This window comes from Macrotis lagotis, chromosome 7 (assembly GCF_037893015.1).
Source record: "Macrotis lagotis isolate mMagLag1 chromosome 7, bilby.v1.9.chrom.fasta, whole genome shotgun sequence".
NCBI classification, from domain to species: domain Eukaryota; kingdom Metazoa; phylum Chordata; class Mammalia; order Peramelemorphia; family Peramelidae; genus Macrotis; species Macrotis lagotis.
The window spans coordinates 216878788-217022966 of NC_133664.1; the positions used below are offsets into that span (position 1 = coordinate 216878788).

At 34.8% G+C, this 144179-nt stretch overlaps 1 protein-coding gene and 1 pseudogene across 1 annotated transcript; one reads left to right on the forward strand and one right to left on the reverse strand.

The window, feature by feature from the left end:
* Window positions 1–825: 825 nt before the first annotated feature.
* On the reverse strand, window positions 826–68801 carry DBX2 (developing brain homeobox 2). The gene is made up of 4 exons (XM_074195196.1): window positions 68281–68801; window positions 33510–33605; window positions 10523–10710; window positions 826–1177 (listed from the first exon to the last, which is right to left on the reverse strand). Exons 1-4 carry the CDS (start codon window positions 68672–68674, stop codon window positions 1013–1015), a joined length of 843 nt encoding a protein of 280 aa, XP_074051297.1. The 5' UTR covers window positions 68675–68801; the 3' UTR covers window positions 826–1012.
* A 42578-nt stretch (window positions 68802–111379) lies between these two features.
* Window positions 111380–111817, forward strand: LOC141494277 (small ribosomal subunit protein eS17-like; annotated as a pseudogene).
* The last annotated feature ends 32362 nt before the right edge of the window (window positions 111818–144179 follow it).

The window sequence follows — 144179 nt, forward strand, 5'->3', positions numbered from 1 at the left end:
ATACGTGTTGACTGAAAATCCCTCTGGACTTAAATTCCTAATCTGTAAAATGAAGGGATTGACTGGAAGACCTCTAAAATTTGTTCCAGTTCTTAAACCATGATTCTACTATCTTATGTATGTGTATATCTATATGTCTTTACATAAATATATATATATATATATATAAATATAAATACATATAGATAGATATAGAGCTAAAAAGGTAAACATCTGTATGAATATATGCAAGGATTTACATATATAATCTAAACTAAGTCCTGTTCCAATATCTCATTACAATGTAGAAGTAACTAAGTTTTTGAAGAGAATAAGTGTTAGCAAGTGCTACAAAATTGGAAAGGCTTTGAGTATGGACCTGGTGATTGAATGTGTGTCTTTTGTCCATGAATCAGACTAGTTAATTTATGAGAGGTTCATTACAAGGTCACCTACAGCAACTATAAAAGAAAATCTAATAAGATACAGATGGACTGTGATCTCCATTGGTAAAAGATGTCTCCACATTGATTGAATTACATGTTTGAAATATGTAAGTACACATACACGTGCATATGTGCACATGTGAAGCAGTGAAATAAAGCAAAGTCAGATCTGGCTTTTATTTTTGCATTCATATTAAGCTTGCAGTTTTTATATCACTACAAATAAGAACAGTAACAAAATGAGAGAAAACTGAAAAAATGGAAAATACTTCTTAAAGCACCTGTTCTTACATTTTTCAATGGTGTTAAGAGTTTAAACACTGCTGAGATACAATCTAATTGGTTTTAGTATTCTAATGTTATTAGCTTAAAAAGATCATCCATTTCAAGTTTCTGCTTTTATAATCAATGTAAAGGTTCTAGTGAATTTTCATATACCCACAGTAATTCCCTCGGCTCTTGTGTCTGCTTCAGAATATACAATTAATGATAGCAATTTGCTTGTAGAAGTAGCTGCAATGAATTTTCATGGTTCAATCTTTCTGAAGGCTCTGGTGAATTTTCACCCATCTTGAATTTGAGTGTTGTTAAGACACTTTCCATATTCTAGAACAAAGGGATGTAAAGCCTAGTGTAGATCTTGAAATTTGATTTTCTTGAAATCCTTCTTCCTTGATATAATGGTTGGAAAGTACTTCTTTTTCTTTGGAGTTTCGCCATTTTGTTCTTCTGTTTTGAAACCAAATTTTCACCTATTTGTAAAAATAATTGAACAAGTTGGTCTCATCATTTCACGTAATTATTTTATATCCTCTACCTGTGCCAAAGATTATCTAAAAAGAATAACTGACTGGAATTTTTTAATAAACTTTGTGACTTTTTACATGTATTTTTCATAAAATGTTAGATAGTATTTTATTAAATCAGTACCTAGAAATGAAATATAAATCCACAATGGGAGATAGAGAGAAACAGAGAGAGAGAGAGAAAGTAGACACATACATCCATAGATCCATAGACAGAGATAGAGGTTTAGCTATAGATTACTGCCTAAAAGAAAGTCAGACCCATTTAGAGACCATTCTATTTTAGAACATAAAGAGCATTTGGTGGATATAATAATCCAATTTAAATTCATTGAGATCAATTTACTTTCTTTTGTTTTTTTTTAGGGTTTTTTTAATTTTGCAAGGCAAATGGGGTTAAGTGGCTTGCCCAAGGCCACACAGCTAGGTAATTATTAAATGTCTGAGACCCGATTTGAACCCAGGTACTCCTGACTACAGAGCAGGTGCTTTATCCACTGCGCCACCTAGGCGCCCTGATAAATTTACTTTCAATGAAACCTGTATTAACATAACAAGTAATCATTTTGTGTGTTTCTTAATCTGCTATAGTATACAAAACATTGTTCTAACCTTTTAAGGAAGCTATTGCAATTTTTGAAAGTGCCTGACATTCTCCTGGAAATAAATAGTAAAATTAGGGCTCAGTCAATAATAGGTGTTTATAATATTAAAGTAAAATAAGAAAATTAACTCATAAAAGTTCCCTGATAGAAAGTTGCCCTTTAGAAGCAAATTTTTTCTTTATATTTAAAAGATTTCTTTTCCTTACCATGCATGTCTTTGAATGTCAGTTAACATTCCTACTTAGGAAAATCAATTGATTTCCTATTCTGTGGGAGATGATGAATTTTATTTTCTGAATAATAACTTACTCATTTTAAAATGTCTAAGATTTACAAAGTTCTTAATTTATATTATCTTATGTGTTCCTCACAACAATATTCTTTGGAAGATACTACCTGAATTTTACAAATAATGAACTGAGGTTCAGAGTAAAGTGGCTTGTCAATAAAACCACAGCTTTTTTAAATATAAGAGGCAAAACTCAAATCTAGTTTTCTCTGTTCTTCAAATCTAAAATTTTTCCTTCTCATATCACAATTCTCTTTTTATTCTAATATTCTAAATTCCACATATTTTAAATTAAGATCTTTGGACAGCATGAATCTAGGAAAACTTCAGTTCGAGGCCCACATCTAACTGACTGTAAATCACTTAATCTCTCAGTGTTAAAGGGAAATAAGATTATAAATTACATGGAAAACACAGAAGGCAATTCCCCAATTACCTATATTCAAAGAATATAGAAAGATGACAAGATCTACTTCTTGCTTTCACAGAGTTAGCAGATTAGTAAAAAAGAAAAGATAAGCAAATAAGTAACTATTATCCAGGGTAGAAGATAAAAATACAATAAAGGATGGGGTGGGATGGGGGGGGGAGGTGGAAGTATTCCAGTGAAGCTTAAGGGAGTTATTTTTTTAGAATGACCATAGGAATCTTGAAAGAAGTCAAAGATTCAGGAAGAATAGGATAGGTGAAGTTGAGGGGAAAGGGAATTTTCACCCATCTCGAATTCGAGTGTTAAGACACTCAAAACAAAAAAACAAGTATAATCACAGAAACAGAAAAGTCCATGAAATGTTCAAGAAATTTCAAGCAACCCTGACTGTATGCATGGGTATATGCTCATGGTACATAGATGAGATTAAAGTAGGAATTGTGATTGAAAAGTCACAGATATAACTAGAGGGTAACTAAGACCCAATCAGAAAAGAGATTTGAATCTTTCAGAAAAAGAAGTTTGACCTTTATTTGGCAGATTTTTGGATAGCATTATTTTTATTTTGTCATGGGTATGTTATGATGAAACTTATTTTAGGAAGTTTAATCTGGTAGTTATGTGTAGAATAGACTGCATGTATGGGAATGACTAAAAGTAATGAGACTAGTTAAATAAATATTGCAATAGATCATACAAGAGATATTGAAGGCCTGAATTATGGATAAGTGAGAATGAAGAGAAAGGGAAAGGGAAGGATCTAAGAAATAATGCTAGGATAACAAGAAATAGGATTTAGCAATGAAGTAAGAGGTGGGGAATTAATAGAAACAATAAAGTCAGAAAGAGAAGTATATGCTTTATGCATAATAATAATAACAACTTATTTTTATATAACACTGATTTTGCAGAGAGCTATACATAAGCTATATCTCAAGTGTAAGATAATAAATTTAGTAGTAGACTTGTTGAATTTGAGGTGCCACTTGGACATTCAGGTAGAAATATTTATCAATTGAAATATGTAAAAACATGATTGGGAAAAAGAACTACATGTACAAAATATGTTTAGCAGTCCTTTTTATAGTGGTAAAGAATTGAAAATTGAGAGGTCATCCAGCAATTGAGGAATGGCTAAAAAAGTGTGGTGATGGAATATTATTCTTTTGTAAAAAATCATGAAATTGTCCAGGAAAACTGCCCTGACAGTTTGAAAGAATCCACCAATCATCTCCTGAAAGAGATCCTAAAATGAAAACTGCCAGGAATATTATAGCCAAATTTCAGAACTTCCAAGTCAAGGAGAAAATATTTCAAGCAGCCAGGGGGGAAAAAATTCAAATGTGAAGGAGCTACAGTAAGTACAACACAAAATTTAGTAGCTTCTACATTAAGTGATCATAGGACTTGAAAATGATGTTTTGGAAAGTAAAAGATCTTGGATTACAACCAAGAATTAACTATCCAGCAAAACTGAACATATTCTTTCAGGGAAAAAATGGAAATTCAGTGGAATAGGGAACTTTCAAACTTTCCTGATGAAATGACCAGAGCTGAACAGAAAGTTTGATCTTCAAGTATAGACCCAGGTGAAGCACAGAGAGGGTGAATGGCAAAGGAAAATCATGAGGGACTTAATGATGTTGAACTGCTTGTATTCTTGCATGGGAAGATGATACTGATAACTCAAATAAACCTCATTTATTAGGGCAGTTAGAAGGAGCAAATATAGACAAAGCACAAAAGGGAGTTGAATTTGAAGGTATAATATATTTAAAAGATGGAGTTAATGGGAGAGAATGGAATGTACTGGGAGAAAGGGAAAGGAGAGGTAGAATGGGGTAAGGTAGTTCACATAAAAGAGGCAAAAAAAAGTTTTTGCTGGGGAGTGAAAGAGGAGAAGTGAGGGAGCCTTACTCTCATTGACTTAGAGAGGTAATAACATACACTAAGAGAGGGAATAACCTATACACAATCTGTCTTACCCTAGAGGAAAATAGGAGAGGAAAGGGATAGGAGAAAGGGGATGGGGGGGGTGGGGAGGTTGTAGGTGATAGAAGGGAGGGGAAAATTGTAGGAGAGGTAGTCAGATGCAACACACTGTTGAGGAGGGACAGGGTGAAAGGAGAGAGAGAGAGAGAGAGAATAGAATAGAATAAAGAGGGGGTAGAGGGGAAGAGGATGGAGGGAAATACAGCTACCAATAGCAATAGAAACTGTTGGAAAAAATATTGAAACAAGTTTCTCTGAGAAAGACTTCATTTCTCAAACATAGAAAACTGAGTCACATTTATAAAAAAATAAGAACCATTCATCTATTGATATAGGACAGGAGAAAATGACAAATGTTGGATGGGATGTCAGGAAATTGAGACATTGATACATTGTTGGAAGAGTTGTGAAATTATTCAACAATTCTGTACAGCAATTTGGAACTATACCCAAAAGGGTTCTAAAGCTATGCCTTCCTTTTGGCCTAGTAGTGCCACTGCTAGGTCTCTATTCCAGAAGAGATGAAATATGAGAAGAAAAGAATCTATATGTATATGGATATTTATAGCAGCTCTCTTCTGGTGGTGGGGAGCTTTGAAAGGTTGTGGGGATCCTGGAGGCAAAGGTGCTAATCTTTTCATTGGAAGAAAAATCCTAGCACCTATGTTCTCTCTTTCATCTAATCACCATTTACAAACAGTATCCTGTTGACATCAAGTCAAGCTACTGCTGTTCTCAGTAAAAAAAAATTTACACAAGCAGATGTAATAGGAAATGTACCTTATACAAAGTAATAGCAATGTTGTAGGATGATCAACTGTGAATGCCCTACCTTTTTCTCAGCAAAGCTATGACCCAAGAAAACTCTGTAAAACTTATAATAAAGAATGCTATACATCCCAAAGTCAGTTGATGGTGTCTCAATACAGACTGAAGCATACTTTTTTTCACTTTATTTTTCTTGAGGTTTCTCTTTTCTTGTGTGTATGTGGGGGGGGTGGATTATGCTTACTTTTACATGACTATTACAGTAATATTTTTACATCTTTAACCTATACCAAATAATCTACTTTCTTACGTATGGGGAAAGGATTGGTAGGAAAGGGGAGAATTTGGAACTCAAGGTTTTGAAAATAAATGTTGAAACTTGTTTTTGCATGTAGCAGGGGGGATATTTAAAAATAAAAATAATTTTAAAAGAGTTAAAAAAAGAATGAGGGGAAAGGAAGTAGATACTGTAAATAAGTGGGGATGACAGAGGGAGTAATCTATCTGCTAGAGAACACAAAGTGGAATGTTATCAAAAGATAACAATATAAAAGATAGACCAAATTACCTTAGTAAGAAAGCCATCTCATTGTATTAGAGGTGAAGGAGAAAATAATGGTAGTAGGTATTTGAGTTGAGGAGGGGACTCAATTTTTTCAGTGAAATATGAAGGCAAAGTTCTTACCCAAGTAGAAGGAGGATCAGAGAACCTTGAGAGGTTTGATGAAGAATAAAAAGATTTTTTAAAGTCAATATGAGAGTAGAGTAGAGAGTTTGTTATGGAAATGTATAGGATCCCTTTACTATATTAAGGGCCCAATTGAGATTATATAACATAAATTTGAAGTGGATCTAGTCAGCAGAGTTTCTTGTTTTTAACCAGGTTCACTTAAGTAGGAGTGTACATAAGTAGGAAAGAAAATGGTGGGAGCAAACTAGGAATGAATCCTGACAAGCCAAAGATGATAGATGATAGATGATGATAGATGAAGAAGATAGCTTAAATTTATTTTTTCACTATTTCATAAAAGGATCAAAATGAGTAAGGGAGGAAAAAGTAGTTAGTACTGGAGTATTGACTTAGGAAAGAACTAATATGCAAAGGGATTGGAGATATCACAAGGAAGGAAAACAATTTGGCATTATGAGGGAAAGGTTTTGAGGAATATGTGTAATGATCACAGGTTGTGATCAGAAAAGAGTATTCCTTTAAGTAATTATCAGAGTTCATAAAAATATAAGCATTTATGGGTGATAGAAAGATCAAGATAATGACTATGAGGGGGCAGCTGAGTGGCAAAGTGGAAAAGCACCATCCCTGGAATCAGAAGGACCTGAGTTCAAATTTGACCTCATATACTCAGACACAGCTTACCTAGCTGTGTGATCTTAGGAAAGTAACTTTACCCGATTACCATGCAAAAGACAAAGAAACAAAAAAAAGAGTATGACTACTATAACTGTTAGGTTGGAGGAACTGTATGTCACAGGAAATAAGCAAATTGAGTAATTGGGAGGTAAAGGTGTTTGAGGGAGTATAAATACATATGGGTTGTTTAACTCTATATTTATAATTATACTAAATATAGATTGATATTGAACATGTTGTAAGAGAAGAATCAGACCTAAATAAATGAAAGAAAACAGAGGGGGGGAAGAGATAATACATAAGATAACTTTTAAAAATTGAAGCTAATAAGCTTTGGTTTTCATTCAAATTCCACAGTACCTTCTCTGAATATTTTCCATCACAATCTTTTAAAATTGTCAATGACATTGAATGGCATTGAAATGAAACAAATCCATCATAATTGATCATGATCACATGTTGTCATTAATGTATATAATGTTCTTCTGGTTCTGCCCATTTGACTCAGCATCAGGTACCAAACAATTTTGATGACTGATGCTTTAAAATATAATTTGAGATCTCTGTATGGCTAGGCTACCTTCTTTTTCATTTTTTCCAATAATTCCCTTCATATTCTTGACCTTTTGTTTCTCCATATGAATTTAGTTACTATTTTTTCTAGTTCACTGAAGAAATTTTTTGGAAGTTTGATTGGTATGGCAATAAATAATTTCATTTAGGTAGAGTTGTCATTTTTATTATATTAGCTCCACCTACCCATGAGCAATTGACATTTGTCCAGTTATTTAGATCTGATTTTATTTGTGTAAAAAGTGTTTTATGGTTGTTTTCATAAAGTTTCTGTTAGTATTATATAAAAATGCTGAGGATTTGTGTGGATTTATTTTATCTCCTGTGACTTTGCTGAAATTGCTAATCATTTTCCAATAGTTCTTTAGATGATTTTCTATGGTTCTCTAAGTATACCATCATATCATTTGCAAAGAATGAGAATTTTGTTTCTTCATTACCAATTCTGGTTCCTTCAATACCTTTTCCTTCTCTTATTTATCAAGATGTATATTGAATTCCTTAATAGGAGAGTAGTAGAAAAACTGACACAGGCACATATTTCATTGAGGAGAGATCGAAATTGTCCTTGAGGATAAGCAATAGCTAATATAACTTAGATTGGTAACAACAGATTTGATTGAGTGCTAAGCATGGATTGCGGGGAACTTCAAAAGAGCAGGTTCTGAGCAATGATGGAAGAGGCAGAGTCTAGTAGAGACAATGTAAGTATGATTCCAGTATTCCCAAGATAACCACTGAAGGGTAGCAGAGAAGTAGAGTGAGAAGAGGAAGGGAAAGAAAGCTTGAATAAAAAAACCAACCAGTGCTAGAAAGGGTGCTCATGAAAGCTGTGTGATCAAAAAAGAGCCAGATCTCTGTGAGAAAGAGAAGATGAAAGGAGTGGGAATGAAAAAGATATAAGATGATAAGTTTTTTTTTACCTGAAGAACATATATACCAGAAAGTACAGAGAAAAAGGTATTACTTCAAAACTGAAACCAATAGTAATCACCCCATCTCTAAAATCACAGTTATTATTAGACAATACACACAGTAATCATATCATACTCTTGAATCATGTGCAGTTTTCCTATTCATAACATGGATGTTTTCAAGATCTCTAATTTCTGAAATATTACAGTAGACTCAAAGTATCCATATTTAAGTTTATGATGACTATAAATGTAATAATATATTTCTATAATATAAATATAATATGTACATATCTAACAATTTTATATTATGTAAAGATAATAATATGCTTATATAAATGTAAACTCTGTTTGCCTCAGTTTCCTCATGTATAAAATGATCTGGAGAAGGAAATAGTCATTTTGCCCCAAAAATCCAAAATGGAGTCACTGAGTCAGATAGAACTAAAACAACTGAACAATCAACTCATATCATTGTCTTGTGTTTTTATTAAACTCATATTATGTTTAGGGTTCTATATACCAGAGTTCAAATCCCTTCTCTGATACTTATTATTTGTGTGGTCATGGGCAAGTCACTTAAATAATTAGACTCAGTTTCTTTATCTATTTATTGAAGATGATAATAATACCTATAGTACCTGAGTTGTTCTGAGGAAAATAAAACAATTTGCAGATCTCAAAATCTCATAAAAATGTCCACTAATATGCTTCTCTACAATATCTGGAACAATGTCTTCTTATAAATATAAAATATTTATTTAAATGAATATTTATTCATTTTTAATATCTTGTTTTAATACCTCAAGAGATATATTTAAAAAATTATTGCCCCATCTGTGAATTTGAAAACTAGTTTAAGTGAGCACAGATATTCAAAGGTAGAATTGGGCCTTGAAGATGAGATTTCCTAATCCTAGTATTTTGCACCCAAGGATAATAAAATCATAGACAAATCCAGAAATAATTTTTAAAATTCCAATTCCCTCATTTTATAAATGATGGAACTGAAGCCAAAGAGGTAAAATTGATTTGTTCAAGGTCACACAGGTAGTAAGTGACAGTGGTGAGTCTGAATCTGTAACTTCTGGTTTCAAAGCTTGTTCTATTTCTAATGCACCATGGCAATAATCTCAAAAACAAAAATAAAGCCCAGGTACACTCAATACTGTCATTCAAGTACTATCTAGGTTTACTTTGCTCACCTTCCAAGACCAGAGATTAGACTCATTAATGGTGGCATGTACTTTCCATTCTAAATCATTTTTTAAAAATAACTACAATTTCTACCCATAAAAAGCACATCTTCTTATATCATAGAAGGTAGAAGGTAATCTGAGAAGCGAAGACACTGGAAGTTGGGAAAAACAGGATGGGCAGTGGGAAATGAGTTTTAAAATAATATATAGAAACCCAGAAGCAGAAGCAGGGAGACAGAGTATTCTAGACAGGAGAGAGAACCAGTTCAAAGATATGGAAAAGCGTGTTCCTGGGATCTGCAAGTAGGCCAGAATAGTTAGATAGTAGAGTGCATAGAGGGAAGAAAAGTGTGAGAAGACCAAAAAGTATAAAGAAGTCAGAATAAAAAAAAGCCTCATCACCAAGCAGAGGATTTTGTATTTTGTGGGGGTATTCTTTTTTTTTAGATTTTGTTTCAAGGCAATGGGATTAAGTGGCTTGCCCAAGGTCTGAGGCCAGATTTGAACTCAGGTACTCCTGACTCTAGGGATGGTGCTCTATCCACTGCGCCACCTAGCCACCCGGACTTTGTATTTTGTCCTGGAATTAAAGAGAGCCACTGGAGTTTATTGAGTAAGAGGATGATATGGTCAGACCTGTCCGTGATTTTTGAAAATCTCTTTACCAGCTGAATGGAGAATGGATTAGAGAAGATACCTGAAGCAAAGAGACAAAATAAAATTCATTTGAAATTAACTGGGTATGAGGTGTTAAGAACCTTTAAAAAGATGGTAGCTATATGAGTGGAGAAAAAGAGATGTGTCTAAAATACAATATGAAAGCAAAAAGAACAAGCCTTGGCAACAGACTAACTAAATGGCATAACTGAAAGTGAGGAGTTGAAGATGACAGTAGAAGTGACTCTGGATGACTGAGAGGGTAGTGGTACTCTCAACAGTATTAGAGAAGTACAGTAGAGGCTAAGATTTGGGGGAAAAGATAACTTCTTTGATACATATGTAGAGTTCGGAAAGCCTAGATTACATTCATTTTGAGTTGTCTTGAGATTCTATTAGCAATTATAAGATTCTAATTTAGCAGAGGGACAGGGACTAGTCAAACAAGGAAAACACAAGTCCAAGAGAAAAGAGAAAATGTAGACACCTTAATACCTGTGACTCCTTTAGTCCCAAACTGATGGAAAGCTTCTTTCTGTCTATTTTATTGATATACTTCTGTTTCTGAAACATCTTCTCCAGAGATTTTCTCTGATCATCAGAAAACACAGCTCTCCTTAAAATTCCTCTTTGTACTTTGAAATTGGAGTCCTGTGTCAGCAGAGGCAATATGGTTTCCTCTCCTAGGAGAAACACAAGGTACACAAGCTGAATTTAATGAAATCTAGAAATAAATATTTATTTTATTTCAAGCAGTATAGGAATATATATCATACACCTTAAAGATCAACTAATTCAACTCTCTCAATTTATGTATAAGAAAGCTGTACAAAATCACATAAATGGTATTAGTGGCAGAACCAGTATTTGACATCAGACTTTTTTATTGTATTTTTTAAACTCCAAATCCGGTACACTTTCTATCATATTAGACTACAAGTTTAAAGACTTACTCAGAATCTATATACCATAGGAATCTGAAATGAGACTGAAGCAAGACTTGAAAGTTGGTGAGTTCACTGAGAGATTTGCAATTGAAAAGATGAATAGAAGGCCAATACTATTGTGATACACTTTCAGTTAGGATTTAGGAAAAAGTGAAAGAAAAGATATAGTTTTGCAGAAGTCCAGAAAGGAGAGAATTTAAGTTATCAAGAATGTCAAATGCCAATGATATAGACTGAAGAAAGGTCAATAGATTTAGTGGGTAAAAATACCAATAAGAGGATAGTTTCTGTAGAATGGTAATAGAAGAAAACTGAGTATCCATAAAAGTAGAGGTGAAAAGACCATATGAAAGAAACTACAGGTGCTAAAGAGGAAAGGTCTACAACCAGTTTGACCTTGATCTGACTGTAAAACGAGAGGATTATTAAACTAGGCTTGAAGATTTCTAAATTAGCTTCTTGCTTTAAATCTATGATTCTCTATCTTCTATGCTTTTATCTAGTATCAGAGGAAAATTATTCTCAAGCAATATAGTCTGGATTCCATTTCTTCCCACATCTTTCTCACCTCCACAATCCAGATTAAGAATACCCGAGGAAACTCTTTCTGTAAAACAGGTTATGAAGGGGTAAAACAAAAAAAGGAAGAATAGCTTTTTTTAAAGGAAAGGTTAAAAGAGCCTGGATAAGATGGTGGAGTAAAATGAAGCAGTATAGCTCAACTCTCTCTCACAACTTCCTCAACAGAGATTAATGATGGGGGCAGCTAGGAGGCGTAGTGGATAAAGCACCGGCCTTGGAGACAGGAGGACCTAGGTTCAAATCTGCTCTCAGACACTTAATAATTACCTAGCTGTGTGGCCTTGGGCAAACCACTTAACCCCATTTGCCTTGCAAAAAAAAAGGAAAAAACATAGATTAATGAAGATAACATAGCATTTAACATAACATGTACGTAGTGCTTACCAAATGTCAGGCACTGTGCTAAGCTCTCTACAATTATCATCTCATTTGATCCTCAGAACTTAAGAGAGTTATCCCACTTTACAGATAAGGAAACTGAAGGCAATAGAGGTTTAGGGACTTGCCCTGGGTCACAAAGCTAGCAGTATCTGAGGTTGGATTTGAATTCAGACTTTCCTGACTCCAGGACCAAGGCTCTAGCTGAGAAGAGGATCCAACTAGGAAGATATATAAAGAACCTCATAGCACTGGGGCCTATAAGTATGAACATAGATTAGATCTGAGACTGTATACCTGGCAGGGAAGAATAGAATAAGTCAGTGAGTTGTGTCATTCTGACCTGGAAGCTGGGCAACAATACCAGTGTACCCTGAGTCTGGGCTTGTTCTTGTGCAGAAGGAGATCCAGGACAGTCAGGACCCAAAATTTTATAGCTGACAGGAAGTGGGGTCAAGAAGAAGCCCTTCTAGTAAGCTGACAGGGGCTATGCTCAGCAGCTTCAACAAAAGCAATCTTACAGTTGTGTTGGTAAGGTCCAAACTGATTGGGAGAATGCAAAACTTAGGTCAAGAAGGTCATATTTCACCCAAGCAGACAACTAAAGATGTGATTAAAAAGTATGCAGTTCACAGGCATGAGTCACTTATTAGACCTTTAATAGTTGCTTCACTCAATACTTGAGAAACCAGCAATAAGACCCTAATGTGTATATATATATATATATATATATATATATATCAGAACCCTAAAGAGGTGCTGATATACCCTCAAAATTATACACAGAGCCTAGAATGAATGGGAAAACAAAACAAAACAAAACAAAAGGCATCCACAATGGAGAACTATTAATGAGACTGGGATGCCCAAAACTAAAATCAAGAAGAGAGTAACTGCAATATTTACAAATAAATCTCAAACAAAAACACATCTTAAATACAAATTCAGCTAGAATAAGGGAAATAAGAGTTTTGGGGTTTTTAAGAATTAAAATATATTTTTAAAAATGAAACAAGAGCACAGGGAGAAAAATCAGAAAAGAAATGAGAGCTATGGAAGAAAGAATAGGAAAAGTAAATAAGCACAGGAGGTACAAAACCTTGTTGAAACAGCCAGTTCCACAAAAATTAGAATGGACTAGTAGAAGTCAATAATTCCATAAAACAAGAAATAACTTAAAAACAAAATCAAAAGAATGAAAAAAATAGAAGAAAATATGACAACCCATAGCAAAATCAACTGACCTGGAAAACATATGGATATGAAGTAATTTAAGAACTAGTGAAAAGTCATAAAAGCCTTGGCTAAAAAAAAAGAGTCCAGACATCATATTTCAAGAAATATTTTTTATTAAAGATTTTGAGTTTTACAATTTTTTCCCAATCTTACTTCCCTCCCCCCACCCCACCCCCACAGAAAGCAATCTGTCAGTCTTTACTTTGTTTCCATGTTGTACCTTGATCCAAATTGAGTGTGATGAGAGAGAAATCATATCATTAAGGAAGAAACAAAAAGTATATGAGATAACAAGATCAGACAAATATTTCAAGAAATCTTAAGAGGACTTTGCCCAGATCTTTTAGAACCAAAGGGTAAAGTAAAAGAGGGAGAATCTTCTTGTTGACTGTTGTCTTTTGTTCTCAAAAAGAATCAAAATGACGTCAATATGAAGGGATCAAGATACAATATATCTGACTGTGACTAACCAGACCAATATGAGCATAGAAGACTCTACCACAGGACAGGAAGAAATAATCTATATGAGCATTTAGAGTTAAGATGTCTCTAAATTTGCATAGCTCACGTTTCTTTTGAAATTTGGCCCTGCTCTTCTATAGCCTGCTAGGGTCCTGTGCCAATATCTCCCATGCCTTACAGTCAATTCTAAAGTTTTTCAAAGATACCTTAAGAGACTGTCCATGTATCACTTCTACTGAGTCCTTGCTCTGAGTGAGTTCTCCATAAAAGTACATTTGAACAATTGTTGAGCAAATATAATTCAAACTACAAATTGAATAAACGTAATTCAAACAATAGTCCATCAGAATTGTGGTCTCTGTAGTACAATTTTAAAGTTTGGCAGTTCAGCTTAAGAAGACTGCAGTGTCTGCTAGCTTATCACACTAGGAGAACTTCAGAATCTTCTTAAGACAGTTTAAATGAAAGCAATTCAGTTTCCTGGCATGACATTGGTGGACTATCCAGGTTTCATAGGCAGACAGCAATGAGGTCAGCATAACAACTCTGGGCAAACTAATGCCTCTTCTTTCCCACACTTGCCTTTAGAGTCACTCAGCTTCATCATCTATGTGGACGTCCTTAGAAAAGGTAATGCTAAGGTAATTGAATTTATCCACAGCATTCAAAATTTCTTTATTTACTATAACTGATAGTGATGATATGGTAAGGACTGGTGGCTTTCTTGTTGATAATTATTAGGTCAAAATTAGCACAAGCAACAGAGAGTCGATCAATATTTTGTTGCATTTCAGCTTCAGACGTTGCATTGAGTGCACAATCATCTGTGAACAAAAAGATCATGCCCCACCTCTCCCTCTGTATTAGACTTGGTTTGTAGCCTTTTCAAGTTAAATAATTTATCTTAGGTGTGTTAACTGATCTTGATGTTGTTTTTGTCCTCCTTGAAGGTGTCTAACAACATTGCTGAAAACATCATGCTAAAACTTTAACATGGGAGCAAAAACAAAGCCCTACTTCTTCCATTGGTGATTGAGAAAATATGAAAACATCATCTGTTTTCCAGAATCTTTATAAACCGGCATACAACACTGACGGACTTCTCTGGTCATAATTTTCCAAAATCCCTCACAATATCAAAGACCTTGGTTAGATCAGCAAATGTTGAATATAGACCTCTTTTCTACTCCTGGCATTTCTCTAAGAGTTGTCAAACAGCAAATACCTTATTGACCAATCCTTAGTTCTTTCCTTTTTTTTAATATTTTATTTATTCTTCCAAAAAACATGCACTGGAAGTTTTCCTATATAGGAAGATAAACTAGCAGACACCGGGGATCCTTTCTTAAGCTGAACTGCATCCTTATATTCCTGGCAGATAGTATCTTTTTGCCATATAAACTGGAGCACCAGCCTTGAAGTCAGTAGAACCAGAGTTCAAAACCAGCTTCAGACACTAAATTGCTGTGTGACCTCATGCAAGTCACTTAATCCTGCTTCCCTAGCATTCAGAACTATCTCCAGTTATCCTGACTTACATCTGGTAACTGAACCCAGATAGCTCTGGAGGAGAAAGTGACGTACATGTCATGGCATCACCTCCTTGATGTCATGGTCTTCTTAAAAAGCGAATGAAAAAACACCATCAATCTAGAAAGTTCCTATCAATTTTTGTATGAGTAGTGGATTCTTGTCTTGTAAATCTCAACAGGAGTAGAATCAGCACCAGCCTCTTTGTCACAGGAAAGGAACCTTTATGGAATTCAAGATTTCTTTTTCAGTTAGAAGATTTGCTAGAGAAGGATTGACTTCAAGCTCAAGTATATAGTCAATGACTTCATTAGTAATTGGTGATGGTTTGCTGAGAACATTATGAAAGTGTTCAACTCATTTCTCTAGGGTCACTAATCAATATAACTCACCAGTTGTAGTTGAGATGCACAAACAGCCTTCAGGGCATCATAGAAGTGCTTTGGATTATTACTATCAGCATAAAACTGAAGTTCTCTGCCTTCTTACTGAGTTAAGAACCCTATATTTTTTTAAGCTTCATTTGTACTTTTTCATTTGAAGGAGTTAAATGCTACCTTTTTAGAGATGAATGAACTATCACTGTGAAGTTCTATTATCTTATTTAGCAGCTTCTGAAACTCCCCATCATTTTCATTAAACCAGTAATGCTGTTTGTGAGTGTTCTGTGACGTCAACTGTGATGTCATATACAAAATCTCCAAATGCTTCCTCCTTCTTTTCTGCTCTGCTTTTGCTAACCATCTGTTAACTCATCTTTTCCTTCAAAAGGCAATGAAATATTCAAGCTCAGAAAAGTACTCTAATTTGTTTTAAGTTTTCTGGTAATTGTCTTGCTTTGGGCCATCATTTTTGTCAAATGTGAATGTTTAGCTTAGAGAAAATAAGTCTATGATTGGTCCAACACTCTGTGCCACACATTGCCTTTATTATTCTCATATCCCATCTCTTCTCCTTACAATAACATAGACTATTAAATGTCAATGCTTCCTGCATGGGTCCACCCACAAAATTTTATGTGCTTAAGTAAACAGAATTTAAGTAGTAAGTAGCTGTTACTATTGCCTTTTCTGACTGCATTTTTCCCACAGATTTCCTGCCATGACTGATAGTCTCTGCTACTCTGGAATTAAAGTCACCCAGAATTATAAACTTGTTCTCTTCTGGCATGATAAGAGTCTATAGATCTTCATAAAAATTTCCCTTTGACATCATTAGAGTTTGTTATGATGAGAACATGTGCACTAATGATTGTTGACCATCAAGTACTAATAGCAGTATCATTCACTCTTTTTGGGAGGCATAAAAGTTTCCTGACCAGATTAGTTTTGATTGCAAAATCCATGGCAGTTTCACAGAATTCCTAATCACTGTAGCCACTCTGGAAAAACATGTATACACTTCAGACTTCAGTAAACTGAACTTTGTTTGGCATCTTGTTTCACTAAGGGTTGCTATTTGGATGCAATACCTGCTTAGTTTTCTCACAGCAAGAGCCATTCATCTTTCATGTCTACTGGATTTTGTGTTGTCCATAAGTATGTGTCCATTCCATTTACTGATGGTGAGTAGAATTACCTTTATAAAAGTTTTTGTAATTTTTTTGAGTTTCAACTACAGGTTTGGATCCCTACTAACCATGGTAAGCAGAACTGGATTGGGAAAAGCTCATAATATTTAGGGCATTTTTCTAGCACTTTCCTCATGCCAGGAGATGAGCAGTACAGTCCTTCAAATAGGCTTCTCAGATACCTAATGGGCTGCTGAATCCTACTGCTGTTTCAGTTCGGGCTGCCTGTGTGTAGGCAGGGTTGTGACTACTGCTCCCAGTGTATCTTCACCTACTATTTTGCAACTTGTTTATTGCCACATGACTTCAAGGTAAATAAATAGGCTAAATGATATAGATGATGTCTTTTAATCGGCACATAAATTGGATTTAAGTGAAGGAGAGTTGCACAAAGTCATTGTCCTTACTCTTTCTTTCAGAGTCATTGAAGTCCAGTGGCAAGATAAAATCAAGATGATTTGATGATTGCTCAGGATGAAGTAGATGACCTTGGCATCTTCAATGTCTAATCAAGTTATATGTGCTTCACAGTATTTGCTTCAGCCATTTTCAAGGCCACTGGTACAAATTATTCAAATCTTCCCATTCTACTGAGGCAAAGTCTTTATATGCTTTAGGTAAACCTAACTCATCAATAGGTTTGAAATTGCTTGGTTACCCTCAATGTGATTTATCCTGTCTACTTTACCATGATGTGGTAGCTGTAGTTTATGCTACAGCGTCTTGGAACGACAGGTGCTAGTTGGGTGAATCAGGTGAACACCCAGGTGGCAAGTAGCCCTGAAAAGGGCTCAACAGATCTCACATCAGAGGTACTAGTCTTCCTTGAACACCCTACACCCTTGGGAGAATCCTTTAGTTACCCTGTCAAAGAAATCTCAAAATGAAAACACTCAGAGCTTGCTTTTAGGCCAAAAAAAAAAATTTTAAAAACCAGATAGAAAGAATTAAAGCACTGAGGAATATAGTTAGGATCACACATGATTTGGAAGCTGCTACAAGGAGCAGAGAGCTTGGATATTGCAGAAGGCAAAATAAATAGGTTTACATCTTGCCCAGAGAAACAATTTAATTCTACAGGGGAAAAAATGAATCTTTGATGAATTTAGGATTTCCAAGCTTTGATAATGAAAAATCAGAGTTGTGTGGTAACTAAAGTTCAAATAGAGGAGTTAAGAAAAACATAAAGAGGTAAATACAAATAAACTGATAAAAGACTAAACAAGAATAATCTGTGTAGATTCAAATGAGAGGAGGTGATACATGATGAACATTATCATCAGGTAATACTGTCTAATGAATCTGAAGGCTTGGGGGGAGGGTTTATTATATCTAAATGTTCTTAAAATAAGACTAGAAAGGGAGTAGTGGAATATATGAGGAGGGGACAAAGGGAAAGAAGATTAGGAAAAGTTATCATACAAGAGGAAAGGGGAGGAGGGGGGGAAGCATTAGTGTAAATGACCAATTCCAGAATACTATTATGAAGCATGGCACCAACTTTCAAACAAAGGGAAAAATCTTTAAGAGCATTACCAATATAGAAATTTGTTTTGCTTGATATTTAAACCAGGGACATAAGGTCAGGGGAGGCAGAGGAGCTAGAGTTGTGGCTCACCTTAGATTATGCAATCTCTCACAAATTGGGTTGATACAATAAACACATACCTGTGCTACATCTAGCAGGTTCATACACCACAAATCCTGATTCTGATACTGTTCATGCCTCCCCAGTCATGGACTCCACTGTACATCACTGAATTGTATACTCACACATATACAGAAATATATATATGTATCCATCATGTATATAGATACACACATAGAGTTCATGTGTATGTTTATGTGCATATTTGTGTATGTATATCATGTCATAATTCTGTAACAGATAAATACATATTTGTGCATAATAGATATATGTACATATGTACATACATTTTATGAGTATATATATATATTATTTATATACATATACATTAAATTCTTGCTTTTCCAATGGAAGAAGAAGAGGATTGTAGGTTAGAGAGAGAATTTCTAAGCAACAAAAATGACAAAAGAAAATTAGAAGATATCAACTCCCACAAAGTAATCTTAGTCTGTAATCACTACCAGAACTAACTGATTTTGTTTTAACAGTTCAGAAAGAGAGAGAATAGGGAGAGAGGGAGGGAGGGAGAGAGGGAGAGAGGGGGAGAGAGAGAGAGAGAGAGAGAGAGAGAGAGAGATGGGGAGAGAGAGTGAGAGAGAGGATTCTACTTCCTACAGGGATAACAGGATATTAATACATTGACACCATTTCATCTGTCATTAAATCGCACTATATCAACTGAACTGCAGATAAATCAATTATTCTCTTCCTTATAATCACCCACCCCCACCAGTTAAGTATTTACTGTTTCTAGAAAATCAACTTTTTTTGCAAAGCTCACAAATAATCCAGAAATCAACATAGTTGATGTTTTTTATTATTATCACCATCATCATCATCATCATCATTATCATTACTATTATTGATGTCTAGAACTGGGGATTACTTTTATCCTGAAAACAGGAATTTAACAAATGGACTGCATTTTGACAAATGAATAGCAATTTAATAAATAGATAGCATTTAACAAAATTTTCATAGGTTATTGCCTGAGATGATGCAGTGACTTGGATTCAGGAAGACCTGTATTCAAATCTTGATTCAGAGACTTGCAATCTATATGAACCAGGTCAAAGCATTTAACCTCTCGTTGCCTCAGTATTCTCATTTGTAAAGTGGGACTATCAATAGCACCTACCTTTTCAGACTGCTGTGGGGGTTAAATTCAAGTAATATTTGTAAAGTACTTTGTAAAGTTTAAAGTGCCATGTGAATGCTATTATTATTATTATCATCATCATCATCAGATTTTAAGAAAGGAATAAAAAGTATCAAATGTTCCCCCTAAGAAAAGATTGATCTCTACAGAATCTTTAAAACATGTGGGGCTCTGTGGGGGATTTCAGTCTTGGATCTACTAGAAGTTGTCCACTTACTTTCATACCTTCAAGTGAAAAGCAAATTTCCTTGATGGGTGCTTATGTAACAATACAAATCTGTTGGAGTAGATGGTAGTGGTGGAAGGATGAGACTAGGACCCTCATCCTCTTTTCCAACTTTTTCTGAAATCTGCTATGAACACACACACACACAGCCTGAGTTCAGTTCTGGGAGTGGTAGTGATGGTGATAAAAATTCTTCTAAAAACCTGTCACCCAAAGGACCACTGAAATTTTTCCAAGGAAGCCTACAACACATTGAACATTACAACTGGAAATTCAAGCAGAAATTTTTGTATTGGTGCTGCAACACATAGAAAACTGGAATTTTGAGACTTCCGGCCAAGATGGCAGAGAGAAGACAGGCACAGTTCTAACGTCTCCTGATCTCTTCCCCATCTATCACATGAAACAAACCTCTTAAAAGAAATCCAAACCACAAAACCCAGAAAGAAAAGCCAGGAGAAAGAACATCTATCTCAGGATTTGTCTCCGGTAGCAGCTTTGGCTGAATTCAGGCGGGTGAGTCTGGGCTCAGAGGGAGGATCAGCTCCGGATAAGCCAGATCAACAGCTGAATTGGAACCGGGAGTCTGAGGGTCCGAGAGCCAGACCTGCTGGATCAGCAGTGGTGCTGGACAACAGGGGCTTGGGTCGGCGGGGGAGCAGAGGCGCTGGTGTTGGTGCTCTCCGCCTGGAGCTCAGGACCAGGTTGGGGGGAGAGTTCTGGTGCAGGAGAGCTGTGAACACCATCCTGGGGTCCTCTGGTCCCATTACAACTCAGACCTCCTCCCAAACAAATGCAAACTACTTCTGCCTCAGGCCCAGGTGTGTGAGCAGAAGAACCAGCCCAGCTGAGGAATGACCTCAGGCCAGGGTAAAGCCCATCATTGACTGAAGGCAAAAGAATTCAATAGCTCCAACTCCTCCCTTCAAGCAAAGGGAGAAGGCCTCAGTCAAGGACACAGACACTCCAGAGAAAGCAACCAGCACCTCCTACCAGCCAGCCAGAGGAACTGAACGCAGTGAGTAAAGCCTTTAGCGATCCCAAGCCCCGGTGAACCAGCACCCCCCCCCAACTCAAGCTTTTAGCAAAATGAAGAAGGGTCAGCGGAAAGGTGGATACATAGAAAAATTGCTGGAAGGGAAAGACCCTAACTCAGAGAGACGTGGAACCTCTGAGGAGAATACAATCTGGTCTCCAGCACAGAAAGACTTCATTGAAGAAATAAGGAAGGAGCTTAAAAAGCTGGGAGAGACAATTAATACCTTGCAATAAGAAAACAAAACCTTTGAAAGTTCAATTGGACAAATACAAAAGGAGAATAAATCTCTCAGATCATCAATTGGATCAATACAAAATCAAAATAATTCTCTCAGATGCTCAAATGAGCAAATGCAAAAAGAAATTAATTCTCTCAAAACCTCAATTGGTCAAATGGAAAGATCTTTCAAAAGTAGAATTGACCGATTGGAAAAGGAGTTGCAAAAGGTTAATGAAGAAAACTCCTCCCCCAAAAAAAAGAATGGAGTCTACAGAAACTAATGACTCCATGAGACAGCAAGAGTCAGTCAAACAAAATCAAAAAATAGAAAAAATAGAAGAAAATGTAAAATACCTCATCAACAAAACCACCGACGTCGAGAATAGATTGAGGAGGGGCAACCTGAAAATTATAGGACTTCCTGAAAACACTGAAGAGAAAAAAAAGCCTGGACTTAATATTACAGGATCTAGTGATGGAAAACCGGCCTGATATCATGGAAGCGGAGGGCAAAGTAGTTACTGAAAGAGTACATCAATCCCCACCAGAAAAAGATCCTAAAATGAAAACACCAAGGAATGTTGTGGGCAAACTCCAGAACTATCAGATAAAAGAGAAGATCCTGCAAGCAGCCAGAAAAAAAAATTTAAATATTAAGGAGCCACAGTAAGGATCACACAGGACCTGGCTGCATCAACTTTAAGGGATCGAAGGGCCTGGAATGAGATATTTCAAAGAGCAATGAAACTTGGAATGCAGCCAAGAATCTACTTTCCTGCAAAGCTGAGTCTTCTCTTCCAGGGAAAAAGATGGACATTTAACGAAATGGAAGAATTCCAAAAATTTCTGATGAAATGACCAGAGCTAAACAGAAAATTTGGGCATCAAACAGGAGGTTCAAGAGATGCTTGAAAAGGTTTAAAAAAAGGGGGGGTGTGGTAAAAGGAAAAAAAATGCAATCCAGTAAGTTGAAACTGGCTATATCCCAGCATGGGGGGGGGGGGGGGTAAAGATTCTCATAAATCTTGAGAATTGTGACTCTAACAGAGAGAATACACTTAGCCAGAAATGATGGACATTCATGACCTATCCATGAGACTGCTATCTAATGGGATGTAACTGGCTTTAAGCCCACTTGGGAGAAAGACTCTAATAACTCTCAGGAATTTTGACTCTATTCGATAGAATATACTGAAGTAGAAGGGACAGACACTCAGAATTTTCTATGACTTAGATAGAAAGATCTGAAAAACACTACCTCCTTAAAAAGGGGGGACAGGATAGAGACGGGAGGAGGGAGGGGATTGAATGGGGTAAATTTCATTACACTAAGAGGTACCAAAAAACCTATGGTAATAGAGGGGAAGAAGGGAGCAGAGGAGACACACCTGAATCTTCTTCTCATCAGACCTGGCTTAAAGTCAACCTACACATACTCAGTTAACTTATAAAACATCTAACCTTTCAAGTATTAAAAGGGGAAAAGGGGAGGGGGGATGGAGAAAGGGAAGGGGAGTGGGGGGAAAAGGGGAAATAACAAAAGGGAAGGGAAAAGGGGAAAGAAAGGGGAGGGTGTGATATAGGAGGGCAAACACACTGAAGGGGGCAGTATTCAGAAACAAAATACTGGGAAATGTGGATAAAGGGGGGAAGGGGGAAAATACAAACACAGGGAAGATAGCACAGAGGGCAATAAAGAATTAGTAATCATAACCTTGAATGTGAATGGGATGAACTCTCCCTTAAAATGTAAGCAAATAGCAGAGTGAATTAAAAAGCAGAATCCTACAATATGCTGCTTACAAGAAACTCATTTGCAGCAGAGAGATACATATAGGGTAAAGGTAAAAGGTTGGAGCAAAATATATATTGCTTCAGCTGAAGTAAAAAAAGCAGGGGTAGCAATCTTTATCTCAGACAAAGCAGCAGCAAAAATAGATAGCATTAAGAGAGATAAGGAAGGAAACTTTATCCTCCTAAAAAGTACCATAGACAATAAAGTCATTTCAGTATTGAATATATATGCACCCAGTGGGACAGCACCCAAATTCTTAGAGGAGAAGCTGAAAGCACTACAGACAGCAAAACTCTACTAGAGGGAGACCTCAACCTCCCGCTATCATTTCTAGATAAATCGAATCATAAAATAAACAAGAAAGACATTAAGGAGGTAAATAGATTGTTAGAAAAATTAGATATGGTAGACTTATGGAGGAAACTGAATGGAGATAGAAAGGAACATAAATTTTTCTCTGCAGTACATGGAACTTATACAAAAATTGACCATGTACTAGGACATAAAAACCTAATGATCAACTGCAGAGAGGCAGAAATAGTGAATATATCTTTCTCAGATCACAATGCAATAAAAGTCATATGCAATAATGGGCCAAGGAGATATAGACCCAGAACAAATTGGAAACTGAATAACCTCATTTTAAAAAATGAGTGGACCAAAAAACAAATTATAGAAAGAATTAACCATTTTATCCTAGATAATGATAACAATGAAACCACAAACCAAAACCTATGGGGTTCATTCAAAGCGACTCTCAGGGGATATATTATAGCTCTAAATTGTTACATGAATAAATTGGAGAAAGAGGAAATCAATGAACTAAACATGCAACTAAAAAAATTAGAGAAAGAACAAATCAAAAATCTCCAATTAAATACCAAATTAGAAATTCTAAAAATTAAAGGAGAAATGAATAAAATCGAAAGCAAAAAAAAATTGAATTAATAAATAAATCCAAAAGTCTGTATTATGAAAAAACTAATAAAATTGATGAACCTCTGGTCAATTTGATTTTAAAAAAGAAAGAAGAAAAACAAATTGCTAGTATCGTAAATGAAAAAGGTGAACTCACCACCAATGAGGAGAAAATTAAAGTCATAATTCGAAATTATTTTGCCCAACTCTATGCCAATAAATTTGATAATCTAAGTGAAATGGATGAATATTTACAAAAATGTAAGTTGCCCAGGTTAAATGAAAAAGAGATTAAATACCTAAACAACCCTATCTCAGAAAAAGAAATTCAACAAGCCATTACTGAACTCCCTAAAAAAAAATCTCCAGGGCCTGACGGATTCACAAGTGAATTCTACCAAACATTTAAGGAACAATTGGTTCCAATCCTATATTAACTCTTTGGAAAAATAGGGAAAGATGGAACTCTGCCTAACTCTTTCTATGAAACCAATATGGTACTGCTACCTAAACCAGGAAGAGTTAAAACAGAGAAAGAAAATTATAGACCTATTTCCCTGATGAATATAGATACAAAAATCCTAAATAAAATCTTAGCAAAATGATTACAACTAGTCATCACTAGGATAATACATTATGATCAAGTAGAATTTATCCCAGGAATGCAGGGTTGGTTCTATATTAGGAAAACTGTTAGTATACTCAATTATATCAACAACAAACCTATCAGAAATCATATGATCATATCAATAGATGCTGAAAAAGCTTTTGACAAAATACAGCATCCATTCCTATTAAAAGCACTAGAGAGCATAGGAATAAATGGACTGTTCCTTAAAATAATTAGCAGTATCTATTTGAAACCATCAACAAGCATTATATTCAATGGGGAGAGGCTAGAGGCATTCCCAATAAGATCAGGGGTGAAACAAGAGTGCCCATTATCACCACTACTATTCAATATTGTATTAGAAATGTTAGCATCAGCAATTAGAGAAGAAAAAGAAATTGAAGGAATTAGAATTGGGAAGGAAGAGTCAAAACTCTCACTCTTTGCAGACGACATGATGCTCTACCTAGAGAATCCCAAGAAATCATCCAAAAAACTACTGGAAACAATTAGCAAGTTTAGCAAAGTTGCAGGTTATAAAATAAACCCTCATAAATCCTCAACTTTTCTATATATGTCTAGCAAGAAACAGCAGGAAGAGCTAGAAAGAGAAATCCCATTCAAAGTAACCTCAGACAATATAAAATATTTGGGAGCCTATTTGCCAAGACAGACTCAGAATCTTTTTGAAAACAATTATAAAACACTTCTCACACAAATTAAATCAGATTTAAATAACTGGGCAAATATCAACTACTCATGGATAGGTAGAGCTAATATAATAAAAATGACAATTCTACCAAAACTAAACTATCTGTTTAGTGCCCTACCAATCAAAATTCCAAAAAATTACTTTAATGAGTTAGAAAAAATTGTAAGTAAATTCATATGGAGAAATAAAAAGTCAAAAATTGCCAGGAGCTTAATGAAAAAAAGTGCAAAAGAAGGTGGCTTAGCCCTACCCAATCTAAGATTATATTATAAAGCATCAGTCATCAAAACTGTTTGGTATTGGCTAAGAAATAGAGTGGTGGACCAGTGGAATAGACTAGGTGTAAAAGCAGGAGATGATTATAGTAATCTGCTGTTTGATAAACCCAAAGAGTACAGCCATTGGGATAAATACTCCCTCTTTGATAAAAATTGCTGGGATAATTGGAAGTTAGTATGGAAGAAACTTAGATTAGAACAACACCTTACACCCTTTACCAAGATAAGATCCAAATGGTTATAGGACATAGACATAAAAAACAATACTATAAGCAAATTAGAAGATCAAGGAATAGTCTACCTGTCAGATCTATGGAAAGGGAAGCAGTTTATAACTAAGGAAGAGTTGGAGAACATCACTAAAAACCAATTCAATGATTTCGATTACATTAAATTAAAATTTGTACAGATAAAACCAATGTAGCCAAGATCAAAAGAAATGTAGTAAATTGGGAAACAATCTTTACAAGTAATGATTCTGACAAAGGACTCATTTCTAAAATATACAGAGAACTGAGTCATATTTTTAAAACAAAAAGCCATTCCCCAATTGACAAATGGTCAAAGGATATGCAAAGGCAATTTACAGATGAGGAAATCGAAGCAATCCATAGCTATATGAAAAAATGCTCTAAATCATTAATTATTAGAGAAATGCAAATTAAAGCTTCTCTGAGGTACCACCTCACACCTCTCAGATTGGCCAATATGACCAGGAAGGATAATGATCATTATTGGAAGGGTTGTGGGAAATCTGGGACACTATTACACTGTTAGTGGAGCTGTGAACTCATCCAACCCTTCTGGAGAGCTATTTGGAACTATGCCCAAAGGGCAACAAAAATGTGCATAGCCTTTGACCTAACAATACTACTACTGGGTCTATACCCTGAAGAGATGATGAAAAAGGGTAAAAACATTACTTTTACAAAAATATTTATAGCAGCCCTGTTTGTGGTGGCAAAGAATTGGAAATCCAGTAAATGTCCTTCAGTTGGGGAATGGCTTAGCAAACTCTGGTATATGTATGTCATGGAACACTATTGTTCTATTAGAAACCAGGAGGGATGGGATTTCAGGAAAGCCTGGAAGGATTTGCATGAACTGATGCTGAGTGAGATGAGCAAAACCAGAAAAACACTGTATACCCTAACAGCAACATGGGAGTGATGTTCAACCTTGAAGGACTTGCTCATTCCATCAGTGCAACAATCGGGAATAATTTGGGGCTGTCTGCAAAGGAGAGTGCCATCTGTATCCAACTAAGGAGCTGTGGAGTTTGAACAAATTGCAAGGATTATTCCCTTTAATTTAGAAAAAAATAAATATCTTATTATCTGATCTTGTTACCTCTTAGACTTCTCTTCTTTAAGGATATGATTTCTCATTACACCCAATTTGGATCAAGGTACAACATGGAAACCAAATAAAGACTGACAGAGTGCTTTCCATGGGGGCGTGGGGCGAGGGAAGCAAGTTTGGGGGGAAAACTGTAAAACTCAAATAATATCTTTAATAAAAATTTTTTAAAATACTGGAATTTCCTCAGTGATTCCCTACAACACATGAGGCAAGACAAATGGAGGTTTGAACTCATCCTTCTCTAGGAATAATAGACTAATTTAAAAAAATCAATTAAGAACTTTTGATTTGTTGTTCATGGCTTGTCTATCAACAGGGACACTTTAACAAATGGAACTGCAGCCTGTAAGGATCACAGACAAGCTATCTAGATTTAGGTCTCATTAAGGTAAGTGGTTATGTTGAAAAGAGCCAGGGGAGAAGGGGAAGGAGACTGATCATGGATGGACTCCCATAGTATATTCCAGGTGAATTGGTAGGTACCTTTATTCTTTACCATATTCATATCGCTCATGTTAGCAGCCATGCCCATCAAAGTATGAGTATATTAGTCAATAGGCATTTCAAAAGTACCTCCTGTACCAGGCAAATGACTAGGCACTGGAAATTCCAAAAGAGGCAAAAGATAGTTCTTGTTCTCAAGGAGAACAAATGAACAATATGTACAAACAAGTTCTATCCAGGATATATAGGAAATGATGTTCATTTTTTGTTTTCAAAGAGGACCAATAACATCACATAATGGGTGATATCTTGAATTGCACATGAAATAGATTTAAGTGAAGCAAAGTTACATAGTCATCTGGTTCACTCTCTCTTCCAAAGTCATCAAAATCCAATGACATGACAAAAATCAAGAAGCCTGGAGATGACCTGAAATGAAGTGGATGATGTTGGTATCTTTGATGCTTGACCAAGGTGCTCCATAACACCTCTTTCAGGTGCCTTCATAGTTATTGGTATAAGCGGTCTCATTTTCCTATTCTTCTGGGGAAATCTTCATATGCTTGGGGGTAGACATCTCATAACTCACAGAAGGCTCTGAGACTACTTAGTTACTTCCAACCTAGTTTAGCCCAAAAGCTGAGACAACCATGGTGTGGCTACTTAGCATGATGCAGCTCCATGGACTCACAGGTGAGAATGAGAGAGACTGAAAAGTAGTAGTTGGTAGGGAGGAAGAGAAAACTATAAAGAAGAGAGTGTCAAGGAAGAGAGAGTAATTAGTAGAGTCAAAGGCTCAGAGATGTTAAAGAAAATGAAGACTGAGGGGAAAGTGACTGGATGTGGCAAATAAGAGATAATTAGTAACTTTGGAGAGAAAAATTTTAGTGAAATGGTGAAATCAGAAGACTATCATGCTTCTTAAGGGGCTAAGAAGAGATTAAGAGTAAAAAAAATGGAGACAGCTTTTTCAAAGAATTTAGCCACAAAGGGAAAGGAGATAAATGGTTCGGGTGAGGGTTTTTCAAGATGTTTTGATGCAGACAGTAGAGACAGTTTTGACTGACAGATAAGGAGAGAATGATAAGTGATTGAGTTGGAATGACAGAGGGGGAAATCTATTGAGGGACCTCATATGACTGCTTAAGCAAGCAAAAGGCTAAACTTTGAAACAGATTAAGGTCACCTCTTTATGTAAGATATGAGTAAAGGAAGAGGTAGTAACTGAAGGCAGAAAGAGTAAGAGTAAGTTAACAATGAATCACTTTGATTTTTTCTGTAAAATATGAAGGAGGTTCTCAGTTAAGACACTGAGGAGAATCATGGCAGGTTTGAGGAAGAAAGAAAGGGATTAGAAGAGTCACTGTATTAAACAGAATAGTGTAATTACCTAGCTGTGTGGCCTTGGGCAAGCCACTTAACCCCTGTTTGCCTTGCAAAAACCTAAAAAAAAACAGAATAGTGAGTTGATTAGAGTAGGATTCCCTAGCACCAGTAGTGGTCCAATTGAAGTTGTATAACATATGTTTCAATGGATCCAATCAGAATAGTTGCTTTAGTTTCTCTACTTTCATTCAGAACATATGTGTAGGAACAAAAGCAGTGGATGGTGGTAATTTTCTAAGACTACAGCTTAACGAAGTGCAATTGGTGATGTGGATGGGTTGGGGATTCAAGAGGCCAATTTAGAACTGAATTACTTCACTAAGGGGTCAAGAGGGGCAAAAGAGAAGAAAGTGACAAGTGGAGGGGAGATGGCTTGGGAGAATAGTGTTTGGTAATAGAAGATGGAGAGAGAGGTACAAAGCCAATATGGTCAGATAAGAAGATTTCAGAATTTTTTAAACATGAGGTGGTACATTTATGGATAATGGCAAGATCAAAGATTAGGCCATAGTTAGAATGTTTGAGAGATACTCTTTTTCTTTCTCCCTCTCCCCCTTTTCCCCCATACACACATACACACACACACACACACACACACACACACACACACACACAAAAACATAAGCAGATATGTTTTGCACATAAATATAAACATACACACACAGTATAAGGGCTGGAGTTTGGGAAGGAAGAATGTGAGCTAGATATTGAACTCATTGAGAAAGTAAAAGATGTGACCTGGAGGTCTAAAGACAATAGTTATCTGCTTAAAGTTCCATGTAAATCTAAAATTCTATGTGCATTAAGCACAAATATCATGGCACTGTTCTATAACATTTGCCCCAAATCTATAAATGATCCTAGTTTCTGACTTTGAGCATCTAAAGTCATTCAGAAAAAAATTGTCATACTGCTTTTTAGAACTGCAAAACCTGACAAACTGACAAAAAAATAACCCAGGAAAAAATCCACAGTAAACTGATAGGGTTTAAGCCAATGACACTAGATCAGCAATTTCCATGATTACTTTCTGATTTAAGTGAAAAAAAAGTTCAACATACTCATCCTGCTATAAACTTTATAATAAACTGTTTCAAACCATTTAATAAAGCAATCATCTTAAAAACACATACACATATAAACATATATGTATGTGTATGTATTTGTTGTACTTTCTTAGTTAACCAAATTTCATTTATCTGTGACACATAATACACTCAACCTGGGAGATCAATGGCTATTTAACATAACTCTAGTATTATTTATTCACCATCCTGATAAGCCTTATAATGGTAAAATTAAGTTCCCCTATAAGATTAACACACTGCATATATCCTAGGAACTTTAAGTCATAAATGCCAAATCTCTAGTCTTACAAATTATCCTTTTATACTATAGGTAATTTTCCAGAAGCCCAGATACTCCTCAGGCTAACAGCTCTAAAACAGAACACTATGTTGCCTATTTGGCAAAGAGTTGGTACTAAGATGTATATACCAATTACACTATTGGAATCCACAGTCAATGAGCATCATTAAGCACTTATTATGAATTAGACACTGTGTTAGGAACAATGTATACAATTCATAAAAAATTAATAATAAATGTCCTTATTTTGTCACTTCCAGAACAATCTCAATTAAATAATTAACCTCTTAGATTAAAAGTATCAAAGTACTTCGAGGTAAGGAGCTTAAGGGAAAATAAAAAGAGAAAGAATATGAAAACATAATAAATATATTAAATATAAATTTTACTTTCACAAAATATTATTATAAAATTAAATTAAAATTATAAATACAAAATTAAGCTAAAATAAATAAAAATAAAAGATCTTCTCCTAAACAATGGGTGTAGTTTTAATTCAGAAGGAGGCTTTCCTTGCCTAGTTCAAAAAGCAGCTTTATCAACAAAGTTCCAATTCAGAGATAGACTATGAATTCAAAGATAGAGTGAAACAACTAATATTAAGGTTTCCAAAGTTTTTTTTTTTTAATGTAAAAAATAGAAATGGCAGAGGCAGCTAGGAGGCACAGTGGATATATACACTCCCTGGATTCAGGAGGACCTGAGTTCAAATCTGACCTCAGACACTTTAGTTACTACCTGTGTGAATTTGAGCAAGTCACTTGATTCCATTATCTTGCCAAAAAAAAATGAAGTGGCATTATTTAGATTTATTTTATTTACATAATCATTTAATTGTCCATTTCAACCACTGTCTTTTAATTTTTTGGTCTCATTCTTTTTTTTTTTTAGTTTTTGCAAGGCAATGGGGTTAAGTGACTTGCACAAGGCCACACAGCTAGGTAATTATTAAGTGTCTGAGACCAGATTTGAACCCAGGTACTCCTGACTCCAAGGCCAGTGCTTTATATACTATGCCATCTAGCCGCCCCTTTTGATCTCATTCTACATGCTATTCTGAAATAAAATCCTTATTACAAAGAGAAGAATAGGTTAGGAATAATTGTTTCTATATTTTTAAATGTTTGGACTCAATTTTAGAAACTTAACAAGTGAAAGTAATATTGATGTTGATCAAATGAATCATGATAAATTAAAAGAGTATAAATTAGTATTTCCTTAATTACTTATAGAAATGCTAATCTAACCTTTCCTCATTTCAAAGGCTGATGAAAGGGTAGTATTAATAGTGTAAAGGTATGATGGGACATCAAATCATTCAGAAGTGAAGCACTTTGCTAATGAATCTTTGCATTGTAAATCTAATCTGAAGCTTAATACTTCACTTTTCTTCTGTTTCATAATGGAAAGGATTTTAAAATCATATGGAGCATTCTTGTCCCTTTATTGGCAAGAGTAATTTGGACTAGAAAATATATGAGGAATAAAATGTGAGTTTTAATCAAAATGTAATACTCAAGAATAAAGGATATAAAATGTTTAGAAAATAGGAATATAGGACAGAATGTGTTTAGAACAATCCCCAAATGGTACAAATATAGTAATATTTGAGCTCAATGATTCAAACTGTTTCATCTGTACTTGTGAAATACATAACATTTAATTCTTTTCTTTTTTGTTTTTTGCAAGGCAATGAGGTTAAATGACTTACTCAAGGTCACATAGCTAAGTAATTATTAAGTGTCTGAGATCATATTGAATTCAGGTCCTTCTGACTCCAGGGCCAGTGCTCTATCCACTGTGCCACCTAGCTGCCCCATAACATTTAATTCTGTTGGGGGTTTAAAAATATGATTATATATTTATTTCATTTTTCCAAAGCAACTACCATGAAAGAAAAAAGTACGTAGTAAAATTAAATAAAGCTGATTTGGAATTTCCCTTTGACATCTTTCTCCTGTTTAAATCAGAAAGATTTAATTTCACATTTATATTATTATTGATCCAAGAACAAATAGTTGATTTTGAATATTTATTTTTTCCTAAAATCTTTCCAGTATTTTTATGTATTCCAATAAATGTCATCCTGAGATGTATTTATATGGAAGACATCTTTAAAGGGGTAAAGACATTAGTCATGTTTTCTTTTTTAATTGAATTGTAAGCATTCTATTTAATTAGATTATTAATAGGTTATTTCCAAAACAGTAGTGTATCATTCTGATTAATAAACAATCCCCTCAGTCTATTATGGGCCCTAAGTATTCAGCAAGTTCATATGTACACCTAGGATATCCACTAGGTCTCTTTTCAGGTAGACAGGGATTATATGAGAACATGAACTAGAGTAAAGCTATAAAAGTCATTGTTATACACTGTGCATTTCGCAGTCAAGTACTTTATCTGTAATGTGAGATAGGAGAAAAGACTGGCACATAGAGTATTGCTTTACGACTATACAAAAGGGCAGCAGACCCTTACCAACATTTTTCTAAATGAAATGTTTCCTAAATCACAGTGAAAAATTGTGGTGAGGTCACGTGTGAATGAGTAAAGCAAAAGTGATGATTGGTTATGGTTCTCTCTGCCATTATTAATGGACCTGGATCATGAAAAATACTCTGTGGGAAAGTGTCAGCCTCTTAAATAGGTGCTCAGAAACTTTCAGCTCATTAAATTACCAACATTTGCCGCCTCACTTGTCAAGAATAAATCTGTTTAGTAACTGCTGTCCAGTCATATTCATAAACCATATCTTCATAGCTAGCATATGTCTATATTCAACTGTGATATAATAATATACTTTAGAAAAACTGAATTTTGATCTCACTTTTCACTTGAGAAAATACTATATATAAGAGTGTGATGATATATAAAGATAAAGCTAGATATGTTTTCTTGAGATTCCAAAATAGTGGTAATTATAAACAATACCAGTGTTCCTCAATTATAAACATAAAAATTCCCTGATAATGAGCTTTAACATATCTATTCATCACAAGATCAAATTATTTATAGACTTTTGAAATTCACATGGGAAAAATCTTCATTTTGAACTATCAAAATATTTTTTCCTAGAACTGGAAGAAAAATACTCTTCAAAATCATTCATAAAAAAATAAATTACTTTTTTCTTTAGAAAGTATGAGAAGAATTTAATTCTTTATGGGGGGAAAACTTATTCTGAGTAATTACTTTTTGATAAATCATGATTTTCTAAATCATAATATAAGAAGATAAAATATTTCTATCCAGTCTAGAATTTCTCTATACCTTAATTTTCATTTCATTTATGAATATTTATCGCTACAGTTTTCAATAATGGTCAAGTTGATTTGCTAGAAATGCTTAATATTAGATCAAAATCAAGAAGTTTTTCTTGGCTAGTAAGGTTTCAGGACTTTGATGCTATTATAAACCTCATGCAATTGCACAGTGTGTCTGTGACATATTGTGAATCCTTGAAAACCTCCTGAATGGTGTTACTATGATTTTTATTGAGAAAATAGTTCCTTCACATTACATTACCAATTAGTTTTTTAGAAAAATTAAATCCTGCTGCTTTAGTTTATGAAATAACTCAAATATTATTGATGAAGTAAAAAAAACTTACTTGGCAAAGCAGTGGGGGACACAGGGTGCTGACAGGACCCACCACAGCAGGTTGAGTAGAACTGTGGAACTCTCAGGAAAAAACCTTTGGAAGAAGCTGCAGATAAAACATCAATCTCATTCGTTATCGATTTATTTTAGACAAAAGCCAGTTGCTTATAAATTAATAAATAGAGCCTTCTGAACCTATTTTCTCATTTTCAATTAACTATCTTTTAATATTAAAGGCTTGAATAGCCAAATGGTCTGCCAAATAGTTACTATATTATTTTAGCATGGTTTCATGAAGTTTGTAGATTGAATTAAAATACATTATGAAATAATGAATTTATATATTCCTTTGACCATGTAATCATATTCATTAATATAAAATGTCTGGATACCCTGAAAATCAGGAAATAAATGTTTACAAGTTTTTAAAATAAACTATTTATTTATTTATTTATAAGGTTACTGACATAATTATTATGCTGCTCATTATTTTTTATAGCTCAATGAATAAAAAGTACATATCAAACACATTTCTAATTAAATTATCAATATACTCGCATCTATGAATTTACAAGTTATTTTACTTGAGAAAAAATGTTCACACCAATTTAGGATATATAACAATTACCCTTTTAAAACTTTGTTTTATTATTTGTTTATATTTTCAAACATTGCTTCAACTCTTGTTAATGTTACTTTTGGAAGTATTTAAACTAAATTATAATCTCCTTTCCTCATGAGATATTTTACATTTACATACCTCTACCTCCATTCATGTGTAAGGAAATTTAGAGTATGAAATAGCTAGCACTTATCTTAGATACAAAATTCCCTACAGTCCAATATTCTATCAAATGAAATGAGATGTACTATACCCTTAAAAATGAACTTGTCATTTGTAATATGGTTTTATTATTTTTTAAAAAATCATTTTGGGCGGCTAGGTGGCATAGTGGATAAAGTACCAGCCTTGGAGTCTCATAACTTTCAAGTAGCCTAAATCATTTTTAAATTATCTTTCCTGGATCTGTTTTCTATGTCAGTTTTCCAACGAGTTGCTTCACATTTTCTTCAAGTATTTCATTCTTTCGTTTTTGTTTTATTGTTTCTTGATTTCTCATAAGTATCCCCAGGGACCCAGGTGCCCCACATGTGCTATGGCCCATTCCAACCCCAGTGTAACAGACCTTTCCCAAAGATCTTACAAGTTTTTTTTGGCTCTGAAAATTGTTTCATTCAGCAGTTCAGTATTTCCACCAATGTAGAATTTGATTAGAGTCATAATTTTAAGGCATTGGGAGTGATCTAGGGAAGAGTTTCCAGGGATTTCCTGCCTTTACTCTACCATCTTTAAAAGGAGAAAAAGTGAAAAAAATACAAGCTTGCTTTTCTGTAAATCTGCATGATCTGAGCACAGATCATTTTACCTGGAAGGGCTAAGTAGGGAAATTTCATTGATCAATTTGCATAAAACACCACCAACAAAATTGAACCAATTTTGCTTTATGTAATTTCTATTCTATTTTACTTGAAATATTTTATTTTCTCAATAACATATAAAGACAATTTTAACAATCATTTCTTAGAAATTTTGAATTTCAAATACTTTCCTTCCTCTCTCCTTATTCTTCCCCAACACAGTAAGCAATTTGATATAGGTTTAACATGTGTAATCAGGGAAAATGTTTCCATAGTAGTCATGTTGTAAAAGAAAATATATCAAAAAATGAAAAAGATAAAGGCAATGAAAAATAATATGCTTCAATCTGAATTCAGATTCCAAAAGTTCTTTCTCTGTATGTGGATAGCATTTTCCTTTACATGTCCTTTGAAATAGTCTTAGATCTTTGTATTGTTGAAAATAGCTAAGTAATTCACAGTTGGTCACTGCTGTTACTATGTACAATGTTCTCCTGGTTCTGTTCACTTAACTTAGCATCAGTTCTTATAAATCTTTCCAGATTTTTCTGAAATTAGCCTACTCATGATTTCTTACAGCACAATAGAATTTCATTATAATTGCATACTGCAACTTGTTTAGTCATTACTCAATTGATGGGAGTTCCCTCAATTTCCAATTCTGCCACATAAAGAATTGCTATTACTAGTGTTGTACAAATAGCCCTTACCCTATTTTTTTAAAAAATTCTTTGGTATATAGTCCTAGTAGTGTTATTCAGGATCAAAGGTTGTATACAATTTTATAGCCCTTTGGGTATATTTCCAAACTGCTTTCTAGAATGCTTGAATCAGTTCACAGCTCTACCAATAGTACATTAGTGTCTCAATTATCCCACATGCCCTCCAATATTTATGATTTTCCTTTACTGTTAAATTAGCCAAATTGGTGTGAGATAGTGCCTCGGTTATTTTAATTTGACTTTCTTTAATTAATATGTAGAGCTACATGTGATTTTAAAGCAGATTATATTAATTTTCAAGTGTTGGACATATTTTTAAAAATCTGTCAAATGTCCTTTAATGTACTCTCCCCTGCCTTTAAACCACCACTCCTTTCTACACCCCATTCCACTTCCAAAAAAGGAATAAAAGAATTAAGAACACTAAGACTAGATAATTCGAGGTGGCTAGGTGGCATAGTGGATAAAGCACCAGCCTTGGAGTCAGGAGTACCTGGGTTCAAATCCGGTCTCAGACACTTAATAATTACCTAGCTGTGTGGCCTTGGGCAAGCCACTTAACCCCATTTGCCTTGCAAAAACCTAAAAAAAGTCTAGATAATTCAAGTGAGAATAACCTGAATAATAACTTCACTTAATTAAGCAAGAGTAGAAAAATTTTCACAACTAAATTAACTGATATTTTTTTAAACAATGTTAAAAGTGATCCAGTTTGCAAAAGTGAATGGAAATTGTGCTGATGAATGTAAGTTTGGTTCTCCAACTGAGAAAACAATCTGAGACTGGCTTTGGGAAAGAAGAGACTCTACTGAAAACCCCAGTGCAGAAAAAAGGCCATGAGAGGAAAGTCAGCCAAATGGCCTGATTTAGAGAGGGAATTGAAGATATGGATTGAAAAGCAAAGGACAGTTGGAATTCCTCTGTCCACAAAGATGGTTCAGCATGAAGCAAGAAGATTACTGATGAAAAAAAGTGACTGATTTCAAAGAACACAATTGGTGCTTCAGGTTCATGAAACGGAACAGAATAAGCATGTGTCCGTGCACCAGACTTGCCCAGGGAGTGCCTATGGTCAATTACAGACCAAGAGCACAGGGAGGAGCCTCTCCTAAGACAGTGATTCATCATCAAACACAGATGAGGACAAGCTAATGGATGGGAGTTTGAACAGTGATGAGGAGTTGCATGAATTTTATGATGAACAAAACTTGAGTTCAGTAACTTCATGTGATACATTTTTTTTTCAAATTTCCAGTCCCAAAATTGAGGTGCATCTTAAACATGGGAGCATCTTATACATGGGAAAATACGATACTTGGCTGAGGAGACAAAGACAGCTATTATTTGTGACACTGACTGAATGTCACTTAAGTCAAAATTCCCTAAACCTAACCAAACTGTAGCACTGAGCAACCTTTGTAATCTGGGAAAGACCTAGGTCACAAAGGTCTCCCATCATATCCAAGCCAGTACTAGTCATCCTGTCCCTATTACAACAGACCACTGGGCTCAGTTGGTTCTGAAAGAAATAGTGAGACTTGTGCTTTTGTACAACACCCCCTCACTTTAATCCAAATTACATGCATGTCATGACATCCTTTCCCTGATATCATGTCTTCTTTGAGATTGAAGGATAACTATCTTAACTTATACCCTACTTAAACAGGTTTATATGGGAATCATTATAAAATTCCAATTAAGAACTCCATTTTAAGAAGTTTAGTGTTTTTGGTTACATTTAAAATTCCAAACTGTATCCCTCTTTCCCTCCCTATTTCACACTAGAGAAAGCCACCATTTGATACAGATATATATGTACATGTGTATAAAAATGTACATACATATATTTATATATGTACTTCTGTATAGGATATACATATATACATATGTGTGTATATGTGTGTGTTTTAAAAATATGCACATATATCTATGTACATCAAAATGTACACATATATGTAGGGCAGCTAGGTGGTGCATTAGCTAGAACACTAGCCTTGGAGTCAAGAAGATGGCAGTATGAATGCAGCTCAGGCACTTGTCACTTACTAGTTATGTAACCTTGGGCAAGTCACTTATCTCTGCCTCACATCTAAGATCATCTCCAGTCAGTCTGATTTAATCTGGCCACCGGTTCCCTTTGGGTATGGAGGAGAAAATGAGGCTGGTGACTTAGCACAGCACTCCCTCACTCAAATTCATTTCATGTGCTTGTCATGGCACCACCTCCCTGATGGCAAGGTCTCCTTCCATAAAGGACAAAACATCATCATTATCATGTGTATGTAAACCTAGACTATGCATAATTCTAGTTATCAGTTCTTTCTCTGGAGATAGCATCTTTCTTCATAGGCCCTTTGTACCTGATTTAAGTAATCATAATACTCAGAATACCAATCTTTCAGTTATTCTTCAAATGACATTGCTACAACATTCTCTTCATTCTGCTCACTTCACTCTTCATTATATCCTGCAAGTATTTCCATGTTTTTCTAAAATCAACCGGTTCATCATTTCTTATAGCTTATTGATATCAATCTCTTCAATGAAACTGTTGTTTTTATGACTTATCCTTTAATGTTGTCTTTCTTTAAGATTATATTATTTAGTCTCCAATTAATTTTTATCTATTTTCTTGATCTCTTATTAAATAATTTTACTGCAATATTATCTGAAAAGAATGTGCTTAATATTTCTGTTTTTCTGCACTTAACTATAAAATTTTTATTAACTATATTAATAGTTAATTTTTGTAAAGCTGTCATGTACCACTGAAAAAAGGTACATAATTTCTATTTCCATTCAATTCTCTCCAGATATGTATTATACCTAGATTATCTATGATTCTATTCATCTTTTTTTATTTCTTTCTTATTTATTTTTGGTTGTATTTATTTAGTTTTGAGAGGGAAATTTTGAAATTCCACATTATTATAGTCTTTTATCTATTTCTACCTATAATTCATTTAATTTTTCTTTTAAAAATTTGGATGTTATAGTGTTTGATGCATATAGGTTTAGTATTATGTTCCGTATCTATTACTTTTTATCATAAAGTAGTTTCCCTGATTATCTTTTGATCAAATCTATTTTAGTTCTAACTTTATCTGAGATCATGATTATTATTCCCTGCTTTTTTCATCAACTGAAGCATAAAAATTCTACTGCAGCCTTTTTTTTTTAATTTTTTAAAATTTATTTAGGGAAATGGTGTTAAATTACTTGCCCAAGGTCACACAGCTAGACAATTATTGAGTGTCTGAGGTCACATTTGAACTCAGGTCCTCCTGACGCCAGGACTGGTGTTCTATTCACTGTACCACCCAGCTGCCTCCAGCCTTTGATTTTTTTACTCTATATGTATCTCTCATTTTTAAATGTGTTTCTTGTAAACTGTTGGTATACTGGGTTTTTTTCCATTCTGCTTTTTATTTATGGATGAGTTCATTCCATTTACATTCTGTTTTATTCACTTTTTAACCCTATCCCTCTTCAGAACTATCTGATCACTGCCTCCTTAATCTGCACCTCTTCTAACAATTCTTCCCTTATTCAGCTTGCCCTCCTATTCCTTAGTCTCCCCATCTTTCTAAGAGAGTCTATTGTATCCTCTCTCCTTACCCTCCTATTTCTCTATAAGTTAAGAATACTTTATACCCATCTAGGTATGTATGTTATTTCCTTTATAATCCTGTTTAAATTTTAACATTTTCTAATCATGTTCAATTTAGACAATCAGAAATTGTATAATCCTGTGAAAGATCAACCAAAAAATAGAATTGGAGTTATATACCAAAACAGCACAATGAAAAGATTTAAAATTATTAGCCTTATATACATGAAAATCAAAAATGTCCAAAAAAGACATGTCATCATGGTGATCAAATACTCAAATACAATGATAGCACCTCCTTCCCTGGATTATTGGGAAGATAAAATGAAGTGTAAAGTACTTTGGACATCATAAAGTATTATTATTATTATTAATGTTATTATTATGGATATTTATTAGGAATTTTCATTTTTATATTGGTGTTTTGACTGATAGGAAAAACAACTTGTTCTAATTTACTCTCTAAATAGTCAAGCTACATAGTTTTATGTCATTTACTATATTTGAGATCAACAGATTGATGCTATTAAGTACATTCAGTACTTTCTGGTAGCTACTTCCATTAAAGATTAAAATAGTAAAGTTGGATTAAAGGCACTTAAATGTTTTTAATGTTAACTTTTAAAGAAAAATTATTTTTACAGGTCATAAATATACTTAATAATACTTAATAATACTGTACTAAACTTCTAAAGAATGGAAACCAAATGGAAAATCAAATGGGTTTAAACTAATTTTTAGAGCAAATGGAGGCAGTATTCAGAGATCTGACCAAAAGAATCTTCCAAGGAATGAAATCATTTGGACAGGAAAATGTTTGAATGAATATGACGCTGTTAAATAAGTTTTAACTATAACTAGTAAAGTAGGGAACTATTATTATTAAGTAATATAATTATTATGTTAAAGTAATTTAATATATTTATAATATTAAATATAGCATATAATATGATATATAATGTAATTATGTTAATTTCCAAATAGTTAAGCTTTGCAATGTCCTTAAGACCATTAAAAATAAGAAAAGAAAGGGTAGAGGAAAGATGGTAGAGAGAAGCCAGGAACTTCCTGAGCTCATCCCAGTTTCCTTCAGAAACAACATTAAATCAAGCCTCTAAATGGATTCTGAAGAAACAGAACACACAGAAAGACAGAGAGGCACACTTTCTAACTTAAGATAGCTTGGAAATATATCAGGCTAGGTCTATCTCGCTTGGGCATAGGGGGAGTGTTGCCTAGACAGCAGAAGGCTCTCAGAAGAGCAAAGAACTTTACCCAAGATCCCTGGGTCCTGGTTCAACAGACTAATGCCACAAGCAGGAAATAAGATACATACCTATATGGGTATAAAGTGTAAAGAGAGAGGATAAGGTAGGCTTTCTTAGAAAGATGGGGAGACTAAGGAATAGGAAGGCAAGAGGAGAGAATAAAGGAAGAATTCTGAGAAGAGGTGAAGATTAAGGAGGCAGATGTGAGGGCTCCAACACTGGTACAATTGACAAACTGAGAGTCCCAAAACCTCTGCGCAGTCCGCACAACTAGACCAGTTTACTACAGAATACAGTGGAGAAGTGATTAGCACCTGAGGCTCCAATGCAGAAAGTCTATGAGCAGACCCCTGGGTCCCAACACAAGAAGCTTGGAATAGTACTCCCAAGACTGTAGAGTTCAAAATGAGTAGGAACAGAATAAGAAAAAGGCCCTGATCATAGAAAGTTACCATGGGGATAAGAAAGATCACAATACCATCTCAGAAGAGGATAGTAGAAAAAAGTACTACATTTGAAACCGTAGAGGGGAATATGAATTGATCTCAAGCAAAAAGTCCTCTGGGACTCAAAGAGGCTCAAAAAGCCCCCAAAAGAATGTTAAGAATCAAGTAGAAAAAAATAGGAGAAGAAATGAGGTATGCAAGAGAGAGTCAACAGCTTGAAAAGGGAAGAACAAAAATTGACTTAAAAAACACCTCTTTTAAAAATATATAACTGGGGAAATGGAAAAGGAAAAGAACTCTTTAAAAACAGATTGTTCAAATGGGAAAAAAATCCATCAAGAAAACAACTCCTTTAAAAATACAACTGACCAAATGAAAAAGGAGATACAGAAAGTAACTGAAGAAAATAATTCCTTAAAAATTAAAATTGGGCAAGTGGAAGCTAGTGGCTTAATGAGACATCAAGAATCAATCAAGGGTGAAGGCAAAATGGTAGCATGGAGGAATTCCCAGAATCTCTTTCAGAATGCACTAAATACCTCAAATTATGACTCTAACCAAATTGTAGTGTGTCAGAACCCACAAAAAGACAGAGTGAAACAATTTTACCCAAGATAACTTGGAAGATCTGTGTGAAGGTTCTGTTCCACTGGGTTTGAAGGGGCTGCAGCACAGCCAGGACCATTCTGAGCCAGAGCAAACAACTACCAACCTCCTAGGAACAGCCTTCGGGGCACTTGGGTTCTTGAGGTCACCTAGGTTCATGGCAGCAGGAGCAGTATCCAGACCTCCCAGGGATCACCAAAGACATCTTGGAAGGTCAGCAGGAAAACTCTGCCAGAGCGAGCACAGAGTCCAGGGCAGCTCAGGACTCAGCACAGTCCCAGCAGGGAACTGGAAGCAGGCCTGCAGAACCACCCAGCATGGAGCCACCTAGGAGCTACTTCCAGAGTTCTCAGCCCACAGATGGTAAGAGGATTGGGGGAGACTGTCTAGGTCTCTCCACTATCCCTGGGACAGGACTCTTTGCTTGGTCCATATTCAGACAATGGTTGCAAGCTGGGGCCCCTATTGCCATAGTGGAGCAGGGACCCTCTTCCCAGTTCCAGGGAAGAGGGGAGTGCTTGTGGTCATCCACAGACCAGAGTACAGGTCAGGAAAGCAGTCAGTGGTTCTCATAAAACATTGAAGGAATTGAGATCCTCGAAGGATGTTCCAAAAAACACTCAACCTTGGGAAGTACATTAAACCCAGGGCATAAGCTGGGGGAATGAATAAACAGAAAAAAAAGAATCTGACCATAGATAATAACTTTGGTCCCATGGAGGATCAAAACACATACTCAGAAGATGACAAAGTCAAAGCTTTTGTATCAAAATCTCCCAAGAAAAATAGGAATTGGTCTCAGATTATGGAAAAACTCGAAAAAAGATTTTGAAAATCAAGTAAAGAAAATGGAGGAAAAATTGGGAAGAGAAATCAGAGTGATGCAGGAAAATCATGAAAACCAAGTCAACAGCTTGGTGAAGGAGATACAAAAAAATGCCAAAGAAAACAACATGTTAAAAACCAGTTTAGGTCAAATGGAAAAAGCAGTCCAATATGTCAATGAAGAGAAGAATGCTTTAAAAAGCAGAATTGGGCGGGAGCCATTAGCAGCTGTTCCCTGAGTGCTCAGTTCACAGAAGGTAAGGGAATGGAGGGAGACTGTTGAGGTCTGTCCTCTGTTCCTGGGACAGGACTCTTGTGCTTTGTCCATATTCAGACCCTGGTCACAGTCTGGTGCCCCCTTAGAGCAGGGACCTTCCTCACAGCCCTGGGGTACAGGGGTGAGCTTGTGGTCATTCACAGACCAGGAGAGCTGCCAGAGCCTTCCATATGACCTTGAAGGAACTGAGATGCTTGCAAGGGTGTCCCAATAATACTCAAAAGCTCAGGAAGCCCCCCCCCAAACCAGGGCAAAGGCTGGGGAAATAAGTAAACAGAAAAAAAGGAACCTAACCTTAGATAATTATTTTGGTCCTATGGAGGACCAAAACACACACTCTGAAGATGAGAAAATCCAAGTGTCTGCATCTAAAGATTCCAAGAAATATAGAAGTTTGGCTCAAGCTATGAGAGAGCTCAAAAAAGATTTTGAAAATCAAGTAAGGGAGGTAGAAGAAAAATTGGGTAGAGAAATGAGAGAGTTGCAGGGAAAACATGAAAACAAAGTCAGCAGCTAAGGTGATCCAAAGAAATGTTGAAGAAAATAACACCAATTTAGGTCAAATGGATAAAAAAAAGTTCAAAAACTTAATGAGGAGAGGAATGCTTTTAAAAAGCAGAATTGGTCAGATGGAAAGGGAGATAAGAAAGCTCTCTGAGGAAAACAAATCCTTCACATGTAGAATGGAGCTAAAGGAAGCTGATGACTTTGCAAGAAATCAAGACAAAATAATTCAACACCAAAAGAATGAAAAACTAGAAGAAAATGTGAACTATCTCATTGAAAAAACAGCTGATCTGGAAAAACAGATCTAGAAGAGATCATTTAAAAATTATTGGGTTACCTAAAAAGTCATGATCAGGAAAAGAGTCTTGACCTCATTTTTAAAGAATTTCTAATCCTAGAAGCAGAGGGTAAAATAGAAATTGAAAGAATTCACCAATCTCCTCCAGAAAGAGATTAAAAAAACCCAGGAATATTATAGCCAAGTTCCAGAACTCACAAGTCAAAGAGAAAACATTACAAATGGCCAGAAGGACACAGTCCTAATCACACAGAACTTAGCAGCAACTACATTAAGGGCTCATAAGGGCTTAGAATCTAAAGTTCTGGAAGGCAAAAGAGCTTGGAATGCAACTGAGATTCAATTACCCAACAAAACTGAACATCCTCTTCTAAGGGAAAAGATGGACTTTCACTGAAACAGGGGAATTTCAAATGTTCCTACTGAAATGACCAGAGCTGAACAGAAAGGTTGATCTTCAAGTACAGGACTCAAAGCATAGAGTGGGTGGACAAAAAGGGCAAATTATGAGGGATTTGATGATGATGTACTGTGTGTATTCCTACATAGAAAGATGATACTGATAATACTCATATGAACCTTCTCATTTAATAGAGTAGGTAGAAGGAACCATTATAAATGAGTCACAGGAGACAGTCAAATTTGAAGTTGTAATATATTATAAAAATGGAGTCAATGGGTGAAAGGGAAATGTACTGGGAGTGAGAGAAAGGAGCAATAGAATAGGCTAAGATATTTCATGTAAAAGAGTCAAGAAATAGCTTTTGCAATGGTATGGAAGGGGGAAGGTTAGGGGGAATGAGGGAACCTTCATTTTCCTTGGAAAAGACTCAGAGAGGAAACAACATACACACTCAATAGGATACAGAAATCTAGAAGAAAAGGGGGAGAAGGGGTACAAGGGGAGGGGTGGGGGAATGTGGGTGATAGAAGAGAAGATAGATCATGGGAGAGTATAGTCAGAAAAAGCAGAATTGGTCAGATAGAAAAGGACATAAGAAAGCTCTCTAAAGGAAACAATTCCTTCAAATGTAGAATGAAGCTAAGGGAAGCCAATAACTTTGTGAGAAATCAAGAAACAATAAAACAAAACCAAAAGAATGGAAAAACTAGAAGAAAATGTGAAATATTTCATTAGAAAAACAACTGACCTGTAAAATGGATCCAGAAGATATAATTTAAAAATTATTGGGCTACCTGAAAGTCACATCCAGGAAAAAAGACTTGACTTCATTTTTAAAGGTCTCCAGGAAAATTGACCTAATATCATAGAAGCAGAAGATAAAATAGAAATTGAGGGAATCCACTGATCACCTCCTGAAAGAAATTCTCAATCCTCCCCCCCCCAAAAAACTCCCCAAAATATTATAGCCAAATTCCAGAACTCCCAAGTCAAAGAGAAAATATTACAATCAGTCAAAAAGAAACAATTCAAATACAGCGGCATCACAGTCAGGATTACACGGGATGTAGTAGTGTCTACATTAAGGGCTCATAGGGCTTGGAATATGATATTCTGGAAGGTAAAGTACAACTACACAGAAAAAGTAAACATCCTCTTTCAGGGGAAAAGATGGACGTCCAGTGAAATAGGGGGGAAATTCAGACTTTCCTGTTGAAAACCAGAGAAAACCAGAACGGAACAGAAAGTTTGAGCTCCAAATACAGGACTCAGGTGAAGCACAGAGAGGGTAGACAGGAAGGACAAATTATGAGTGATTTAATGATGCTGAACTGATTGTTTTCTTGTTTGAGAAGATGATGAGTCAGAAAGAACATATATAGACAATGCATAGGAGAGAGCTGAATATGAAGATATAAAAATGAAATCAATGGGCAAAAAAGGATGTCCTGGGAGAAAAGGAAGGAAAGGTAGAATGGGTTAAGATATTTCATGTAAAAGAATCAATAAAAAAGCTTTCGCAATGGAGTGGAAGCGGGGGAAGGTGAGGGAGAATGAGCAAGCTTTCATTCTCATCAGAAATGAATCAGAGAGGAAAACAACATGGTATAGAAATCTATCTTACCCTAGAGGAAAAAGGGGGGGGGGGAGGAAGGGGATGAGAAAAACGGGACAGGGGGAGGTACAAGGGTTGAATGGTTTGTCCAGGGTCACACAGCTGGGTGGCTGTTGGGTTTCTGGGATAAGATTTGAGCTTGGGTCCTCCTGGCTCCAGGGTTGGTGCTCTGTCCACTTTGTCACTTGGTTTCCCCATAACACACTTTTGAGGAAGGACAAAGTGAAAGGAAAGAGAATAGAATAAATAAGAGTGGGGAGGAATAGATGGAGGAAAATGCAGTTAGCAATAGCAACTATGGGGAAAAAACATCAAAGTAGCTTCTTGACGGCCTTATGATAAAGAATGTAATCCATTCCAGAGACAGAGCTGATGGTATCCAAACACAGACTGAAGTACAATTGTTTTTCTTTTTCTCTCCCTTTATTTTTCATGAGATTTTTCTATCCTTGTGGGAGCAAGAGAATTATGTTTATTTTTACAGCAATACTGTTGTAGTAATATGTAAATAAAATTTTTAAATAGTAAAGTAAAATTTAAAAATAGAAAAAATAGAAGGAAATGTAAAATGCCTCATTGGAAAAACAACTGTCCTGAAAAATAGAATCAGGAAAGATAAGTTAAGAATTATGGAAATACTAAAAAACATGATCTAAAAAAGAATTTGGACAATATGTTTCAAGAAATGATCAAGGAAAAACTGCCAGAGGATAAAAATAGTCATTGAAACAATTCACCAGTCACCTCCAATAACCAAAACCAAGGAATATCATGGTAAAATTCCAGAATTATCAGGTCAAGGAGAAAATACTATAGGCAGTTAGAAAGAAAAAAATCAGATACCAAGGAGCCATTGGCAGCATCTACATTAAAGGATAAGAGGACCTGGAATATTATATTCCAGAGGGAAAGGAGGATAGATTACAACACAGAATCAACAACCCACCAAATATGAGCATACCCTTTCAAGGGAAAAGATGTATATTCAATGAAATAAGTGACTTGCAAATTTTCCTGTTAGAAAGACTAGAGTTGGCGCAGCTAGGTGGCGCAGTGCATAAAGCATCAGCCCTGGAGTCAGGAGTACCTGGGTTCAAATCCGGTCTCAGACACTTAATAATTACCTAGCTGTGTGGCCTTGGGCAAGCCACTTAACCCCATTTGCCTTGCAAAAACCTAATAAAATAAATAAAATAAAAAGACTAGTGTTGAATAGAAAATTTAAACTTAAAATATGAGAATCAAGAAACACATGAAAAGGTAAATAGGGAAAAAGGAAAAAATGTTATGGAATATAATTAAACTGGTTACATTCCTATACAGGAAGGTAACTCAAAAACTATATTGTATTAGAAGGAGTATATTTAGAAGATGTAGGGATAAGTTGAGTTTGTGATGACAGTAAATAATTAATATATTAAACAAAGGATTGAACTGGGAAAAGAGGGGAAAGAAAGCAGAATAGGGTAAATTACATCACATAAAGGACCTCTTACAGTAAAGGGAAAGAAGGGATGGAGTGAGAATACTTGAACTTTACTTTTATCAGATCTGCCTAAAAGAGAGATAAGAATATATACTCAGTTGGGTTTAGAAATTTATCTGACTGGGGTGGCTAGGTGGCATAGTGTATAAAGCACCTGCCCTGGAGTCAGGAGTACCTGGGTTCAAATCTGGTCTCAGACACTTAATAATTACCTAACTGTGTGGCCTTGGGCAAGCCACTTAACCCCATTTGCCTTGCAAAAACCTTAAAAAAAAAAAAAAGAAATTTATCTGACCCTATAGGGAAATAAGAAGGGAGGACAGGGGAATGAAAAAGGAAGGAGGGGCTGAGAGAAGGGAAGATTGAAAGGGGTGGTAGTCAGAAGCAAAAAGCTGGTGAGGAGATATGGAGGAAAGGAGAGAAAAAAGTACAAGTGGGGAAGATAAGATGGAGGACAGTTAATTATCATTATTGTGAATGTGAATGGGATGAACTCTCCTATAAATAGAAATAAATAGCAGAATGGTTTAAATATCACAATCCTAAAATAAGCTGTTTACAAGAAACACATTTGAAGCAGGGAGTAACACAGTAACACAGAGTAAAGGTAAAAGGGGAGCAGAATAAATTTTGCTTCGATTGAAATAAAAAAGCAGAGGTAGCAATCCTGGTCTCAGACAAAGCAAAGCAAAAATAGATCTAATTAAAAGGGATGAGGAAGGAAACTACATATGTTTAAAAGGTACCATAGACAATGATGTGATATCAATTAGAGGAGAAGTTAAATCAGTTACAGGAAGAAAGAGAGTAAAACTATAATAGTGAGAGATCTCAGCCTCCCTTTCTCAGAATTATATAAATCAATAAATTAAAAGGAAGTTAAGGAGGTAAGAACAGAATTTTAGAAAAGTTAGCTAAGATAGACCTCTGGAGAAAACTAAATGGGAATAAAAAGGAATATGTATTTTTCTCAGCAGTACGTGACAAAAACAAAAATTGAGCAAGTATTAGAACATAAAAAAAATGAAAGGCAGAAATATTAAATGCATCCTTTTCAGACTGTAATATAATAAAAATTATATGTAATAAAGGGCCATGGAAAAACACCCTAAAAACTTATAGGAAACTAAATAACCTAATTTTAAATAATGAGTGAATCAAACAACAAATCATAAAAATAATAATTTCATCCAAAGCAATGACAATAATGAGACAACACAGCAAAATTTGTGAGGTGCAACCAAAGCAGTTATTTGGGAAAATTTTAAACCTCGAAATGTTTATATGAATAAATAGAAAAAGAAGAGATCAATGAATTCTAAAAACATTAGAAAAAAGAACAAATTAAAAATTTCAATTAAATACCAAATAAGAAACTTTAAAAATCAAGGAAAAAGTAATAAAATTGAAACAAAACTATTGAACAAATAAATAAAACTAGTTGATTTTATGATAAAAAATAACCAAATAGATAAACCTTTGATTAATTTGATTTTTAAAAAAAGAAAGATCAAATTACCAGCATCAAAATTAAAAAAGGGTGATTTCACCATCAATGAGAAGGAAATAAAATAATAATTCAGAACTATTTTGCTCAACTGTATGCCAGTAGGTAAGATGGATAAATATATTTTTAATATTTAATATTTATTTATTCTCATTTTGTACAAATAATGTTTTTATACATTGATAAAACATTCTTGTTTAAGAGTAAACAAAATACCCCCCCCAAAAAAACACAGACTCACTTGAACGATAAATTAAAGGGGAGAGAAAAAAATTAAAATTAAAAAAATAATAGTAATAATTGTAGGTATGGCCAGGTGGCACAATGAATGGAGCACCAGCCCTGAAGCCAGGAGCACCTGAGCCCATATCTGGCCCCATACACCCAACAATCACTCAGCCGTGTGACATGCAAGCCACCCCAACCCCACTGCCCTGCAAAAACCAAAAAAATGACCTGAAAATAAAATAAAATAGTAATAATAGTAGGGGTGGCTGGGTGGCAGACAGAGCATTTGCCCTTGAGTCAAGAGCACCCAGGTCAAAATCCGGACTCAGACACCCAACGATCACTCTGCTATGTGGCCCCAGGCAGGCAACCCAGCCCCATTTGCCCTGCACCCCCCCAAAAATAATAATAAAAAAAAATGTGTTTGAGTCTTTGTTCCAACAGCAACAACTCTGTTGCCACTGGATCACATTCTTTATAAGTCCATCACAAAGTTACTTCCATATTTTTCCACCGTTGCCATTGCTTATCGCAACTCCCTCCTTTTGTATTTCTCCACTACCATGAACTATCTTTTCTCTCTCCTTTCACTCCGACTCTGCTGTAGGGTAGCTGAGTGGCACAGCAGACAGATCCCAGGTCCTACCACCCCTTAGGCCCAGCATCCACCTGGCCCTATGGTCCCGGACAGGCCATCCAATCCCAGCCCCTTGCAAGAAGTAAAAAAGAAAATGTGTTATATCTGACCACTCTCCCCCCATGGTCCATCCTCTCCTCTATCACTCACATCCCCCCCCTTCCCCTTTCCCCCCCCTCTCCTTCTAACTCCAAATGCCTATACCCCATTGAGTATATATGCTGTTTCCTCTCCTAGCCACCTCTGATGAGAGCAAAGATTCCCTCATTCCCCCTTGTCTTCCCCCTTTCCATATCATTGCAATAGCTCATTGTAATAAAGAAAAATCTTATTATATGAAATATCTTGGCCTATTCCCCCTCTCCTTTTTTCTTTCTCCCATTATATTTCCCTTTTTTCTATTGACTCCATTTTTATACCATATTTTATGTTCAAATTCAGCTTTCTCCTGTGCTTCAACTATAAAAGCTCCCTCTACCTGCTCTATTAACTGAGAAGGTTCATATGAGTGTTATCAGTGTCATTTTTCTAAACAGGAATACATCATCATTAAGTCCCTCATATTTTCCCCTTCTCCTCCAATCTCTATGCTTCGCCTGAGTCCTGTATTTGAAGATCAAACCTTCTATTCAGCTCTGGCCATTCCAACAGGAACATTTGAAATTCCCCTGGTTCATTGAAGGTCCATCTTTTTCCCTGGAAGAGAACATTCTTTTTGCTGGGTAGTTGATTCTCAGTTGCATTCCAAGCTCTTTTGTCTTCCGGTATATTATATTCCAAGCCCTACGAGCTTTTAATGTAGTTGCTGCTAAGTCCTGTTTGATCCTGACTGCAGCTCCACAATATTTGAATTGTGTCCTTCTGGCTGCTTGTAATATTTTCTCTTTGACTTGGGAGTTCTGGAACTTGGCTATAATATTCCTAGGGGTTGATTTTGGGGGATCTCTTTCTCTGGGGGATCGGTGGATTCTCTCCATTTCTATTTTGCACTCTGCTTCTAGGATATCAGGGCAATTTTCCTGTAGTAATTCTTTGAAAATGATGTCAAGAATCTTTTCCTGATCATGAATTTCAGGTATTCCAATAATTTTTAAATTATCTTTCCTAAATCCGTTTTCCATATCAGTTGTTTTTTCAATGAGATGTTTCACATTTTCTTCTAATTTTTCATTGTTTTGGTTTTGAAGTAATGAGTCCTGATTCCCCATAAATTCATCAGTCTCCCTGAGTTCTGTTCTTTGTCTGAAGGATTTGTTATCCTCAGAGAGCTTTCTTATCTCATTTTCCATCTGACCAATTTTGTTTTTTAAACATTCTCCTCAATAACTTTTTGAACTGTTTTTTTTTTCCATTTGACCTAAGCTGGTTTTTAGCATGCTATCTTCTTCAGCATTTTTTTGGATTTCCTTGACTAGGCTGCTGACTTCATTTTCATGTTTTTCCTGCGTCTCTCTAATTTCTTTTCCTAGTTTTTCTTCTAATTCCCTCATTTCAAAGTTTTTTTTTAGCTCTGTCATAGCCTGAGCCCAATTTCTGTTTTTCTTGGAGTCTTTAGATGCAGGAGTTTGTGCTTCCTCATCTTCAGACTGAGTATATTGATCCTTCTTGGGATCATGGATAATATATTTCTCAATGGTGTTCCTCTTTTTTTTCTCTGCTTGCTCATTTTCCCAGCCTAAGCCTGTTTTGGGGGAGCTTCCTGAGCTTTTGGGACACTCCCACAAGGGTCTCAGTGTGTGAGGCTCTGTCCTCCCTCCTGGTCTGTGAATGACCATATGCGCACCCCTCTGCTACAGGGCTGAGGTGGAGGGGGGCCCCTGCTGTTCTATTTGGGGGGGCCTAGACTGCAATCAGGATCTGAATGTGTTCAGAGCCCCAGAGTCCTGTTCCAGGGGCAGAGAACAGAGCTCGGCAGTCTCTCTCTCTCTCTCTTCACTCCCCAGCCTCAGTTCAATTAGCTCATGCCCTAGGGGCTCCTGCTTACTGGCTCCACCTGCTTATGTTTCCTGGATCTGGAATGCAGTGGCTAAGCTGCTTGCTGTGTGCCCAGAGGGCTGGACTTCACATGTTCACTATGGCAGAGGTCCCCCAGCTGTTCCTCCAATTTGTGCCCGGTGCTCCCTGGGGGCGTAGCTCAGAAAACTCCCCCACTGCTATGAGCCACAGATCTTAGCACCCTGGGGCTGCCTCCAGGAGACTGAAGTTCTTTCACTCTGGCAGGCCACCCCTCCAACCCCTGGGGGAGCAGAGCTTTTCTGCTCTTTTCCAGGTTACCTTGAGTAGGAGAACTGCCTCACTGGGTCCCTCTGTGGATTCTGTCTCTTGAAAATTTAAAGTCCTTAGTTTTAAAGATTTATGAGAGAGTGCCTAAGACAGGATCAGCTCTTGTTGCCATCTTGGCTCTGCCCCCTGGATAAATATTTTTAAAATGTAAGTGCCCAGATTTATAGAAGAAATAAAATACATAAATAATACCATTTCAGAAAAAAAAGAAATTGAACAAGCCAGCAATGAACTCCCTAAAAAAAAAAAAATCTCTAGGACTAGGTTGATTCAGCAGAGAATTCTACCAAACATTTAAAGAATTAATTCCAATCATATACAAACTGTTTGAAAAAAGAGGCAAATTTCTTTTAAGACACCAATATGGAGCTGATTTCTAAACAAGGAAGAACCAAAACAGAGAAGAAAATTATAGATCAATTTCCCTAATGAATATTGATGCAAAAATTTTAAATAATAAGAGTTTGCAGCAAGTTATCACTAGGATAATACCCTATAATCAAGTATGAATTATCCCAGTAATGCAGGGATGGTTCAAAATTAGTAAAATAATCAGCTTAGCTGACCATATCATTAGTAAAACTAACAGATATCATATGATTATCTCAATAGATGCTGAAAAATCTTTTGACAAAATACACTAACTTTTGCCATTAAAACACTAGACAACATAGGAAGTAATGGAATTTTCTTTAAAATGATTAACAATGTCTATCTAAAACCATCAACATGCATTATATGTGATGTGGATAAACTAGAAGCATTCCCAGGGGTAAACAGGGGTGAAACAAGGATGTCTATTACTACCACTATTATTCAATATTGTATTTAAAATGCTAGATTTAGTGAAAAGAAAAGAAAAAAGAAATTGAAGGAATTAGAATAAACAATCATTCTTTGTAGATGATATATTTTACTTAGAGAATTCTAGAAAATCAACTAAAATTTAAAAACTACTTGAAATAATTAACAATTTTAGCAAAGTAGCAGGATATAAAATAAACCCAAATAAATCACCGATATTTCTATATATTACTAGCAAACCGCAGATAGAAAGAGATAGAAAGAACAATTTCATTTAAAGGAACTATGAACAACATAAAATGCTTAGGAGTCTACCTGCTAAGACAAAACCAGAAACTTTATCACCACAATTTTAAAACACTTTTCACAGAAATAGTCAGATCTATACAACTGGGAAAATGTCCAAGTGCTCATGGAGCTCATAAAAATGATGATTCTGCCAAAATTAAATTATTTATTCAGAGTCTTGCCAAACTATCAAAAATTATTTTATATTTTAACAAAATATAACAAAATTATAATAAAATTCCTCTGAAAGAATAAAAGATCAAGAATGTCAAGGGAATTAATAAAAAATATAAAACAAGGTGGTCTAGCTATACAGATCTAAAACTATATTATAAAGCAGCAGTCACCAAGACTGGTACTGCCTAAGAAATAGAGAGGCAGATCGATGAAATAGATGAGGTACAAAAGAAACAATAGTTAATGACTATAGTAACCTTTTGATAAAATGCTAGTTGCTGAAATAAGAATTCACTGTTTAGCAAAAACTGCTAGGAAAACTAGAAAATAATATGGCAAAATAAAATACATAAATAATAAAGGGCAACATCTCACACCCTATACCAAGATAAGGTCAAAATTTGCCATAAGTCAAATAAGAGAATAAGGAAGAGTTTATCTGTAAGATCTATGGAGAGGAGAGGATTTTATGACCAAAGAATAGATAGAGAAATCATAAAATGGAAAATGGATCATTTTTATTGCATTAAATTAAAAAGGTTTTACACAAATAAAGTCAACACAGCCAAGATTAGTAGGAATGCAGAAAGCTGGAAAACAAATTTTGTAGCTAGCTTTTCTGATAAAGGATTCATTTCTAAAATATATAGAGTAGCCAACTGATCATTCCCCAACTGATAAATGATCAAAGGATATGAACAGGCAGTTTTCTGTCAAAGAAATTAAAGTTATTTATAGGCATTATAAAAAGATGCTTGAAATCATTATTGATTAGAGAAATCCAAATTAAAACAGCTCTGTGATACCACCTTATATCTATCGGATGTGTAAAAAATGTCAAAAATGGAAAATGATTAATGTTAGAGGGGAAGTGGGAATGCTGGGACACCAATGCAGTGTAGGTGGAGTTGTAAACTGATTCAATCATTCTGAAGAATAAATTGGAATTACGCCCAAAGGGCAATAAAATTGTTCACACCCTTTGATCCAGCACTACCACTATTAGGTATAGTGAATAGAGAGGACCTGAGTTCAAATATGCCTCAGACACTTGATACTTACTAGTTCACACCCTTTGATTCAGCAATACCACTATCCCAAAGAAATCATAAAAACGTGAAAAAGATGCACATGAACAAAAATATTTATAGCAGTCTTTTTGTAGTAGTTAAGAACTACAAGTTGAGGGGATATCCATCATTTGAGGAATGACTGAACAAACTGTGGTATATGAATGTGATGAATTTGTTCCATAAGAAACCAAGAGCAGACTGATTTCAGAAAAATCTAGAAAGATGTGCAAGAACTGATACTGAGCAGAACCAGGAGAATATTGTACACATTAACAACACTGTTACAACTTAATTAACAACAACATTATAACAACTTAATTTCCTCCAGCAGTTCTACTACTAGTGATCTAGTACAATTTTAAAAGACTTGTTATGGAAAATGTCATTCACATACAGAGAAAAAACTATGGAGTTTCTGCAAACAAAATATAGTTTTTCACTTTTAAAGATTGTTTTATATTTTTTTCTTTCTTTTTGTGACTTTTCTCCTTTAGTTTTGCTTCTTCTTTCATAACATGATTAAAATTGAAATATGTTAAACATGATTGTATATGTATAATCTTTATCAGATTACTTACTATCATAGGAAGGGAGGTAGGAAAATGTGGAACTCAAAAAATGGAAAAGAAAAGAAGTATCAAAGAAAGAATTGGAAACAAAAGGTACAAAACTTCCTAAAAATTAGAATGAACCAAATTAAAACCAATGACTCCACAAGACAACAGGAAATATTAAAAAAAGTCAAAAGACTGATAAAAATAGAGGAAAATAAAAGGCATCTTGCAGAAAACAAAAAAATTAGAAAACAAACAGAGGGAAACGTGTTAAAAATCCATGGACCACTCAATGGATAGAGCAACAGCCCAGAAGTCAGGAGGACCTGAGTTCAAATCTTGCCTCAGACAATAATTATCTAGCCTGTGAACTTGGGCAAGTCACTTAACCCTATTGCCTTGAATGGATGAGGGGAAACTAGGTGGTATAATGGATAGAGAGGACCTGAGTTCAAATATGCCTCAGACACTTGATACTTACTAGTTGTGTGACCTTGGGCAAGTTGTTTAACCCCATTTCCTTGCAAAAAAAAAAAGAAGAATCAATGAACTATCTGAAAGCTATGACCAAAAATTAATAATAGAACCAGTCTAGACTTTATATTTCAAGAATAAGTAGAAGAAAATGGATCAACTTCTTTTTAAAAACAGAAAGCAAAGTAGAAAAAGTTACTACCTGAAAGTTATACCAAATGAAAATTCTCAACATTATAATCAAAATCCAGAACTTCTATCAAAGAAAAAAAAATACTTCAAGTAGCCAGTAAGAAAGAATTCAAGGACATCAGGTAGGTTCATATAAATTTAGTATATGAAGGAAAAGAAAGCTTGAAATAATGAAGGCAAGGCTTGTAGGATCACAACCAAGAATAACTTACCCTACAGGATAAAATTGGACCCTGATTTTCAATCATTCCTGGTGAAGAAATCAAAACTATGTAGAAACTTAGAAATACAAACACAGTAGTCAAGAGAAACATAAAAAAAGGTAAATGTGAGCAAGCAATTGTGGGGATAATTTCTCAATCTGCAAGAAAAACCACTGAGACAGAGCTCTGAACTAATGACACCTTATCAAACTGTCCATAGTCCCCTCTAATGAAGTGAACCTCAATCTTTTTCTCATAAGCTGAGATGGACTTAATACCAGATTTGATATTTAAATATTCTAGAGGAGCTACACAAAATACATATCACATTGGTTGATAGATCTTGCTTTGAAGTCCAAAAAATGATGCTTCAGCTACAAATGGTATGACAGCAGGAGGACATCTCAGATTGGGCAAAGCATAGGTAGTCATAAAATGATCACCTGCTCATATTGGACAAGAGTCAGGAAGTACAAAAATAAGTTTAAGACTTTTTCATGTAATTGAATAACTTCTGCCATGATGAACTTGGTAATCACAACTACATGTCACAAAAGAGAAGTAAATAATATAAAAACCATTGGGTGCAAAATTATATTTCACTAGACAAGAAAACAAGAAGGAAAGTGAAGGAGGATTTAGAGGAATGGTAGATTAAAAGAACAAACTTTAATTAAAGATGTAAAAAAATATTTGTAACTTTTTATTAAATATTATTAAATTCCTCCCAATGGAGGACTACTAGACTTTCAACATTGTATCTACTGTTCTGCCTAGTTTCACCTACATGAAATGAGTTGCCTACATAGCAGGAAGTCTTGTCTTCTTTCCCTTCTCCCTGCTTTCCTGTGTGTGTGTGTGTGTGTGTGTGTGTGTGTGTGTGGTCAACTCTCCCTATTATATTGTAACCTCCTTGAGGACAGAAACTGCCTTTTCTTCATTAATTCTATCCCTAGAGCTTAGCACAATATGTGGCACATAGTAGGTACTTAATAAATGTTAATTGGATTGGATTAATGACAAAGAATTGGAAACCAGGAAGATATCCATTAATTAGTGAATTACTCAACAGATTACAATACAGAAATATGATGAGATGCTATTATGATTTTTGAAAATGAAAGGTTTTCCCAGTTTCAAAGAAATCTGGGAAGAATAGTATGAACCAATACAGTGTGAAGTAAACAGAATCAAGTGAATGAGTTTATGAAGACAACAATAATGTAAAGACAAATTATCTTGAAAGATTTAGGAACTCTAATCACCATAACGATCAACCATAATTTCATAAGACTTGGGGGCAGCTAGTTGATACAGTGGATAGAGCATCAGCCCTGGAGTCAGGAGGACCTGAGTTCAAATTTGACCTCAGACACTTAATAATTACCTAGCTATGCAACCTTGGGCAAGTTACTTTATCCCATTGCCTTGCCAAAAAAGGGGGGGGGGGGCTCATGATCCTCACCACTTGATAGATTGTGAGGATCAGTGATTTCCTGACATAACTTCTCTGATGACAAAACTGTTTTCACTTTCCCCCTATCCCCACCCCCACCCCAGTGATTTGTCCTAGCTTCCCTGTTGCAGCTTTTTGTTATATTTGGAGCCTCTTAGACTTGGAGGGTTCCTGAGATCATGCGAGCTATAAGATTCTGGTGAATATGTTACCAGCCATGTTTTCAGTTGAAGATGAGGAGCCTGAGGCCAGAGAAACTGTAATTTTGTTGCATATATTGCTGTATTAGGTTAGGTCAAAGTCAACCTCCTTCTTTGTTAAATATTCAGTGACTACAGTGCTTCATTTCATCCCAGTATGATCCTGCAGCTTTAGAAACATGTCTACATAAGGGATGGGAATTCAGGCAAGCCTGGAAGGATTTGCATGAACTAATGCTGAGTGAGATAAGCAGAACCAGAAAAACACTGTATACCCTAACAGCTACATGGGGGTGATGATCAACCTTGATGGACTTGCTCATTCCATCAGTGCAACAATCAGGGGTAATTTTGGGCTATCTGCGATGGAGAATACCATCTGTATCCATAGAAAGAACTGTGTAGTTTGAACAAATACCAAAGACTATTACCTTCAACTTAGAAAAAAAAATGCTATCTTATTATGTAATTTTGATATTTCTTATACTTTTATTTTCTTCTTTAAGGATATGATTTCTCTCTCATCACATTCAATTTAAATCATTGTATACCATAGAAACAATATAAAGACTAACAGACTGCCTTCTGTGGGGGGTGGGGGGGAAGCAAGAATGGGGGGAGGAAATTGTAAAATTAAAAATAAAATCTCTTTAAAAAATTTTTAAATAAAAAAAATTTTTAAAAAAAGAACTATATACCTACATAGACTCTGTATGAAATAAGACTTATTTTCCCCTTGGATATGTCCAATGAAGATTGTTTTACTTATTATCTCCATTTGTTTTAGGGGGAAAGGAAATGAATCTTTGCTTATTGAAGAGAAGAAATTTAATTTTAAAAACTACAAAATAAGAAAAAATATTTAATTTAATTTCTCTATCTATCTATTTTCAATCAGTAAAAGCCCTTATTTTTTCCCCCTTTAAACAATCTCAATGAGTCAAGAGTTTTCTATTGCAGTCAAAAAAGATAATCTGATCTTGACTACATTAGTTAAGAAAAAGTTTTCAGGAATAAGAAAGATGTTATACTTTCCCTGAGTAGACCATATTGTGTAAAGTTCTGGGTTACATTTAAATAAAAACATTAGTAAGCTGAAGAGTATCCAAGGAAGGGCAATCAAAATAGTGAAGGACCTTGAATTAATACCATATGAGAATGATTTGAGAATTTTAGGCCTGGAGAAGATAAGATTTGGGGTGAGTAGGAGAATTTTCATCATTTTTGAAAGTACTATCATATGAAAGAAGGACTAATACCGCTTGGACCCAGAAGGAAAAAGTTGGGAGCAGTGTGTGTGAAAATTAACAAAAAAAAAAAACAAATTTAAATTTGATGTAAAAGAAAATTTTTCTAACTATTGAGATTAGAGACATCCCAAAGTAAAATGGGCTTACAAAGAAGAAGGTCTTTATGCAGGATAACCACTTAATGAGTTTGTCAAGTCACTCCTTAGAGGAGAGGTGTTATTTTTCGAGTATGACTAGATGGCTTGAGATTCCATTCCACTTGGATCTGCAATTAATGATAATTCAATTCCATATACCACTTATGATCTCCTAAAACTCTTAAATTTATGCATATCAAATATATATATATATATATATATATATATATATATATATATATATATATATATTTTCCCTCTGTACAGAGCTTACACACCATTCCCATAACCCTGGGATTTTACTGATGAGATTTCACTTTATCTAGCCCGACCTTCAGGGTCACTAAGTCATTTTCCAGTTATGCACTATCAGATGAGAATTGTTTGTTTTAAATAGTATCCTGAATACTTGCCATAGTATCTTGAATATAATAAATACTTAATTATTTTTTAGGTTTTTGCAAGGCAAATGGGGTTAAGTGGCTTGCCCAAGGCCACACAGCTAGGTAATTATTAAGTGTCTGAGATTGGATTTGAACCCAGGTACTCCTGACCCCAGGGCTGGTGCTTTATCCACTTCACCACCTAGATGCCCAGAGAGCAAGAAAATTCTTAATCCTCTGGCACAATTAGTTCTATGTTTGCTTTCTCTGTGCTTGAACTTAATTTTAAAAAAAAACAGATTCTTTTAAATCCACAGGTATCATTCAGTTAAAAAAAATAATTTGGTTAGGTGTAGAGAGTTAATCTACTCAATACTGAAGTTTTTCCCTAAATCAAAACTCTCCTGATTGATGAATGGAAACTTACCTAATTCATTATATCTAGCTGAACGGAGATCATGATTCATGTCTCCCATCTCAGTGGATGGCTATCCACTAAGACATCAGAATCAATCTTCCCTGAGCATCCTTGCATCTGCCCTATTGCAACTCTGAATCATATCCTCCTTTCCCACCCCTTGTTTAATCTTTCTTCTTTCTTTATCTTCCTTTCTTCCCTTTTTTTTGAAAGATAAAGCAATGCTTCTATCAGAAAAGTCAGATATTCTACTCTATGACTACACTCACAATCTGATCACCTAGACAATATACCACTCTTCTAGCCATTGATCTTTATATGTGGTATATCCTTCAACCAGAATGTCAGTTCCTTAAGAGTAAGCACTACAGTACCAGTAACTCATGGAAGAGGAAGTATTTAACACACACACACACACAAACACACATACACACAGTAGCTAAGGACATAATTTTCTCAAATCTTCCACTTTGCTCCAAAGAAGCAAGGTATAGTAGGGGGAAAAAAATGGCAATGGGGTTAGAAGACTTGGGTTAAAATCTATTACTTACTAATTATGTGACCTTTGACCTCTCTGGGTCTAAATTGTTCATATGTAAAATGAGATCAGATCAGGTGACTGCTGAGACCACTTCCAGTTCTAAATTTATGATCTTATGGATGGTTCACCACCTCAATCCAAATGCATTAGATTCTAGGAAACTTCCATTAAAATTTAGGTATCTTTATGATATTGTTTTTATCTACAGTCTTTAAAAATATTGCATTAAAATTAATTTAGACAGATTTTCAAATTACCATTTCACAAAACAAGATTTAGAACTAGATTTTCCAAAACTAGTGAAGCATATTTAACATAGTACTGAAGGGAAGATATAATTTTGTGAGAGAAAAGACAATTTTTGTACTACTAAGCTAAAAACTATTTGGAAATATTTACTTCATCTTTCTTATCTAAAATTTACTTTTGTATATTTTTTTCACAATGAGCATTCTATATGTGTAATGGGTTAGAAATTAATAGGTATGATAAAATAACTTGGGCATCACCACTCTATATTTATACAAATAAAAAAAGCTCTCTTAGTATATTAAAAACTAGCTTGAGAACCAGAAGTATTTGGTTCATTGCCAGTTAGTATGAAAGAGCTTGGGAAAGTCAGTGAATCACGGTGACAAAAGAAAATTCTAAGACTGAAAATTGCTGAAATGGTGCTAATTTTCATTGGTAGGGGAAATTACCAAAGAAATGACATATATTCATATATTATATATGTGTTTTATTACATATGCAGATAGATATCTATGATAGTAATTATATTTCCTTTTGCAAAAAAAAAGAGACTTTTAAATGGAAATTTCAAATGACTTCAATACAAGTACAGAGAATATTTCATCTCAAAGAATCTCAAAGTATTCTTTAAACATAGCTAATGAATATAAAGCTATACATGACTATAATACCATTTAAATTTGAATTGGAACTGCTTTTAGACTAAAGAAATGAAAACATAGAAAATTGCCAAAAGATTGTTTTAAAATTTTTTCACTGAGTCATCTCTTATTATATAGACATGAACTAAAGTTCATTAAAGATTTTAAAAGATCTTTAAAGATTTTAAAGATCTTTAATTTCAGAGAAGATAAATATCTGAATCAATCATATATCATCTCAAAAGGTTGTCTCTAAATTATTCCAAGAAAATAATTCCACATAATTCCAAGTGGTTATCAAATTGGATAATACTATTAAGAGTAAAACCAATTTTATTGCCACATCAAATATTTAAACTAAGACATAAAAATTAAAACCAAAGTTTTTATTAAAAATGGAAGCATTACTAAAAATAGGAACAAATTATTTTGTTTGAATGAAATGGAAAACAGGTTAACAATCATATCCCTGTTTTAAGGCAAAAACTGGGTATCTTTAAATTTTATTTTGAGAAATCATAAAATTAATATAGAGTTGCACAATCAGCAAGTATTCTGATGCAAAAATCAGGATTTTTTTCTTTCTGTTATTCTTAAGGCATTGACAATATCAGTTTGCATAGGGAATATCAAAGAGAAGTGAATTTATTTTATGTTAAAGGTCTTCATTAACATTAAGAAAGCAAAAAAAGTCATTGTAATTAAGGAAAAGTTTACCTTTGCCTTTTCTTTTTTTCTTTCTTTTTCTTGCTTTCTTTCTTTTTTTTTTTTTTTTAGGTTTTTGCAAGGCAAACGGGGTTAAGTGGCTTGCCCAAGGCCACACAGCTAGGTAATTATTAAGTGTCTGAGACCGGATTTGAACCCAGGTACTCCTGACTCCAGGGCCGGTGCTTTATCCACTTCGCCACCTAACCGCCCAATCTTTGCCTTTTCTAAACCAAAAAAAAAGGGGGGGTTAAATAGAAACCTAGTAACTATAATTAAGGTTACCTTGAAATTCACATTAAATAGAACTAAAATTATGCATGTCATCTATGGGTTGCTACAGCAAGAAAAGTAAAGTATGAGGGAGGGAAAGGGGAATTATATGTCCTTTTGCAAAAAAAGAGACTTTCAAATGGAAATTTCATACTTGACTTCAATACAAGTACAGAGAATATTTCATTTCAAAGAATCTCAAAGTATTCTTTAAGCATAACTAATGAATATAAAGCTATACATGACTATAATACCATTTAAATTTGAATTGGAGCTGCTTTTAGACTAAAGCAGAGAAACTGTAATCTATCATTTAAAAATTACCAGTGTCATGTCAGCCTCTTTGATGAAGAGGCATTTCTCAGACAATTTGATGGACAATGTCTCTAATCTGGAGCCACTCTGAGGTCCAGGAGTCACTTCTACTTAGTATGAATATTTTGATATTTCTCCTGGAGTTTTTCCTCCCTTCTCATCTATCAAGTCAGGAAGGGAATCTCTTCTCATTTCAATTTAACTTGTACTCAGTTGCCAAAATAATAAATTCCAGTGACTCCCTCCTCTAGGATTTATTCTCTGTTAGGCATTTAAATCCTTTCCTACCTTTCTGATTTCTTACATCATACTCCCATCCCTACAATTCAGAACTTTTCTTCACAAAATTTGGTGACCACTTCTGTTTGGAAAAAATGAGAAAACAAAAAGATACACCCCTCTATTTTTTTTTAGGTTTTTGCAAGACAAATGGGGTTAAGTGGCTTGCCCAAGGCCACACGGTTAGGTAATTATTAAGTGTCTGAGGCCGAATTTGAACTCAGGTACTCCTGACTCCAGGGTTGGTGCTCTATCTACTGTGCCACCTAGCGGCCCCCACTCCTCTATTTTTAACAGAAAGCAAGGGCACTAAAAATAATGACAGGAACCTATAAGCTTCAAAGAGTCATCTGGTGATATGACAAGGGTAATGAATCCACAAAACAAAACAGAATTCTCATTTTTTAAAGTCACATTTGTGATTTTGTCCATCAACCTACTAATAAAAAGGGGCTTTTATATTATTCTTCCTAGGATTTCTAAATATAGATTTTAGTGTATTAAAGTTTTCAATTCACTGCTGTTTAAGTAGTTTTTTATAATCTTTCTATTTTATTTTTTAAAAAGAAAAAAATTTTGTTTTAAAAAACATTCAAGCATATATATATATATGTATGTATGTATATATATATATATGTATATATATATATACATATGGGCAGCTAGCTGGACCTAGAGTCTCGAAGAATCATTTTTGTGAGTTCAAATCTCAGAACTTTCTAGCTATAATACCTGGGCAAGTCCTCTAACTCTGTCTCAGTTTCTGATCTGTAAAAAGAGTTAGAGAAGGAAATAGCAAACCACTCTGGTAGCTATGCTAAGAAAATCCCAAATGGGATTATGAAGAGTCAGGCACAACTGAAATGCCTGAACAACAAAATATGTGTTTGTATGTATATGGGTGTGTATATGAAAATTTCAATTAAATTTTACTATTAAATTGAACTGGAATATTGTAACTGGAAAAGATCATAATGGCCTATTTGCTATTCCTTGTATATGACATTTCATTTCCCCATTGTTTTTACTGCTTGTTTTCTAGTCTTAGAATGTTCTTCTTCATAACTCTTCTTTCTTTTTTTTTCCTGGCCTTCAAGACACAACAAATCCCAATTTTCCCAATAAATCTTTCAAGTTCCTCCCAAGCCTAGTCCCTTCTCTTGGAGATTGATTTCCATTTTACACTCTACATTATCTCACATGTATATAGTTATTTGCATGTTGTATAAATGTATATAAGCTTCTTTTGTGTGTATGTGCAAAAGAATGTAAGCTTCTTAATGGTAAAGACTTCATTTTTTACTTTCTTTGTATCCCCAAAGTTTAGCGCTTTACCTTAGTAAACTAGTACTTACTTAGTAGACTAGTACTTAAATGTTTGTTACTAACAATCACTTCATCTTACAATTATGTCTCAGACAAATGACTTTTCTTGGTCATAAAATTAGAGTCAGATGTAGATCTAGAAACCAAAGGCAGATATAATAATATAGATGTATTGAGTTCAAGTAATAACTTAACCATTTCCTAACCAAACCAGATGATCATAGATTTAGTTGGCAGGATCTTACAAGTCATCTAATACAATTTCCTCATTTTAAAGATGAGGAAACTGATTTACCCAGGACCACATGAATAGATAACCTTGAACAAGGTACATACAAATAAAGATAATTATATCTAAGGTCTTTTACATTTCACAATTCAATGAGTATGTGAAATTCCTATCCCAGTATTCTTCCTACAATATAAATTATAAAGGTAGCTCTCTGTGTTTTAACAAAATTAATCCAACCAAAGGAGAGGATGGATTCATTTTGTCACCATGTGAGTTCAAACAATAAAAACCAAACAATAGAGATAGCTATCTGTGTTGCACATACACATACAAGGAAATAAGACTGACCCAAACTTTCACACTATTACTGCATGTGCATAAATCAGAGATTGACAATTGAAGGAAAACTGAGTTTCTAGTCTGTAGGGTTAAGAGTAAACTTCTGACCTTCATTATCTATGTGACCTTAGAAACTCACGGTATAATGGAGAACAATGCACATATTATGTACAAATAAGATATATACATATATATATATATACACAAAGAATAAATTAGAAATAATATTAAAGAGAAGATACTAGAGAGGTCTGAAAAAAGTTTCTTGCAGAAGGTGGAATGTTAGCTGAAACCTGAAAAATGTTACGGAAACCAGGAGAAAGAGATGAGAATAGAGATTCCAGACATAAAGAACAATCAAATGTGCAACAGAGATAGGAGTAGAGAATGTCTCACAGACAGAACAAGTCTAATGTCACTATAAGAGAAGGAAAGTGGAAAAGAAGAAAGGACCTGATTATGAACATCTTAAAATTTGATCCTGGAGGTAATAGAGAACCAATGGAATTTCCTGAAGATGGGTGAGACATGGTCAGATCTAGATTTCAGGAACATTCATTTCATAGATAAATGAAAAATTAATTGAAGTGGGAAGCAACTTGAGGCTGAAAATCCAATCAAAATGTTATTAGAATACTAGGCAGGGTAGTGGCAGTGTTAGAGGAGAGAAGGTAAGAGGCGTAATGAAGGCAAAATCAATAGACATCTGTAACAGATTAAATATGGGAGATGAAAGGTGAGAGTGAGAAATCAAGGATGACACCAAGTTATGGGACCTGGGTGATTGGAGCATGGTAATACCTATAACAGTAATGGAAAAGTTAGAAGACAGGACCATTTTGGGGAAAAGATAATGAGTACAGGTTTGAACCTGTTGAATTTTACTAGGGGTCATCCCAGTTCAATAGGTGGTAGGAAATGTGAAGTTGAAAACCAGCAAAGAGGAGATTAGACAAATAGATCTCAGAAACAGCTGCATAAAGATGATAAAATGAATCCCTGGAAACTGATGAAAGCACCAAGTGAAATAGTATAGCAGGAGAAGAGAGCTCAGGAAAAAACACGAAAAAACATTATTTGGCATGACCTGGCTAAAGATCCAACAAAGTGTGAGAAGCAGTGGTCAGATTATAGGAGAAACAAAAGAACAGCAAAAAGGAGAAGAAAATATCCCCCCAAAGAAGTATTTGATAAAACCCCTGACCTGGAATAGAGGGGACAGATTGAATCTGGCCTCAGATACTTACCAACTGTTGTAACCCTGGACAAATCACTTAACCTCTTGCTTGCCTCAATTTTCTCAATTATAAAAATGGGGATAGTAATAACACATACCTCATAGGGATTTTGTAAGGATCAAATGAGTTAGTACAGTGCCTAGCATACGATATATATTATATAAAGGCTTATTCCTTTCCCTCTCCCTTTTCCCCTCTGTGGGAGGTTTCAGAAAGGATAAAAAGGTTTAGAAAAGCAACTACAGGAATTTATCAATTAGAGGGATATAACAGATTGCCTTGCCCCAGTATTGGCCCAGTTTAAATTATATGTGATAAATTTGTAGAAGGAGCAGCTAGGAGGCACAATGCATAGCATCGACCTTGGAGTCAGGAGGATCTGAATTCAAAGATGACCTCAGTCACATAATAATTGCTTAGCTGTGTGACCTTGGGCAAGTCACTTAACTCCACTGCCTTATAAAAACCAAAAATAAATAAATTTGTAGAGGACTACAATTTCATGATTTTTTTTTCAGTTAGATTTAGTAAAACTTGAGTTGCTATCCATCCTTTGTTTTCCAAGAGGACAAATGATATCCCATTAGGAGTGAAGACAGTAGATGGTGGGAATAGTTCATATCTGAAGTATGTCAAAGTAAGATATTACATAGAATAGGGTGCAAGGAGAGAAGAGGATAGTATAGTGTATACACATGATTTTATTTGTTTTCCTGTGATATTTTCAATGGGTACCACCATGGAGAAGTCTAAAAGCAAAATTTTTTTAAAATCTGTCATTTTCTTATTAAAACCATGAGTACACTCATGTGCTTTATTCACTTGCTTTATTATAATAAATTTTCAAAATTTATTTTAAATAAATGTATAATGACATTAATGTCATTCATTTTAGTTTTTATTCCTTTTCAGGCTTGAAAATCAATTGAAATTAAATTTGATTTAGTGATTAACAAAAAGTGTGTCAAGATAAAAATTAACAACCTAACATTCTAACATCATTAAAAAAGCTTCTAATAACAGAGCATTGAGGAAATAAATAAGGAAACACATTTTCAAAAACAAATGAATTTTTAATTTGAAAAAAGATTCGGGGGTGGGTAGGTGGCATAGTGGATAAAGCACCAGCCTTGGAGTCAGTAGTGCCTGGGTTCAAATCCGGCCTCAGACACTTAATAATTACCTAGCTTTGTGGCCTTGGGCAAGCCACTTAACCCCGTTTGCCTTGCAAAAATCTAAAAAAAAAAAAAAAAAGATTCGTTGCTCTCAGCTTACCATCTAAATAGTTACAGGAACCTTCCTTGGACAACTTGGTGTTTTGATGTGCATATTGGAAATTATTTTAGTTCTTTTAAGGAAGTACATATTTGTAGTACTCATTAAACTGAGCATATTGTTTAAAAAATTATTTCCTTGAAGAGGGAACTTGTGTGGCCACTGTATAACCGAACATGAGAGAATTGGCCAAATCACTCAAAAGATGTTAACTATCTGCTGTTTTCACAAGCAAGATGTGTAATGGATATATGACTTCCACTTGCTTTTTTATACATTCTTATATTCCTAATATTTTTTTACATAAAACTTTATTGTTTTCAATTAACAAGAGTTTATTTTCTCTTTCTTTAGAAGAAAAGAGAAAAACAAAACCTTTATAAAAGAAGTTGACTTTCAAACCAGCAAAAATGACAATCACCTGAAACGTTTCCTCTTCCCTTCCAAGGGTACCATTGATTAATTATAATTTCATCGCTGGCATAAAGAAGAGACTGGCTTTAGAACTTGATACAGGTCCCCTTTACATCAGTAACTTAAAACTGAAAGAAGTAGTTAAAGTTTTCACCTGAAGAACATGAAGTCATTAACATTAGATTTGTTCTAAAAGGTTGTAGCCAAAATAAGATCCGTATTTCTTTAATCAAGTTCAGAAAAGCAATAACAAAATGATTGATTAATGCATTCAATTTTTTAAAAAATCTCTTTAGCACAATGTATATGTGTGTATATATATATATATGTATATATATATATATGTCTTATTATAGCTATAAAGTTACCTCCTCATTTCCAAAATCACTTTTTAACACCTGGATCTGTACCTCTTTAATGCCTTTACAAACTTGGGGGGGGGGGCGGCGCAAGGGAGAGAAGAGACAGTCTTCTTTCTTTTGCTTCCGATAATTCTACAGGTAGTTATTTTTAAACCTTCGGGGGAAACTTAGTACTTGGGCCGGAACTTAAAATGCTTCTTCTCACCTCCAGCTAAGTGCACTGAGAGTTAGGGGAGAGAGAGACAGAGACAAAAACAAGAAGAGACAGAGAGAAACTAAGAAACAGGGACAGAGAGAAAATAAGAGACAGAGAGGCAGAAAGAGACACAGAGAGACTGACAGAGCAGGGCAGGGGGAGAGGGAGAGAGAGAGAGAGAGAGAGAGAGAGAGAGAGAGAGAGAGCAAGAAAATACTAAAATGAAAATTACAGGCTTATATAATCAACCAAAATCAGTTAAGTACAAAATACTACATAAATCCTAGCTGTTACTGTGACTGAACTGGAGCACCAAGCCCCCACAAGTAATCAGCGAGTACCCAGCTCAAGGTGGTTTTCTATAGAAAGCCTACTTCTTCCCATGTCCCATCCTCCTCTGCTAGCATAGTGCCTCCAGAATATCCCAAAAGACCAGAATTAAGGTGTGCCTATATCCTAGTTGATTTACGAAAAGAAAGGAAAAAGTGAAATCGTGGAAAAAGAGGAAAATGTTTTGTTCCTTCCTCGATGGATCCCTAAAGAGGCAACTAGACAAAGATGACGTCCAGTCCAATCAATACAAAGCCACCTCTACCCTGCCGGCAATCTGCTTGAATTGACTAGGTTTGGGGAAAGAGAAGACTCACCTGGAGCAGCAAGTCGGAAGGTTCCACCTTCATCTCCCCGATCCTGGCCTGGCAGCTGATTGCTGTCAGTCAAAGGACTAAGTGCTTGAAAAGACCAATGAGTACGATAAGGATTTCCGATTTGTTCTACTGCCGAGCACAACTTGAGGGGTACGGGGCTGGTGGAGGGGGGATGCTCCAGGATTTCCACCCTGGCGTCTGCAGTCGTTGCTACCGACTTAGCTAAGGGAGGAATTAGAAGACACTGTGGAGTGTCATCTCTGATCCTTAGTAAGTTCTCAATTAGAAAACTCTTTCCTAAATTCCCAAAGCCTGGAGTTGTGTCTAGTAGTGCTGAGGAGTTCACTGTATCCCAGTACACGCCGGTGCGGGCAGATAAATCACTGGGAAGCATAGTGAAGAAGAGCGGGCAGACAAGCAAGTCAGTCTTTTCCACCCTTTCTTCTGCTGGGCCCTTAATTGCCTCAGGGTCGCTGAAGCTGGACTTGGTCTAAGGGCTACTCAGCCACTGAACGCCTCTCCCTGTCACAACCTCCCACGGATCTGAAGCAAGCAGAGAGGGTGGAGAGAGAGGAAAAGGGAACCAAGGACCATGGGAAAAGGCCACTGGGAAAACGAATCATTATTTATTTGGGTTGGCTTAGTTGTTTTTTGTTCTTGTTTTTTAAGAAAGGAGGAGTAAAGCATCAGGTTTCTCAGGCAATGTGGAAATAACTGGGGACTTGGCGAGTGTCTCATTTTCCATGTTAAACAAGATTTATTGGACTGGTTTTTTTTTCTTGTGGATGGAAGATGTGTACCACTCATCTATAAAAATATCACTCTTAAGAAATTGTAGCTGCAGTCAATAATGAAATGTGGCCCCAGGAGTCTATGCAAGAGAAAAGGGCCGAGAAGGAAGAATTGGGAATGGGATGAGGAGAAACAAAATGAGAAAATGCTGCACTTTACTGAGTGAATTTGTCAAACGCTGATCTTGTGGCTTTCCGTGGCAGAGAGAAGAGAGACAGAATGGTATGTTCTAATCCTTTCTAAAGTTTCTGGTCCTGAGCCTGCATGGTGCTATCTCGGTGCCGGACTCTATTTCCTGGTACTGTCCATTTTGGGAAAGCTTCTAGGAGAAATACAATGTTGGGACTGGGAAAGCTATAATAGAAAGGAATCTCTAATGATTTATAAGAAAAGTTTTCATTACCAAGGAACGTTTGTAAAGGAACTGCTTTGATTCGACTCCAAAGGGGGGGAAATGCACTACTATTTGAATTTTCTCATCCTTGAAATTTATTCTTCTTTTAAAGGAGAAACCAGCTCCTTTCTACCAACCCCCATCCCCATGCACTCTACCCTAAGGAGTCTTTCAACTTCTTAGGGTCCATTTCTGTGAATGTTTCAAATGCTATTTATAGTAACTATCTTTAAAGTTGACTAGTTTGTAATTTAAAGGAAGGAAGGAAGGAAAATTGGTTGCCTTTGACATAGATTTGCTAACTTTCCAGATAAAAAGTTGATGAAGCCCTTGGGTGGGGCTTGTTCTCAAACTTCTCAAATTTATAATTAAAGAAAGGGGTTGAGGGGGAAGGAGACAAAAGTGAGCTTGGAAGATTTGTTGTTTTCTCAAGGAAAAAAAAACGAAGACTGCTGTATTTTACTTTGGATGGATTGGATTTGTCATTTCTTCATTTTAAAAACTGAAGACTGCTTACTTGGTCTAGTATTATCAGGTGGTCAAGTGTAGACCAGATGAATAAATGAAGAAAATTATAAAATATGTTCTCAGATGTGTAATTGATGATCCTCCAATTGCAATAGAGCTTGAGTGACTTTTATACCCTGGCATAGTTAAAAAAATTTCACCTTCAGTTAGTTTTTCTTTCTATTCTAGTTACTAATGATCTTATTTGACCAGTCTAATAGCCCTTTTTACAGTTTTCATCCTTCTTGACCATTCACTATCATTTGATACTACTGATTTCCCTCTCCTCCAGGAAGCTTTCTGGCTTGTGACATCTCTCTTTAGTTTCTTCCTATCTTTCTGACAGATACTGGTCTCTTTTTACTGGTTCTTCACCCATGCCACACTTATTAATGTATGTCAATTCAAGTCTCTCATTCTCTTTTTACATTCTGTACTATTCCATTTAGTAATCTCTTCAACTCTTTGGGTTCAATTGTCAGTTCTATACACATTTTTATATCAAAGCATAGTTTTGGGTACAGGCACATATCAATTGCCTAACAGTGCCTTATACTGTCTCTAATTTTAAGTCCTATAGACATCTGTTCAAAAGATAATTTGCTATCTTTTCTTGGGGGAAAAAACACTTTGTTTCTGAACTTCCCTATTAGATTTCCTTTTAAACATTTTTATTTTTTATTATATTTTGAGTTACAAGATATTTCTCTCCCTCTCTCCTAATCCCTCACCAGATAAGGCCAACATTTGACAGAAATACAACCATACACTGTGTGATATCTGTGTGGTGTGTATATATACAAAATCATATAATATATACTTCCATATATATCAGTTTTTACTCTCATGGTAGATAGTGTTCCTTCACAGGTCTTTTGGACTTGATTTGAATATTCATAAAACTCAGAATAGCTTAGTTATTCACAATTGGAACAATAATGCTGTTACTATATATAACATATTTATTGTTCACTTGGTCCTACTCCTTTCACTCTTCATGATTTCATTCAAGTCTTTCTAAGATTTTCTAAAATTCAATTTGCTTGTCATTTCTTACAGCATAGTAGTATTCCCATATATAAGCAGCTAGATGAAGTGGGTAGGCACCAGCTCTGGACTTGGGAGAATCTGAGTTCAAATGAGACCTCAGACACTTGACACTTACTAACTGTGTGACCCTTGGGCAAGTCACTTAACTCTGATTGACTGACAAATGGGGTCATCTCCAGTTGTCCTGATATGTATCTGGCCAGATGGCTCTGGAGGATAAAATGAGACCAGTGAATTAGAACAGCATCTCATCACTCAAATCCAATTCACATGTACTTCATGACATCACCTCCTGATGTCATGGCCTTCTGTGAGAATGAAAGACAATCATCATCATCATTCCATTATAATCATGTTCCACAATTTATTCAGTCATTCCTCAATTGAAGGGTATCCCCGTAATTTTTAATTCTTTGCTACCACAAAGAGAAGTTCTTTTCCTTTTCCCCTGATCACCTTGGAAAATAGATGTAATAGTATTGCTAGATCAAAGTTGTTTTATAATTCTTTGGGCATAATTACAGATTACTCTCTAAAAATAGTTATATCAGTTCACAATCCCACCAACAGTGTACTAATGTTCCAACTTTTCATATTCCCTCAAACTTTGTCATTTTCTCCTATCATTTTAGTTAGACTGATAAATTTCAGATGATCTCTAAACAATAATTTAGAACATTTTCATGACAACATAGCTTTTATTTCTTCATCCAAAAACTACCTATTCATATACTTTGATCAATTATTGATTGAGGAATGACTCATAGTCTTACAAATTAATCCAACATGAGATTACTATAATAATTTGCTACAATTGTATACATATTGTAGATATACATACATACATCTCTGCTCTATTTTACTGTTCTACCATTCTATTGTTTAGCTAATTAGTACCAGATAGTTTTTATATTTACCACAGAGGGGATATAGTCAGTTTTATCTTATTAGCAGTTTTTTTCCTTTACCCTTTCATGTGTCTCTTGAGCCTCCTGTCTGATGTCCAAATTTTCTATTAAATTCTTGTTTTTTTCCATCAGGAAACGCTGAAATTCTCCCATTTCGTTAAATGTCTATCTTTTCCCCTTAAAGAGAAGGCTCGGTTTTGCTGGGTAGTGGATTCTTGGCTGCATTCCAAGCTCCCTTGCTCTTCAGAATATCTCATTCCAGGCCCTTTGATCCCTTAAAGTTGATGCAGCCAGGTCCTGTATAGTCCTTACTGTGGCTCCTTGGTATCTAAATTGTTTCTTTCTGGCTGCTTGCAGGATTTTCTCTTTTATCTGATAGTTCTGGAATATGGCCACAACATTCCTTGGTGTTTTCCTTTTAGGATCTCTTTCTGGAGGGGATTGATGTATTCTTTCAGTAATAATTTTGCCCTTTGGTTCCATGATATCAGGGCAGTTTTCTGTCACTAAATCCTGTGATATTAAATCCAGGATTTTTTTCTCTTCGGTGTTTTCAGGAAGACCTATAATTCTCAGGTTGTCTCTCCTCATTTCATTCTCAAGGTCAGGGGTTTTGCTGATGAGTTATTTTACATTTTCTTCTATTTTTTTCAGTTTTTTGGTTTTGGTTAACAGACTCTTGCTGTCTCATGAAGTCATTAGTTTCCACAGACTCCACTCTTTTTTTTTAAGAGAAGAATTTTCTTCATTTACCTTTTGCAGCTCCTTTTCCAGTTGGTCAGTTCTATTTTTGAAAGAGTTTTCCATTTGACCAATTGAGGTTTTGAGAGAATTATTTTCTATTTGCATTTGTCCAATTGTATTTTCCAATGATTTGTTTTCTTATTGTAAGATATTAATTGTCTCTCCCAAATTTTCCAATTGATTTTTAAACTCTTTCCTGATTTCTTTGAGGAAGCCTTTCTGTGCTGGAGACCAGGTCATATTCTCCTCATAGGTTTTAGATCTCTCTGAGTAAGGCTCTTTTCCTTCTAGGAATTTCTCTATGGACCCTCCTTTGCTCTGATCTTTCTTCATTTTTCTAAGAACTTATGTTGCCGAGGGGGTTTGGTGTTGAGATCCCCTAGCAGCTTCACTCACTGGGTTTAGTAAAATATCTCTGAGGTATCCTTCAGATTGGTTAATATGATTGGTTCTTGTCCTTTGTTGCTGAAAAAAAACAAAATGACATCAGCATAGGGACAAATTACAGTGTGTTCAACTGTCATTGATCAGATCATTATAAGCTCAGAATGCTCTACCATAGTTTAGGCAAAAATAGTCCATGTGAACACCTGGGGGTGGTTACTCTAAAATTACATATCTCACATTTCCTTTGAGCTGCTTCAATTCTGCCTTGCTCATAGAGTACAGCACCCTCTCTGATGAGGGTACAACACACTGGGTGGACCTCTGCCAGTGTCACCCAAATATTCACAATTAGATCCTCAAGGTGTCCCTGTACCTGTACTAGTTCTTCAAACCCTCTTGTGAGTGCTTGACCAGTATGAGTTCTCCATAAAAGTCTTTTTAGCTCCATCAGGCAACACCACACCATCCATATGTAGAACCATCATTACAGCAAAAGGATAAAAATTTGAATACTATGGATAACTTCATTTACCTTGGCATTATATTTCCAGGGAGGTACATATTGATAATTAGGTTGACACATGCATTATCAGAGCTAGCTCAGTATTTAGGAAGCTCCAAAAGAAAGTGGGAGAGAAGAGGTATTGGACTGACTACCAAACTGAAGATCTATTGAGTTGTTGCCCTGAACTCATTGCTGTATGCCTGAGACACTTGGACAGTTTACTAGTACCATGCCAGGAAACTGAATCATTTCCATTTAAATTGTTTTAGGAAGATTCTGAAGATCACCTGGCAGGAGAAGATACCAGATTACTGAGGTCATTTCTTGAGTTAAATTACAAGTATTCAAACATTACCACAGAGAGTGCAATTCTGATGGATTGGCTACATTGTTAGAATGTCCAAAGATTATGTTATGTTGAACATAACATAATAGGACAAATGCTCACCAGAGGGTTTGAAGAACTGTTATGGAAACATCCTGAAAAAACTTTAGAATCAATTGAGCAGTATAGGCATTTCTGGCATGGGCAACAAACATCATATTGACTGCTCCTCCAATCTTTTTGAAGTCACATTGGCTCTCAGGTAGGTGACTGTCTTCCAGGTGAAGGATAAGCCTATTGAAAATGAATCTGGCAAGAATCTTACCAGCAATGACTAAAAGAGAAATACCCCTGAGATTGTCACTGGACAGTCACTGTTCCCTTCACTGTTATAGAGATGGAGAATGGAGGCAACCTTGAATTCCTGGGGGAAATATCTTTGTGTCATATAACTGGAAAATTAGATCTCAGATGGAATGGAATCAGCACAAGGTGCTTTGCCACATATAAGGAGCCTAATGACATTCAAAATTTTTTATTTAGTTAGAACTTCAGCTAGGGATGAATTGACTTCAATTTGAGGTAAATGGTCAAAGGATTCTGCATTGATTGATGATGGGCCTTTAAGAACACTATGGAACTGTTCAACCCATCTCTCTAGGATGATCATGTCCATATTGTTAATCAGTATGGCTTCAGCAATCCTGAGCAGTTGAAATGCATATATATATCTTTGGCCCATAAATAGCTTTCAGTGCATCATAAAAGCACTTTGGATTGTTACTATTCACATTAAACTGAATTTCATCTGCCTTCTTACTAAGCCAAAAGTCCTGCATCTTTCTTAAGTTTCACTTGCACTTTACTTTAGGTAGAATTAAATGCTATTTTCTTAAAAAAGGATGAACTAACCTGCTGATTAACCCTGTAGAGTTTTTTTTTCATTTAGCAGTTTCTATATTTCTCCCTCATTTTCACCAAACTACTCTTGATTTTTGTGAGTGTTCTGTTGAATGTGCTTCAGTTGAATGTGCATATTTAACTGGGAAAGGGTGAGTCTGTGATCAGTATAGCACTCTGAACCACACACATTGCCTTTGTCACTCTCACATCACATTGACTAATATGTCAGAAAAGAAATATGTTGATATTAAAGAGGATACTAGGATACTAATGCTCTGGTGAAGTTGTGAACTGATTCAACCATTCTGGAGAATAATCTGAAACTATGCCCAAAGGATAATAAAACTTTACTAACCCTTTGAACCAACAATAGGTTTTTGAGATCAGAAAAAAAAGGGGGGAAGAGTTACATTTATATGTATTCTCTATGCTTGAGCCTCTTTGATTTTATATGTTCTGATGGGAAAATATCACAGATTTTAGTCAAGGTAGGGAAGGTTTCACACTAACTTTTTTGGGGGGAGGGGGAGTTGTGAGTCAGTAGGATTAAGTGATTTGCCTAAGGTCACACAGCTAATAAGTATCAAGTGTTTGAGCTGAGACTAAATTGGAATTCAAGTCCTCTATCTAACTTCTTAATTAATAACCCTTTCTGATGGTAAATTAAGTCTGGCTAACTAATATTTACTAATAATCATAACTTTTGTGAAATATTTTTAACACTTGAATATTCATCTTAATTTTTGTGGATCTTTAAAAGCTTAAATTTCAGTTCACACTAGGTCTATTAAAGTTATTACAATCCTCTTTGAATGACTAAAATATTTCACTTTCCCTCATACTATATTGTTGCTGTACTATATTTTCCATTTACAAATCATACTTCAGTTGTTTTTTTAATTTTAGTTTTTATTTTCCCCATTCTGTCTATGATTTGGCACACTTATGCTTTTAATTAGTTAAAAAAGGAGAACAAATTATACTAAAGCCTCATATTGTAAAAATTAATAATTTTAATTTCAAATACAAAACTTAAATGAAACATTTAAAAGTTAAACAGGAAAGGGAAATCATAAAGAACTTAATGATGTTGAATTATTTACATTCCAATATGGGAACTGATAAATCATGCTAAATTTCTCATTATCAGGGGATTTTGAAGGAGTTTTTAGAGACAGAGTGTGTGTTGAAATAACCATAAAGATGTGAGTTGAATATAAAGGAATGATATCTAAAAAATAAAGTAAAATTAAAGGATGAAAGAAAAATGTACCTGGAGAAAGGGAAAAGAAGAGATAGAATACAGTATCTCACATAAAAGAAACAAGAAAAATGGAACAGGGGAGAAGAGAAGGAATGAGTAAATCTTACTTTAATCAAAATTGACTCAAAGAAGCAATAACATACACACTCAATTAGCTATAGAAATTTATCTTACCCTACAGGAAAGTAGGAGAGGAAAGTGATAAAAGAAAGGGGAATATGGATGATGGCAGATTGGGGAGAGGCTAGTCAGAAGCAAAACAATTTTGAGGAAGGGAATGGTGGAAGGAGAGAGAGAACACAATAAATAGGAATAGGAGAAATAGGATGAAGGAAAACACAATTTGGAATTGAAAGAGAAAAAAAATTTGAAACAAGTTTCTCTGATAAAGGCCTCATTTCTTAAACATAGAGAACTGAGACAAATTTATAAAAATAAGAGCCATTCTCCAGTTGATAAATGATCACTAGATAATGAATAGTTCTGAGATGAGATTTTCATTGCTCTCTATGGCTATGTCAAATGTTCCAAGTCATAGATTGGAGAACTGCAACTTAAAACAATTCTGAGGTACTATCTTATACCTATTAGATTAACCAATAGGATAGAAAAGGAAAATGACAAATGTTGGAGAAGTAGGAAAAATGAGGTCTTAATGCATTGTTGGTAGAATTGTGAACTGATTCAGTCATTTGATTGAGTAATTTGGAACTATACCCAAAGAACTATAAAACCAAGCCTAACCTTTGACCCAGTAATGCCACTACTATATTCCAAAGGAGATGAAAAGCAAAAAAAAAAAGGGTCTAGATGTACAGGGATATTTATAGCAGTTCTTTTTTGGTGGCAAAGAATTAGAAATCAAGGGCATGTCCATCAGTTTGGGAATGTCTAAAAAAATTGTGGAATGTGATTTTGATGGAATGCTATTCTGCTATAAATAATGATGAGTTAGGATGCTCTCAGAAAAACCTGGAAAGATTTATATGATCAGCTTTGAATGACTTCTCTCAGCAATACTGTAACCCAAGACAACTCTAAATGATTTATGATAAAGATGCTATCCAACCCCAGAGAAAGAGCTTATTTTTCTCTCAATACAGATTTCTCTCAATGCGTACTTATTTTTTTACTTTATTTTTCTTGTTTCTTTTGGGGGGAGGGAAGCAAGAGGTCCTTGTTTTCTTTCATAATATGACTCTTATGGAAGTATATTACATGACTATATAATTATAACCTATACGAAATTGCTGCTTTCTCAACAGGAGTGGGGTGGGAAGGCAGGAAGAAGGGAGAAAATTTGAAACTCAAAGTTTTAAAAATGAATATTAGGGGCAGCTAGGTGGCGTAGTGGATAAAGCACCGGCCTTGGAGTCAGGAGTATCTGGGTTCAAATAGATCTCAGACACTTAATAATTACCTAGCTGTGTGGCCTTGGGCAAGCCACTTAACCCCATTTGCCCTGCAAAAAAAAAAAAAACCCTAAAATAAATAAATGAATGAATGAATATTTAAAAAATTGTTTTTCCATGTAACCAGAGAAAAATAAAATACTAGCTAAAAGAAAATGAACAATTCTGAAAGAATTGAAATAAATTAATGTAATGATCAAACATGATTCAAGAGGACTGACAGTGTAAAGAGGTGATGGACGTTATATGGAATGAAAAATACATTTTTGGACATGGCCTATAAGGGAATTTGTTTTAACTATGATTATGTAATACAAAAATTCTTTCTGTTTTTCTTCCTTCCTTCCTCCTTTCTTTCCTTCTTTCTTTTCTTCTCTCTTTTTTCTGCTCCGCTCCTCTCTTTTTTTTATGTTTATCTCTAATTCTCTATCTCTGTCTCTTCTCCCTTTGTCTTCTCTTTCTTACCTCCTCCTGTGTTCTCTTCCTCTCGAGTGACTGTACAGTGGGTGGGAGAAAAACCACTTAATAAATGGAAAAAAATTATTAAGAAGAAAAAAGAAACTCAGAATCCTTTGATTCACCAACTTTTTTGAATGCTTTTATTTTTTCCCAGTAAGTCTTTAGATGTTATTTTTGATTCAATTGATTCAAAAAAAGTAAATCTATGACTTTTTAATCTAATTTTTTTTCTTTTTGGGACAATCCAAAGATACCCTCATTTTCTCTGAGGATTGTATTTGCCCAAATAGCTATTGCTTTTATAAATGATGGGAAACTTCAAATTTGGTTGCAAGCAACTTTTGACTTACTATTTATTCAACAATAGGCCAAATTGTTAAGGGCAATTTCCATGCACAGCATGTAAGTCCCATTTCTTCATTCTTAGAAATGGTTGTTTACTGTTCAAAACTGTTTTTGCATCTTAATCAGGTTTATTCAGCCTTCCTTAATATATCACTCTAAGGTGAATGTACCAAAGCAAGAACTATTCTAGCCTTTGCTCTTAATTCCCAAATATATATATATATATATATATATATATATATATATATATATATATATATATATATATAAAGAGAGAGAGAGAGAGAGAGAGAGAGAGAGAGAGAGAGAGAGAGAGAGAGAGAGAGAGAGATTTGGATTATATCAGACCCAGAAGTGCAATATGTTTGACAAAACCCTCATTTTAGAACCTGATTTTAAAATTCAATCCAAGTAAAAATAACATTGAGAACTTTCCATGAGCCCTAGGAACAGAAAGTCTTTTCTGATAAAAATGGAATGCTAGCTACAGATGACTATGAAAAATATTACTAAGCTATTGATAACCTGAAGAGAAAGAGTTTTCTAGAATTTAATATTTATTCAAAGAGGGTATTGAATTTTGGGCATTCTCTGGAAAACAAATGGAAATAAGACCATTTGATCCATCAGTCTCCCAGTGGAGAAATTATTCTAAGACCACTTCCTAAACAATTTTTATTACATTATGATGATCAAAAATTACCTTTTTAGTCTTAGAAATTTGTTGCTGCTGAGTTATAAATATTACCCTGGTGTTATAGGTAATATATTAATAAATTCACAAACATCTTTAAAGCTAACTCTAGAGATAAAAATGAACTTAAAGAAGACTAATATTCTTATTTTAAAAATAATAAATTTAAAATGTTATTTCAACAACTATTATTGAAATTTCTAGAGGACAGTCACATATAAAATAGATAACAGAGACATGAATTAAAGTTTTATTTTGTCTATATACCTAAAAAAAGTATGGTGGGAGGAAGAGAAGGGGAAGAATACAGATTACAATGTCCCTTTGACATCACCCTGAAAAACCCTTTGAAATTATTTGGAGGTAATGTTTCAGCTGGGATTTGTGTTACAAAAAAAAATACCTTCCAACAATCAGCAGATTCTTCTTTTGACCCAAGTTGGGGAAAGTTTGTTTCATGTATTTTCTTATAAAAGTGAATAAAAATGCTAGAGAGGTTTTTTTTATTAATGAGCTTTACAAAGGATATTTAAAAAAGGAATATACTTCAAAAAGTATGCAACGATACCACCTCCACCATGTAAGAAGACATAATCTTCCTCCTCATTTTATCCCAGCTCAATTGCTAAGGAAAGGAATGGGATTATTGGTTCATAGATTAGCCCAGTTTCCATAGAGTATATAGTCACAGTTGCAAGTCCAAAATCCTTCCTGTGTTTCTTAGGGCTTTCATGGAAGATTGTTACCTATATAATCCTGGTTCCAAGATTACCTATCGCACTTGAGACTTAGGACAAGTAACACAGAACAGAAACAAACACTTTTAGGCACATAATTTGGAGCCAGAGTAAAATAAAAAGAACACAAGAGGTTTATTCGATGATATCCTTGCAGCAGATAAAAGTTGTAGAACTTGTGCTGCATGTTTGGAGCATATAAGCACCGACAAGCCTTTGGTAATTGCTTGCATTGATTTTCTATCCCTGAATGAAAATAGTAAAAATAATTTGGTAACTTTCTGGGTATAGTTCTAAAATAACTTTCCAGAAGGCTGGTACTAATTCATAATTCCACCAGTATTCTTGTTTGCCCACAGCATCTACAATATTTGTAGCGGGTTCTTGGAAATGAAATTTGTATCAGAAAATCTTCTACATTTAAAAAAAATCCCAGTTAAATCTTTCTCTTCTAATGTTAACCATGTTGGATTTTCTTGTACAAAAATTTTAATTTTATGTTTCATTTTCTTAGATTCTCTGTATTTCTTATTTGGTCAAGAATTTTTTCCTTATCCTTAACTAAAAGATAATTTCAGTGGATAGAGTACTGGCCCTGGAGTCAAGAGGAACTGAGTTCAAATCCAGTCCACTTCCTACTTACCAGTTTAGGCAAATCACTTAATCTCAAAAACAAAGCAAAATAAAATAAAATTAAAGATAATTTCTTTATTATTTTTCTAATTTGTTTAAGAGATCTTTCTTCCTTACACCTACCTACATGGACCTCCATTTAGTTTCCTTTTCTTTAGGGGAATGTGTCTAGCTTGGATAAAGATTTTTTCTTTTTTCTTTTCATTCTTCTTTAAAAGTAATTAAGAGATGAAGACAATGACAAAATTTAGGGACTGAACCTTTAAAAGTAATTTGTCATTCAAGGAACAGTGTAAGTAGGAGCAAGGTCAGGATTGGATTTGAGGATGTGGAATAGATCCTTTCTTCTGGCATGGAGATCTGGTCCTCCAACAAAGTCCCAGGGTTTTAAGTCTTAGGCCACAGATGAGCACAGTCCCTCCAAAAAAAGAAAAAAATGCGACTGTAAATGGGACTGTAACTTTGTATCTATTTGCATCTTATTTTGGTATAAAGTATGAGCTACATATCTAAATCTAGTTTCTGGCATATTTCTTTACAGTTTTTCTATCAATATATACCCTAGTAGCTTGGGTTCTGTTTATTTAAAATTACTTTACTAGGTTGTGCCATCCATTCATCATTATCACCTCCCAATTCATTCAAATCTGGTCTCAAATATTTATTAGTCATGTGACCTTGGGCAGGTCACTTAATCCAGATTGCCTTGCATCCAAGGCTAACTCCAGTCATCTTGATTTATCTCTGGCCACTGGACCCAAATGGCTCTGGAGAAGAACGTGGTGATTTAACACAATTCATCACTCAAAACCATTCTTCTGCATGTCATGGCATCACTTCCCTGATGTCATAGTCTTTTTCTACAATGAAGAACAAGCATCACTTTACTAGGTTTGTTGCTTCTGTAAATTGTATATTTAATCTGCTACACTAATCTATTTATCAGTCAATTATAAATTATTTTCAGAATAGCTATTTTGTGGTATAGTTTGAAATCTAGTACTGTGAAGTGCCCTTCCCACTTTTTTAATAATTTAGTCATTTTTAATCATATTTCTTCACTCCACTCATAAGCAACTAATATTTCTCCAATTATTTAAGAGAGTATGAGTATTTCTATGAATAGTGTTTTATAGTTCTATTCATACAGTTATGGGCAACTAGCTGGATCAAGAGGCAGTAAAGCCTCAGATAAAATCTGGTCTCCGAATATTTATTAGGATCATATAGCCATGTTCAAGTTATTTAACCTTTGTCTGCCTGGGTTTTCTCATGTGTAAAATGTAGGTAATAATAGCACCTACCTCCCAGGGTTATTGTGAGGGGAAAAAATGAGATAATAGTTGTAAGATGTTTTATAAGCCTTAAAGTATTATACAAATGTTAGTTATTATTATTATTATTATCTATTATTTTAGACTCAAATATTTTAAATGTTAAATATATATTCAAGAAGGAATTTTTCTATTTCTTAGTCCTGAATTTTCTTAGTATGACATGAAAATTCTGATAATTTAGGCTGATTTATATCTTATAACTTTGCTAACATCATTGGTTATTTTAGTAAATTTGTTAGTTGAAAAAATTTTAGTTAAAAAATTTTAGTGTCAGTTTCTCTAAGTAAACTTTTATATATCATCACAAAAGGAGATAAATTTTGTAGTTTCTTTACCTATAGTATTCTCTTCATTGTGTTTTCCATTTATTACTGTAACTAGTATTCCTAACATACATGATAAAAAAAAGTAGTGAAATGGACATCAATTAGGAAATAATTTTTAATAGCCAGTGTTTCTGATAAAGGCTTCATTTCTCAAATATATAGAAAATTAAATCAAATTTACAAGAACAAAAGTCATTCCCCAATTGCTAGTCAAAAGATATGAAGAAGGAGTTTTCAATTGAAAAAATTAAAGCTATCTATAGTCATATGAAAAAATGCTCTAAATCAGTATTGATTAGAGAAATACAAATTAAAACAGTTCTGAGGTACCACCTCACACCTATCAAATCAGATAATATAACAAAAAAGGAAAATGATAAATGTAGAAAGGGATGTAGGAAAATTGAAACACGAATAAATTGTTAATGGAGTTTTATACTGATCCAACCATTCTGGAGAGCAATTTGGAACTATGCCCAAAGGACTATAAAACTATATATAACCTTTGGTGCAACAATACCACTACTGAGTCTGTGTCCCAAAGAGATCATAAGAAAGGAAAAAAAGGATCCACAAGTACAAAAATATTTTAGCAGCTCTTTTTATGGTAGCAAAGAAATGAAAATTGTGTGGGCATGCCCATCAATTGGGGAATGGCTGAACATGTTATAATATATGAATGTAATGGAATATTATTGGTCGATAAGAAATGATAAGCAGGAGGATTTCAGAAAAACCTGGAAAGACTTACATGAACTGATGCTGCATGAAGTGAGCAGAATAAAGAAAACATTGTACACAGGAACAGCATTATTGTGCAATGATCAGCTATGATAGATTTAGCTCTTCTCAGCAATAAAATGATCTAAGAAAATTCCAAAAATGAAGGGAAATGCTATCTCTATACAGAGAAAGAACTATAAATTCTGAATGCAGATCAAAGCATATAATTTTCAGGGTTTTTTTGTTTTGTATTTCCCATGATATTTTTTTGGCAAGGCAATAGGGTTAAGTGACTTATCTAAGGTCAAACAAGTAGGTATTATATGTCTAAGATTTGAACTCAGGACCTCCTGACTCCAGGGTCAGTGCTCTATCCACTGAACCACCTAACTGTCCCTCTAATGATTTTTTCCTCTTGTTCTGCTTCTTCTTTCTCAGTATGACCAATATGGAAATATATTTAGCATGATCATGCAAGTATAACCTTTATCAGATCACTTGCTGGCTTGAAGACAGAGAAGAGAAAGGAGAAAGGGAGAAAAATTTGCAACTCAAAATCTTAGAAAAATGAATATTGAAAATTATTGTTAAACATAATTAGAAAAAAATACCATTAAGTGCAAAAAAAGAAAGCCATCATTATTTCACCCCTGATCTTTCTAGAAAGAATTCTCATTTTCCCCCATTACACATAATTCTGTTTTTTGGCTTCAGATATATATTCTTTACCAAGTTAAGGAAATTTCATTTTCATTTTTCTAGCATTTCTGTCAGAAATGGATCTTATTTTTCTTTTATCTTTTTTTTTAGGTTTTTTTGCAAGGCAAATAGGGTTAAGTGGCTTGCCCAAGGCCACACAGCTAGGTAATTATTAAATGTCTGAGGTCGGATTTGAACTCAGGTACTCCTGACTCCATGGCCGGTGCTTTATCCACTGAGCCACCTAGACGCCCTGGATCTTATTTTTCAAAAAGCCTTTTGACTATCTATTTATATAGTTGTTGCTCTAGTTATTAATATGATCTGTTCTTTTGGTAGTTTTCCTAAATAATATTGAACAAACCTTATGCTTCTAATATAAATCATAGTAAGGTTTATAATATGGTACTGTAGCATCAGTATTCATTACGGATATTATTCTATGTTTTTTTTCTTTGTTTGGACTCTTCCTTGTTTTAGTAGCGAGACAATATTTGTGTCAAATAAGAATTTGATATGACTTGCTTTTGGCAATTTTTATAAAAACTTTTTATCAGTGTAAAATTGGAATTAATTTTTATTTAACCATTTCATAGAAATCACCTATAGTTTTTTCATTGGGATGTTCAATTGTGACTTTTTCCTATTTCTTTTATATACACTGTGCTGTTTAAATTCTCTATTTTGTATTCTTTTATTTTAGATAGTTTATATTTTTAAAAAACTTTCATCCATATCACTTAAATCAGCAACTTTGTGGACATAGTTGGGTGAAATAATTTCTAATCACATCATTTATTTTTTAATAATTTTGAAATCTCAGTTTTGACTTTTGAAGCTGTAATTCAGATCTGTCTTTTTAATGAAATGAGCTAATATTTTATCTATTTTTCTAATTCCCATTGTTTTTTAAATATCAATTCAATATGAGTTATATTTTTTGCTTCCAATTTTTATTATTTTCTTCCTTGATTTTCAGGATTTGTATTTCAAGTTCCAGTTTTTCTTGTTGTTATTTCTAGACAGGGGATTGGGAGTGGGTTACTTGTATGCCCAATTGTTTCATTCTCTCCTCCTTTCCTTTGCTGATTAAAAAAATATTTAGAGAGATTAATTTTCCCATTTCATCTCATCTCTCATCTCAAGAGATTAATTTTCCCTAAAGGACTTCTTTGGACATATTAACAAAACTTCAGTATATTGTCTTGTTCTGAATACCTTTATTAATTCTGTTGCTTCTATGACTTGGTTTTTTGACTCACCAATTTTTATAATTAGCTTTTTGTTGATATTTAATTCTTATATTAACTGGCACAAAGTAAAGAAAGCAAAACCGAAAGAGCAATTTATACTATAAAAATAAGTTATAAAGATCATCAACTGACCAATTATAATTCCAATAGAATCATACTATATCTATTGCCAGAGAAGTTGGTGCCATCAATGGAGATTAAGAGCTCTTATGTAAATATAAGAATTCATTCCTGGTTTTGGAGTTGAAATAGCTCAAGGTTTATTTCACAAGCCTGCAATGTGCAATTAAAACCTTTTTTTTTTTTACTGGAGGCAGCAAGCTGTTTGTAAATGGTATAAGGAAAAAACTAAAAATAAAGGACTAGGCAAGGTGACCGAGGGAAAGAGAGAAAGGAAAACAGCTAGGAGACCTGACTGGGCTGAGACTTGAGTGAAGTTGGTCATGGAGTCAAGGGCTCTCCTTTGAGGACAGAATGAACAACAAAGTTTGCCTGAGAGTAAGAGAGGAAGGAATAGAGGCCATAGTTCTCCAGCAGCCTAGGGCAGGAAGTACATGAAATGTATGTCCTTGGTGGGTTGGACAAGGGTGGTGCTTGGGTGGCTCCAGGTACTCTCCAATATGCATGCCATAAGGGTGGCCCTTCAAGCAGTGGCCAAGACAGTGACTGTCTATGGGTTGGTCTTCCCTGCCTCAAAGTGGGTGACTTTTAAGTTCAACACATCATTTCCTGTCACTTAAGATGATTGTCAAACCTGTGTAATCCAGCATCCAACTTGGCCGATCAGTGAGAGCATGGCCAAGGTCAAAAGTGAAAGTCAAGAAGTGTTTTAACAGTAAAAATGTTTACAAGGATCAGTTAAGATTATAGGATTTTTAACAGTGCAAAAAGATTACAAAATTTGTTTCTAATTTCAATATTTCCTATGCCCATAATTCCCTGCATCATATTTATCTTTGTAAAGAGATATGATTGACTTAGGTCTTGAGCTGAGCACTGAAGAGTATTTTCTTTTCTCCCCGCCCCTCCTTTTTTCGTACATGGGAAATATAGGAATTTGTTTCGTTTGATTACACATATTTAAAATGAGTTTGGTTTTCTTGCCTTCTCAGTTGATGAGGAGAGAAGAAGAGATAAGGGAGAATTCAAAACTGAAAATAAAATAAATAATTTTTTAAATGAAGAAGGCTTCTAATTATTCCTGAAAAAGGAAATAACAATAATAAATAAAAATTGTGAAATTCCAACATAGGAATTAAGAGAAAAATGAAAAGGTAAATTCAAGTGTATAATCATAAGAAATCATATAAAGATGAAGTGTTTATGTTCAATAAGAGAAGATATGTATTATTGATCTTAATGTCATGAAATGTCATTGAGGGAGTTTTAAAGAACAGTGTCTGTTAATGGAATAGTTTTGTAATTTTTGTTTTATTAAAAGAAGAAAGAAAGAAAAATGCCAAAAAAAAAAGATTATATATTAGGGAAGAAAAGGGGAGGCAGGTTGTGGGGAACTACCTCACATAATCAGAGAGAGTGAAGAAGATTGTATAAACAAGGAGAAAGGTTTAGGGGGAGAAGGGTTTTCATCTGAACTGGTCAAAGTAGGTATAATAAAAAAGTTTGGTAGGGAAATGTATACCATTCAGCAGGCTCATAAAGAGGACTAGGAGGAGGAATTAGAGAGAAATTAGATTTAAGGAGGAATTAGTCATGAGTAAAACAAATTCTAATCTCTGAGATTAAATAGAAGATAGGAAAGGTAAGAATTTATGAGAAAAAAGGAATCAGAAGATAAATAGAAAAAAGTATATTGGATCAAGCATAGAGTGGTCCCTCTCCATACCTTCTTCCTTGTAAAGAGAGAACAGAGCATAACAAGGAACAAAATACAAGAAAATTGGAATAAAATACACAATTAACTATCATAACTATGAATCTGAGTGATACTGATTCACCTATAAAATCAAAGAGAAGAAGCTATTATAGTTTGTGTAGCAATGAGATGGAGGAGCAGACATTTTTCTCATCAACTTTCTCTAAAATTTGATAATAAATTTTGTACCAAATAGAAAGTCATCATCAATTGCCTTAGTGGATTAGAACATACAAAATTCAAAAGAAATCTTTAAAAAGCCTAAAAAGCCCATCAACTGATGTTTATTAACCTTTTAAGTTGCACTCTTCCATCTCACATATTACCAGCAGTGAGACTGCTATAGCATACCTTAGTACACTTAGGTCCCCACCTTCTTCTTTCTAGTGCCATGGAGACCCCTATTCCAGTTTGTAGAAATTTGCCCTAGCTGTCACAGACAGCTAATATAACCACAGCCATTAAGTAGCAAAAGCCTTCCATGGAACATAAGTCTATAACATCAGTATTGCCAAACTCTGAACTGGGTGGAGCCAATAAAACTAGAAGAATGGATGCTGGGCCGGACAACTCTGTAGCAACAACATTACAAAAATTCAAATAGTAAGTCGATTGTTGTGAGAACAAGAATTGTTCAAATAGTCAAAGAAGTAAGGAATAAAAGGAAATAGGAACTCTAGATCCACTAAATGAGTTCAGTAGTCTATGAATAACACCAGGGGGGGGGAAAGAAAATGATTAAATTCTTGATGAAACAGAGAACCTGTGGAATTTGAGGAGAACATAGAATCACAGTATGCTATTCCTGAGTAGTTCAAAAGAGAAGGGAGAATTATAAAAGCAGAATTTATTTCTTACATAGCAAAAATAGAATAGATAAATTGGAGTTTGCAAGAGTAAGCCTCACCAAAAAAATTAAAAAGAGGAAAAATAGATTAAGAATGGAAATACATAGCAGTGAAGGGCAATCTTCAGGAAGAGAAGCAAAATAAAAACAATAATATTAAAAGAAAATATACTTGCTATGTAAGTAAAATACATTGATCTTGAATAAGGATATACAGAGAAAACCTAATGTTTATCATTCTCCCAGATAGATATGAAAAGACAAAAAAATGAATAAAATTAACATTTGATACAGGAAAAATAGAAGATAACTGCCCAGAACTTCTGGACACAGAAAAGAAGTTCAGAATCAACAAGTTCTACAAACCATCTGATGAAAGGCTTTCAAATACAAAGGGGAAAAAAATCAACTAACAAGACCAATCTGGACTAGAAAAATATAAGAAGGAATGGACTAATACAATCTGAAGGGCATACTTCCCAGGATGCTGCCCAAGGTCACCTCTCTTGAAAATCTAAAATTAAACATACATTAAAAAATGATGTTCAAAAATAGAGACATTTAAAAGATTTTTAGAAAGACAACTAAAAAACTAAAGAGATTCCTTGCTTATTATCTTAAATGAAAGAAACTAGTGGAATGGCTTGGAAGAAAACTCTAACAATATTTTTTTATAAGAAACATAAAGATTCATACTAAGTTAAAATTAAGGAACTGACACAATCTATTGTGCTTTAGGACATTTTTTGAAAAAGAAGCATAGAGGGCAGCTGGGTGGCGCAGTGGATGGAGCACCAGCCTTGGAGTCAGGCGTACCTGGGTTCAAATACTACCTCAGACACTCAATAATTACCTAGCCATGTGGCCTTGGGCAAGCCACTTAACCCCATTGCCTTGGAAAAAAAATCTTAAAAAAAAAAAAGAAGCATAGCCATCATCAAAAATTATCTTGATAAAAAGAAAAGACTAGGAAAACTATACTATTAAACCAAAGACAATGAATTAGTAAAAAAAAATTAACATTTATGCACCAAATGTCACAGTACCTAGACAAATAAAGGAAAATCTAAATTAATTTTACATATAGAATGAAAATAGTTAACTTAGAGAGAAGCCTGTTCAAGAAGCTTGTCTGATAAAGGTCTAATTTCCAAGATATAAGAAATTGATTCAAATGTATGAGCCATCCTCCAATTACCATATTAAACAATCCAAATCACTAATAATCAAAGAAATGCAAAGTAAATCATTGAGGTACCACTTCACATTCATTAGACTGGCAAAATTGACAAAAAAGAAAAATAATAGATGATGCTGGAAGGCCTATGGAAAAATAGGCATATTAATGAACTGTTGACAGAAATTGTAAATTGATTTAGTCATTTAAAAAAGCAATTTGGAATTATGTTCAAAAACCTTCCCAAACTTGCATAATCTTTGACCCAGTGATTCCACTATATTTTGGGGTTTATATGCCAAAGAGATCAAAGAAAGAGTACAAAGGTTTACATAGACATAAAAATATAAATATAGATACATATATATTTATATTTCATAATGACAGAGAACTGGAAACTAAGAAGGTATCTATTTATTGAGTAATGGCAGAACAAATCATATTTATATAAACATAATAAAATGCTATTGTGCCATAAAAATAATCAAAGGAATGGCTTCAGAGAAACTTAGGAAGGCACATACAAGAGAATAAAGTGAAGTGTGTAAACCCAGAGAAAAATTTTTACAGTAACTTTCTAAAGAAACACAACTTTGGACAAGATGAGAACAAGTTGAGAAAATGAGGGGACTGTTTTGATAATGTAAGCTAATCATCTCCCTACAAAGAGGTGATAATCTCAAAAGACAGATTGCAGCACACTACAAGCTGATTTCAGCAATACTACAAGAGTGAGAATTTGTTTTTCTTGACTATGTATGTTTCTTTTTTTTTTTTTTGCAAGTGGTGAGTTCCAATTAATTAAGTGGCTTGCCCAAGGCCACACAGCTAGGTCATTATTATCTGAGGTGGGATTTGATCTCAGGTACTCCTGACTCCAGGGCCTGTGCTCTATCCATTGCACCATCTAACTGCCCCTTTGACTATGTTTATTTCTTTAAAGGTTTTTTCTTCTTTTTTCTTTCCATTGGTGGAATTGAGGAGAGCAAGGATGTTAGTTGAAAAAATTAGTAAATCAAGATTTAAAAAATATTTAACACAAATTCATAATACTTTTTTTTCCTACATCTGGTGCAAGTTTCACACTTCCTATAGGAAGTTTTACTGATGCATACGTCCAATACATGGCTCTGGATAGCATTTTTTCTATGTGTGAGAACAATCATAGTTTGAAACAACACTTCTGGGGGCGGCTAGATTGCTCAGTGGATAGAGCACTGGCCTTGGAGTCAGGAGTACCTGAGTTCAAATCCCGCCTCAGACACTTAATAATGACCTAGCTATGTGGCCTTGGGCAAGCCACTTAACCCCATTTGCCTTGTAAAACCTAAAAACAAAACACTTCTTTTACATAGTTCCAATTACTACTATTGTCTCAGGAGTACAGTCCCAACTAATGACTGCAACTTAAAGATTTAAAGAACACTTTATTGTTTTTTCATGTTAGCTTGTATCATTTCTTCATTAGCAATCAGTTCCTGTTTCCAGTCTTCCACAGAAACTGAGGCTAGGATATTGATATAATAAAATTAGTTTTACAAATATATTTTTCATGCTGTCTGATGAAATTCCCAAATCTGAGCTATAGTTCCATTTGATGATATTCTGTGTCTTTGGCTATCACAGAGAGCATCTTCTGTAATCACCTCAATTCTAGTGTCACATGGCATTCTGGTCAAGTCATCTACATATACATTATTCTTTTCAAACCTAAAGTGCATGCTGAAATCATAACTGATGAGTATTGCTAGCAATTTCTGGCAAATAGCTAGAAGTAGCCTTGACACTGGTCAAAATATGTCATTGAACTTTTGTCAGAATAGATTTGAAAGCTTATAACTTTGATAATCAATGATAGACCCCTTAAGCTTGTGTGAGAAATAACTTATCACACTGTTGATCAAATTTCTGCTGGTGAATGCATTTACTTTCTGATTAGTATTTTTCTCTGAATACGGGAAAACAAACTTTTCTGGCTAGCATCAGTGTGAAAAACAAAAGGCTTGCTTGGATCTTTATACACCAATATTTGTGAACAGGTAAAGAAGTTGATTAAGTTTTTGGAGGATTTTTCATAATTGTCTGTCCTTCTATCACTAAAAACTTATATATAATTTAAGATAATTTGACCTTCCATAACTTTCTGATTCCGAGTCTCATCAACGACATACATATAAGATTATTCAATGGCTTTACAATTCCAGAATAATTCTTTTCTTCAACATTTTTGTGTCTCTCTTACTCTATTATCTCTTCATAATTTTCTTGCATGGCTCTCACTTCTCTACTTATTTTTATCTCTACCAAACTTTTTGATTTTTTTGAAATTTTTTTCCTCTTATTTTATTGTTTCCTTTAGCCCTTCTTGAAATTTCTGATGGGTTCATATCCAATCTGAATTTTTATTTGGGCTTTGCTCACAGATGATTTTTAATAGTATTTTTTCCAATTGCATGTAAAGAATTTTTAAACATTCATTTTTTTCAAAATTTTGAGTTCCAATTTTTTCCTCCTTTCCTTTCCCTTTCCTAAAAAGGTAAGATTTTAAATAGGTTATATATCTATAATCATGTAAAACACTTCTTCAAATTAGTCATATTGTGAAGGAAGAGACCTACCAAAGGGAAAAAAAAAACATGAAAAAGACAAAGAATGTGAAATAGCATATTTTGTTCTGCATTCAGACTATCAGTTCTTTCTCTGGATTTGGGCATAATTTCCCATCATGAGTACTTTGGAATTATCTTTGATCATTGGATTGCTGAAAAGAGATAAGTCATTCATACTGTATCTATCTCATGTAAGTCTTTCCAGTTTTTGCTTAAATCAACCTGCTCATCATTTCTTAGAGCACAATTGTATTCATATTCAACTTATTCAACCATTCCACAATTAATGAACATTCTCTCAATTTCTAATTTTTGCCACCACAAAAAGAGCAGCTATAGACATTGTACATATATGTCCTTTTCCCTTTTTATTATCTCTTTAATACAGATCTGGATTGCTAGATCAAAGGGTATGCAAAGTATGTACTTTGGGCATAGTACTAAAATGCTCTCTGGAATGATTGGATTAATTCACAACTTCACCAAAAATACATTAGCCAAACTGAGAGATATGATATGGTACATCAGAATGCTTTTAATTTGCATTTCTCAAATCAAAAATGATTTAGAGCACTTATTCATAAGACTATAACTTTGTCAGAAAAATGATTTTGTGTTCTTATAAATTTTATTCACTTTTCTATATATTTGAGAAATGAGACCTTTATTAGATACACATTGTAAAAATTATTTCCCAGCTTCTACAGTTCTAATTTTTGTTGCATTGATTTAATATAATCAAAACTATTTTAATTCTCATAATACTCTCTTTTGTTCAACCAAAAATTCTTCCCTTCCCTTCTTCATAGATAAACTATTCCTTGCTCTCCTAACGTGCTTATGGTATCACCCTTTGTGTCCAAATCATGTACCCATTTTGACCCTATCTTGGTATATGGTGCAAGATATTGATCTATACTGAGTCCCTGCCATACTAATTTCCAGTTTTCTTAGCAGTTCTTATTCAAGAAGCTGAATTCTTTGTGTTACACAATTACTATGACTATTAACTAATGTGGCTTTTATACATAATCTATTCCAGTTATCCACCACTCTTTGTCTTAGACAGTAAACAGATAATTATATAATAATTTGATAATTATAATTATAATTTGATAATTATAAAATAGTTTTAGTTTTATAATGTAGTTTGAGATTTGATATAATAAGGACACCATCCTTTGCATTTTTTTCTTTAATTCCCTTGATATTCTTGACCTTTTGTTCTTCTAGATTAATTTTGTTATTATTTTCTCTAGTTCTATAAAATTATTTTCATTTGATTGGTATGGCACTGAATAAGTAAATTAACTAGGTTAGAATGATCATATTTATCATAGTGACTCAGCCAATATAGGCAGGTGATATTTTCCATTTGTTTAAATCTGACTTTATTTGTGTGAAAAAATGTTTTGTAATTGTGTTCATTTTATAATTGGGTTTGTCTTAGCAGATAGATAGAGTCTCAGGTATTTTATATTATTTACAATTGTTTTAAATGGAATTTCTCTTTCACTCCTGGGCTTTGTTGGTAATATATAGAAATGCTAGTAATTTATATGGGTTTGTCTGATATTCTGCAATTATTTCAAGTAGTTTTTTAGTTGATTCTCCAGCATTCTCTAAGCATGTCATCATATTATCTTCAAAGAGTGATAATTTTGTTTCTCTGTTGTCAATTTCTTTTTTCTCTTATTGCTATAGCTAACATTTTAAGTAAAATATTGAATAGTAATGGTGATATCATAAATGATTTCAAATCATTGTCTTCTCTTTAGCTTCCCTGTCATCATAGTAACTTTTTAAGGTAAGGTTCTCTTTTTGTTGTTTGCTCAATTTTCTAGTTTACTTCTTAACTTTGGACTTGATATTAGAATTGGGCTCTTTTCATGAAGCAGAGGAGGTCTGGCCTAAACTTTTGTATTTGATGTCCCTCTGGAGCTTTCACAATTCCATCTGGGAGAAAATGGCATAAGTTTTTGGTGCTTTCAACATGGTGTGATCCAGGGAGATATTTTTCATTTGTTTCCTGCTCTATGCTCTGTGCCCTGCTCCCGATGATTGAGATGACGTCTCCTCACCTGGAACTATAGGAACCAGGTAGTGGGTAACAAAGTTAATTTATATATATGTGTATATATACATATATATATATATATATATATATATAGTCAAATAAAAAGTCAAGTGTTAATGGATCATATAATATGTGGAGGAGAATAAAGTATAAAAAGATTGGAAAGGTAGAAAAAGTCCTGTTATAAAGGACTTAAAAAGTCAAATCAAGGATTTTCTTTTTAATATTGAAAGAGTGCACAGGAGAGAGGCATGGACAGAACTGTAGAGTGCTGTGTTCCAGAGAAATCAAACCCCATTTTGGAGTAAACCTAGATCTTGAGACATTAGAAGTCGAAATACTGGTCATTTCAAGGGCAGCGACAGGGAAGATTACTACATGGAAGAGAATTTCTGGTTCCTATCTATAGGAATTCCTATCTATAGGAATTATTTCCCAAAAACAAATACTTCAAAGTCCAGTTAGGACTCCTCTTTACTGTTATAGAATCAGTACTAGGTCTCTTCCCTATGAATCAAATTAAAATCAGATTTGAAAGAGAAGGCACATGCCTGTATTAAAGACTGACCACCAGGGGGAGATACTTTTACATTGTTGAAAAGAACTCTTCTAGTCTTAACTATCTTGGGAACAAAACACTAGAGTACTAATACCCAATAAATAGTAATACTCCCATTTGTATTTTACTTCAGGTTTTCCAAAGCACTTTATTATTATCTCATTTTATCCTCTCAGCAATCCTGAAAAGTGACTTGCTCAGAATCACATTAAGCTAATAAGTAACTGAGGCCAGGTTTGAACTGTCTTTCTCACTTCAAGTCCAAATTTATATACAGTATGTTACCTAGCTGCAGATGAAATCCATGTTATATAGAGAGCAGTTATTCAAAACCAAACAAGATTTAGATCATTTTTTCTAGAGAAAAAATATTGGATTTGGAGTAATAGAAGCATATTTGAATGGGTAAATAATTTAACTTCTCCAATATCCATTACTCCCCTGTAAAAGGAGATTTGATAACTTTATCAGATGCAATTAAAATCTCTTCAATTACTCAAAGTCATTAACAAGAGATGAAAAACTTCATTAATCAAGATGTGAAGGAGTAAAATTATTTCAGTCCTTGGATAAAATTAAATTAAATGACTGTATATAGAAAGTACATTGAGACTTTTGAAACAAGTCAGTTTGTAACCAAGGAAATGTCTAATAAAGGATGTCCTTTTGAAACACTGCAAAGAAAAAAAAAGAATGGATCAATTAGAAAAGGTATAAGCTTGTAAATTTAGTACACAAATCTCTGGTTTACTCTTATGTATGCTGACTAACAGACTTTATTTCTCAATATATGCAATTAAACTTTATTAACCAAAGAGTATAAACAATTTTCTCTAAAAACAGTTCACCATCACCCTGATATTTTATAGTTTTCTTTCTTTTTGGACTAGAGTAGGTTCCCTCTCTACTTTGTGTGTCTTTCTCCTGGTGATATTTTAACAGTCCCCAAATCTGTTATCCAATTATCACTGCCTTCTAGACAAAAAGATTAAGAGTGACTAGCCCAAAGTCACACAGCTAGGCAATTATGGTGTCTGAAGACAGATTTAAACCCAGGTCCTCTTGACTTCAGGGCTGGTGCTCTATCCACTTCACCACCTAGCTGCCCCCCGGACTGTTTTTAACTGTCCTAATAAGTTCAGAAAAATAACATGTATCAACTTCCCATATAGAAATGTAAACAGTTTAACCTTGTATTGTCCCTTATAATTTTTCTATCATGTTTAGCTTTTTATGCTTGAGTATTATATTTAAATGTAAAATTTTTTCAATTCAACTATATAGTATTTTCATTTGGAATGTTTGAAAATCCTTTATTTCATTAAATATCCATTTTACATTGAAGTTTTACTGTGTATTTTATTCTTATTATAATCCTAGCTCCTTTGTCTTTTAGAATATCATATTCTAAGACTTTTGCTTCTTTATTGTGGAAGCTACTAAATCTTACATGACACTAACTGTGGCTCTATAATATTTGAATTGTTTCCTTCCTGAATGCTGGAAATAATTTCTCCTTGACATAAGATCTCTGAAATTTTGTAATAATATTTTGGATTTTTAGGATGTCTTTCAGAAATAGTCAAGTCAAAAAGTAGATTCTTTCAATGTCTAGTTCATTACCCTGAGGATCTAATTGTAGCAGCAGTATTCCTTGATAATTTCTTAAAATATGATGTATAACCTTTTTTTATTTTATCATGACTTTTGGATAATCCAGTGATTCTTAAATTATGTCTTCTCAATCTATTTTCCAAGTCAGTTAGTTTTCCCATTAGGAAATTTCACATTTTCTTAATATTTTTTTCATTCATTTCACTTTGTTTTATTGTCTCTTCATGTCTCCTAGAATCATAAGCTTCTACTTGCCTAGTTCTAATTTATTTTATTGTTTTTTGAACTTTACAATTTTTACCCCCTTTCTTCCCTCCACCACAGAAGACAGTCTGATAGTCTTTACATTGTTTGCATGCTATACATTGATCAAAATTGAATGTGTTGAGAGAGAAATCATATCCTTAAGGAAAAAAATAAAATATAAGAAATAGCAAAATTGCATAATAAATATCTTTTTTAAAATTAAAGATAATAGCCTTTGGTCTTTATTTAAATGCACAATTCTTTCTTTGGATACAGATGGTATTCTCCATTGCAGATACCCTAAAATTGTCCCTGATTATTGAACTGATGAAATGAGCAAATCCATTAAGATTGATCATTAACCAAATGTTGCTGTTAGGGTGTACAATGTTCTTCTCATTCTGTGCTCATTTTGCTCAGCCTCAGTTCATGCAAATCCTTCTAGCCTTCTCCGAATTCCCATCCCTCCTGGTTTCTAATAGAACAAGAGTGTTTCATAACATACATATATACATATATATATATATATGTGTGTGTATATATATGTGTATATATATACAGATATATATATATGTGTGTGTGTGTGTGTATATATATATATGTATATATATATATATACATATATATATGTATATATATATATATATATACCACAGTTTGTTCAGCCATTCCCCAAATGATGGACATTCACTAAATTTCCAACTTTTGCCACCCCAAACAGGGCTGCTATGAATATTTTTGTACAAGTGATGGTTTTACTCTTTTTCATAATCTCTTCAAGGTATAGATCCAGTAGTGATATTATTGGATCAAAGGGTATGCACGTTTTTATTGCCCTTTGGGCATAATCCCAAATGTCTCTCCCGAAAGGTTGGATGAGTTCACAGATCCACCAACAACACATTAGTGTCCCAGATTTCCCATATCCCTTCCAACATTGATCATTGTCTTTTCTGGTCATATTGGCCAGTCTGAGAGGTGTGAGGTGGTGCCTCAAAGATGCTTTAATTTGCATTTCTATAATCAGTAGTTATTTAGAGCAATTTGTCATATGACTATGGATCACTTTGATTTCCTCATCTGTAAATTGCCTCTGCATATCCTTTGACCTTTGGGGAATGACATTTTATTAATAAATTTCACTCAATTACCTATATATTTTAGAAATGAGTCCTTTGTTGGAAATTCTAGTTGTAAAAAATTGTTTCCTAATTTGCTATATTTCTTTTGATCATGGTTAGAGTGGTTTTGTCTGGGCAAAAAGCATTTTAATTTAATGTAATCAAAATTATCTAGTTTGTTTTTAATGGTGTTCTCCTTTTCTTCCTTGGTCATAAACTGCTTTATAGTTCTGACAGGTAAACTATTCCTTTATCTCCTACTTTGCTTATAATATGTCTTTTATGTCTAAATCCTATACTCAATCCAAGTTTCTGCCATACTAACTTTCAATTTTCCCAAAGAGAGTGTTTTTATCCCAGAAGCAGGACTCTTTGGGTTTATCAAACAGCAGATTACTATAATCATTTCCTGCTTTCTCTTTTGCACCTAGACTATTCCACTGATCCACCACTCTATTTCTTAGCCAATACCAGACAGTTTTGATGACTGATATTTCAAAATATAATTTTTGATCTGGTACAGTTAAGCTACCTCTTTTTGTACTTTTTTTCATTAAATCTCGGGAGAGTCTTAACTTTTTATTTCTCCATATGAATTTACTTAAATTTTTTTCTAATTCATTAAAGTAATTTTTTGGAATTTTGGTTGGTAGGGCACTAAATGAGTAGTTTAATTTTGGTAGAATTGCCTTTTTATTATATTAACTCAGCCTATTCATGAGTAATTGGTATTTGCCCAGTTTTTTAAATCTGATTTTTTTCTGTGAGAAGTGTTTTGTGGGGGCGGCTAGGTAGATAGTGGATAAAGCACCGGCCTTGGAGTCAGGAGGACCTGAGTTCAAATCTGACCTCGGACACTTAATAAGTACCTAGCTGTGTGACCTTGGGTAAATCATTTAATCCTATTGCCTTGCAAAAAAAGTAAATAAAAGGGGAAGGAAAAAACAAAACAAATGTTGGTCAACACCATCAAATTGTAAACAATCCTAAAAAAGGAAGATAAAATGTCTCTACCACCTCTGCTTCCTCTGCTCCCACTTGTTTCTAAGTCTTCTGGAAATGTCTTTATTTCACCAAAACAGTTCTCTCCAAAGTTACCAGTGACCTTTTTTCCTGCCCAGTCTAATGACTTTTTCTCAATCCTCACCCTTCTTGACTTCTCTACAGCCTTTGATTTTATCTTCTCTGGATAACAAATTTGATTTCATCTTAAAACTTTTCCTTTCTAACTTCTTTCATCTTCTTACATTCATTGAATCCTAATTCCTCCCGAATTAATATCTATTTTGATGTCTTTCTAGCACTATTTTCACTTTCACTCATAATATCCCCTTGATCATTGAATAGGTTAAATTGAGAGAATTGGAATACTCTGTTCTACATTGCTACTTCCTCTAACACTTATTCAGTAAACTTCCAACTCAATTTCACTCAATCCACATTTACCTCCCAATCAAGATTCTGATAGCTAATTAAACTTTCAGAACACTCTTCTTTTTTCCCTCAAAATGTACAGTACCTATCTCCCAGTCTTAATTCCTGGCCCCATGCCTAATATTAGGAGACTTGAATAAAAATGATTATATTCCCTCAAACACAATAATGTCATAGTTTCTCTGCTTATTCACTAAGCACAGCCTACTCTTTTCAGCTTCCCTCAGTTACACACAAACATGGTCATCCTCTTGATCTTGCCATCACCCAGAGAATTGATGGTAAAATATGTTGTCAGTTACAGGGAGGTGATGAATTTAAGATGCAGAATGATTGTTATATAGAAGATAATTTAATTCTGTATCACTTTTATTGGTGCTATTTACAATTAATTAATTTTGACCTGTAACTAAGTCATAGTTCTTTGTCTCTGAACATAGTGCAGAAAATCAGTTCGTCTGTAATAATCTAAGTTTAGACATCCATTTCTCCTACTTATTACAGTGTATTCTTGCCTCAGAGAATTGTGCTATCTTCGGGGGATGCAGGTGGACAATAGGGAGTCTCTCCAATGTATTTATTACTATCTTTCAAGGATGCCTGGTTTCCTGTGCAAAGGAATATAACCTTGCAGATAGAGTCAAGCAATGAAAATGTCTTAGTCCCAGGAGGGAAGAAAGGAGTTATTGTTAGTCCCTCATTTCCAACTTCCAATCAGTCATTTTGTCCCCATCACCTCAACTCTATAACCAATTGTTGTCTCATCCCTGTAACCAATTATATCCTTTCCCTATGTTTAAAGTTCTAGCCTTTGTTCTGTACTCCCCAAAATCTATTAAAGGGGAGCTGTACTTTTGCTAGGGTCTTTGGATAATTGAGGTAAAATGATTGGTTCATTCTATTGGCAGGTAACACCCTTGTTAATAAAACATTATCTTGCTTAGAGAAATCATGTCTCAGTCTACCTTTGAATTTCATTTGCAATTATTTATCTAGCCACATATACATATATAATAATGATGTATCATACATATTTGCATATGCATAATTTGAATCTATATATACACTTATATACATATATACACATATGTATGCATCTATATGTATGTTTGTACATATTTGTATATAGCCATTGGGGGATTTATTTTGCTTGATTATGCATTATGTTATAAGAAATTTGCTTTTCCTTTTATTTTTATTCTAATGTAGTAGGAGGTGGAAAGTAAAGAAAAGCAAACTTGCCCAGGGTCACACAGCTAGGACATGTCAGAGGCAGAATTTGAACTAAAGAAAACAAGTCTTTGTTACTCTAGATACAGCATTCTATCCACTGTGGCGCTTGAAGATATGGATTTAATTATTATATACCCTTTCAGAAAAAGCATTATTAGTTTTACTTAACTTTTATTTTGCTGTAAGACTATCTCATAAAGTAAAAGACTATTAAATTACTATAATGTAAAAAACAAAAAAGCAATAAAACAAAGTCACAGAGGATGACATAAAATATTTTAAATTTGTGAGGGAAGCATAATGATATTAAACAATAGTTGTACAAATGACTAGCTCAAGGTAGTTTAAAATTTCAGCCTTGGGTTCTCAAATGCTTTCTGCTATATCAATAACTTCTCAAATTTTCTAACTAGTGATATCATATTTTTGTAAATCTTGACTTTGCTATAATAAAAAGCAAATATAAAGAAAGAGTGGTGGACCCCTCAAATATAATGAGAACCCCACACATGACAAATCAAATTTGGTGAGAAGACTTCTTTATGTTTGGGTCAAAGGGGGAATGGGGCCAGAACAACATTTCTAGTTTTTCTATCCCCAACATTTCTCTAAAAGAAGATTTTCATTCCGCTAGGAGAGGAAGCAGGATGAGGGCATGCCATGCTGGGTAGTCCTGGGTTAGTGTCTCCCATGTTGTACAATTAATTCTAAAGTTCTTAAGAAAGACCTTCAGGGTGTCTCAGTATCACTTCTTCTGACCCCCTTGTTGGCACTTGCCCTGTGTGAGTTCTCCATAGAATATAGTCTGGAGACTAGAGGTCACCATTCTGCTCTCCATAGAGATAGTACAATCTAAAAGTTCATCTACTTGTTCCTTTACATATTGTTTGTCTAGAAGATATGATTGATTCAATAAAATTTCTGATTACTTCATTATTTCTGGGGAGAAGGAAGACTCCAAGAGTGTCTTGACCTCTTTACTACCTATGAACACACATAACAATAAAAAGAAATCCATTTATCCAAATAATAACAAAACAGAAATCAGAGTATACAAAAGCAAATATGTATATATATATATATATATATATATATATATATATATATATATACCGGATAATACAGAGTGAAGAAGTTTTCTCATTTGGAGATAACTCAATTCACCCAGAAGAATATCTTTGATCTTACCCAAAGTGAAATTCTATTGTTATCAGGTCAACAAATAACTGCCTCAGTACTCCTGAGCAGAGAATGACTAAGTACTACTATTCTTTTTATCTAAACCTTCCTGAGTGACTTCTTACCTGATATCTTCTATGGTCCTGCTGTATCATTCTTTGGAGAATAATGTTGTCTTCTTAGACCCTCCAGGTCCCTTCCCTTTAGGAAGAATTTTACATATAGAGCTGTGTATGTATATGTGAATGTGTATATATATTTATATATAATTTCATTACAATATTATATGTAATATATACAATATTATATGTATTGCTATTATTTGTCTTCAAAGAAGACCAATGATATCATGGGGTGATGTCTTAACTTGTGTGTGCATCGGATTTAAAGTGAGACAAAAATTGCACAGTTGTCAGCCTCACTCTGTCTTCCAAAGTCACTGAAGTTCAATGGCAAGACAAAAGACAAAAGTCAGTGCCTTTAATGTCTGACCAATATGTAAGTTCTCCACAGCACTTGTTTGAGCTGCCTTCATGGCCATTAGAACAAATTGTTCTCATCCCCCAATCTACCAAGGAAGGTCTTCACATTCACAGGTAGATATCCCCCAATCTCACCAATAGATTTGAGACTTGTTGATTTCCTAAGGGTAACCTAATTTAGCATGTCAGTTGAGACTTTTTCTTCAGGGAATGAAGGACAAGAACTAACCAACCAACATAATACATATATATACATATATATATGTGTGTGTGTGTGTGTGTGTGTGTGTGTGTGTATGTACTATAGATTTTTCATAGTCATGGTTCTTGTCCTTTGTTATTGAAAAAGACCAAAATGACATTGCTATGTTTGAGACAAATTACAGAGTGTCTGACTGTGACTGATTAGACCAGTATGAGCTCAGAATGCTCTACCACAAATTGAACATAAATAGTCCTTGTGAACACCTGGGATGGGTACTCTAAACTTAGGGATGTCACGTTTCCTTTGAACTGCTTCAGTTCTGTCTTCCTCACTGACAAGAGCACTGACGCCATGCTTGGGCAGTCCTGGGCCAGTGTCTCCCATGTTGTACAATCAATTCTAAATTTCTTAAGAGAGACTTTCAAAGAGTTTCTCGGTATCACTTCTTCTAACACCCTTGCGAGTGCTCTCCCTGTGTGAGTTCTCCATAGAATTCTTTCTAGCAAATGTATGTCTGGCATTCTAAAACCAGTCCATTGTGTCCAGCCCATTGTAGTTGCATTCTCTGTTAGTAATGTTGAGATGCTAGGTAGTTTTAACTTGAGAAATGATCTCAGTGTCTGGTATCTTCTCCTGCCAGGTGATCTTCAGAATTTTAATAAGACAATTTAAATGGAAGTGATTCAGTTTCCTGATATGGTATTAGTAGACTGTTCAGGTTTCACAGGCATACAGCAATGAGGTCAACTCAATGGCTCTGTAGACCTTCAGTTTGATAGTACTCTAATACCTCTTCTCTCCCACACTTTCTTATGGAGCCTCTCAAATACTGAGCTATCTTTAGCAATATGTGTGTCAACTTCATTGTCAATGCGTACCTTCTTGGAGAGAACACTGCCAAGGTAAGTGAATTTTTAATGATATTTCTTCATTATAATTTTACATAGACTATAATTTTCCTTCTGCTTATTATATTTTCCCAGTTTAGATATTAAGAACATATTTGGGGGTGGATAGGTGGCACAGGGGATAGAGCACTGGCCCTGGAGTCAGGAGTACCTGAGTTCAAATCTGGTCTCAGACACTTAATAATTACCTAGCTGTGTGGCCTTGGGCAAGCCACTTAACCCCATTGCCTTGCAAAAAAAAAAAAACATAAAAAAAGAATATATTTGTTTCATAAAATTATTCTGATAGGGTACTTTGTCAACTTTGAAGGATAATTTGAATAATATGTGTTCTCCTTGTTCTTCAAAAGTATGATAGACTTTTCCTGTAAATCCATTAAATCCAGAAGAATTTTCTTTTTCAGTGCTCTTACAAACAATTACATTTCATTTTTCAAATTGGGCTATTTAAAATCTCTATCTGATTTGCTAATAGTTTGAGTATCTTATATTTTTGAAAGGAATTCTCTATTTCTTCTGTGTTCCAACATATAACTGTGCAGAATAAGTTCTGACTATTCTTTTTATTTCTCTTAATTTTGTAGTAACTTCATAACTTTCTATTATATTGATTTGATCTTCTTATAGATTAGTTAAAGGAATATAAATTTTTCTAAAAATCAGTTTTTAGGATTACTTATTATTCTTGGATTTTTTTTGGTTTCCAATTTATTTCTCCTCTAACAACTCTTATAAATATTTTAGCTTATTTATTGCTATCTAAGTTTTTAAATACATATTCAGTTCATTAAATCCTTTCTTTTTTCTATTAGCATGTTTGTAAAGATGTGATGTTTTTCCTAAGGACTATTTTGGCTGCATTCCAGAAATTTTGGTATATTGTTTCATCACTATCATTTTCTTTCACATGATTGCTAATTATGTCAATGATTTATTCTTTGACTCTCATTTTTCTCTTTTAGGATATTATTCAATCTCCATTTGGTCAGTATCATTTTTGGTGGACTTGGAACCAGTGACTTTTTTATTGCTATATGATCTGAAAAGAATGTATTTATTATTTCTGACTTTTTGGATTTGTTTGTAATATCTTTGTGCCCTCATGCCTGGTAGATTTTAGTAAATGTTCTATGTGCTGTGAAGAAATACAAAATTTGTAGCAGTATCATTTAAAAGCTATTAGAAACTTTTTAGATCTAATTACTTCAGCAATTTGTGTTGTTCTATATTTTCCCTTTATTTTACTTGTAGACTTATATAAAAATTGAGGAAAAGATACTAAAATCTCCTCTGACTATTGTATTACTGCCTATATCTTCTTGTAGCTCAGTTGATATTTCTTTTATGAATATGGATGTTAAGGAATATATGTTTAGTTTTACACTAAATAGACATGGTTTATTGTCTATTTTTTCTTTTCAGCATAACAGTTTTTTTGTTTAATTTTTATTTTTTTTAATGTTTGTTTTTGTTTTGTCATATAGCATTACTTCAATCCCTACTTCTTTGGATTCAGTTGCTATGTAGTAAATGTTTTTCCAACCCCTTATTTTTATTCTGTTTTGTTTTTTAAATATATCTCTTGTATGCAACATGTTAAGTTTGGGGTTTTTATCTAATCTGCTATTTTTTTCATTTTATTGGATTGTTTAATCCATTCATAAATAAAGTTCTGGGCATTAAATTTATATTTTCCTCCAATTGTCTTTAATATTGGAGTTTTCTAATTATAATTTTTCTCTCTTCTGATCAAGACACAGTATATCTTCAGTTACAGTAGGTTAATTTTTTAAAAGTAACCCAATTCCAGTAGTTCTTTCCTTCTCTCATCCAAACCCTTCCCCTTCCCTTTTGACATATCTTTCCTTTTTTATTTTTTCCTTTTTCTTGACTACTTTTAATTGTCATTTAATTCTTCTCTTCATCTTCCCCCTTTTTTTTTTTAGATTTTTCAAGGCAATGGGGTTAAGTGGCTTGCCCAAGGCCACACGGCTAGGTAATTATTAAGTGTCTGAGGTCGGATTTGAACCCAGGTGCTCCTGACTCCAAGGCCGGTGCTCTATCCACTGTGCCACCTAGCCGCCCCTCATCTTCCCTTTCAAATAGAATATCTTTTTCTTTCTTTCTCTGCAAATTGTCATGACATTAGCATTTTTTTTAAAAAATGTATCCTTTGTTCGCCTCTCCAGAGAGGATTTCTCTCTTTTTTTTTCCTCTTCACTATCCATCCTCCCTTTTTGTCTGATTTATGGCCTCTATATTTATTCTTCTCAGGAGTCTGTTTTAGGCTCTCCTCTTCTAATCATTTCCTGTGCTGTCTTGTAGAGTTTGCTACCTCTACCTGCCCTGATTCCTCTTTACCTTTGTAATTTACTCTCAGAAAAATATCAGTTTCTTAACTTGATAGAGATCACTGTACTTTCCCCCATTTCTGCAATTATGTGGCCCACTACTGACCTCCCCCAATATCTCTTGTCCTTCCCCAATTCCCTCAAAATCTCATCCCTAGGTCTAGGCCCTCCTACTTTTCCAGGTACCTGTTGCTTTCTGGGAATTCTGACTCTCCTTTTCTGAAGCAGAAATTCCCCTGACAAAACCCAGAGCAAGACCTCCATCTGTCTTCATAGAATATCCTTCTTAACCCATAGAAGCATACATTAATGGCACTCCAACCCTCCATCAAAGCAAAGCCTCACCATTTTTTCACCCTTCTTTCAAAACCATTCCTTTGCCTCCTCACTCACTCTCCTATAGTCTCTCTTCCTTCTGAGAAGAGTCATTGTCATATAGGAGTCATTATCCCCTTGTGACTACCAGTTGACTAGACAAGAGCACATCACATACACTTGTTCCCTCTCTTTCCATGCACCTTCCTATTTTGTAATTTAATGCTATATAAAATATTGATTCACCTGTTGAAGGGGTGTCCTGATTTAGTCCATAATTCCCAGTTCAACCTCTTCTCCCAAGCTTCCACCTGACTTCCACCTTTAACCCTTTCTACTTGTGTGCTTTTTCAGAAAAAAAATCTCAGTGATCCCAATTGTTACTCTGTTGATGAAGTTATCCTTGGATGCTGCAATCATTCATCCCTCCTGAATTGCTGTCGTTTGGGGATTTGAGAAACAACCTCTCAAGTTCTGATTTTCTTCCTAAGAAGGTTTTGAACATCCAGTTTTATGGTAAAACTCAGATTTGGAAGGATGCTGTCTAAGCTCCATTGCTCTTTGCTCCAACTTCCCTCCTGAGTTTTCTAGTGGATTTAAAATAGTCTGGTATTAATGAAATATCCTTTTCTTAGTATTTGAAAGACTTTCTCCTAGTTAATTGAAGAATTTTTTTCTTTTCTCAGAATTATTTAATTTAATCACTAGGTTTTAAAGTTTGCAATCATTGATTTTTCTTTTCTGAATGCAATCTGTGGATTTTTTCAATTGGTATCCTTTCTGTGTTCAAAATATCTAGATAATTTTCTTATGTTATTCCTTGTGTTGTACTATTCAGATTTTTTGACTTTACATGTTCTACTGGGTGATCTAAAATCATTTATAGATCCTATCTTTGAAATCAATAATGTTTTGCTTTTAGTCGCAGAATGCTTTCTTTTAATGTCATTGCTTTTTGCTTTTCTTCTCCCAGATTGTTCTTACTTAGTATATTAGTATTTCTAGTGAGTAATCCTGTTTAATTTCATTGATGGGATTTGCCATCACAGATTAACGTTTTTCTTCTCTATTATTTCTACAATGCAAGACAAATTCATTTTTTCACAATTCTCATTTCTCTTTTAAACCATTCAGAAAAATGATATTATGGTTCTATAGAATTGGACTAGTTCCTCTTTCTCATCCAGTGTTGAATCATTTTCCTTTGTTTTGCAATAATTCTTCATAGACGTCATTTTCCTGTTAATAGATCTGGGGCCAGGGCAGTTAGGTGGCACAGTGAATAGAGCACTGGCCCTGGAGTCAGGAGGACCTGAGTTCAAATCTGGTCTCAGACACTTAATAATTACCTAGCTGTGTGACCTTGGGCAAATCATTTAATCCTATTGCCTTGCAAAAAACCTTAAAAAATAGATCTGGAGGCTACATTACTTTCTGCCATTAATGTCTTCACTATTGGGTTATCTGCTTAAGCCTAAGGCCTTTGATTTATATTCCTCTTGAAATCTTTAGTATTTTCCATTTTTTGTTCCTAATTTTTCCCTATCACCTACTTTCTGACTCGCTACCCTCTATGAGTAGTTTCCTTACATTTCCTTTGACTTTCAAAGCCTTCTTCATCTACCTTAAGTGACTTTAGAGAAAACAGAACTGACTCCAGCTAGATTTTGGGCTCTTTATTAGACATAGTTAAATGTTATACTTCATTATACACAATGTCCTGCCCCATTTTCTCTCATCTTCAGTTCTCTAATCAGAGTTACTGGGTGCTGCCAAGCAAAGGAAGCCTGGGGAAGCTTCTGATTTTTGGAGCTTGGGGTCTTTGCATCACTGGAAGATGGAGAGGTTTGGGATGTGGAGTTAAACACTATTAGAAAGCCAGACACATGTCCCACCCATTTCCCTCTGATGCTTTTGTGTAGTGCTGCCACGGCAAATATTTGCAGTTTGTAGTTTAAATAGCCATCAACTTGGAAGGGAAAAGGGGAGGTCAGAATCTGGAGTTGCATTTTGTTGCAAATCCATGGTAAGCTAGCTAGTGTAGCCTTCTAGCCTAAGCTTCTTAGGTAAGGGAAAGAAAGTGCTGAATGAAAGCAAATTAGGCATTAGTTCTTGGGGTTTTTACTTTTGTTATGGTTACTCAATGTTCCAAATCTTGGAGAATGCTGAAAGTTCTTTATTTCTGGCACATAATTTGTATTTTGGAGAATTTGGAAGATCATGGGATTGGATAAAATATGTATCTCATTAGTGAATCTAATTAGTGTATCTTGTTTAAACTTGTTTTTAAGCTCTAATTGTTTAACTTTGCTTTTTGTTATCTTTTACCTTTGGAAAACATTTTTGTATTCTTCACCTTCATGAAAAGGGTCAAGTCTTCCATCCTCTTCCTCAGATGCCCTGTCTAATTCCCCCAGCATCCTTTTATTTTTTTCCAATTGAAACCTCACTTCTTAGGTGGAACACATACTGCATTTGTCTGTGGAAAAAATTCAATTATTACACGTGATGATTTATAAAAAATTAAAGCTGAGAATCATTGCTAAGAACTGAATAGTGAATTAGAAATATTGTAAACCAACAAATTGTTAGGAAATTTTAAGCTTTCTCTAATATCAATTACAATTTATTACTATTTCCTTGCTATGTTTCAGACACTATGCTAAGCTCTGGGGTTTTTTTGTGTGTATGTGGGGGAGCAATGGGTTAAGTAACTTGCCCAAGGTCAGACAGCTAGTAAGTATCAAGTGCCTAAGGCTGAATTTGAACCCTTCTGGATCGGTGCTCTACCCACTTCACCACCTAGCTGTGTTTTTTTTTAATTCCTGTTTCCCCACAGTACTCCATGTCCTAGCCCCATTGTAGATTGGGAAGGTATTTTCTCAAATACACCTTGTAAAATGACTGGAATGTAATGGTCATTTGAGATATAGTCTAGGATAGAAGTATTGTCTCTGATCTTTATCTCCCTTTCCCTTTATACACCTAGGGTTCTATTAAATCTAGATGGCACACCTTGAAAAATCAGGGAGGGAGAGCATTTCTGATGTTTCTACATTTCTGATGACTATCCTGGATAATAATAATAGCTAACTTTTATATAGAACTTTTAAGATTTACAAAGCACTTTATATATTTTATCTCAGAGATACATGAATAGATTTAGAGATAAATAGAAGCAATTAAATGGCAATGAGATAGTGTTTGTAAAATACTTAGCATGATTCCTGGGCACATAGGAGATGCTTGATTAATACTTGTTCCTTCCCTTGAATTTTACCCTCAACAACAACCATGAGAGATAAGTGCCCCATTATCAGCCCCATTTTATACATGAGGAAAGTGAGACAGAGAGAATTCAAATGACTTATCCAGTGTCAAAGAATTAGTCTGAATCAGGAATTGAACTCAAATTTTCTTGACTCCACACATCACCTAGTTACCTCATTTTCTGACTCCATTTACTTTCTTCACTTCTTGATCCTTAGAACTTAATCTTTCCAAGATTTGTTTAATATTTTTTCTTTTGGGTATTGATTGGTTAGTTCTTATCCTTCTTTATCAAAGAAGACAATGACATCACTGTGTTTGAGACAAATTACAGTGTGTCCAACTGTGGCTGATCAGTGGGGCCAACCAGTATGAGCTTGGAATGCTCTACCACATGTTGGGAACAAGTAGTCCATGTGAAGACCTAGAGTAGGTACTCTAAACTTACGGACATCACGTTTCCTATGAGCTGCTTCAATTCTGCCTTCCTTATAGAGTACAACCCCCTCACTGATGAGAGCATGCCATGCTGGGCAGTCCTGGGCCAGTGTCTCCTATGCTGTACTAATTCTAAAGTTCTTCAATGAAATTTTCAAGCTGTCCCAGGATTACTTCTTCTGACCCCCCCCCTTGTGAATGATTGCTCTATGAGAGTTCTCCATAAAATAGTCTTTTTTGGCGAGCATATGTCTGGCATTCTAACATCGTGTCCAACCCATCATAGTTGTACTCTCTGTAGTAATGTATTTCTGAAGGGAGTCAAGACAGTGGAATGGAATAAGGAATTCCCAGAAGCTTTTCCCCAGATCACTTCAAATGCCTTAAAATTATGACTCTAATCAATTTCTAGAGTGGTAGAATGCACAGAAAAATGAGTGAAACAATTTTTCATCCCGTGATAACTTGGAGGATCCACTGGGACTGGGGTTGGAAAAAGCTGCAGTGTATTACAGGTCACAGCTGCACCACATCAGATCAAACCAATTTCAGTCTTCAAGGAACAGTCCCACTGGGTGCCTGGGTCCCTGGGGGTACCTGGGTCCATGGCAGAAATAGCATTTTCCAGACTCTCAGCCCAGGGATTGCCAAAAACAACTCAGAAGGTCAGTGGGAAAACTCTGCCACACCAGAGTGAGCACAGAGCCCAGTGCAGCTCAGGCCTCCAAACAACCTCACTCTAGAAAGTAGAAGCAGGCCAGCAGCTGCTTCCAGAGTGCTCAGTCCATGGATGGTAAGAGGGTCAGGGGAATATGTTGAGGTTTCTCTGATATCCCTGCAGCAGGAGTCTATTGCTCTGCCCATAGTCAGATCCAGGTCATAGATCTCATAGTGGAGCAGGCCTCACAGCTCTAGGGCAGAGGGTAGTGCTTTGGATCATCCACAGACCAGGAGAGCAGTCAAAGCTTCTCATATGACCATGAAGGAATTGAGGTATCTGGGGAGAAATCCACAAAACACTCAAAAACTTGGGAAGTGTGTTTTAACACTTCAGGTCATAGACTGGAGAAATGAGTAAACAATAGGGAAAAAAAGAATCTGACTATCCTTCCATGAAGGATTGAAATTCACACTCAGAAGATGACAAAGTCAAAGCTTCAGTATCCAAAACCCTCAAGAAAAATAAGAATTTGTCTCAGGCTATGGAAGAGTTCAAAAAAGATTTTGAAAATATAGTAAGGACAGTAGAGGAAAAATTGGGGGAAAAAATGAGAGTGATGCAAGGAAATCATGAAAACCAAGTCAACAGCATAAAGAAAAATCAAAGAAACTAACATGTTAGAAACAAGTTTAGGTCAAATGGAGAAAGTAATCCAAAAGGTCAATGAGAAGAAGAATACCTTAAAAAGAAACATTGATCAAATGAAAAAGGAGATTAAAAAAAAGTTCTCTGGAGGGCAGTTAGGTGGCAAAGTATTGGCACTGGAGTCAGGAGGGCCTCAGTTCAAATCTGGCCTCAGACACTTAATAATTCCTGAGCTGTGTGACCTTGGACATGTCATTTAACTCTATTGTCTTCAAAAAAATCTGAGGAAAATAACTCCTTCAAATGTAGAGGGGAGCTAAGGAAGAGAAATCAAGAAACAATAAAACAAAACCAAAATAATGAAAAACTAGAAGAAAAATGTGAAATATCTCATTGGAAAAACAACAGACCTGGAAAACAGATCCAGAAAAGATAATTTAAAAATTATTGGGCTACATAAACATCAGTAAAAGGAAAATTGCCCTGATATTCAAGAAACAGAGGGTAAAATAGAAATTGAAGGAATCTACTAATCACCTCCTAAATTAAAATAAAATTAAAGAGCAAACCCCAAGAATATTATAGCCAAATTCCAGCTATCCCAATTCAAAGAGGAAATATTACAAGTGGCTAAAAAGAAACAATTCAAATATCATGGTACAGTCAAAATAACACAAAATTTATCAGTGTCTACATTTAGAGCTCATTAGGCTTGGAATATGATAATCTGGAAGGCAAAAGAGCTTGGATTCCAACTGAGAATGAATTAACCAGCAAACTTAAACATTCTCTTTCAGAGGAAAAAATGGACTTTCAATGAAATGGAGACTTCCAAACTTTCCTACTGAAATAACTAGAGCTGAGAAAAAAAGTCTTATCTTCAAGTACAGGACTTAAGCATAGAGAAGGTGTGGCCCTGGTTGTGCTGTGGCCCCTTCCAACCCCAGTGAAACAGAGCCTTCCCACAGATCTTCCAAGTTATGTTGGGCTGGAAAATTTTTTCACTCTATCTTTCTGTGGGTTAAGTCACTCTAGAATTTGGTTAGAGTCATAATTTTAAGCTATTTAGAGCATTCTGGAAGAGAGCTTCTGGGAATTCCTGCTTCCACACTGCCATCTTAACTCCACCCCCCCCAGTAATATTTTAAAACATGATATTGTGATACTTAGAATATTTTTCAATTAAACTAAAATAACCTGAAAACTAGCCTTCAAAATTAGCTTGATTTCTAAAAACAAGCCATGTTTTCTTATTTAATCAAGCAACTTGAAGAAATCATTGATTGTGTAGCCTGAGATAGAATATTTAGAAGACAAAAAACCCAAACATTTATTTTAGTTTAAATTAAATTAAATATTTAATGATTTAATAATAAAATAAACTTAAATCTGTAACACTTTCCATTAGGATTCCTTACACTTTAAATCCAGGTTGAGTTTTTTAATCTCTTAGAAATGTTAGGTCTGCCTTCACCACCTGAAGCCAACAGGGGTTGTGTGTGGACCAGGACTGTGAAGAAGGTGGTGTGAGTCATCAAAAAGTACTACACCTACCTGGGCAATGACTTCCACACCAACAAGTGAATGTGCGAGGAGATTGTCATCATCCCTAGCAAGAAACTCTGCAACAAGATCACAGGATATGTTACTCATTTGATGAAGCAGATCCAGAGAGGCCCTGTGAGAGGTATATCCATCAAATTGCAGGAAGAAGAAAGAGAAAGAAGAGATAACTATGTTCCTGAGGTCTCTGCTTTGGATCAGGAGATAATTAAAGTGGACCCTGACACCAAAAAAATGTTGAAACTTCTGGACTTCAGCAGTTTGTCTAACCTGCAAACTACCCAACCCACAGTTGGGATGAACTTTAAAACACCAAGAGAAGTTGTTTAATATTTACTTTTGCCTTTCCAATAAACTTAGGAACTCCCTAGGAAAAAAAGGAAATGTTAGTTCTAAAATATATCCTCTTCCAGAATAAACCTGTTTCATTAACATTAAAATTTTGTTAATCAGAGTATTTATTCTCTCCAAAAATTTTCTTCAAAACTTCCAGATAAATGGATCAGTGAATTAGAATAGTTCAAAAGATACCACAGTAAATGACTATAGTGATCTATTATTTGACAAACCCAAAAACATTTGCTTCTGGGATAAGAACTCACTGTTCAATAAAATTGCTAGGATAACTGGAAAATAGTATGGAAAAAACTGGCATAGGCCCATATCTCACTCCCTATACCAAAATAAGTTCAAAATCTGTATAGGATTTGGACAATTAAGGGTAGTGTCCTAACCAATTAAGAGAATAAGAAATACTCTGAGGAAGAAATTAATGACCAAACAAGAAATAGAGAATATCATAAATAGCCAAACAGATGATATTGACTATATTAAACTAAAAAGGTTTTGCATAAATAAACTGATGCAGTCAAGATTAGAAAGAATACAGAAAACTGAGAAACAATTTTCATAGCTAGTGTTTCTGTTAAAGGACTCATTCCTAAAATATATAGAGAACAATCAAATTTGCAAGATTACAAGTTATCCTTCAATTAATTAATGGTCAAAGGATATGAAGAGGACGTTTTTAGATGAAGAAACTATCAAACTATGAAAAAATACTGCAAATCATTATTGATTAGACAAATGCAAATTAAAACAACTATGAGGTACCACCTCATACCTATCAGATTGGCTAAGTAGACAAAAAAATGATCATTGTTGGAGAATATGTGGGGAAAATTGGGACATTAATATAATGTTGGGGAGTTGTGAATGATCCAGCCATTCTGGAGAGCAATTTGGTTATGCCCAAAGGGTAATAAAACTATGAATATTCTTTGATCTAGCAGTAATAATTCTAGGTCTATACCCCCAAAAGATCCTAAAAATGGGAAAAGTCTTACATTTTCAAAAATAATTATAGCAGCTCTTTTCTAGTGGCAAAGAATTGGAAATCGAAGGATGCTCATCAATTGGGCAATGACTGGACAAGTTATGACATAAGGATGTTTTGGAGTACTATTGTTCTAGAAGAAATCTTTAGCATTCAACTTTAGAGAAGCATAGAAAGATTTGCATTAATTGATGGTAATGAAGTGACCAGATCATTATACATTAATATTTTGAGATGATCAACTAGATAAATAGCTCCTCTCAGCAATTCAGAGATCAAGGACAATCTTGAGAGACCTGCTATTGACAACACCATCCACATCCTTACAAAAAATCTAAGGAGTCTGAATGTAAAGCATAGCATATCATGTTCACTTTTTAATTTTTTTATGTTTTTACTTTCTTTCTCATGATTCTTCCTTTCCCCTTAGTTCTAATTCTTCTTTCCCAACATGACTAATATGATACTGTGTTAAACATGATTGTACATGTTCAACATTTACCAGATTATTTACCACCACAGGAAGGAAGAGGAAAAGGAGGATGATAAAAAATGTGGAACTCATTACTTGCAAATAGAGGAATGTTGACAACTAACTTTGCATGTAATTGGAAAAATATAATAAGATTTAAATTTTTTAAAATATCAGTATATTCAATTACTGCCATTTTGACACTACAAAGAATTGCTATAAATAATTTTGTTTATATTAATAAACAAAATTTTTCCTCTTTGTTTTCTTTGATATGTAGACCTAAAAATGGTACTACTAGGTTGAGGGTGATGCAGTTTAATATCTTTCAGGATATAGTTCCAAATTGTTTTCCAGAATGGGTGGACAAGTTCACAGTTCCCCAAACAGTGAATTAATGTCTACCTACAGACCTTCTAATATATATAGTTTTCTTCTTTTGTCAATAGTCAATCTAATGAATGCGAGGTAGAATTTCAAAGTTGTTTTAATTGACATTTTTTAGTAATTAGTGATTTAGAACTACTGATAGTTTATTGATAGGCTATTGATAGTTTAGTTCTTCCTCCAAAAACTACCAGTTCATTTCCTTTGACCAGTTGGAAAATAGCTCTTATTCTATAAATTGGAAACTATTCCCTTTAAATCTTTAAAATGAGACCTTTATCAGATGCAAATATTTCAACTATTTTACAGCTTCTCTACTAATTTTAACTTTATTAACTGTTTCATTTAGTTTTTTGTCAGTTCTCTAGATTTCTCTAAATAAACTATCTATAAAAAATGATAATTTTGTTTCTCTTTGCCTATCACTGCTTCAGTTTCTTTCTTTTTTATAGTTAGTTCGTAACATAAATAATAAATTTGGTCCACAATGAAACAACAAAAATTTAAGCAAGACAGACTTATTCTCCAAGGTTTACCACAAAACCTGTCTAATTTGACTATCTCAAACAGAGGGAGACTGGGATATCTATATATAAACAAGGATAAGGAAAACATTAAACCTCCTTGGAGTTCATTTTATTAAGTTTCATAATTGCTTTTCATTATACAATGATATCTTGTCTAAAGGATAATGCATAACTATCTGTTTTCCTGAATTAAAGTATAATGAAGAGGACAACTAGGTGGTGTAGTGGATAGAGACTGGCCCTGAAATAGGAGGACCTGAATTCAAATATCACCTTAGACAACTGATATTTACTAGCTGTGTCATCTTGGGCAAGTCATTTACCCCATTTTGCCTCATAAAAATTCAAATAAAGTATAATGAGAACAGGATGTTTTCCAGTTTTCTAATTATTTGTCTTCCTGAATTTGTAGTTAATATATAGAGAGAGAACATTCCATTTCTTACAATAGTAAGGAAATCAGAATTTTTTACCAGGAATATAGTTTTGAAACCATTAAACTTTTTCATGGTATATCTGTCATTATATTGAATTAAATTGAATCCAAAGGCACCTAAGTTACAAAAAGGAGTGTTAATTTAAGGAAATTCAAGATTTGGGAGACAGTCAATGCAAAAGAATTTAGAAGGGAAATGGAGTTCTGTGTATGAAGAACAATAAGCAGGCTAGTACAAGTGAATTATAAATTATGTGGAAAATATCTGCTCTCCACTACATTCCAAATTACTCTTGGGGCAGCTAGGTGGTGAAGTGGATAAAGCACTGGCCCTGGAATCAGGAGAACCTGAATTCAAATCTGACCTCAGACACATAATAATTACCCATCTATGTGATCTTGGGCAAGTCACTTAACTCCATTGCCTTGCAAAAAACAAACCTAAAAAACCCCCACAAATTACTCATGATAAGATAACATGCAAATAAAAAAAATCCTGAAATTGTATCTCATACTCTGAACACTGGTAAATAATACAAAAGAGGGAAATTGAATATAAACAGGAGCTGCTTCATTTTTGTCTTTCTATACTTACGCTTTATATAGCCAATGTGGGAATTTTGAGTGACCAAATATCTATAACACAAGTTTTATTTTTATTTCTTTGTGTAATATACAAAGCATGAATGTGAAATTAAAGCAAAAGAAAACTGTTGCATCTGCTTTTTGTGGTTTGAAAAAAAATACAAGGAAGAGAAATGCTGCAATGATAGAACTGGTACCTATTTCATTTGTATGAACTGATGACTACAATAAAAAAAATTCCTTTTGGAGAGTAACCATTTAAACAAAGCTTTATATTTATCTAACGTAGTGAAAGAAAATGGAAATTAAGTGGGTATGAAGAGATTTATACTGCAATTATTGGTTAGTTTTCCTCATCTCTACCTCCTGACTTCTCTGACTTTAAGTCCCCAACTAAAATCCCACCTTCAAAAAGCCTTTCCTATTTCCCTTTACCTCCAATTTATTCTGCATATATATATCTTATTTCTCCATATGATATGCCAGTGGTGCTAGACCTGAATTCAGGATCATCTGAGTTCAATTTTGACCTCAAACAATAACTGTCTAACCCTAGGCAAGTCAATTAACCTCCTTGCCCCAATTTCCTCAACTGTAAAATGAGAATAATAATAATATAATACCTACCTTGCAGGGTTGTTGTGAAAACCAAATGATATATTATTTGTGTTTTTAAGACACTTTATACAGTGTTTGACACATGGTAAGAGTTCTATAAATGCTTATTATTGTGTTACTTATGTAAAGAAATCTGTATAGACTCATACTTCTGGAGTGGCTGGAACTGATTTGGGGTATTGGTTTTGGTTTGTTTTCATTTTAGGGTTTTGTTTTAATTTTACCTTTTTAAAAAATCTTTAGAGCTTAGTGAAATGTCTGAGAATAGTTGGTGCTTAGTAAATGCATATTGACTTAATTTAATTTATAATACCATTTAAACTCATTTTTAAATTCTTGAATCATTTCTAGAAATTCTAATTGAGCTTGTGAATAAACTGAGTTATTCTTTGACTTTTACTTGTATATATTTTTTAATCTGTTTTTTGGCTTTATATCCTGAATATCTCTAACCTCATATAACTCTTTTTATTTTTTTTTTTAGTTGATTCATTCTTCCAGGAATCAGCTTTTACAAGGTATCTGTGAACATGGCCTCTCTGGAGACCTAAATCTCCCATACCTCTAGGTAGGAGGGTTAGTTCATGATCGATTCTGGATGATCCCAAAGTTCTCAATGAAAATTTTGTGTTGAGTGCATACTCTAAAATTCTAAAAACTGAGTTCAAGATAAAACTTTAGACATACCCAACTGGTGACCTAGTTCAGAGTTGAGGTTAGCTGTGCTTAATTCCTTTCTTGGAAGCCTCATACTCATTAAGGACTTATTTAAGCTAACAGCTTATTTGTCCTGTTATTTGCAATGTATCAAATTTAAGCAATGTACTTACAATAACAGAGATTCAAAAGGAGAAATTGTAGGTGCCTTTTGAAATATGGATCCAGAAGAAATTTTCCAGGTCCTAAATGTTCTGTATATAGGTGGACCTAGAATAGATTTGGTGTTATCTGTGTAGAAAGGGACACACGCAAATTTTGTCCAGGTTCAAGGTAGGATAATTCCATGAACTGAAGAGAGTTTTCACTCAAGATAATTGGTTTCTCACTTGAGGATGTGATTTTTCCAGTCAATCTCATCCCCAGATCCTTGAAAGTCCCACTTATTCTATGATTGATATAGAAACTAAGCATTTCTTCTGAGATAGAAAATTTTTTCTTTTCCTGTTTAGTTACTTGATTAAACTAGCTCTGTAATTGTCCACTGTCTCTAATGTTTTTTCCCCTATCTTTTCTGCTTCACAGTGAGAATTTGGAGATGATGACATCATGAGCATCAAAAAGTTAGGAGAAGATACTAGCAAGTCTTGAAACAAAGTTCATACTGGAGTGTCCTGCCAGTTTGTTTAGCACTGAGACCCAAAGGAAAGCAATACAGTACAAAGATCATATACTATGACTACATAAGATTTATACTAGGAATTTAGGACTGATTTTAAATGTAGGATATAATAAGTATAATTGAACATAACAATAACAAAAATAACAAATATGATTATCTCAATAAATGAAGAAAATTTTTTTTTCGTTTTTGAGAGGCAGTGAGGTTAAGTGACTAGCGCAAGATCACACAGTAGAAAAAGTTTTTGACAAAAATAAAACCCATTACTATTGTTGTTTGTTGTTATTACTTGACCTTCATTTTTGAAAGGGACTAGAGTGATAGCCATCTGGACAAGATGGTGGGGAGGATCCAGGAACATTATTCAGGAATCTTAACATATTTTGGAGCAGAAGAACCCACAAAAGAACAGAATGGAATATCTTCCAGCAAAGTCTGTCATAGGCTGGGGAAGGACGGAGGTGAGGGAAGAGCATGAGTGTACTCAGTACAGAGAACAGAAGCCCAGTGTACTAGAAGGGTGAGGCAGATACTAACCTGAGATCCCTGTCTCTGGGGGAGATCTTTGTCAGAGGCTTTTGCAATTCAGATTCATTAGATCAGTTGCATGATGAGAGAACTTCAGTGCAGATGCCCAGGACCCCTATTTAGTTTTTGCAGCTAGTATAAATGGCCAATTTGGATAGTGAGCCCCTGATGTTCCCAACCCAGAGGGACTAGTGTTCTTGTACAAATAGCCCAGAGATATTTCCAACTATTCCCACTTTCCCACTGGCCCAGGGAGAGTGTGGCTGACATCCCCAGCACTGACCATCCAGAGAAAGAGCTTCTGGCATTCCTTACCAGTCAATCCACTGAGCAATCCCATGAAGTTTCTAACATTGATAGTCCCAGGCCAGCAAGCATGCCACTAAGGTACTCAACAAGAAAAGTCTGTGAGTCCCTCTCCAACAAAAGAATCTTGGGATAGTTTCCCTCTAACAAATCCCAAAATGAATAAGAAAGGTCAGAGAAAAGCAAGGTATATTGAAAGTTTCCTTGAAGATAAGGATAGGCAAAACACTAACTCAGTGAAGCTTTGGAAAAGAATATGAATTGGTCTCCAACCCAGAAAGACTTCTTGGAAGAACTCAAATTTTTTTTAAAAAAATGAAATGGAGAACTTCCTGCCAAGATGGCAGAGAGAAGACAGGCACAGTTCTAGAGTCTCCTGATCTCTTCCCCATTTATCACATGAAACAAACCTCTTAGAGGAAGTCTGACTCACAGAACCCAGAGAGAAAAGCCAGGAGAAAGAGCATCTACCTCAGGATTTGTTTCCCACTGCAGCTTTGGTAGAATTCGGGTGGGTGAGTCTGGGCTCCAAGGGAAGATCAGTCCGGGATCAGCCAGATTAACAGCTGAATTGGAACCCAGAGTCTGAGGGCCGGAGAGCCGGACCTGCTGGATCAGCGGTGGGGCTAGACGACAGGGGCTTGGGTCCACCGGGAAGCAGAGGCGCTGGTGTTGGTGCTGTCCCCTTGGAGCTTGGGGACGGGGCTGCGGGGAGAGGTCTGGTGCAGAAGAGCTGCAGACACAATCCCTGGGCTCCCCTGGTCTAAAAAGCTCTGAGCCCAAGCCTCCATTGCACTGAGGCCTCCTTCCAAACAAACAATTGCAAACTACTTCTGCTTCAAGCCCAGGTGTGTGAACCAAAGAACCCGCCCAGGTGAGGAATGACCTCAGGCCAGGGCAAAGCCCACCATTGATTGAAGGCAAAAGAATTCAATAGTTCGAACTCCTCCCTTCAGGCAAAGGGAGAAGGCCTCGCAACCCAGGTAACAGACACTCCAGAGAGGGCAACCAGCACCTCCTACTGGCCAGCCGGAGAAACTGCACTCAGTAAAGCCTTTAGAGATCCCAAGCCCAGGTGAACCAGCCCCACCCAACTCAAGGTTTTAGCATAATGAACAAGGGTCAGTGGAAAGGTGGATACATAGAAAAATTCCTGGAAGGGAAAGACCCCAACTCAGAGAGACCTGGAACCTCTGAGGAGAATACAATCTGGTCTCCAGCACAGAAAGACTTCCTCGAAGAAAGAAGGAAGGAGCTTAAAAATTTGGGAGAGACAATTAATACCTTGCAACAAGAAAACAAAACCTGAGAAAGTACAATTGGACAAACACAAAAGGAGAATAAGTCTCTCAGATAATCAATTGGATAATTACAAAATGAGAATAATTCTCTCAGATCCTCAAATGAGCAAATGCAAAAAGAAATTAATTCTCTCAAAACCTCAATTGGTCAAATGGAAAGCTCTTTCAAAAGCAGAATTGACCAATTGGAAAAGTAGTTGCAAAAGGTTAATGAAGAAAACTCCTCCCCAAAAACAAGAATGGAGTCCACAGAAACTAATGACTCCACGAGACAGCAAGAGTCAGTTAAAGAAAATCAAAAAATAGAAAAAATAGAAGCAAATGTAAAATACCTCATCAACAAAACCACTGACCTTGAGAATGGATCGAGGAGGGGCAACCTGAAAATTATAGGACTTCCTGAAAACATTGAAGAGAAAAAAAGCCTGGACTTAATATTACAGGATCTAGTGATGGAAAACTGCCCTGATATCATGGAATCGGAGGGCAAAGTACTTATTGAAAGAGTACATCGATCCCCACCAGAAAAAGATCCTAAAATGAAAACACCAAGGAATGTTGTGGCCAAACTGCAGAATTATCAGATAAAAGAGAAAATCCTGCAAGCATCCAGAAAGAAACAATTTAAATATCAAGGAGCCACAGTAAGGATCACGCAGGACCTGGCTGCATCAACTTTAGGGCCTGGAACAAGATATTTCAAAGAGCACAGGAGCTTGGAATGCATCCAAGAATCTACTTTCCTGCAAAGCTGAGCCTTCTCTTTCAAGGAAAAGGATGGACATTTAACGAAATGGAAGAATTCCAAAATTTTCTGATGAAAAGACCAGAGCTAAACAGAAAATTTGGACATCAAACAGGAGGTTCAAGAGACACATGAAAAGGTAAAAAAAGGGGGGGGGGGGCAGTAAAAGAAAAAAAATGCAATCCAGTAAGTTAGTTGGAACTGGCTATATCCCAGCATGGGGCTTAAAAAAAAATTCTCATAAACCTTGAGAAATGTAACTCTAACAGAGAGAATACACCTTGCCAGAAATGATGGACATTCATGACCTATCCATGAGACTACTATCTAATGGGATGTAACTGGCTTTAACCCCATTTGGGAGAAAGACTCTAATAACTCTCAGGAATTTTGACTCTATTCGATAGAATATACAGAACTAAAAGGGTGAGACACTCAGAATTTTCTATGACTTAGATAGAATGATCTAAAAAAAAAAACACTACTGCCCTAAAAAGAGGGAAAGGAAAGAGATGGGAGGAGGGAGGGGATTGAATGGGGTAAATCTCATTACACTAAGAGGTACAAAAAACCTATGGTAATAGTAGGGAAGAAGGGAGCAGAGGAGAAACACCTGAATCTTCTTCTTATCAGACTTGGCTTAAAGTCAACCTACACATACTCAGTTAACTTATAAAACATCTAACCTTTCAAATATTAAAGGGGGAAAAGGGGAGGGAGGATGGAGAAAGGGAAAGGGAGTGGGGGAAACAAGGGGAAATAAAAGGAAGGGAAGGGAAAAGGGAAAGGGAAAGAAAGTGGAGGGTGTGATATACGAGGGCAAACACTGAAGGCGGTAGTTGTCAGAAACAAAAGACTGGGGAATATAGATAAGGGGGGGGAAGGGGGAAAAATACAAACAGGGAAGGTAGCACAGAGGGCAATAAAGAATTAGTAATCATAACCTTGAATGTCAATAGGATGAACTCTCCCTTAAAGCGTAAGCAAATAGCAGAGTGGATTAAACACCAGAATCCTACAATATACTGCTTACAAGAAGCTCATTTGAAGCAGAGAGATACATATAGAATAACGGTAAAAGGCTGGAGCAAAATATATTTTGCTTCAGCTGAAGTAAAAAAAGCAGGGGTAGCAATCCTTATCTCAGACAAAGCAGCAGCAAAAATAGATAGCGTTAACAGACATAAGGAAGGAAACTGTATCCTCCTAAAAGGTACCATAGACAATAAAGTCATTTCAATATTGAATATATATGCAGCCAGTGGGACAGCATCCAAATTCTTAGAGGAGAAGCTGAAAGAATTACAGGAAGACATAGATAGCAAAACTCTACTAGTGGAAGACCTCAACCTCCCGCTATCAGATCTAGATAAATCGAATCATAAAGCAAACAAGAAAGAAATTAGGGAGGTAAATAGATTGTTAGAAAAATTAGATATGGTAGATTTATGGAGGAAACTGAATGGAGATAGAAAGGAATATACCTTTTTCTCTTCAGTACATAGAACTTATACAAAAATTGATCATGTACTAGGACATAAAAACCTAATGCTCAACTGAAGAAAGGCAGAAATAGTGAATACATCTTTCTCAGATCACCATGCAATAAAAGTCATATGCAATACTGGGCCAAGGAGATGTAGACCCAGAACAACTTGGGAACTGAATAACCTCATTTTAAAAAATGAGTGGACCAAAAAACAAATTATAGAAAGAATTAACCATTTTATCCTAGATAATGATAATAATGAAACAACATACCAAAACCTATGGGATTCATTCAGAGAAACTCTCAGGGGATATATTACAGCTCCAAATGCTTATATGAATAAATTGGAGAAAGAGGAAATCAATGAACTAAACATGCAACTAAAAAATTAGAGAAAGAACAAATCAAAAGTCTCCAATTAAATACCAAATTAGAAATTTTAAAAATTAAAGAGGAAATTAATAAAATCAAAAGCAAAAAAACTATTGAATTAATAAATAAAACCAAAAGTTGGTATTATGAAAAAAACAATAAAATTGATAAACCTCTGGTCAATTTCATTAAAAAAAAAGAAAAAAGAAAACCAAATTGCTAGTATCATAACTGAAAAAGGTGAACTCACCACCAATGAGGAGGAAATTAAAGTAATTCGAAATTATTTTGCCCAACTCTATGCCAATAAATATGATAATCTAAGTGAAATGGATGAATATTTACAAAAATGTAAGTTGCCCAGGTTAAATGAAGAAGAGATTAAATACCTAAACAACCCTATCTCAGAAAAAGAAATTCAACAAGCCATTACTGAAGTCCCTAAAAAAAATCTCCAGGGCCTGATGGATTCACAAGTGAATTCTACCAAACAATTAAGGAACAATTGGTTCCAATCCTATATAAACTCTTTGGAAAAATAGGGAAAGATGGAACTCTGCCTAACTCTTTCTATGAAACCAATATGGTACTGTTCCCTAAAACAGGAAGAGTTGAACCAGAGAAAGAAAATTATAGACCTATTTCCCTAATGAATATAGATGCAAAAATCCTAAATAAAATCTTAGCAAAATGATTACAACAAGTCATCACTAGGATAATACATTATAATCAAGTAGGATTTATTCCAGGAATGCAGGGATGGTTCAATATTAGGAAAACTGTTAGTATACTCAATTATATCAACAACAAACCTATCAGAAATCATATGATCATGTCAATAGATGCTGAAAAAGCTTTTGATAGAATACAGCATCCATTCCTATTAAAAACACTAGAGAGTGTAGGAATAAATGGACTGTTCCTTAAAATAATTAGCAGTATCTATCTGAAACCATCAATTAGCATTATACTCGATGGGGAAAAGCTAGAGGCATTCCCAATAAGGTCAGGGGTGAAACAAGGGTGCCCATTATCACCACTACTATTCAATATTGTATTAGAAATGTTAGCATCAGCAATTAGAGAAGAAAAACAAATTAAAGGAATTAGAATTGGGAAGGAAGAGACAAAACTCTCACTCTTTGCAGATGACATGATGATCTACCTAGAGAATCCCAAGAAATCATCCAAAAAACTACTGGAAACAATTAGCAATTTTAGCAAAGTTGCAGGTTATAAAATAAACCCTCATAAATCCTCAACTTTTCTATATATGTCTAGCAAGAAACATCAGGAAGAGCTAGAAAGAGAAATCCCATTCAAAGTAACCTCAGACAATATAAAATATTTGGGAGTCTATTTGCCAAGACAGATGCAGAATCTTTTTGAAAACAATTATAAAACACTTCTCACACAAATTAAATTAGATTTAAATAACTGGGCAAATATCAACTGCTTGTGGATAGGTAGAGCTAATATAATAAAAATGACAATTCTACCAACACTAAACTATCTGTTTAGTGCCCTACCAATCGAAATTCCAAAAAATTACTTTAATGAGTTAGAAAAAATTGTAAGTAAATTCATATGGAGAAATAAAAAGTCAAGAATTGCCAGGAGCTTAATGAAAAAAAGTGCAAAAGTAGGTGGCTTATCCCTACCCAATCTAAAATTATATTATAAAGCATCAGTCATGAAAACTGTTTGGTATTGGCTAAGAAATAGAGTGGTGGACCAGTGGAATAGACTAGGTGTAAAAGCAGGAGATGATTATAGTAATCTGCTGTTTGATAAACCCAAAGAGTCTGGCCATTGGGATAAAAACTCCCTCTTTGATAAAAATTGCTCGGAAAATTGGAAGTTAGTATGGAAGATATGTAGATTAGACCAACACCTCACACCCTTTACCAAGATTGGATCCAAATGGTTACAGGACATAGACATAAAAAACAATACTATAAGCAAATTAGAAGATCAAGGACTAGTCTACCTGCCAGATCTATGGAAAGGGGAACAGTTTATGACTAAGGAAGATTTGGAGAATATCACCAAAAAACAATTAGGTGATTTAGATTACATTAAATTAAAAAGCTTTTGCACAGATAAAACCAATGTAACCAAGATCAAAAGAAATGTGGTAAATTGGGAAACAATCTTTACAACTAATGATTCTGACAAAGGACTCATTTCTAAAATATACAGAGAACTGAGACATTTTTAAAACAAAAAGCCATTCTCCAATTGACAAATGGCCAAAGGATATGCAAAGGCAATTTACAGATGAGGAGATAAAAGTATTCCATAGCCATATCAAAAATGCTCTACATCATTAATTATGAGAGAAATGCAAATTAAAGCTTCTCTGAGGTACCTTTCAGATTGGCCAATATAATCAGGAAGGATAATGATCATTGTTGGAAGGGATGTGGGAAATATGGGACACTATTACACTGTTGGTGGAGCTGTGAACTCATCCAACCCTTCTGGAGAGCTATTTGGAACTATGCCCAAAGGGAAACAAAAATGTGCATACCCTTTGACCCAGCAATACCACTATTGGGTCTATACCCTGAAGAGATGAGGAAAAAGGGTAAAAACATTACTTGTACAAAAATATTTACAGCAGCCCTGTTTGTGTTGGCAAAGAATTGAAAATCCAGTAAATGTCCTTCAATTGGGGAATGGCTTAGCAAACTGTGGTATATGTATGTCATGGAACAATATTGTTCTATTAGAATCCAGGAGGGATGGGATTTCAGAGAAACCTGGAGGGATTTGCATGAACTGATGCTGAGTGAGATAAGCAGAACCAGAAAAACACTGTACACCCTAACAGCAACATGGGAGTGATGCTCAACCTTGAAGGACTTGCTCATTCCATCAGTGCAACATTCAGGAATAATTTTGGGCTGTCTGCAAAGGAGAGTACCATCTGTATCCAGATAAGGAGCTGTGGAGTTTGAACAAAGTGCAAGGACTATTCCCTTTAATTTAGAAAAAAGCAGATAGCTTATTGTCTGATCTTGTTACCTCTTAGACTTCTCTTCTCTTTCAGGAAATGATTTCTCTCTCATCACACCCAATTTGGAACAAGGTACAACATGGAAAAAAAGTAAAGACTGACAGAGTACTTTCTGTGGGGGGGGGGGGGAGTGGGGAGGGAAGCAAGATTGGGGGAAAAATGTAAAACTCAAATAATATCTTTAATAAAAATAAATTTTAAAAAATCAAATGGAAAAATAGGGGAAAGAAATACAGGAGAAAATTAACATCTTGCAACAAAAAATAAAAGAAGAAAACAAATCCTTTGAAAAGGATTTGGGCAAATGCAAAAATAAAATAATTCCTTCAAAAATATAATTGGGCAAATTGGGAAAAGATAACAGTTCCTTTAAAAACAGAATTAGCCAAATGGAAAAAAGAGATGCAAAAGTCAGCTGAAGAAAATAACTCCTTGAAGAATAGGCTGAAGTTACTGAAAACTAATGACTTTATGAGACACCACAAATCAGTTAAACAAAATCAAAAAATGGAAAAACAAGAAAATATAGACTACCTAATTGATAAAAACAACTAACTGTCCTTGAAAATAGATCTAGAAGAGATAATTTAAAAATTATTGGTCCACCTGGAAACCATGATCAAAAAAAGAAGAGCCTGGATAACGTTTTTCAGGAAATCATGAAAAAATACTACCCTGATATCCTGGAACCAGGGGGCAAAATAGTCACTAAAAGAACCTACCAATCACCTCCTGAAAGGAATCCCAAAATGAAAACAACAAGGAATATTGTAGCCAAATTTCAGAATTATCAAATTAAAGAGAAAATACTGCAAGCAATGAGAAAGAAGCAATCCAAATACCAAGAAGCCACAGTCAGGATTATGCAGGACCTGACATTAAAGGCTCAAAGAGCCTGGAATATGATATTCCAGAGGGCAAGGAAGCTTGGACTACAACCAAGAATCAACTACCCAGCAAAACTGAGCATATTCTTTCAGGGGAAAAGGTAGTCATTCAATGAAATAGGAAACTTTCAGATTTTCTTGATGAAAAGACTGAAGCTGTAAAGAAAATTTGATCTTCAAACAGGAAACTCAAGAGATACATGAAAAAGGTTAACAGGGAAAAATAAAAATACTGCTATTCAATAAGATTAAATTGGTTACATCTCTACATGGGAGGAAAATTCTCATAACTCTTAAGAATTATTAGAGGGAGTATACTTAGACTGAACCTAGGAATAGACTTAAGTTGATTTTGATGAGATGATATAAAAAATTAAGACATTAAAAGATGGGAAGTATTGTAATGAGACAGAAGGAAGGGAAAGTCAGTATGGGGTAAATTATATCACATGAAGTGGTGCCAAGGGCCTATTACATCAGAGGGAAAGAAGCAAAGTGGTGAGAATTGCTTAAATATTACTCTAATCAGATTTGTCTCAAAGAGGAAATAGCATGCCATCTTAATTGGGTTTAGAAAAGTATTAGGAGGTGATAAGAGGGGGAGAGGGAAAGAAGAACTAATAGAAGGGAGGGGAGAAGTAGGAGAAAAAAAGGAAAGAGAATGGGGCTGATTCAAGTAAAGACAGATTTGAAGAATGTGGTGGTCAGAAACAAAACACTGGTGAGGAGTGATAGGGTGAAAGGACCTTTCTTGTCAACCCCTCTAAGCTTTCTTAGACTGGAAAATTGTTTCATTCCATCATTTTGTGAGTTCCACCATTCTTGAATTTGTTTAGAATTATTATTTAAAGGTATTTGAAAGGGTTTGGGCTTAGATAAGTCCTTTTCTTTACTCCACCATCTTGATTCTACCTTCCACTGATACTCTCTTGATGGAGATGTGTCCTAGTCCAGTGATTTTCGAGCTATGCCTAAGATCTCTAAAATTATGTATATCTTTGATTCAGCAAAATCACTCCCAAAGAGATAAAAAACAAAAAAGGAAAAAGATCTATATGTACAAAAATATTGATGGAAGTTCTTTTTGTGGTAGTGAAGAATTGGAAATAGATGGGATGCTCATCAATTGGGGAATAACTGAATAAATTGTGGTATATGGAACACTATTGTGCTATAAAAAATGAAGAGGGGATTGGTTTCAGAAAAACTTGGGAACACATATGACTTGATGCAAAGTGAAGTATAGTAAACAAAGAAAACATTGAACATATGACAAGCAACATTGTAAGGATAATTAACTATGAAAGACTTACTACTCTGATCAAGACAATAATCCAAGACAATTCCAAAAGACTCATTATGAACAATTTTATCCACCACCAGAGGGAGAGCTAATGAACTCTGAATACAGATCAAGACATACTTTTTCATTTTTTTCTTGATTTTTTTTGCAACATAGCTAATATGAAAATACATTTTACATGATTTCACATGTATAATTAATATCATATTACTTGCCTTCTCATTTGATAAGGGAGGGGCTGGTGGAAAATTTTGAACTTAAAATGAAAAAATGATCAAAGTGAATTTAGCAAGAAAGAAAGAAAATTATATAGGAAATCAAAAAAGATATTCTTTGAGATAACAGCTTCAACCAAATTGCAGGCTATAAAATAAACCTTCAAAAATCAACAACAGACACAAAAAGCATTATTAGAACATAAAATACTATTCTGAATAACTTCAAAATGCATAAAATTATTGGGGATCAACCTCTCAAAGCATATAGAAAGACTTGTATAAATTCAACAACAAAGTGTTCCTGAATGAATAAAAATCTACCTAAATGGCTGAAGAACTATTTTAGTGCTCCTTGCTAGTCATTTCATTATGATAAATATGAATTTCTGTGAATTTATCTAAAACTAATAGAGGAATATTGAAATTCGTTCTACCAATATAAATTTATGTTTTTTATTATGTGCCAATCAAATTACCAAAAGGATGCTTTATTTGCTAAAACAATAGCAAAGTTAATTTGGAAAACAAAAAACCCTAAAATATCAAGAGAAATAATGAACAGAAGTAATGTAAAAGAACAGTGATCAAAACCATTTAGTATTGGTTCAAAATAGAGACTGATCAATGGAATATACTAGATAAGAGATATTAAGGAATAATATGATTCAATAACCCAATGTTTGGTAAAGCAGAAAACAAGTTGCTTAGAGAATAACTTGCAATGATTTTAAAATCTGTTGGGAAAACAGGAAATTAAAGGGATAAAAATTAAGGCTTAGACCTCTTATCACTCTCCACAATATTAAAATTTTAGAAAAGAAACAAAAAATGTAACTCTCATAGCTATGAGAAAAAGATATATTCCTAAATAAACCAGTGGCATAAGTTACTACCAAAAATAAAATAGGTTACTTTGATTAATTGAACTAAAAAGCTTCTGCACAGACAATATTAGCATATCTACGATAAGAGGGAAACAATGAGAGAGAAAAAATCTGTGTATCAAATTTTCCTGATAAGGGATATCTAAGAGACATATATCCTAATAACCATTCTCCAACAGTTCTCAAAAGAACTGAAAAATATTTATAACCACATGAATAAATAATAAAAGAAATACAAATTCAAAACAACTCAAGTTTTATCTCACATCCTGCAGATTGGCTAAAATGGCAAAAATGGCAATTATCAATATGTGTGGGGGGAATATAATACATTGCTAGAGAAGCTGTGAAATGACAATTTGGAATTATGCAAATAAAGTGACTAAAATGTCCTACTCTTTGACTCTGTGATTGAGCTTATATCCCAAGGAAGCCATTGATATGGGAAAAAAAGTCATTATAAATTTGAGAATATTTATAGTTTTTTGTGATACTAAGAAGTAGACGTTCATAACCTGGGCATTTGTTCAATGAATAATGTAATGGAATACTACTGAGTTATAAATAATAATTTGGAAAGAAGAAGAAACATGTAAAGATCTATACAAACTGATAAAAAAGTGAAGTAGGCAAAGCTAAGAAAATACTATACATAGGATTAAAAGTAAATGAACAAAAATAGTAAAATAAGGTGAACCTCAAATGAAAATCTATGAAAAAGACATTCTCAAGCAACCCCCTTTGTGAATATAAAGGGTCCACAGGTGTTAAATAATGCATATGTTTTTGGAATTTCTAAATGTCTCAATCAGTTATGTTGATTTTATTTTCTAAAAATTTGGTAATTGTCATATGAGATAGGATATTTTAGGAAGAGGGAGGGTTTCATGTAATCATATGATGATACAAGAAAAAAATCAGTAAAAATTTTCAAGAACAGTTAATTGAAGCATAGAGAGAAATAAACAATAAAACTAATGCTGGAGGGCAGCTAGGTGGCACAGTGGATAAAGCACCAGCCCTGGAGTCAGGAGTACCTGGATTCAAATCTGGTCTCAGACACTTAATAATTACCTAGCTGTGTAGCCTTGGGCAAGCCACTTAACCCCATTTGCCTTGCAAAAAAAAATACACTGGATACCTCAGTTGACATCTCTTAGAACTAGATAAATCTAACCAAAAATAAAAAAGTAAGAATTTAGGAATCTGAATAGAATTTTAGAAAAGTTAAATATAATAGATCTCTGGAGATTATAGAATAGGAATATAAAGGAACATACCTATTTCTCAACTTGCATGAAAGCTTTTAAAAAATGAATGATGTTTTAGAGAAAATAAATCGGGGCAGCTAGGTGGTGCAGTGGATAAAGCACCGGCCCTGGAGTCAGGAGTACCTGGGTTCAAATCTGGTCTCAGACAATAATTACCTAGCTGTGTGGCCTTGGGCAAGCCACTTAACCTTGTTTGCCTTGCAAAAAAAAAACCTAAAAAAAAATAAAGAAGAAAAAGAAAATAAATCTCACAATGGAGAATAACAAAAATGTGAAATGCATATTTTGTTTTTTTAAAAATGCAATAAAATTATATTTAAAAGGATCACAGAAATAATAATTAAAAATTAAGTGGGGAAAGTTCCAGGGTGGAGCCAAGATGGTGGCATAAAGTTAGCATACTCCTGGAACCTTTCCCTATACAGCATTAAGTGAAACCTCTACACAGGCAGTAAAGCTACAGATCCCAACCAAAAAAAAATGATTGAAACAAGTTTTCAACTGTAGACATCATGGAGGATCTTCAGTGAAGATCTGTCTCTTCAGGGGAAAATGAAAAGTAAAGCCCAGCCAGATGGAAGAGCAGGAAAGTAAGCAAGAGGATCTTGGCCACAGTGCAGCCCAAGTCCCATTAGTCAGAAAACAGCACAGGTCTCAGCAGCTAGAAAACAAGCCAGCAAGGAAGGTTCCATCCCCAGCAAACATATGAATCCTGGGAACACTGGGGCAAAAGATAGGACTGCATTAGGAACAAAACCTGCATAGGCAGAGACTGGACAGAAAGGAAGAAAACAAACCTCTTCATAAGCCATGCTAGGCATCAGACCCCTGAACAAAAAAACTCAGGACTATACTCCCTATACCCCCAGGAGCAGAGTTCAATAAAAATGAGGGGAAAAAAACTAAAAGTGTGCATACAGTACAAAACTACTATGCAGATAAAGATGCCATCTAAGAGTAAGAAAGTAGTGACCTAAATGGACCTAAATGGGAAGTCTCAAAGGAGTCTATGAATTGGACTCAAATCCACAATCTCATAGAAGAGCTGAAAAAAGAATTTAAAAACTAAAGACAAGAAGAAAAATGGGAAAAAAGAAATGAAAGACACGCAGGGAAAAATATGAAAAATTAACCAAAGAAATCAACTCCTTTAAAAGTACAGTCAAAAAAAAGAAACAGTCAAAAAGAAGCAATTTAAATACAAACAAAGTAAGTACAATCAGAATTACACAAGACTTATCACCTTCAACATTAAAGGATCAGAGGACCTGGAATATGATATTTTTTAGAGCAAAGGACCTTGGATTTCAACCAAGAATTTATTACCCTGCATATTACAGCATATTCTGTCATAGAAAAGGATGGGTATTCAATGAGAAAGAGGACTTTCAAAATTTCCTAATTAAGAAGACCAGTACTTAACAGAGAATTTGATCTTCAAATACAAGACTCAAGAGATGCATAAAAAGGTAGAGAGGGAGGGGAAAAAATAAATGCCAGTCAAGAACATTAAATTGTATACAATCTTACAAGGGAAGATAACACTTGTAACTCTTGAGGACTGTATTTCTCTTAGGATAATTGAATACAGTTGAAGAGAATATACTTGGAGGATGTGGGTATAGTTGGATCTTGTCCTTTGATCAAAGAAGACCAAAATGAATCACTATGTTTGAAACAAATTACAATGTGTCTTACTGTGGCTAATCAGAACAATATGAACTCAGAATGCTCTACCACATGTCATGCACAAATAGTCCAGGTGAAAAACTGGGGTGTTTACTCTAAACTTTTATGTCTCCCATTTCCTTTGAGTTACTTTAATTCTGCCTTACTCATAGAGCTCAGCACTTTCTCCAATGAGAGCATCCTCTGCTTGGCAGTCCTGTGACAGTGTCTTCCATACCTTACAATCAATTGTAAAGTTTTAAAGAGAGATCTTCAGGATGTTCCAGGACTTTGAATACTTAGAGGTTCTATACTTAATTAAATCAGAAGTGATTTTACTTTACTAGATAGATGTTTGTAGTACCATAGGGACAGAGGAGGTGAACCTACTCAGAAGAGTTGGACATAAAAAAGATTAGATCTTAATCCATACTTTAGTTAACAAGGGTTTAAGTACCATGGTTGGAGTTCTAAAGGGACAGTGGGAGAGTGTACCCAATACTTTGTTTGGGGAGAGCTGTAGGGCTGTGGTTGGAGTACCATAGAAATGGAGGGACAGTAGGAATAGACATGAAAACATCATGAATTTTTTTTTTGCTTAGCATGATGCTTTGGCTATAATTGGAGGAAGTATAAATGATTCATGAAATAATTTGACTTTACATGATGCTTTGACTCCTGAGGATTGTGTGTCCATCGATGGTACTTGAAAAGGGGATAAGGTATGATTTGATTAAGGCATAATTTATAATTTGATGTGATTCATGCCTCTTGAGAAGCATACTTCTAATGATACAGAAGAGGGGAGGGTATGACTATGAGGCAATGCTACTTATCAATCAATCAAGAACACAATCAATCAGCCTTTGAGAATAATATTTCTATCAGGTCAGATAAAAGGAGTATATTTTGACAAAAGGTATTAAAGCAATAAACACACAAAAGGAAGAATTGTACTAGGAAAAGGCTATGTATTAGTGAATTAATATCAACAGGTGAAGAGGCACAAAGACCTATTATACCAGAGGGAAAGAAGAGAGGGTGTGAACACTCAGTAAATCCCACTCAATAGATTTGGCCCAGAGAAAGAATAACATAAATCCCCAATTGGGTTTAAGAATACATCCTCCTCTACAGGGAAGTAGAGATAAAAAAGGGAAGGTGGAGGTATAAGTGAAAGTAAAGTTAAGGTTAAGATTTAAAAGAAAAGTTAAAAGGGAAAGGAAGCAAATGTTAGTGAAGAGGAATAAGAGGAAAGGAAAGAGAAAAGTATAAATAGGGAAAGATAGGATGGAGGAAAATACATAATTAATAATCACAACTATAAAGGTGAATGGACTGAACTCTATCATAAAATAGAAGTGGATAGTGGACTGGATTGTTTACAAGAAACATATTTGAAGCAGAGAGATACACACACAGGGTAAAAGTAAAGGGTGGAGCAAAATATATTATGCTTCAGCAAAAATAAAAAAATAAGACATACTTTTCCTCTTCTCAGACAAAGCAAAAGCTAAAATAGATCTCATAAAAGAAGGAAGGAAACTACATCTTCATAAAAGGTACTATAGGCAATGAAGTTATATCATTATTAAACATATATGCACTTAGTGTATAGCATCCAAATTCTTAGAGGAGAAACTGAATGAACTATAAGGAGACAAAGACAGCAAAATTACAATAGGGGCCCTCAATATCCCTCTCTCAGAAATAGATAAATCTAACCACAAAATAAACAAGAAGGAAGTTAAAAGAGTGAGTAAAATCTTAGAAAACCTAGATATGATAGACCTTTGGAGAAAATTAAATGGGGATACTTTTTCTCTCCAGTATATGGCAACTATACCAAAATTGATCTTGTACTAGGATATAAAAACCATATAATGAAATATAGAAAGACAAAAATAATAAATGCACATTTTTCAGATCATTATGTGATAAAAATTACCTGTTATAAAGGTCCATAGAAAGATAAACCAAAAATTAATTCAAAAATAAATAACTTAACTTGAAAGAACTAGTGGATCAAACAACAAATCATAAAAGTAATCAATTATTTCATTCAAGAAAATGATAAAAATGAACCAAAATTTATGGGATGCAACTAAAGCAGTTTTTAGGGGAAATTTTATGTCTCTAAAAGCTTGTGTGAATAAAATAGAGAAAGAAGAGATCAATGAATTGAGTATGCAACTAAAAAAGCTAGAGAAAGAACAAATTAAAAATCCCCAATTAAATGCCAAGTTATAAATTCTGGAAAATCAAAGGAGAGATTAATAAAATTGAAAGCAAGGAAAGCATTGATCTGATAAATAAAATGAGTTAGTTTTATGGAAAAATCAATAAAACAGGTAACCCTTTGGATAATCTGATTTAAAAAAAGAAAGAATGCCAAATTACCAGTATCAAAACTGAAATGGGTGAACTCATCACCAATGAGGAGAAAATTAAAGAGATAATTCACAGTTATTTTGCCCACCTGTATAGCAGAAAATTTGACAACCTGAATGAAATGAATGAATATTTACAAAACTACAAGCTACCCAGATTAACAGAAGGGGAAATAAGATACTTAAATAACCCCATTTCAGTAAAAAAAAAAAGATAATAAACTAATAATAATAATTAAAAATCAATAAACCCACTAAGAAAAAGCCTCTAAGTCCAGATGGATTTACAAGTGAATTCTACCAAATCTTTAAGGAGCAATTCCAATTCTACATAAAATATTTTTTAAAAATAGGAGGAGTTCTGCCAAATTCCTTTTATGGCACCAATAGAGTGCTGATACCTAAACCAGAAAGAGTCATAACAGACAAAGAAAGTTTTAGCTCAATCTCCCTAATGAACATTGATGCAAAAAACTTAAATAAAATTTTAGCCAAGAGATTACAGCAAGTTATTACTAGCATGGCACACTATGATCAGATAGGATTTATACCAAGTAAGCAGGGATGTTTCATTATTAGGAAAACAATTAACGTAAGTGAATATATCAATAACAAAACCTACAGAAATCATATGATTATCTCAATAGATGCTGAAAAGCCTTTGACAAAATACAGCATCCATTCCTATTAAAAACATTAGAAAGAATGGGAATAAATTGAATTTTTCTTAAAATAACAAGCAATATATATCTAAAACCTCAACAAACTTTATAATGGTGATAAAGTAGGAGCATTTCCAATAAGATCAGGGGTTAAACAAGGATACCCATTATCACCATTACTATTCTGTTAGGGACTGTTGTGTGTGGGAGCACTGTAAATTATCTTCACCTGATGTCCTTGAGCACCAGAGCCTTATTTTCCTAAGTGCCATGGGAGTGGGAGTGGGAATGGACTAAGAGACTGAGAAGGTATTTAAGCACTGTTATTTGATTCAGTAAATAGAGACCTTGGTGTATAGGGAGAAATTTGTCTTCCTTGTCTCCTGCACCTCCAATGTTCACCTGGGGAAGATTGAGGGAGTCCAGAAAAAGGGACTCAACACTGTTCCACATAGCATTAGAAATGTTAGCTTTAGCAATAAGAGGGGAAAAAAATTGAAGTAATTAGAATGGGCAGTGAAGAAGCAAAACTTTCACTCTTTGCAGATATGATGGTATACATAGAAAACCCTAGAACAGCTAAAGAAACTACCTTGAAACAATTAACAAATTCAGTAAAGTAGAAAAGTAGCCTAGATCCAGGCCTGAGTTTCATTGTTGCCCATTAGAGCCCCATTGATTATCATTTCCTAAAGACAAGAACCCTAACCTCCACAGAAACTAAAAATAAAACCCTACAATCTAACCTTGGTGAAACCCCAAACAAAACACATCCTTCATGGAGACCCCAATGACTCCCAGTCCCTATAAAAACCATACCACCCTGCCTTCTATATCCAATACCCTATAACAAGATTTGCTCTCCTGGTCTGCTTGGACCCAGCCTGCTGTACCCTCCTTCAATAAATAACTTGTTTTCACTTCCATTTATAATGCCATCTTCCTTTCTTACTGAAGGCTTAATCTTTTGACCTTTAATTTGCTGCTGAAAATGGGAGAGGAATAGCAGGGAATCCTGAAGGCTCTCTACCAGGTAAGCTGTGAGCTTGCACACTCACCTGGAACTACTGAACGCTCAGTAGCTCAAGGATGACTGCTACCAGTCCTCCGCCTCACCCCAGTCACTTCAGAAGAAGAGGCTAATTTGAGAGTAATACTCTATCCTGGGCACTCCTCCTTCCTCAGTGCCAAGACATTGAGGGTGCTCCTTTCCAAAAACTAGTTAGGTGGAGAACTGCCTTGAAACAGAGAAACGGAACTGGGATGCCACTTTTTTTTCTCTGTTTAAACTGAAACTAAATGACTCAGCAGGTGGGGATGCCCCTGTGAGGGTCTTAGTTATTAGCCACTGGGCTACTCTGTGAATCTTCACCTCTCCTAGTACTTGTCTTCATGGGGATCTTACATTCTAAAAGCATCCCAGACATTCCACTGAGATGTGCCTTCAAAAATCTGAAACAAATAGATCCCTAAATGATTTGTTTTTCTTTCCACCATACAGTAATCTCAATATAAATTGAATAATGGGGAGACACCTGAGGGAACTTTTGATTATGCCATCCTCACTGACCTAAATAACCTATGACAGAGGCAAGGAAAATGAAGTGAGTTTCCTTATGTTCAACTGTTTTTTGAACTAAGGGGGTGCCCCTCCCTATGTAACTCCATCTCCACTACCCAAATTATTCTTCTCCATCAACCAGAACCTCTCAAATCTGGTACATCAGACCCCTTATCCCCCTTTTACTACTACTCCAGATGATCTTCTGGAAGATGTCCTCCTTTCAAATCCAGTCCGCTTTCCCCTTCCTTATGCTCTTCCTCCTCTTCCTGATTTCACCTCATGTCTTTGACCTAGTGTGGCCACAACATCTAAATTCCCTCCTCCTGTCTCAGATAATGTACCTTCTTCAACCACAACTTCTCCCCTTTTCACCTCCTATTCAAGCTTGGCCCATTCTGTCCTCCCTTTTCATGAAATGGTGAGTCCTGAGGATAAACCCATTAGGGTTCACATCCCTTTCTCTTTTCCTACCTCAATCAGATTTTTAAAATGCCTGGTTCCTATTCTACTGATCCCTCTCAATTTTCTTAAGAATTTCATTATCTTACTGTTTCCTCTGACCTGCCTAGAGAGATCTTCATGTTATTTTTTTCCTCTAGTATGACTGTTGATGAGAAGGAAAGGAACTGGAAAGCAGGACAAGATCATAAAGACATGTTAAATAGACAGAATCAAACAAGTAGTCCAGTAGAGACAACTGCCACCCCTGGAGAAGCCCCTAAATGGGACTACCAATGTTCCCTTAGATTTACATGCTAAGGGTCACATGATTGTTTGCCTGATGGCTGGCCTGCAAAAAACAAAAAGCTGTTAACTTTGATAAAATTAAGGAAGTTTTTCAGGATCCCAATGAAAACCCAACAGTATTCCTTTACAGACTTAAAGAGGTTAGTACCAAATATATTAATGTTAATCCTGAATCTCCAGGAGGGATTATTTTCCAAATATCCACTTCATTTCTCAGTCAGTTCTTGATATCCAAGGAAGATTTGGCCCCCCGATACCTATAGGAGATCCGGTTAATGTGGCAATATTGGTCTTTAATAATCAGGATAAAGAGAAAGCTACATCCCAGACCAAATCACTCTAGATGTTAGCCTCTGACATTAATAGGTTCCAAAAACTCCCATAAAAACACTTAATAATAGCAATGATCCCAGAGGTAACTATTTTAAATGTGACATGTTGAGAGTGGGCAGTTCATTCCCCAAATCCCAAACCTCCCCCCCACCCCAAGCATTGCCCAAGGTGTGACAAAAAACAAAACCACTGAAAGTTGGATTGCACCTCTCTTCCTCTAAACGAGGGACCTCAATCAACTCCTAACAACTCTTCTACTCTCTTGGGTTTGGCTGGATGACTGATGGCATCCAGGATCTGTCTTAGCCCTCAAACCCATCACACAAGCAGAACCTCAGGTAACTCTACAAGTGTCAGGCAGGGCAACATCTTTTCTCCTAGACATGGGGGCTGCCTCTCTCTTGACAGACTATAAAGGACCATTCCCCCTCTACTTTTCTCCAATAAGTGGATGATTTACTCATATGTAGTCCCGATTTTGAATACTCCCAAAAGAATACTGCTGATCTCCTTACTTTACTGGCTGATAAGGAGTATCAGATATCTCTGGATAAAGTCCAGCTCTCCCTCCCATCTGTAAGCTCTCTAGGTTTCAAACTCACTAGTTCTGGGAAATCCATGACTCAAGAGAGATGAGAACTTCTCTCTTCAATGCCCATGCCCCTGACCAAATAGGAACTCTTATCCTCCTTGACTTGGCTAGATAATTGCAGAATTTGGGGTTCTAGTCAAACCCTTTAAAGAGGCATCTATCATCTTTCTGAATCACTATCCCCTGGAATTATCATCTCACCCTCTTCTTACCCTGGGCCTTTCCCTTCCTGTTCTTTATTAAGCCCTTCCTGTTTTATACATGAAAGAGAAGGTATAACAATGGGTCTTTTTGGTCAAAAGTCTGGACCTGACCTGAAGGTGGTTGCATACCTTTCTAAGCAACTTGACCCAATGACCCAGGGCTGTCCAGACTGTTTGTGTACTCTGGCAGCCTCTGTCCTTTTGGCCAAAGAAACCCAGAAGTTAACATATTCTCAGTCCATGACTGTATATTCCTCCCATGCTTTTTTCACTGCTCCCACCTGGCCCTCCTAAATAGACTAGAACTCTAGCTCTCAATTGTGCCACCCTTCTCCCACTACCCTCTGATTCCTCCCCTCACACTCTTGCCCTGAAGTTCTCTATGATCTTCTCATGCCCTTCCTTCATATTTCTGATATCCCTTTTTCAGATGCTGATAATGACTGGTTTGTCAATGGGAATTCCTCAGTGGTAAATATGAAGCAGATAGCCGGATCTGCCATTGTATCTTCCATCTCTCTCTCACTGAGTCAGGCCCTCTCCCTCCACAGACTTCCTCACAGAGAGTAGAACTCATTGCCTTAATTCGAGCCCTCACTTTAGCAAAAGGGAAACACATTACACAGAAACATCCACACGGACTCTCGATATGCTTTTCATTGGTTACATTTTCATGTCTCTGGGCAGTAAGGGGTTATGAAAAATAAGCACACCTTTCTAAAGGGGTTGTATAGTAAGGGCCCTAAGTCAGAATGACAGACTTCTCCTTCCCCAAAAGCAATCAGGTACCTTCCTTTCTTACTTTCATGATTTCCCACATGTAGGATATAAACACCTCCAACAGTTCTATCCCCATTGATTAGTTCTCCTGCTATAACACCCTCCTGAAGCTTTCCAAAGACTGTCATATCTATGACCATACCTAATTCAAGGGGGCCTTCTTATCCCCTGTCTTTCCCAACCCACTAAGCCTGTGGACATGTCTCTGGACAAGACCTGTGACTGACCTAATCCTTGCAGATTCCTCTCACTTTAGCCCAGAGAGAGAAATGAGTTTGCTTACCTCTTCTCTTTCCATCTTTGTGTGTGCTTGAGAGGACATGGGATCTTCTTCCTCTATGGGAATACTGCATACCTATGTCTTCTCATCAACTGGTCAGGTATGTTCCCTAGTCTACCTCTTGCCCCACAATGAGGTAGTCCCTAACTATCAATCCCTTCCTGTCACCCTCAAGATACATACAAGATACATACATAGAAGAGCTCCTGCTCTAATTCTTAGTGGTTATCTGGCATGGGGGTAGAAGGTATCACAACTTCCCTGTATTGCTTTCAGCAGTTTTGACAAGACCTTCAGGAAAGTCTTGATGATATAGCCAAAAACCTCCCACAAATTTAAGATGAACTGGATTCCCTAGCTGCTGTAACCTTACAAAACTGATGGGGTCTGGACCTACTGACTGCCATGAAGGGAGGACTCTGTTTAGAATGCTGTTTCTATATTAATCAGTCTGGCTTGGTTTGGGATGCTACTAAAAAACTGACTGATAGAGCCTCATATAAAAGGGAAAAATCATCTGACACCTGGCCAAGTTGGTTTCTGTCTTCCCAGATACTCCCTTGGCTCCTTCCCATATGAACCCCATTAATCAGGGTCTTTTTTGGCATTCTTCTTAGGTCCTCCTTTGTTCCAGATACTTACATCCTTCATCCAAAAAACAGTGAACACTGCAACATCTTAGATGGTCAAATCCATGGTGTTACTTCAGGCCTAAAAATACCAACAGTTCTTCCCTTTACTCTTTGCTGTACCTAATGGCATCATGGCCCCCATTCAGCTAGAAGTAGCTCCAGAAGACCCGACCTGTGACCCCAATTCCCCTAGTAAATTAAAACAGAAATACTGGAATGTTGGATCCAACTTCTGAGTTTCATTCTTGCTCTGTAGAGCCTCATTGAGTATCCTTTTCTAAGGACATGAAACCTAACCTCCATAGAAACTCCAAACAATCTCACGTTGATGAAACTTCAAAAAAAACACATCCTCCATAGAGATTTCAGGGGCTCACAGACCCTAGAGAAACCATACTACTCTGTCTCCCATATCCAATACTCTATAAAAGGTTTGCTCTCCCCACTACCCACAGTTGGAGTCTGCTTAGACCCAGCCCATTATACCTTTCTTTAATGAACAGCTTTGTATTCATTTCCATTTATAGTGTCATCTTCCTTTTTACTGAGGGTTCACCTTTTGACCTTTCAAGCAGGAAATAAAATAAACCCACATAAATCTTCAGTCTTTCTATATATGAACAACAAAGCCCAAGGGCAAGAGATAGAGAAATTTCATTTAAAGTTAACTGCAGGCAACATAAAATATCTCCTAAGACAAACCCAGAAACTGTATGAACACAATCACAAAACACTTTTCACACAAATAAAGGCAGATCCAAACAATTGGGGAAATGCCAGTTGCTCCTGGTTAGGTCAAACTAACATAATAAAAATGATAATTCTACCCAAATTAAATTACTAATTTCATGCCATATCAATCAAACTACCAAATAACTATTTTACTGAGCTAGGAAAAATAATAACAAAATTCATCTGAAGCAAAAAAAGGTCAAGAATATCAAGAGAACTTATGAAAAAAATGTAAAGGAGGTGATCTAGCTCTACCAGACCTTAAACTATACTGTAAAACAGCATTCATCAAAACTGCCTGGTACTGATTAAGATATACAGGAATGAACCAGTGGATTAAGATAGGTACAAAAGAAACAGTAGTAAATGGTTATGGTAACCTATTAATTGACAAATTCAAAGATTTTTAGCTTCTGGGATAAGAACTCACTATTTGACAAAAATTTTTGGAAAAACTGGAAGATAGTATGGCAAAAACTAGGCATTAGACCCACATCTCACATCTTATACCAATAAAGGTCAAAATGGGTACAAGATTTAAATATAAAGGGCGATATCATAGACCAGTGAATAGATCCAGAAATAATCTGTCATATCTGTGGAAAGGGTAGAAATTTATGCTAAATAAGAAATAGAATACATTATAAATTATAAAATGTATAATTTTGACTATATGAAATTAAATAGTTTTTGCACTAATAAAACCATGTTGCCAAGATTAGAAGAAAAACAGAAAGCTGAGAAACAAGTTTCACAGCTAGGGGTTCTGATAAAGGTCTCATTTCTAAAATATATAGAGAATTGAATCAAATTTATAATATAAGTCATTCTTCAGTTGAAAAATGACCAAAGAATATGAACAGGTAGTTTCAAATAAAGAAAAAGCTCTATGTAATCATATGAAAAACTGCTCCAAATCATTTCTGATTAGAGAAATGTAAACTAAACCAACTATGTGAGGTACCACCTCACACCTATCAGATTGACTAAGATAAAAAAAAAAGAAAATGATCAATGTTGAAGAGGTTGTGGGAGGATTGGAACATTAATGCACTGTTGTTGGAGTTGTGAACTAATCTAACCATCCCAGAGAGCAATGTCAAACTATGCCCAAAGAGCAATAAAGCTTTTCATACCCTTTGACTCAGAAATACCAATACTAGGCCTATATCCAGAAGAAATCATAAAAAAAATTGGAAAAGTCCTACATATTCCAAAATATTCATAACATCTCTTTTTGTAGCAGCAAAGAATTGAAAATTGAGGGGATGCCCATCAATTGGGGAATGGCTAAACAAGTTATGGCATATGAAGTACAATAAGAAACCATGAATGGTCAGACTCTATAGAAGCATGGAAAGAATTACAGGAACTGATACTGAGTGAAGGGAGCAGAACCAAGAGAACAATATATGCATTAACAAAAACATTTTGAATTGATGGATGCAGCTCCTCTCAGCAGTTCAGAAAAATAGGAAACCTAATCTGGTATGGATAATGCCATCCACATTCAGATGAAGGAAAAAACTCAAATCAAAATAAAACATAAAAACAAACTACAGAATATGAATGAGCACTATATTCATTTTTTAAAACTTTCTCTTATATTTTTCCTGCTTTTCTCATTCTTTTCTTTCTTTTCCCTTTGTCCTAATTCCTCATATAGAAAATTACTAATATTTAGACAAGTTAAACACAAATGTACATGTACCATATTCACTAGTCAATTCATCACTAAGGAGAGGGAAGGGTGGTTGGAAGAAAATTGTGTAACATAAATATGCATGTGGATGAATGTTGAAAGACTTTCATAATATGGAATTAGAAAAAATAAAATAAAATCAATAAAAAAGAAAGAAAAACAGATACCACCTCCTCTTATTAGAGAATAATGATTAAGGATTTTTTCCCATGGTTCAATATATTAAGACTCTATTTTTCCAAAAATGATGTATCAACTGACTTTTAATAAATAAAACTTCAATTTTGAAGTTACCCATTAAGAGGTGACATTCACCTTAAGATGACAGCTGAATTGACTAAAACCAGAAGCAGAGGTTACTGAACTTTTCTTCTATTGGACCTGCATATAGTGACCAGAAGGGACCACAGAACCAACAGGACAATATTATGTAGCAACCATCAGAGTTTAATCTACAATCCATGCTTATCATATGCCCATCACAAAATAATCAAAGGTTATTGACCTGATAGGAATAGTATCACGGCATCATCAGAAAACATCAATAGCCCAGCAGCATTGACTATGTCAGTTGTCTCTGTACACATAATGCCTCTGAGTGTACCATTCTACACTTATATCCAGCTTTCCCTATATGTTTGCTCCTCCATGCATGTTCTCTGGCCACAAGTGTTTGCATGCTCTTGGACATACCTGTCTACAGTTGTCTCCATATAAGTATTCCCTATGTGTGTCTACTCTTTCTACTAGTGATATGAGTATTTGTGAGATGGTCCAGTTCATGGGATAAAATGTTTTTATTGGTGCTTTTTCTACTGTTTTTATTTCATGAAATGCTTCTGTCTGCCATGAAAAAAATTGGAAACTAAATAAGAATTTGTGGATTAAAGAATAAATTGTAAACATAATAATAGTAAGAAAGAATTTTGTATGATACAATTAAAGACTAGGAATAGAACAAAATTTACCTTTTTCTCACCTGTGCATGAAACCTTTTCAAAAATTAATGATGTTTTAGAGAAAATAAATCTCACAAATGGAAAATATCAAAAATATGAAATGCATAGTTTATTAAAAAATACAATAAAATTATATTCAAATGTGTCACTGACATGACTAAAAATTAATTGGAACCTAAATAGCAAGAATTTGTTGATTTAAGAATAAATTATAAACATAATAATGATAACAATAACAAAGAATTTTGTATGATATCAAAGTGATCCTCAGATGGAGATTTCTATCTCTAAAAACTTTGATCATTACAAAAAAGAGAGTATGGGCAGCTAGGTGGTGTAGTGGATAGAACATTGGCCCTGGGGTTAGGAGGAACTGAGTTCAAATGTGATCTCAGACATTTAATAATTACCCTAGCTGTAAAACTGTGGGCAAGTCACTTAACACCACTGCCTATATATATATATATATATATATATATATATATATATATATATATATATATATATATATATATATGTATATAGGCTCTGCTCTTCTCCTAAACTTGGTTCCAGGGGCTATTGCTGCAGTAACAATCCTAAAGCAAGATAATGAAAGTCAAAGTCAACTATTTTGACCCTTTGGAGCACCTGGTGAACAAGGCTGCATTCAACTCAAACAGAGTAGACACTGGGGTCATCAACAACCCCTTTGTTGGCCTCAACTACATGATTTATATGTTACAATAAAATTTCATCCATGGCAGGATCAATGACCCTGTCAAGGCTGAGAATGGAAAGATTATGATCAATGGAAAAATCATTGCCATTTCTTGGGAGACATATAAATGAGGGAAATGCTGGATCCAAGTATGTTGTAAAGTCCACTGATGTCTTAACTGCCATAAAAACATCACCTGAAGGGAGGAATCAAGTAGGTATTATCTCTTCTCCCTCTGTTGATACACCAATGTTCATGATGGGAGTGAATTCCATTAAATTTTTCATTAATGCCTCCTGCACTACTCACTGCTTGGCCCCCTTCTCCAGAAACATTCAAGACAATTTTGGCATTATAGAAGGACTCATCACCACAGTTCCTGCCTTACTGCTACCCAAAAGATAGTAGATGAGCCATCTAGCAAACTATCATGTTATGGATGTGATGCTGCCCAAAACATGTTCTCTAATTCCTCTGATACTGCTAAGGTTGCAGTATCTGAATGGAAGGTTGCAGGTCTGCGAAGCTTGCAGAACTGAATAGAAAACTTACAGGAATGGCCTTCTTTGTTCCATCTTCCAGTGTATCTCTTATGGACCTGACCTGCTACCTAGAGAAATCTGAAAAATATGATGATATCAAGAAAGTAGTGAAGCAAATATCAATAGGCTACACAGTGGATCATGTGACACTAACAGCAACTCTTCTACCTTTGATGCTGA

Coding starts and splice junctions, on each gene's coding strand:
- DBX2 (XM_074195196.1), bottom strand. CDS start 68,674: ATGCTTCCCAGTGATTTATCTGCCCGCACCGGCGTGTACTGGGATACA. Junction 10,711..33,509: donor GTCCCCCACTGCTTTGCCAA/GTAAGTTTTTTT, acceptor TGTTTCTCCTAG/GAGAGGAAACCATATTGCCT. Junction 1,178..10,522: donor TGGGACTAAAGGAGTCACAG/GTATTAAGGTGT, acceptor TTTTACAAATAG/GTGAAAATTTGGTTTCAAAA.